This window comes from Capricornis sumatraensis, chromosome 22 (assembly GCF_032405125.1).
Source record: "Capricornis sumatraensis isolate serow.1 chromosome 22, serow.2, whole genome shotgun sequence".
NCBI classification, from domain to species: Eukaryota; Metazoa; Chordata; class Mammalia; order Artiodactyla; family Bovidae; genus Capricornis; species Capricornis sumatraensis.
The window spans coordinates 32,736,195-32,880,373 of NC_091090.1; the positions used below are offsets into that span (position 1 = coordinate 32,736,195).

A 144,179-nucleotide genomic window follows, 5' to 3' on the forward strand; every position below is an offset into this window, starting at 1 on the left:
CATCTTTCTAAATTCCATATATGTTAGTATACTGTATTGGTGTTTTTCTTTCCGGGTTACTTCACTCTGTATAATCGGCTCCAGTTTCATCCATCTCAGAACTGATTTAAATGTATTCTTTTTAATGGCTGAGTAATACTCCATTGTGTATATGTACCACCGCTTTCTTATCCATTCATCTGCTGATGGACATCTAGGTTGCTTCTATGTCCTGGCTATTATAAACAGTGCTAGAATGAACATCAGGGTACATGTGTCTCTTTCAATTCTGGTTTCCTCGGTGTGTATGCTCAGCAGTGGAATTGCTGGGTCATAAGGCAGTTCTATTTGCAATTTTTAAAGGAATCTCCACACTGTTCTCCATAGTGGTTGTACTAGTTTTCATTCCCACCAACAGTGAAAGATGGTTCCCTTTTCTCCACACCCTCTCCAGCATTTATTGCTTGTAGACTTTTGGATCACAGCCATTCTGATTGGTGTGTAATGGTACCTCATTGTGGTCTTGATTTGCATTTCTCTGATCATGAGTGACGTTGAGCATCTTTTCATGTGTTTGTTAGCCATCCGTATGTCTTCTTTGGAGAAATGTCTATTTAGTTCTTTGACCCCATTTTTTGATTGGGTCGTTTATTTTTCTGGAGTTGAGCTGCATAAGTTGCTGGTATATTTTTGAGACTAGTTGTTTGTCAGTTGCTTCATTTGCTATTGTTTTCTCCCATTACGAAGGCTGTCTTTTCACCTTGCTTATAGTTTCCTTTGTTGTGCAGAAGCTTTTAATTTTAATTAGATCCCATTTGTTTATTTTTTCTTTTATTTCCAGTATTCTGGGAGGTGGATCATAGAGGATTCTGCTGTGATTTATGTCGGAGAGTGTTTTGCCTATGTTCTCCTCTAGGAGTGTTATTGTTTCTGGTCTTACGTTTAATCTCTAATCCATTTTGAGTTTATTTTTGTGTGCGGTGTTAGAAAGTGATCTAGTTTCGTTCTTTTACAAGTGGTTGACCAGTTTTCCCAGCACCACTTGTTAAAGAGATTGTCTTTACTCCATTGTATATTCTTGCCTCCTTTGTCGAAGATAAGGTGTCCATATGTGTGTGGATTTATCTCTGGGATTTCTGTATTGTTCCATTGATCTATATTTCTGTCTTTGTGCCAGCACTATACTGTCTTGATGACTGTGGCTTTGTAGTAGAGCCTGAAGTCAGGCAAGTTGATTCCTCCAGTTCCATTCTTCTTTCTCAAGATTGCTTAGGCTATTCGAGTTTTTTGTATTTCCATACAAATCTTGAAATTATTTGTTCTAGTTCTGTGAAAAATACCGCTGGTAGCTTGATAGGGATTGCATTGAATTTGTAAATTGCTTTGGGTAGTATACTCATTTTCAGTATATTGATTCTTCTGATCCATGAACATGGTATATTTCTCCATCTATTAGTGTCCTCTATGATTACTTTCATCAGTGTTTTATAGTTTTCTATATATAGGTCTTTAGTTTCTTTAGGTAGATATATTCCTAAGTATTTTATTCTTTTCATTGCAATGGTGAATGGAATTGTTTCCTTAATTTCTTTTTCTCCTTTCTCATTATTAGTGTATAGGAATGCAAGGGATTTCTGTGTGTTGATTTTATATCCTGCAACTTTACTATATTCATTGATTAGCTCTAGTAATTTTCTGGTGGAGTCTTTAGGGTTTTCTATGTAGAGGATCATGTCATCTGCAAAGAGTTTGAGTTTTACACCACTAGATTATTAAATATTAAAGTTACATGGTGTTTGTGGACTGTTACTCAAACACTTTTTAAAAACTAGATTTATCAATATTTTTCTTTATTCCACGGATTCAGGGCCTGTTGCCAGCCTACCATCTTCTCTAATAACACTTGTGTTTTATCATCCTAAGATCTAACAGAGGGTAAATTTTTAAATACTCTGCTTCGCTGCTTTTTCTTAACAAAGTAAGAACTCATTTGATTTACTTAAGAGCAATCAACAAGGAGAGAACAGTAAGAGCTCTAAGGAAATTGAAATAGAGATGCAAACCGTGGAATGCTTTCTATAAAAAGGAAACATTTTAAGTTTGGGAAATCCTTGAAAGGAGAAGAAAAAGATTTCATGTGACTAGAATTCAAAAGTGAATTGAGTAGGGAACATTTCTAGCAATCCCCTTGGCTTCTCACCATTATAGTTAGAAAAAATTTTGAGTAAATATCTAACCATTATTTCACCTTTATTGAAGGCTAGCTTCCAGGTGTTCAGAGTAGCTTTCCTGGATAACCATGTATGTTTTGTATATTATTAAACTTTATCACTCCTGCTTAAGAGAGGCATGATATGCCAAACATCATTTTTGGTTCTCTACCCTCAAAACAAAACTGTTTAAAAAATCCTGGGGGAAGAGAACTGTTTCCTAACATATAAAGATAATAGTAATCAAGCTTTATAGTACCAAATGATTTATTTCACTGCATCCTGAATACTTAAAAATCACATATTTACTCTGGAGAACATTAGAGAAAGGCAATAAAAATGTACACAGTAAAGAGCCTTCATAATCTACAAACTCAAAGGGGAGTCCATCATAAAATAGGAAACTAGCCCTGAATCCTGGGCAATCAACTTTAATACAAGAAGATAGACAATAAGTGCAACACCCCAGATTTTCTCCTGGCTCATTCTCCTACCTGTTTGAGTGTTCAAATTCACTGCTAAGAAAGCTTACCAGGTTGACACTCCTGTAAAGTAAATAATAGAAAAACATTAAGAAAAATAAAGAGTAAAAAAATATTTGAAGTGACAACTTATATTGGGACCAAGTATATACGCTCTTCATCTTCCAAAACTTCTTCTTTCTGAAATTCTGCCTGTCTTTTATGTTCCACAGATCTTCAGACAAACCCTGAGAGAGAATGTCCCTGGGGTTTGGGAGGATCTTTCTATACCTGCAGTATGACAGAATTCTCCTTGGGGAAGTTGTATCTTGAGTTCTATTTTTGTTTTTCCCATCTTTCCTATTTTCTTTCCATACTGTATTTCTTTCTTAGTTTAAGAATCACAGACAGTATAGGTCTCAATGGCCTACATTTTCTTATTTTCCCCCAAACTTTAAACTTTCTAATTTTAATTGGAGTATAGCCAATTAACAATGTTGTGGTAGCTTCACAAGAAGAGTGAAGAGACTCAGGTCATACATGGAAATGTATCCATTCTTCCCTTCCAAATTCCCCTTGCATCCTGGCCAGCACATAACACTGAGAGAGTTCCATGTGCTATACAATGGGTTCTTGTTGGTTATACATTTTAAATATAGCAGTGTGTACACGACCATACCAAAGTCCCTAACTATCCCTTCCCCTGGCACCCATAAGTTCATTTTCTAAGTCTGTGAGTCTTTTTCTGTCCCACAATTAAGTTCATGTGTATCATTTCCTTTGAGAGTCCACATACAAAGGATGTCATGTGATATTTCTCCTTCTCTGACTTACTTCCCTTAGTATTGCACTCTCTAAAATTATCTTTCACTTCCTGTGACAGAGGTATGGATACACTATCTCACCTTGGAGACTGCTCTGGGAGAATTCTATATAAAATGGAAGGAAATTGAGCAACGACAGTTAAGGAATGAGCACCAGTCACATCCTATTGATCTGCACAGAAAGATGACTGTTGTTTAGGTATTCTACTCATTTAGTGCTGTGGTTCTATTGAATGCAAAAAAAGAGGAATGAGGAGAAGCGGTATTGCTTTTGTTCCTTCTAAGTCTGACTCTTCACTGTTGGTTTCTTTTTTTTTTTAATTTTATTTGTTTATGTTTGTCCGCAGTGAGTCTTCACTGCTATGCACGGCCTTTCTCCAGCTGTGGTGAGCCCAGGCTACTCCCTAATTTTGGTGCACGGGCTCCTCACTGTGGTGGCATTTCGGGTTGCAGAGCATAGACTCTAGAGGATGGGGGCTTCAGTAGTTGTGGTTCGCAGGCTCTAGAGCTTGGGATCAAGAGTCGCGGTGCACGGGATTAGCTGCTCAGCAGCATATAAGATCTTCCCAGACCAGTAATCAAACCTGTGTCCCCTGCATTGGCAGGCAGATTCTTAACCACTGGACCACCAGGACTCTCCTACTGTTGGTATTAACACTCAAATATTTTCTTTTATTTTGGTATCCCAGACCTCACACTTCTCCCTAGGAGAATGAGGCTGATATCTCCAATATCTCCAGTGTGTGTCTTCTTCACTTCTTGCTCTCTGCTTTAGTAGTAGTATTGTATCTGCTTCATCCAAGGAATATCTATATGCAATCCAACATCTATCCAAGCTTTCTAATTACCATTACAAATGCAATCTACTTTGTCCACCTTTCAATTGTGTTTCATTTTTACCAAAGGTCTTAATATATCCATCACATTAATAATTTCTTAATTATTAATTTCATCAGCAGCTTAACAGGCTCACTGTGTATACCCTCTATTACTAATGTCCATGCCATCAGCATCTGAAACAAATTTTGAAAAGATAAAAGTATACGTATAGCTGATTCATGTTGCTGTACAGCAGAAACTAACACAACATTGTAAAGCAATTATACTCAAAAAAAAAAAATCTGCATTCAGGAGAGCCACCATGTTGACTCCTTTCCTGTCTCCTTGGCTGGTTAGTGCTCTTCCTCCTTATTATCCACTTTTGTGCATCTCCTCTTCTCTGTCTTCTAGTTCTGTGCTTTATATATCTATAAACAGAAAACTCTCAAATTATACTTTTAATTTCAACTTATTTTCCTAACTCTGGCTTATGTCTTTAACTTCCAACTAGACAGTTCTACAGTAGCTGTCTTAACCATTTAGATATTTTCTTTCAGCTGGCTTGATTTACATACTACACTGGAAAGAGATACACAAATGAAATAGACTGTCAACCTTATGCAGTCCACCAAGTGCAGAACTTGAACTTTCTATCATCCACTTTGAAAGCTGATCTCATTACTCCATTTGCCAAATGACATCTTCAACACTTGCTTCTGGCTACCCTAATCTCTATAAACAATGACCTTGGAATTATCCATTCTATCCAGTGATATTGGTGAGTAGATGGGAAAGAGCAAAGAAGCCAGGGCCTTGGAATACACTGATGAGACCAGGTAAAAATAATGTAGCATTATCAGTCTTTATCTGTCTTGTGACCAGAAAGATTTTGAGGAAGAAATCAGTTTGGCCTTAGAGATTAGTTTCCAGAGTTACTCATTAGCCGAAAACCTGGAGGAATTTTTTCTTGAGAAAATTTCCTATAGATAGGGCTGAGGAATAAAAATCAATAAACAGAAGTCTATCACTGATTTGGACATAAAATCAGGAAGATTACTTAAAACTCACAATTTCTGTTTCATCACTGCCCTGTCTCCTTATATGAGAATAGCTCGAAGAGACTGCCATACAGTCATAATACATTATATGTGTCTTTTTATTTTTATTATTCTGAGAACATTTGTTATATAAATACATTGAATTTTAACAGATTATTTCATTCATCTGTTGATAATGTCATCTCAGTTGAGACCTGAAACATTAAAAAGAGTCAGTGCTTTTCTGTTGTACTTTCCCCAATTTCTGAATTATCGAATAATGCAGTTTAATTAAATAGGTGTTTAACCATCTGTCTTTAGGATGACAGCATGTCATAAAGCAATAGGTAACCATGTGCTCCTCTACAGTTTACAGCCTCTATGAAGCTTGGATTATGTCAAAAATTCTGTTCAATAGAAATTCTGTCTGAGATAGTGCAGGATGTAAGATGCCTTCTCCCACACACATTCTTTTATAAACAAAACTGGAATCAAGAGACCAAAGAAGGTAGAGTTGGAAGATGGAAAAACCATGTGAGTAAGGTTAGAACCAAATTTCTTGGGTTTACAAAAGTGAATGTAAAAAATTTGAGCAGTCCGTGCATGACCTCAAAATATCCTTTTATAGTCTTGTCTTATCTGTCTGTATCTCTACTTTATTTATTTATTATTCCTACTTTTCATTTATTGACTGTGTTACCTGTTTTGTGGGATCTTAGTTCCCCAACCAGGAATTGAACCTGTGCCTTTGAGAGGGAAAATATGGAGTCCTAAACACTGGACCCTGGGGAATTCTGTATCTCTAAACAGTTGTAAGTATTGGCAGCCACCATGGTTTCATATTCAGCGGCACATCTAGGAACTTAGAAAGTGAGGAACATAGTAATTCTTGTCTTTAGCCTCCAAACAACTTCAGCAATTATTATTTAATACCTTTTACTTAGCATAGCTTGGTGACAGGTAAGGAAAGCAAGACAAATTTTTGAGGAATTCTTTATATTTCTTTGGAATTACATCATATTATTCACATTACAATCTGTGAAAATAAGTATAGAAATCAAAGAACAAAATAAATGATAGGGAAAGTTTAGAAACTCAATATTCATGACCAAAAATTGAGGGCAAAATAACATGCTAACAGCTAGAAATGTATTCCTGAGATTTATTTCAAACTGACTATACTTTTGACAATATTTTACAGGAATCATTGACAGGTTGTCAGTTGACTTATATACATCATTGCAGTCAGAGTTCACAAAACTCTTTAGATTAAACCATTGGTTACTGTACCTCTGTTAACTAGAACTAACAGCAATATTTGTTTTAATTACTTGCCTCCCTGTTTAGAGAAAAAGAAATCACGACATACTGATTAAAAATGTCCTTTCACTCATGTGTGAGTTAATATTTACTTTTCCATTTGTGCCCATGATCCTAAATTCAAATCCTTAAAATATAATGGCAAAATAATTTTATTGTTCACATTATAATATGTTAACTTGCAGGAAACGCACAAATAAACTGGCCTAAGCACTTTCCAGCTATACAATGTATGAGTAACTGAGGCAAATTTCTGTACCTGATTTTATTTAAGAGCACAAACATGACAGATCAGTTGTATCAACCAATATGTCCCAAACAAATTCAACTTTAAGATTCCATGAATAGTGTACATTTATTCAAATTTCTGTTATATTCCCTAGAAATGCGCTGTTGAACACAACTTACTGAGCTTTTTCATTTATTTTTTCTTTATACTATTCCTTCTGTTTTATAGGCTTCTCAGGTGGGACTAGTGGTAAAGAACCCACCTGCTAATGCAGGAGACATAAGAGACGTGGGTTCAATCCCTGAGCCGGGAGACCCCCTAGAGGAAGAAATGGCTACCCACTCCAGTATTCTTGCCTGGAGAATCCCATGGACAAAGGAGCCCAATAAGTTACAGTCTAAGCATTGCAAAGAGTCAGACACAACTGAAGCAACTTAGCACACGTGCACTCTATTTCACAAAGAGTAAAGAATTTGAGAAGTATAAACTCGCTATCTCCAGTTTCTCATTACCTGTTTATTCATGCCTCCAAAGAGTTCTTCAGATATCTTCAAGGAAGAGCCTCCTTCACATCACCCTCCTCAAGGCCCCCTTTACTTCCTTGTTCCTCAAAGTATAGATCAGTGGATTTAGCACAGGAGTGACCACACTGTACATAATGGCACTGATCTGATCCTGGTCCATGGAGCTGCTTGAGGCAGGATGAATGTAAACAAAGACACCAGGGACGAAGAAAGTAACAACTACCAAGAAGTGGGAGGCACACGTAGACAGTGCTTTATGAAGCGTGCTGCAAGAATGGGTGTTGAAGAAAAGATAGATAATAATATAGAAATAGGACAGGAATGTTAGAAAGCATGAACCCGTGGCAATGGTGCCTGTGACAGTGTTGAGCAGCCACTGGTTGAGCTCAGTGTTCCCACAGGCCAACTCCAGCAATGGCTTAACATCACAGAGGATGTGATGAATATGGTTGGAACCACAGAAGTTTAAGCGAGAGGTCATTACTGAGTGCAGCAGGGCATGGAAAAAACCAATGATCCAGACAGTGACAGCCATCTGGATACAGACTTGAGGATTCATGATCAGAGTATAATGAAGTGGTTTGCAGATAGCCACAAAGCGGTCAAAGCCCATCAAGGCCAGCAACATGGACTCAGTGCTGCCCATGAAGTGGAAGAAATGAAGTTGGCTTATGCATCCCGAGAAAGAAATTGCTTTGTGTGTAGAGAGGATGTTCTCCATCATCTTTGGCAGACTCGCTGTGGAGAAGCATATATCCAGACATGACAGATTTCCCAGGAAAAAATACATAGGAGAATGGAGTCTTGGATCAGAGATGACAACCCTCAGGATGGCTCCATTCGCAGCCAGATTGACAATGTAAATTGCAAGGAAAACCACAAAGAGAACAGGCTGCAGTACTTGGATGTCTGTCACTGGCAGGAGGAGAAATTCAGTGACTGAGGTTTGATTCAGCATCACTTGAAAGAAAAGAGCAAGTAAGGTATGGAATGCTATCTCTGATGGGAACCGGAGTCCTCCTGCTGAGAATTTTCTCACCCAGACAATAATATTTTGAGAGAGCGCATTGCTATTTAAATAGTCCCAGCATCACAGGTTGTACAATATTTGGACTACTAGATTATTAAATATTAAAGTTACATGGTGTTTGTGGACCGTTACTCAAACACTTTTTAAAAGTTAGATTTATCAATATTTTTCTTTCTTCCAGGGATTCAGAGCATGTTGTCAGCCTTTCATCTTCTCTAATAACACTTGTGTTTATCATCCTAAAATCTAACAGAGAGTAAATTTTTAAAAACTTCACTTTGCTGCTTTTTCTTAACAAAGTAAGAACTCATTTGATTTACTTAAGAGCAATCAACAAGGAGAGAACAGTAAGAGCTCTAAGGAAATTGAAATAGAGATGCAAACCGTGGAATGCTTTCTATAAAAAGGAAACATTTTAAGTTTGGGAAATCCTTGAAAGGAGAAGAAAAAGATTTCATGTGACTAGAATTCAAAAGTGAATTGAGTAGGGAACATTTCTAGCAATCCCCTTGGCTTCTCACCATTATAGTTAGAAAAAATTTTGAGTAAATATCTAACCATTATTTCACCTTTATTGAAGGCTAGCTTCCAGGTGTTCAGAGTAGCTTTCCTGGATAACCATGTATGTTTTGTATATTATTAAACTTTATCACTCCTGCTTAAGAGAGGCATGATATGCCAAACATCATTTTTGGTTCTCTACCCTCAAAACAAAACTGTTTAAAAAATCCTGGGGGAAGAGAACTGTTTCCTAACATATAAAGATAATAGTAATCAAGCTTTATAGTACCAAATGATTTATTTCACTGCATCCTGAATACTTAAAAATCACATATTTACTCTGGAGAACACTTAGAGAAAGGCAATAAAAATGTACACAGTAAAGAGCCTTCATATTCCACAAACACAAAGGGGGAGCCATCATAAGATAGGAAACTAGCCTTGAATCCTGGGCATTCAACTTGAATACTCGCAAGAAGATAGACAATAAGTGGAACTCTTGAGCTTGTCTCCTGGCTCATTCTCCTACCTGTTTGAGTGTTCAAATTCACCGCTAAGAAAGCTTACCAGGTGGACACTCCTATAGAGTAAATAATCGAAAAACATTAAGAAAAATAAAGAGTAAAAATATACTTGAAGTGACAACTTATATTGGGACTGAGTATATATGCTCTTCATCTTCCAAAACCTCTTCTTTCTGAAATTCTGCCTGTCTTTTATGTTCCACAGATCTTCAGACAAACCCTGAGAGAGAATGTCCCTGGGGTTTGGGAGGATCTTTCTATACCTGCAGTATGACAGAATTCTCAGGGAAGTCCTATCTTGAGTTCTATTTTTGTTTTTCCCATCTTTCCTATTTTCTTTCCTTACTGTACTTCTTTCTTAGTTTAAGAATCACAGACAGTATAGGTCTCAATGGCCTACATTTTCTTTTTTTTCCCCCAAACTTTAAGCCTTCTATTTTTAATTGGCATATAGCTAGTTAACAATGTTGTGGTAGCTTCACAAGAAGAGTGAAGAGACTCAGGTCATACATGGAAATGTATCCATTCTTCCCTTCCAAATTCCCCTTGCATCCTGGCCAGCACATAACACTGAGAGAGTTCCATGTGCTATACAATGGGTTCTTGTTGGTTATACATTTTAAATATAGCAGTGTGTACATGACCATACCAAAGTCCTTAACTATCCCTTCCCCTGGTACCTGTAAGTTCACTTTAGGTTTGTGGGTCTTTTTCTGTCCCACAATTAAGTTCATATGTATCATTTCCTTTGAGAGTCCACATACAAAGGATGTCATGTGATATTTCTCCTTCTCTGACTTACTTCCCTTAGTATTGCACTCTAAAATTATCTTTCACTTCCTGTGACAGAGCTATGGATACACTTTCTCATCCTGGGGACTGTTCTGGGAGTATTCTATATAAAATGGAAGGAAATTCGGCAATGACAGTTAAGGAATGAGCGCCGGTCACATGCTATTGATCTGCACAGCAAGATGATTATCGTTTCGGTATTCTACTCGTTTATTACTGTGGTTCTATGGAATACAAAAGAGAGGAATGACGAGAAGCGGTATTGCTTTTGTTCCTTCTGAGTCTGACTCTTCACTGTTGTTTTTTTTTTTTTTTAATTTTATTTGTTTATTTTTGGCTGAAGTGAGTCTTCACTGCTATGCACGGCCTTTCTCCAGCTGTGGTGAGCCCAGGCTACTCCCTAATTTTGGTGCACGGACTCCTCACTGTCATGGCGTCTCGGGTTGCAGAGCATAGACTCTAGAGGATGGGGGCTTCAGTAGTTGTGGTTCGCAGGCTCTAGAGCTTGGGATCAAGAGTCGCGGTGCACGGGATTAGCTGCTCAGCAGCATATAAGATCTTCCCAGACCAGTAATCAAACCTGTGTCCCCTGCATTGGCAGGCAGATTCTTAACCACTGGACCACCAGGACTCTCCTACTGTTGGTATTAACACTCAAATATTTTCTTTTATTTTGGTATCCCAGACCTCACACTTCTCCCTAGGAGAATGAGGCTGATATCTCCAATATCTCCAGTGTGTGTCTTCTTCACTTCTTGCTCTCTGCTTTAGTAGTAGTATTGTATCTGCTTCATCCAAGGAATATCTATATGCAATCCAACATCTATCCAAGCTTTCTAATTACCATTACAATGCAATCTACTTTGTCCACCTTTCAACTGTGTTTCATTTTGCCGAAGTTCATTATATATTCATCACATTAATAATTTCTTAATTATTAATTTCATCAGCAGCTTAACAGGCTCACTGTGTATACCCTCTATTACTAATGTCCATGCCATCAGCATCCTTGCCATCGGCATCTGAAACAAATTTTGAAAAGATAAGTGTATACATGTAGCTGATTCATGTTGCTGTACAGCAGAAACTAACACAACATTGTAAAGCAATTATACTCCAATAAAAAAAAAAACTGCATTCAGGAGAGCCACCATGTTGACTCCTTTCCTGTCTCCTTGGCTGGTTAGTGCTCTTCCTCCTTATTATCCACTTTTGTGCATCTCCTCTTCTCTGTCTTCTAGTTCTGTGCTTTATATATCTATAAACAGAAAACTCTCGTTATACTTTTAATTTCAACTTATTTTCCTAACTCTGGCTTATATATTTAACTTCCAACTAGATAGTTCTACATACAGTAGCTGTCTTAACCATTTAGATATTTTCTTTCAGCTGGCTTAGTTTACATACTGCATTGGAAAGAGATACACAAATCAAACAGACCGTCAACCTTATGCAGTCCACCAAGTGCAGAACTTGAACTTTCTGTCTTCCACTTTGAAAGCTGATCTCATTACTCCATTTGCCAAATGACATCTTCAACACTTGCTTCTGGCTACCCCAATCTCTATAAACAATGACCTTGGAATTATCCATTCTATCCAGTGATATTGGTAAGTAGATGGGAAAGAGCAAAGAAGCCAGAGCCTTGGAATACACTGATGAGACCAGGTAAAAATAATGAACTTTAGAAGCCGAGCATTATCAATCTTTATCTGTCTTGTAACCAGAAGGATTTTGAGGAGGAAATCATTTTGGCCTTAGAGATCAGTTTCCAGAGTTACTCATTAGCCGAAAACCTGGAGGAATTTTTTCTTGAGAAAATTTCCTATAAATAAGGCTGAGGAATAATATCAATAAACAGAAGTCTATCACTGATTTGGACATAAAATCAGGAAGATTACTTAAAACTCACAATTCCTGTTTGTCACTGCCCTGCCTCCTAATATAAGAATAGCTCAAAGAGACTGCCATACAGTCATAACACATTATATGTGTCTTTTTATTTTTATTGTTCTGAGAATATTTGCCATACAAATACATTGAATTTTAACAAATTATTTCATTCATCTGTTGATAAAATCATCTCAGTTGAGACCTGAAACGTTAAATAGAGTCATTGCTTCTGTTGTACTTTCCCCAATTTCTGAATCACCGAAAAATGCAGTTCAGTTAAATAGGTGTTTAACCATCTGTGTTTAGGGTGACAGCGTGTCATAAAGCAATAGGTAACCATGTGCTCCTCTACAGTTTACAGCCTCTATGAAGCTTGGATTATGTCAAAAATTCTGTTCAATAGAAATTCTGTCTGAGATAGTGCAGGATGTAAGATGCCTTCTCCCACACACATTCTTTTATAAACAAAGTTGGAATCAAGAGACCAAGGAAGGTAGAGTTGGAAGATGGAAAAACCATGTGAGTAAGGTTAGAACCAAATTTCTTGGGTTTACAAAAGTGAATGTAAAAAATTTGAGCAGTCTGTGCATGACCTCAAAATATCCTTTTATAGTCTTGTCTTATCTGTCTGTATCTCTATTTTATTTATTATTTCTGTTTTTAATTTATTGACTGTGTTACCTGTTTTGTGGGATCTTAGTTCCCCAACCCGCAACTGAACTTGTGCTTTCGGCAGGGAATATATGGAGTCCTAAACACTGGATGGTGGGAATTCTGTATTTCTAAATAGTTGTAAGTATTGGCAGCCACCATGGTTTCATATTCAGGGGCACATCTAGGAACTTAGAAAGTGAGGAACATAGTAATTCTTGTCTATTAGCCTCCAAACATACTTCAGCAATTATTTAATATCTTTCACTTAGTATAGCTTGGTGACAGGTAAGGAAAGCAAGACAAAGCTTTGATGAACTCTTTATATTTCACTGGAATTACATCATATTATATCACATTACAAACTTTGAAAATAAGTATAGAAATCAAAGAACAAAATAAATGATAGGGAAAGTTTAGAAGCTCAATATTAATGACCTGAAATTGAGGGCAAAATAACATGCTAACAGCTGAAAATGTATTCCTGAGATTTTTTTCAAACTGACTATACTTTTGACAATATTTTACAGGAATCTTTGACAGGTTGTCAGTTGACTTATAATACATCTTTGCAGTAGAGTTCACAAAACTCTTTAGATAAACCAGTGGTTACTGTACCTCTGTTAACTAGAACTAACAGCAATATTTGTTTTAATTACTTGCCTCCCTGCTTAGAGAAAAAGAAATCACGACATACTGATTAAAAATGTCCTTTCACTCACGTGTGAGTTAATATTTACTTTTCCATTTGTGCTCATGATCCTAAATTCAAATCCTTAAAATATAATGGCATAATAATTTTATTGTTCACATTATAATATGTTAACTTGCAGGAAACACACAAATAAACTGGCCTAAGCACTTTCCAGCTATACAATGTATGAGTAACTGAGGCAAATTTCTGTACCTGATTTTATTTAAGAGCACAAACATGACAGATCAGTTGTATCACCAATATGTCCCAAACAAATTCAAATTTAAGGTTCCATGAATACTGTACATTTATTCAAATTTCCCTTATATTCCCTAGGAATGCACTGTTGAACACAACTTACTGGGCTTTTTCGTGTACCTTTTCTTTATACTATTCCTTCTGTTTTATAGGCTTCTCAGGTGGGACTAGTGGTAAAGAACCCACCTGCAAGTGCAGTAGACATAAGAGATGTGGGTTCAATCCCTGAGTTGAGAAGGCTCCCAAAGGAGCCTGATAAGCTACAGTCCAAGGGTCGCAAAGAGTCAGACACAACTGAAGCAACTTAGCACACGTGCACTCTGTTTCACAAAGAGTAAACAATTTGAGAAGTATAAACTCACTATCTCCAGTTTCTCTTTACCTATTTGTTTATGCCTCTGAAGAGTTCTTCAGATATCTTCAAATCAGAGCCTCCTTCACATCACCCTCCTCAAGGCCCCCTTTACTTCCTTGTTCCTCAAAGTATAGATCAGTGGATTTAGCATAGGAGTGACCACATTGTACATAATGGCACTGATCTGATCCTGGTCCATGGAGCTCCTTGAGGCAGGATGAATGTAAACAAAAACACCAGGGATGTGGAAAAGAACAACTACCAAGAAGTGGGAGGCACACGTAGACAGTGCTTTATGAAGCGTGCTGCAAGAGTGGGTCTTGAAGAAAAGATAGATAATAATATAGAAATAGGACAGGAATGTTAGAAAGCATGAACCCATGGCAATGGTGCCTGTGACAGTATTGAGCAGCCACTGGTTGAGCTCAATGTTCCCACAGGCCAACTCCAGCAATGGCTTAACATCACAGAGGAAGTGATGGATACGGTTGGAACCACAGAAGTTTAACCGAGAGGTTATTACTGAGTGCAGCAGAGCATGGTAAAAACCAATGATCCAGACAGTGACAGCCATCTGGATACAGACTTGAGGATTCATGATAAGAGTATAATGAAGTGGTTTGCAGATAGCCACAAAGCGGTCAAATCCCATCATGGCCAGTAACATGGCCTCTGTGCTGCCCATGAAGTGGAAGAAATGAAGCTGGCTTATGCATCCCAAGAAAGAAATTGCTTTGTGGGTAGAGAGGAAGTCTCCAGCATCTTTGGCAGAGTCACTGTGGAGTAGCAGATATCTAGACATGACAGGTTTCCCAGGAAAAAATACATAGGAGAATGGAGTCTTGAATCAGAGATGACAACCATGAGGATGGCTCCATTTCCAGCCAAGCTGACAATGTAAGTTGCAAGGAAAACCACAAAGAGAACAGGCTGCAGTTCTTGGATGTCTGTCACTCCCAGGAGGAGAAATTCAGTGACTGAAATTTGATTCAGCATCACTTGAAAGAGAAAAAATAATATATGGAATGCTATCTCTGATGGGAACCAGTGTCCTGCAGCTGAAGATTTCCCATCTAGACAATTTAGAGGTAGAGCATTCATGTTTTAAATAGTCTCAGAAGCTCAGTTTATACAATATTTGGACCACTAGATTATTAAATATTAACATTGTATGCTATTTATGGACTGTTACTCAAACACTTTTGTTTTTTATTTGACATATCTTTTCAAATGTATATATATGTATATATATACATATATATATATATACATCTTTTCAAGAGAAAATCTTTTCTTTTTTCCAGGGATTCAGAACAAATTGCCAGCCTACCATCTTCTCTGATAAAGACTTGTCTTTTATCATCCTAAGATCTAACAGAGGGTAAATTATTAAGTTCTCCACCACACTACTGTTTCTTGAGTTAGTACAAAATCATTTGAAGGGTTTTTAACCTAAGAAAAATGGACAGTGAGGGAATAATAAGAGCTATAAAGAACTCTGAATGGAGATGTTAACATTAGAGTGCTTGCTATTAAAAGGAATCATTCAATATTTGGGAAACTCATGAAAGGAGAAGACAAAGATATGCTGTGACTAGAATTAAAAAGTGAATTTAGTAGGGGACATTTCTAGAAATCCCAATTATTTAATGTTAATGCATGTTTATTGAAGGCTGGCTTTAAGGAATTAAGAGTAACTTTCCTTGATAGCCATGTATATATTGTATATAGTTAAACTTAATCATTCTTGCTTATGATACACATATGACAAGCACTGCTTTTGGTTCTCTACTTACAAAACAAAATTGTAGCAAAAATTCACTTGGGGTAAAAAACTTTTTCCTAACATTTAAAGAAAAGAGCAATGAGACTTTCTGTACTAAATACTTATCCCACTGCATTCTGAATATTTATCAAGTATATATTTACTTTGAAAAATATCTAGAGATATGGCAATAAAAATGTAGCTAGAAAAAAGTCTTCATAATCCACAAACACAATGTCCATCATAAGATAGGAATTCAGCTCTAAATCCTTGGCATGTAAATTTAATATAGGCAGGAAAACGGAAAATATGGGCAACTCTCCAGCCTGTCTCCTGGTTTATTCTCCTGCCTGATTGTTCAAATCCACAGTTAAGAAGGCTTCTCAGGTTGACATTCCTGAAAAGTAAATAGTAGAAAAAACTTTGAATGAATAGAGTAGAAAAGTATTTGACATGATAGTTTATATTGGAATTACAGTATAAGGCCTTCATCTGCTGAAACCTCTTCTTTCTAAAATTTTGCCTGTCTTTCATGATCCACAGGTCTTTAGATACTCAAACCCTGTGAGAGAGTGTCCCTGGGGTTTGGGAGGATTATTGAAAGAATAAACAAGTTACCTTTCTATACTTGCAATATAAGATAATGCTCCTTGGAGAATTCCTATCTTGAGTTCTATTTTTTTCATTGGTCCTATTTCTTTCCTTATTTTGTTTCTTTCTCAGTTTCAGAACCATAGACAGTACAGTTTCAAGGGCCTCAGGAATTCTTAAATTACCTTTCATTTCCTGGGACAGAGATATGGATATACTTTCTCATCTTGGGGAATTTCCAGGAAAAACTTTGTATAAAATGCTAGGAAATTGGGCAATGACAGTTAAGGAATGAGGGCCAGTCATATCCCATGGATCCATACAGAAAGATGATCATCTTTTAAATATTCTACTAATTTATTACTGTGGTTCTATGGAAAACAAAAACAAAAGGAAGAGGGAGAAGTAGTATTGCTTTTGTTCTTTCTAAATCTGACTCTTCACAGTTGGTAATAACGTTAAAATATTTTCTTTAATTTTGGGGTCCCAAAAATTCATACTTCTCTCGAAGAGAATGAGACTTGTCTCTCCAAAGTATCTTCGCTTCTTGCTGTATCATTTGTGTTCAGTTGCTCAAGTCACGTCTGGCCCTTTAGGCCCCAATGGACCCAGCAGTCTCCTCTGTCCATGGGATTTTCCCAGCAAGAACACTGGAGTGCGTTGTCATACCCTCCTCCAGGGGTCTTCCCGACCTAGGGATCAAACCTGCATTTCCTGCTTTGCAGGCAGTTTTCTTACCTGCTGGGCCATTGGGGAAACTCTGCTGTATCTTTGGTGCCAAAATAATTGTGGTTTTTGCATTGTTGTTTGATATTGTAGTGTATTATTAAATTAGTGTCCTCAGCTGGTAAAGAATCCACCTGCAATGTGGGAGACCTGGGTTTGATCCTTGGGTTGGGAAGATACCCTGGAGAAGGGAAAACTTACCCACTCCAATAGTCTGGTCTGGAGAATTACAAATAAATAAACATTTATCATTGGGAATTTTTAGTTGTATTTAATTTTTTTCTATAAAAGCATTATTTATATTCAGAATTTACCTTGATACATTCTTTATGGATTGATTGCTGTGCCTAAAGACATTGATATTTTAAAAGATATTTAAAGCTGAACACACTTTACTTTTTTATTTTAATGTTTAATGTAGAAAATTTTTAAACATTCAGAAAAATGCAGACAGTGGTGTAAAAACCCTCTTGTAGCTATCATCCTGCTTTGACATCAACATTTTGCCAATATTGTGCCAAATATCTATAATTCCTTTTTTTCTGGAATAATTTAAAGAAAGTTTTAGACATTGTGTATGTATTGTGTTATATAAACTATGCAATCATTTATTTCAAATGTAAATATTTATTATGCTCTCAAATTTATGAAGACATTTTTATAAAACATATCCACCATGCTATTATGATACTTCCCACAATTATCAACATAGCACAAAAACACAAATAAATAGAAGATTCTGAAAAATGAGGCATTAAAAATGAAAAAATGCATAGAACCAGTTTCCACTCTCTTATTCATGGTGATGATACTGGCAGTATTGATGGGGAAAGAGCTGAAGATAGAAATTTGTAACATAATTCTAATGACAAAAAGATGATACTGACTATAGTAAGGCTGATGGTGAGAATCTTCATTATTAAACCAGTGATAGCCATGGAAATGATGGTCAAAATGGTGGTAGTGATGAGAACAGATGACTAAGTTTCAATACTATTAGTGTTATAAGTCAACTTTAAAGAACAGCTCATCCAATCCACTCTTAAGTATACTATTTTTAGCTAATATACCTAGTTATATATAATATTTATGGTATTCATATATATATGTATATATTTGTATATATGAGAAGGAAATGGCAAACCACTCCAGTATTCTTGCCTGAAGAATACCACAGACAGAGGAGCCTGGAGGGCTACAGTCCATGGGGTTGCAACAGTCCTGCATGACTTAGTGACTAAACCACCACAACCTGAAGTGGGCTTCCCTAGTGGATCAGACTGCCTGCAAATGCAGGAGACCCAGATTCGATTCTTGAGTCAGAAAGATCCTCTGGAGAAGGGAATGGCAACTCATTCTAGTATTCTTGCCTGGAGAATTCCATGAACAAGAGAAGCTTGATGGGCTACAGTCCATGGGTCACAAAGAGTTGGCCATGACTGAGTGACTAACAATTTCACTTTGAGATATTACTGATATATTTTGATATAATAATATAGATAATACATAATATATAAACGTAGAGCTAGCGGTTAAAGTGGGTTCTAAAAAGTAGTTCTCTTATTTCTATTTAGTATTCTTTATGCTATAGCATATCTGTACTGTGCAATAGCCTTGGTGTTAATTGACTCACTTTATCAGTGTGGTGGTGAAGAGTGTGATTTTTTTCCCCCAAAACACTTGTTTCTTGGAATTATTCCTAATGCTATGAACTCTATGCCCAGAACGTTTTTCAGGGAACTCTCCACATCCTTATTTCTTAGACTATAAATGAAAGGATTGAGAGTGGGGGTTACCAGGGCATACATGATAGCAGCACCAGCTTCTCAGAGGCATGAGAAGCTGACGGGGACTTCAGGTAGGTGGCAAAGACTGAGCTGTACAAGAGGATGACTGTGGAGAGGTGGGAGCTGCATGTGGCCAGGGATTTCTTTTTGCCCTGTGCTGCTGGATCCTGAGCTACAGCAAGGAAAATATGGGCATAGGAGCTTATGATGCAGAGGTGAGGAACAGTTCCTAAGAGTCCTGTCAGAACCATCATCAGGTCCTCACTGAGGTGGGTATCAGAGCAGGAAAGTCTAAAGAGTGGTCCAAAAGCACAGAAAAAATGGGGAATTTCTTGATTATTATAGAATGAGAACTGGGATAGCAACAGGGCATGGACAAGAGAGACAGAGTGGGCCACTCCCCATGACCCACCCACCAGCAGTGCACATCTGCAAGGAATCATTAGGAGTGGGTAGTGCAGGGGATGGCAGATGGCAGCATAGCGGCTGATAGTTGTGGCCGTCAAAAGCAGATTGTCCATATCAGCAAAAACTGCAAAGAAATTTAATTGGGCCAGACACTCAGAGAAGGAGGTCGATCTGTTGCTGGTCCACAAAGTCTCCAGCATTTGGGGGGCTGTGGTGGTAGTGGAGCAGAGGTCGACCAGGGAGAGCTGGCTGAGGAAGAAGTACATGGGGGTGTGGAGGTGGATGTCAGCACCAATAGTCAGCAGCAGTAGCAAGTTTCCTAAGAGACTCAGCAAGTAGAGGGTCAGGAAGAAACCAAAGAGGAGCTGTGGCTTGTCTGGGTCAGTGGACAGTCCTGAGAGGACAAAGTCAGGGTTCTTGCTGCAGTTCATTTCAGGTCTTGATGGGCTACAGGAAAAGAACTAGCATGAAGAGGATTCACTACAGTTAGCTAGAACTTTGGATCCTTTCTCTTGGCAATGGGCTTTACTTATACTACCAATGTGAGGGATGGATAAACAACTAAAATAGCAATGGGGAGGACAAGGGTTGTACCTCACAAAGATGGTCCAGTTAAGGAGACATCTCGGTAAGAGAACGAAAGAAACAACAGAGACGTCCTGTAGTTATGAGGCATAAAAGTTTCCTTAATAAAATTTTGTGTGATTGGTACTTAACTACTTGCTTGTGAATCTGTTTTCTTCTCAAGACCATGAGTCTTTCAAGGCAGAAACAACATTTCAGTACTTAGCTCAGTGCCTGGCACAAAAAAAAGGCTCAATAAATACTCCCACCCACCCTCACAGTGACTATTCTAGTTCAAGGTTTGTGATTGGCTGGAGAAATGTTATCCCCCTAACTATTTTAACATGGATCTTGCCCCATCCAATACGTTCTCCATACTGTGGTCAGAGTGATCTTTTTTTTTTATAATAAATAAAATCTCATCATGTCACTTCTTTATTTAAAAAATGGTTTCTACCCATGGAACTCTGTTCAATATGTGGCAGCCTGGATGTGATGAGAGTTTGGGGGAGAATGGACACAAGGGTATTTATGGCTGAGTCTGTTTACTGTCCATTTTTACTATTACAACATTGTTAATAGGCTATAAAGTGAAGTTGCTCAGTGGTGTCCGACTCTTTGCGACCTGTGAACTGTAGCCCACCAAGCTCCTCCGTCCATGGGATTCTCCAGGCAAGAATACTGGAGTGGGTTGCCATTTCTTAGTGCAACATAAAATAAAAAGTTTAAAAAAGAAAATGAAGAAAATAAAATAGATAAGCAACAAGGATATATTGTGTAGCACAAAGAATTACATTATCCTGAAATAACTTTTAATGAAGCATAATCTGTAAAAATACTGAATTACTATGCTGTACACCTGAAACCACTATAATTATTAGAGGAATGTAGATTAAAACTACAATGAGGTATCACCTCACACTGGTCAGAATGGCAATTGTTAAAAAATCTACAAATAACAAATTCTGAGGAGGGTATGGGGAAAAGAGAATTGTCCTACATTGTAGATGGGAACGTAAGCTGGTATAACCACTATGAAAAACCATATGAAGATTTCTCAAAAAACTAAAAATAGAGCTGCTATAGCATGTATGATTCAGCATTTCCACTACTGGGCATATACTCAGACAAAACTCTGATTCAAAAAGATACATGCACCCCTATGTTCATAGCAGCAGCACTATTTACAACAGTCAAAATATAGACACAACCTAAAAGTCCACGGACAGATGAATGGATAAAGAAGATGTTATATAAACTTATATATATTATCATACTAGGTGAAGTAAGGATGAGATGGTTGGATGGCATCACCGACACAATGGACATAAGTATGAGTGAACTCTGGGAGATAGTGAAGGACAGGGAAGCCTGGCATGCTGCAGTTCATGGGGTTGCAAAGAGTCAGACACGACTGAGTGACTAAACAGCAAAAAAGGTGAAGTAAATCAGAAAGAGATAAATACCATATCATATCACTTATATATGAAAAACCCTACCATATCTGACAAAGCTCATTTGGTTTTGAGCTTCATGTCACCAGCTTCATCTCACACCACAGTCCGTTATCATCTGCTCCCAGCAACACTGTCTGCAGTGCATTGCCTCTTATGGACCATGTTCCTTCTCATCGCTGAGTCAGGTCTTGCTCATCCTTCTAACCTTGGCTCTATTGGTGACTTTCTTAGGAAAGTCTTCCATGGCCTCTTTGACAAAGACAACCCTTCCTTTCTAGGCTCTCATGGCACGTTGGTCAATTGCTGAAGTTGTAATATGGAGGATGTAATCACATTTATTTTGTTTAAATATTTAAGTTATTTAGTTAATGTTGGTCTCCCTAACAATGTTTTCCTCTCTTATGTATCTCTAGTACTTGGAATGCTAAATACGGTATTTGTCAGAAAATGAATAAATTGGTTACTGAAAAGTGAAGGCAGGAGAGGACGATACATTGTCTTCCCCTAAAAGTCCTCTCCATTTTAAGAATAAAAGTTTTTACCAACAAAATATTGTCCTAGCAACATGGGTTGGAAACATTGGTCCATCTAATTCCTTCATCCATCAACTTTAGACCCACGGCTAGAAATTTTATTTCCTATAAAATGTCCTTCATTTCAGACCCTTTCTCACCTTTTAAATTGTTATCCTTTTTGAGATTTCTCTAATCAACTCACTTCCGGTTAGTTTCACGTTTCATCAGCAGCTTAACATGCTTCACTGTTCCTATTCTCTAGTAACTAAAATCCATGCCATTGTCATCCATGCCATCAGCATCTGAAACAAATTTTGAGGGGATATGTGCATACATATAGCTTATTCACATTTGTGTACAGCAGAAACTAACACAACATTGTGAAAGAAAGTGAAAGTGAAGTTGCTCAGTCATGTCTGACTCTTTGCGACCCCGTGGACTGTAGCCTACCAGGCTCCTCCATTCATCGGAGTTCCAGGCAAGAATACTGGAGTGGGTTGCCATTTCCTTCTCCAGGGGATCTTCCCAACCCAGGGATTGAACCCGGGTCTGCTACATTGCAGGCAGACGCTTTACTCTCTGAGCCACCAGGGAAGTCCATTGTAAAGCAATTATATTCTAATTAAAACACATTTAAAGCAATTATATTTTAATTTTAAAAAATCTGCATTCAGGAGACCCACCATGTTGACCCCTTTCCAATCTCCTTGGCTGGTTACTGCTCTTCCTCCTTATTATCCACTTTTGTGCATCTCCTCTTCTCTGTCTTCTAGTTCTTCTTTTGTTTATAGATATATAAAGATATAATTCTCCAATTATACCTTTAATTTCAACTTATTTTCCTAACTCTAGACTTACATATTTAACTTCCAACTACACAGCTCTACAGTAGCAATTTAACGCTTTAATATATTTTACAGATGGCTTGATTTATGTACCACATTGGAAACAGATACACAAAACTTTATGCAGTCCATCAAGTGCAGAACTTGAACTCTCTTTGGTCCACTTGGAAGGCTGATCCCATTACTCCATTTGCCAAATGATGTCTTCAGCTCCTGCCTCTGGCTTCCCTAATCTCTATAAACGGTGACCTTAGAAATATTCATTCTATCCAGTGATATTGCTGAGTAGATGGGAAAGAACAAAGAATCCAGGGCCTTGGCATACATTGATGAGACCAGGGAAAGAAAATGTAGTTTAGAAGCTGAGTGTTATCAATATATATCTCTTTTGGGATCAGAAAGATTTTAGCAGCAGAAGAAATCATTTTGGCCTTAGAGACAGTTTCCAAAATTACTCATTAGAAAAAAACCTGGAGGAATTTTCTGTTGAGAAAATTTCCTATAGATAGGGTTGAGGAATGAAATCAACAATTAAACAGAAGTCTAACATTGATTTGGACATGGAATTAGAAAGATGACTTAAAACTCACAATTTTGTCTAGTCACTGCCCTCTTTCCTTATATGAGAATAGTTTGCAAAGACTAACATACCGCCATCCATAATATGTTATGTGTGTCCTTTTGTTTTTATTTTTCTGAGAACTTTTGTCATACAAATATACTGAAATTTAACGAATTGTTTCATACATCTGTTGATAAAGTCATCTCAGTTGAGACTTGAAACATTAAACAGCGTCAGTGTTTCTCTGCTGTACTCTTGCCAATTTCTGAATCACTGAATAATGCAATTTAATTAAATAAATGTTTAACCATCTGTGTTATAGTGTGTCATGCAGCAATAGGTAACCGTGTGCTCTTCTATAATTTACAGCCTCCAAGTATGTTCAGTCAGTCAGTTCAGTTGCTCCATCATGTCTGACTGTTTGCAACCCCATGCACTGCAGGACGCCAGGCTTCCCTGTCCATCACCAGCTCCCAGAGCTTACTCAAACTCATGTCCATCCAGTCTGTGATGCCATCCAACCATTTCATCCTCTGTCATCCCCTTCTCCTCCTGCCTTCAATCTTTCTCACCATCAGGGTCTTTCCCAATCAATCAATTCTTTGCATCAGGTGGCCAAAGTATCAGAATTTCAGTTTCAGCATCAGTCCTTCCAATGAATATTCAGGACTGATTTCCTCTAGTATTGACAGGCTTGATCTCCCTGCAGTCACAGGGACTCTCAAGGGTCTTCTTCAATGCCACAGTTTAAAAGCATCAATTCTTTGACACTCAGCTTTCTTTATAGTCCAACTCTCACATCCATACATGACTACTGGAAAAACCATAGCTTTGACTAGACAGACCTTTGTTGGCAAAGTAATGTCTCTGATTTTTAATATGCTGCCTAGATTGGTAATAGATTTTCTTCCAAGAAGCAAGTGTCTTTTAACTTCATGGCTGCAGTCACCATGTGCAGTGATTTTGGAGGCCCTCAAAATAAAATCTTTTACTGTTTCCATTGTTTCCCCATCTATTTGCCATGAAGCGATGGGACCAGATGCCATGATCTTACTTTTTTGAATGTTGAGTTTTAAGCCAAGTTTCCCACTCTCCGCTTTCACTTTCATCAAGAGGCTCTTTAGTTCTTCTTCACTTTCTGCTATAAGGGTGGTGTCATATATGCATCTGAGGTTATTGATATTTCTCCCAGAAATCTTGATTCCAGCTTGTGCTTCATCCATCCCAGCATTTTGCATGATGTACTCTGCATATAAGTTGAATAAGCACGGTGACAATATCCATGTATGTTGGATTACAGGAAAAATTCTGATCAATAGAAATTCTAGTCTGAGATAATTCAGGGTATAAAATGCCATCTCCCCATACATTCTTTTATAAACAAAACTGGAATTAAGAGACCAAAGAAGATAGAGTAGGAAGATGGAAGAACTATGTAAGCTAGTTTAAAACCAAATTCTTTGCTTTACAAAAGTGGATGTAAACAGTTTGAATAGTTTGTTCATGAACTCAAAATATCCTTTTATAACTTTTCAGTCTGTATCTGTATTATTTATTTAGTAGTCTTATTTATTTATTTATGTATTGGTTGCACTGCCTGGCTTGTGGGATCTTAGCTCTCCAACCAGGGGTTGAACCTAGGCCCTTGGCAGCAAAAGTGCAGAATGCTAACCACTGGACACCAGGGAATCCTATATCTCTAAATAGTTGGAAATGCTGTTTCAGGTCAGTGACACTTCATAGAACATAGAAAGTGAGGAACATAGTAATTCTTGTCTATTAGCTCCAAAAATACTTCTGCAAAGAAAGCTGAGTGCTGAAGAATTGATGCTTTTGAACTGTGATGTTGGAGAAGAATCTTGAGAGTCCCTTGGAATGCAAGGAAATCCAACCAGTCAATCCTAAAGGAAATCAGTCCTGCATATTCATTGGAAGGAATGATGTTAAAGTGGAAAGTCCGATACTTTGGCCACCTGATGCAAAGAACTGACTCACTGGAAAACCTACTAATGCTGGGAAAGATTGAAGCCAGTAGGATGGGACGACAGTGGATGAGATGACGGATGGCATCACTGAATCCACGTACATGAGTTTGAGCAGGCTTCGGGAATTGGTGATGGACAGGGAAGCCTGGTGTGCTGAAGTTCATGAGGTTGCAAAGAATCAGATAAGAGTGAATGACTGAACTGAACTGAATTACTATTTGATAGCTTTCACTTAGTATAAATTTGGTGATAGGTAAGGAAAACAAACTTGATGAATTCTTCATATTTCACTGGTATTATATCATATTATATCACAGTACAATCTGTGAAAATAAGTATAGAAATAAAAAACAAAATAAATAATAAGGACGAATTTTGAAGCTCAATTTTCTATGACCAGAAATTGAAGGGAAAATAACATATCGAGCAAGAGAGATGTTCCTGAGATTTTTTTTTTTCACTCTGCCTCCATTTTTAGCAATATTTTAAGGTAATGTTTGATAGGTTGTCCATTTGAATTATGAAGTATCTTTGGAATCAGGGTTCACAATTTATCTCTGTTAATTAGTACTCAAAACATTATTTGCTTTAATTACTTACTTGCTTCCTTGCTTGGAGAAAAAGAAATCATGATATACTGCTTAAAAACTTCCCTTAACTCATATATGAGTTAACATTTGCTTTTCTAGTGGAGTAACCATAGCCCTACACTCAAATTGTTAAAATAAAACAACATAATAACTTCATTGTTCACATTATAATATATTAATTTACAGGAAACATGCAGATTAACAAGCCTTAGTATTATCCAACTATACAATATATGCATATTTGAGGCAAATTTTTGTATCTGATTTTATTCAAGAACACACAAGAATATGTAAACAAATAGTTTTATCAACTTATATCCCCACAGAAATTCAACATTAAAATTCCAAGGGGGCTTCCCTAGTGGCTCAGTGGTAAAGAATCTGCCTGCCAATGCAGGAGACACCAGTTTGATCCCTGATCCGGGAAGATCCCACATTCCATGGAGCAGTTAAGCCCACTTGTCACAACAGGAGAAGCCACTGCACGGAGACACCTGAGCACCATGAATGAAAGCTCCCAGTCGCCAAAACCAGAGAAAAGGCTGCCACAGCAATGAAGACTCAGCACAGCCAAAAAAGAAAAAAAAAAGGTTTTGTGGATAATGTCCTATTTGTTCAAGTTTCCCTTACATTACCTAGTCGCACACTGTTAACACAACCAGACTGGACTTTCCCATTTATTTTTCTTTATATAATGTGTTCTGTTTCACAAACAGTAAACAATTAGAAAAGCAGTATAATTTCACATCTCAACTTTCTCATAGCCTTTTTACTGATGCCTTGGAAGAATTCTCCAGATTTCTTAGGGTCAGAGTCTCCTTCTGATCGCCCTCCTCAAAGCCCCATCTACTTCCTTGTTCCTCAAAGTATAGATCAGTGGGTTTAGTACAGGAGTGATCACACTGTACATAATGGCAATGATCCGTTCCTGGTCCATGGAGCTACCTGTGGCAGGAGGAATGTAAGTGAAGATAACAGGAGCATAGAAAAGAACAACTACCATGAAGTGGGAGGAACATGTGGACAGTGCTTTATGGAGCATGCTGCAAGAATGGGTCTTGAAGAAAAGATAGATAATGATATAGAAATAGGAGAGAAGGGTTAGAGAGAATGGGCCCATGGCAATGGTCCCTGTCACAGAATGAAGTAGCCATTCATTGAGGTCAGTGTTTCCACAGGCCAACTCCAGCAATGGCTTAACATCACAGAAGAAGTGATGGATATGGTTGGAACCACAGAAGTTTAAGCGAGAGGTCATTACTGAGTGCAGCAGGGCATGGAAAAACCCAGTGATCCAGATAGTGACAGCCGTCTGGGTACAGACCTGATGATTCATGATGAGAGTGTAACGAAGTGGTTTGCAGATAGCCACAAAGCGGTCAAAGCCCATCACGGCCAACAACATGGCCTCTGTGCTGCCTAGGAAGTGGAAGAAATGAAGCTGGCTTATGCATCCCAAGAAAGAAATTGTTTTGTGGGTAGACAGGAAGTTCTCCAGCATCTTTGGCAGAGTCACTGTGGAGTAGCAGATATCTAGACATGACAGGTTTCCCAGGAAAAAATACATAGGAGAATGGAGTCTTGAATCAGAGATGACAACCATCAGGATGACTCCATTCCCAGCCACATTGATAATATAAATTGCAAGGAAAACCACAAAGAGAACAGGCTGCAGTACTTGGATGTCTGTCACTCCTAAGAGGAGAAATTCAGTGACTGAGGTTTGATTCAGCATCACTTGAAAGAAAAGACAAAATAAGATATGAAATGATATCTCTCATGGGAACCAGAATCCTGCAGCTGAGGATTTCCCATCTAGACAATAATATTTTGAGGGAGAACATTGTTGTTTTGGGGCTTACCTGGTGGCTCAGTGGTAAAGAAGCAACCTATAAATGCAAGGGACATGGATTCAACTCCTGGGTCAGGAAGATCCCCTGGAGGAGGAAATGGCAACTCTCTCCAATATTCTTGCTTGGAAAATTCTGTGAACAGGGGAGTCTAGAGGGCTACTGTCTATGGGGTTGCAAAGAGTTGGACATAACTGAGCACATACACAAAGTTTGGGAAACCCATGAGTGGAGAAGGAAAAGATTTGATGTGACCTCAATAAAAAAGTGACTTAACTAGGAAACATTTCTAGGGATCCCATGGGACATTCATCTTTATAGCTAGAGACTATTTTGAGTAATTATCTCACCTTTATTACACCTTGACTGAAGGCTGGCACCAAAGAATTCAGAGTAGCTTTCCTTAATATCCATGTGTAGCCAGGAAACTCTTGCCTTCTGTGAAGGGACAGTGCTGTGCAGATTTGATATTTCAAGTTAACAATGTTTTAAAAAAATTGCACAAAAAATGCTTGTTGGCTTTTCAGTCTATATTTGAGATAATAGGTTAACAGGCTGTTGTTTACTTGTGGTTTGCTGCACTATTGCGATTTCCAAGGGGCTTTGGAGCAGTTTTTATAGGATTCTTCTAAGGGTGGGTCTCAAGGGAGCCATAGGAGGACACACCATCCGTGTGTTGAACCCATAGTCTGTCCAGTTTAGACTGCTTTCCAGGTCTGTCAGTTAGAAATTCTACTTTATATAAAAAGGCCTTTTAAAACTGCAGGATCTTCAATTTTTTTAAATAAACTAGTAAAGAGGATCTACTTTCCATTTTCCAGAACATAGAAAGCTGCACCAGTCTTGCACTGCAGCGAACTGCCATGCTACCTCTTAGCACATGGACGTCCTGTTGAAAGTGCTGTCCTCTGGGACAGGACGATCAGACGCTGGATGGACTGTGAGTGAGTCACCTCCCTCCCCGTAGCTGGTAGCTGTCTTCTCTCTGCTATATACTTGTATCTCCAGAGAGAAGGGGCTTTCTGATTCATGGACCCCAGATAGTTTCTTAACTGTTACTCCTCCAGAGCTTGCGTCTCAGACTTAGGAAACCCTGCTCAGCTCGGACAGTTACGGAATATGTAAGTGACTTCCGGTCTAAGGCACCACCTTGTCCCCCAGCAGCTGGTGTGAGCTCCTTGGTTAATTCCCCCTTGCGGTGTGAGAAGGCGCAAGTGAAGGCACCGGTGAAGGCTGATGCAGTCTAAGCTATAGGAACTGAGGTCTGGAGTCCTGAGTGCTGTGAACTCTGGGGCACGATCTTCACTGGCTCTAGGCTTAAAGTCTTCTCCACCCCAACTGAAGGAGGGGACCACATGCCACCGTGGCCACGGCAGAGACTGGTGTGGCTCAGAAACAAAGGGGCAGAGTCACTTCTAGGAGAAATAACGCAGGAGTATTTAGAGAGATGGAGCATCCTCCTCACTTGGTCATGCTGGAGAGCCACCCGAGTTTGAACAACGAGGGTGCGGCCCAGTCTTTCTCGTCATCGACCAGCTGCCTGAACGGGGAGCCGGCCTGCCTGGGGTCGTCTGCTCGGGAGAGCTCGGGGGCGGGGGTGGGCGGGGGTGGGGTGGTGGTTCCTGCCGCTGTGTGGAGAGGAAAGTGCCTTAGTGTCCACCCGGACCCCGGCCGCCCGCCCCCGACTCCACTCGGGGGTCCACGCGGCATGCACATGGCGGGTCTGAGAAGCACGGCCAGCTCCTGAAGGGCTTAGTCCACATGGAAAAGGACACGTGGCAGACTGAGGGGCTGTGGCGGGACAGCTGACACCGGAAGCGAGGACTGGAGGAAGAGGAGCGTGTGCCTCCTCCCCGTGGCGTGTTCCCCTCGGGGGCAGAGCTGAACGGTCAGCTACCAGAAGGAAAGTGGACAGCTGTGGGGAAATCTCAGAGCACAGGTCTGGGCTCAGGAGCGGGAGGCTTGTGCACAAACCTTTTTGTCCCCCCCTTATTCCCATCTCCCAAGTTTTAAAACCCGGTGTTGATTGAGGATTTGGGACCTGACTGGGTTTGATGGCAGGGAATATGGAAAGGAGACATTGCGAGTACTTTTATTCAACCAGAGAGCAAATGAGGACTACACGCTGGAAGGAAAGGAGTTGTGTGAGCTCTCAGACACACTTGTACACAACGCACTTCAGAGACTCCCTGAGGACTCCCGCAGCTATCCCAGCAGATGGCAGCCTACTGAGACAAAAGGTCTATCAACAAGAACAGGTGAAACTCGAGGAAGCAGACTCCCTACCCGCCTAAGAGAAATGAGAGACGAAACCATCGCTGAAACACAGCCGTTTTTTTTTTTTCCCCCCAAATAAGTACAGTCGTAGTGCTGGGTTAGCAGTTAACTCTTCTACCCCCTTAATCTTAAACACAAGCTGTAGTCTCGCTCCGTCCTGCACATTTTCTGCAACCGTGGCAGTCTGAGAGTCATTTCTGCCGTCAGGCTACGTGATAGTGTCAGTGGGCATCTTTTAAAATCTCTTTTAGCTCAAGCTAGTAACATCTTGTACTTCCTTATTGCGCCGCCATTAAAAGAAGCATTAGTGTACCTTGAAAAAAAAAAAGAAAGTTGACCAGACTTACTTCTTACCTTTTTCAGAAGAAAAATAAACAGTAGAAAACTATGAAAAATAAACAGTAGAAAAATGTTTGAAGTGATAGTTTATATTGGGATTATAGTATAAGCTCTTCATATTCCAAAACCTCTTCTTTCTGAGATTCTTCCTTTTGTTTATGATCAATGGTTCTCTAGATATATAAACTCTGAGAGAGAGTGTCCCCCTGGGTTTGAGAGGAGTATTGCAAGAATAAACAAGTTACCTTTCTATACCTGCAATAGAAGAGAATTCTCCTTGGGGAATTCCTATCTTGAGTTCCATTTTTCTCGTTTTTCCTCTTTTCTTTCCTGTTTCTTTCTTAGTTTCAGAACCACAGGCAGTACAGTTCTCAGTGGCCTCAAATTTTCTTAAATTATCTTTCATTTCCTGGGACAGAGGTATGGATATACTTTCTCATCTTGGGACCTTCCTTGGAAAAACTATAAAATGGAAGGAAATTGGGCTATGACAGTTAAGGCATGAGGGTCAGTCATATTTCTTTAATCCATACGGAAACATGATTATCTTTCAATATTCCCCTCATTTATTACTGTGGCTTTGTGGAAAATAGAGGGAGGACTAGGGAAAAATATTCGTGCTTTGTTTCTTTTCAGTCTGATTTTCAATGTTGGTGTTAACACTAAATTATTTCCTTTAATTTTGGAATTCCCAAGCTCACATTTCCCTCTAGGAGAATGAAGCTGGTCTCTCATTGTGTATCTTTACTTCTTGCTATACCCTTTAGGTACAAATATACTATCTGCCTCATCCAAAGGATATTTATATGTGTTCTGACATCTATCCAAGCTTTAATTCCAATGTAAATGCCGTGTCCTTTGTCCATCTTTCTATTGCAAATCACTTTTTTTTTGCTATGCAGAAGTTCATTGTATATTCATCACATTAATAATTTCTTGTTCTAGTATATGGTATGAATATAATACAAGTGAATAGCAATTATTTTGTGCTCAGTGTGTAAGTGATGTTTATGAGTCTATGTATTTGTAATTCCATCCTTTCTTCTGTATGTGTAAAGTGATGCCAAAAGTGCTGGAGGACTTCCTGCAGAAGGCATTCATCTCTATGATTGGTTGCTTGACCCAGTTCTTTATCTTTGGCTCTCTAGGGACAACTGGATGCTCCTGACTGGTGGTCAAGGAATATAATCACTACTGAATAATTGTTACTCTCGCTGCCACGCACTCCCAGACAGTACTTGGGGCAGGTGGGCATAGCCTGGCTCTTTGGCTTCATGGTATATATGGCTAGGTTGTGGCCCTGATGGCCCAGCAGAGGTCCAGCGGCACAACCACATTAACCAATTTTACTGTGACTTTAGAGCCTTTGTTATGACTGGCCTGCTCAGATCCTGGACTGAGTGGTCCAGATGACAACACTCATTCATTCATTGTGTGGTTATCTCACTATTCCTTATGGACTGATTCTGATATCTTATGCCTGGATTGTAGTGATTGTATTGGCAGTTCTTGCTGTGGTCAGCAAGAGAAAGGCTCACCCACATGGTGAGAAGTCTTCCAAGAATGTTTGAAAAAGCATTTCTTTGTCTATTCTCTTGTTCCCCTCTAATCTTTCTATGGTTCCTCTAAAAGTGAGGCAAGTATGGTAATTTTAAGTGTTAGATTAAATTTTTTTATCTTAAATTCTATTATTTCTCTATGAAATAGGTCATGAATATTTTATATAAAAAACAAACACAAATAGCATCACTAAAAGAAACCTAGAAATACTGTTTATTTATAGCAATGTTTTATGACATCAGAATTGCATTTTATGCATATGTATAAATAACAGAAATTGGATCATTAAGTTTATAATCCGATTTTCCAGTGAAATCTTTTAGGACAATTCTTTTTGAAGATCAACAAATACATACTGGCTTGGCAGAAAAAAAACTGAGTGAACTTTATGGACAATTCGATGTTTTATTCTTTGGGGCTTTATAATATGGCTAAACATGACATTCTTAAATATTCTTTCATCACTGGGAATTTTTAATTGTATTCCATTCTTTCACTGTTGTATTCCATTCTTTCACAAGTATTGTCTATTTCTAGAATTTACTTTAATGTGTTCTTTGTGGTTTGATTGCAATGTCTAAGTATACGGATATTTTGAAAATATTTAAAGGTGAACGCACTTCACTTATTCATTTTAACTTTTTGCTTTATTTTTTATCTTTTTACTGTAGGTCTTTGTTGGTTATCTATTTTAAATATAGCAGAATGTACATGTCAATCCCATCTGTCCATTGACTGATGAATGGATAAAGGTGAAGTGGAACATACATTCAGTGGAATATTACCCAGTCATTCAAAAGAATGAAATAACGCCATTTGCAGCAAAATGGATGGATCTGGGGATTATCATACTGAGTGAAGTAAGTCAGCAAAGACAAATATCATATAATATCTCATACAGCCTAAAAAGGATGCGAATGAACTTATTTACAAAACAGAAAGAAACTCACAGACTTAGAGAATGAATTTATGGTTATCAGAGGGGGCAAGTAAGGGGGAGGAATAGATGAGGATCTTGGGATTGTCATTTTAGCTTTCTATTGTAGAAAATGTCAAACATTCAGAGAAGTAGAGTTGGTAGTGTCATAGACCCTTATGCACCTATCATTCAGCTTTGATGTCAATGTTTTGCCAATATTGTGCCTACTATCTACCATTCCTTTTTTTTTTCCTGGAAAATTTTAAAGAAAATTTTAGACATTGTGTATATATTGTGCAGGCAGATTCTTTACTACTGCACCACCTAGGGAGCCCAGATATATTGTGCTGTGTAAGTTATGTAATCTTGTATTCCCAGGGAAAATATTTATCATGCTTTCAAATTTATGAAGACATTTTTTATCCACCATGCCATGATGATATTTCCCACAATTATCAAGATAGCACAAAAACACAAATTAATAGAACATTCTGAAAAATAAGGCATTAAAAGGGGAAAAAGTGCATAGGACCAGTTTCTATTCTCTTACTTATGATGATGATACTAGTGTTACTGATGGGGAGAGAACTGAAGAAGGTAATTTGTAAGGTGACTCTGCTGACAAAAAGATGATATCGACTAAAGCTGATGGTGATGATCTTCATTTTTAAACTGGTGATAGAAATAGCAATAGTGATCAAAATGTTGGTAATGATGGGAATAGATGATGATGTCTCAAGAGTATTATATTTACAAAGCAATTTAAAGTGCATCTTTATTATAATGTACTTCAACTTAATATTGATAGTTTGATATAATTATAGAATGTTTGCTACAATATAGCTCCATTTTCTCCCTCTCCTGTTTTCTATTACTGTTGTGTATTTTTTATCAATATATATTGTAAATCCAATAATACATGTAATAATTACTAGTTCAAATAATCTGATATATTTTTCAATTAAGAGAAAAAATATAAAGAGATAAAATATTAAAATATAAATATCTTATATTTAGTTTATGTATTTTTTATTCCAGAGATCTCCACCCTCTTCCACAGACTGCATTTGACACCTCAGCCTTGTAGCAAATGAGAGAGACCCAGAATCAGAAAATGCAGAGAAGCTTCATAAAGAATGGACACAGAATGGAACCTCCCCAAACTCCTGCCATCATCTAGGGCTTGACCACGGGGCACCACTTTCCGTGTGTCCTGCCTTCTTCCTCTAATGTCTATGAAAGTGCCACCACTGTATGGCAAGCAGAAGTGGGAAATGTGGAAGCACTGACAGACTTTATTTTCTTGGGCTCCAAAATCATGGTGGACAGTGACTGTAGCCATGAAATTAAAAGACGCTTGCTCCTTAAAAGGAAAGCTATAACAAACCTAGACAGCGTATTAAAAAGCAGAGATATCACTTTGCTGACAAAGATCCATGTAGTCAAAGCTGTGGTTTTTCCAGCAGTCGTGTACAGATGTGAGAGTTAGACCATAAAGAAGGCTGCAAAAAAAAAAAAAAAAAAAGAGCAGCTCGTCCAATCAACTCTAAAGAATATTATATATATATATATTATATACTTAATTATATAATATAATGTAATGTATATTATACTTCCTTTGACTTCCCTGGTGGCTCAGATGGTAAAGCATCTGCCTACAATTTGGGAGACCCGGCTTCAATCCCTGGGTCAGGAAGATCTCCTGGTGAAGGAAATTGCAACCCACTACATTATTCTTGCCTGGAAAATCCCATGGATGAAGAAGCCTGGTAGGCTATAGTCCATGGGGTCGCAAAGAGTCAGACATGACTTCACTTTCACTTTGACATATTACTGATATAACGTTTTGAGATAATAATATAGATAACAAATAATATAGATACTTATAGCTGGAATACATATACAAGCTTGCACCTAGAGTGGGACCTGGAAGCTAGTTCTCCAAATTTCTATGTAATGATATATCCAATATACCTTATCATACAGTGTGACATGTGAAAGCCTTGGTGTTAACTGACTCATTTTATCAGTGTGGTGGTGAAGAGTGTGATTTTTCTTTTCCCTAAAATACTTGTTTCTTGGAATTATTCCTAATATCATGAACTCTCTTGAGGAAGGCAATGGCACCCCACTCCAGCACTCTTGCCTGGAAAATCCCATGGACGGAGGAGCAGGGTAGGCTGCAGTCCATGGGATCGCTGAGAGTTGGACACGACTCAGTGACTTCACTTTCACTTTTTACTTTCATGCATTGGAGAGGGAGATGGCAACCCACTCCGGTGTTCTTGCCTGGAGAATCCCAGGGAGAGCAGAGCCTGGTGGGCTGCCGTCTATGCGGGCACACAGAGTCGGACACGACTGAAGCAACTTAGCAGTAGCAGCAGCCATGAACTCTCTATGCCCAGAATCCTGTTCAGGGAACTCTCCACATCCTTATTTCTTAGGCTATACCTGAAAGGATTGAGAGTGGGGGTTACCAGGGCATACATGACAGCAGCACCCAACCCCAGAGGCATCAGGAGCTGACAGGGACTTCAGGTAGGTGGAAAAGACCGAGCTGTAGAAGAGGATGAGTGTGGAGAGGTGGGAGCTGCATGTAGCCAGGGCTTTGTTTTTTCCCCTGTGCTGTTGGATCCTGAGCTACAGCAAGGAAAATATGGGCATAGGAGCTTATGATGCAGAGGAGAGGGCTGATTCCTAACAGTCCTGTCAGAACCATCATCAGGTCCTCATTGAGGTGGGTATCAGAGCAGAAAGGCCAAAGAGTGGTCCGTAATCACAGAAAAAGTGGGGAATTTTTTGATTAGTATAGAATGAGAGCTGGCATAGCAACAGGGCAAGGACAAGAGAGATAGAATGGGCCACTCCCCATGACCCACCCACCAGCAGTGCACATCTGCAAGGAGTCATTAGGAGTGCAGAGTGCAGGGGATGGCAGATGGTAGCGTAGCAGTCGATAGCCATGGCCGTCAAAAGCAGGTTGTCCATGTTAGCAAAAACTGCAAAGAAATATAATTGGGCTAGACACTCAGAGAAGGAGATCAATACGTTGCTGGTCCACAAAGTCTCCAGCATTTTGGGGGCTGTGGTGGTAGTGGAGCAGAGGTCGACCAGGGAGAGCTGGCTGAGGAAGAAATACATGGGGCTGTGGAGGTGGATGTCAGCACCAATCGCCAGCAGCAGTAGCGAGTTTCCTAAGAGACTCAGCAAGTAGAGGGCCAGGAAGAGACCAAAGAGGACCTGTGGCTTGTCTGGGTCACTGGACAGTCCTGAGAGGACAAAGTCAGGGTTCTTGCTGCAGTTCATTTCAGGTCTTGATGGGCTACAGGAAAAGAATCAGCATGAATAGGATTCACTTAGTTAGCTACAGATGGATAAAACCTTGGATCCTTTCTCTTGGCAATGGGTTTTACTTATACCACCAATGGGAAGAATGGATTAACAAAATACCAGTGGGGAAGACAAGAGGTGTACCTCACAAAAGATGGTCAAATTAAGGAAACATCAAGGGAAGAGAATAAGAGAAATAACAGAGATTTCCTGGAGGTATTAAAGTGTAAAGAGTTTTCTTAATGATACTTTGTATAATTGGTGATTTAACTACTTGCCTGTTAATCTGTTTTCTTCACAAGACCATGAGTCTTTCAAGGCACAGGCTGTGTTTCAGTACTTAGCTTAATGCCTGGCACATAGAAGGGGCTCAATAAATACATACCCACCTACACAGTCAGTGTCCTCCTAACTGTTTTCACAAGGATCATGCCCCCATCCAATACATTCTCCATACTATGGTCTTTTCAAAAAAGAAGATCTCATCATGTCACTTCATTGTGTAAAAAATGGGTTCCTACATACAAATGGCCAGTAGGTGCATGTAAAAATGCTCAGCATTGCTAATTATTAGAGAAATGCAAGTCAAAACTACAATGAGGTACCACATGAGTAAGAATGCCCACCATTAAAAGGTATACAAAGTGATAAATGCTGGGTAGAACATGGAGCAAAAGCAACCCTCTTACACTGTTGGTGGGAATATAAATTGTTGCATCCACTGTGGAAAACAGTATGGAGGTTCCTCCAAAAACTAAAAGTAGAGTTGCCATATGACCCAGCAGTTTCACTTCTGGGCATATACCCAGACAAAACTATGATGAAAAAAGTCACATGTACCCCTACGTTCACAGAAACACTATCTACAATAACAAAGCCATGGAAAAACCTAAATACCTAGTGACAGATGAATGGAGAAAGAAGATGTTGTAAACATGGAACATAATGGAATATTTAGTTCAATTCAGTTCAGTTGCTCAGTCGTGCGTGACTCTTTGTGACCCCATGAATCGTAACACGCCAGGCCTCCCTTCCAATGAGTCAACTCTCCGCATGAGGTGGCCAGAGTATTGGAGTTTCAGCTTTAGCATCGGTCCTTCCAGAACACCCAGGACTGATCTCCTTTAGAATAGAGTGGTTGGATCTCCTTGCAGTCCAAGGGACTCTCAAGAGTCTTCTCCAACACCACAGTTCAGAAGCATCAATTCTTCAGTGCTCAGGTTTCTTTACAGTCCAACTCTCACATCCATACATGACCACTGGGAAAACCATAGCCTTGACTAGACGGACCTTAGTCGGCAAAGTAATGTCTCTGCTTTTGAATATGCTATCTAGGTTGGTCATCCCTTTCCTTCCAGGAGCAAGCATCTTTTAATTTCATGGCTGCAATCACCATCTGCAGTAATTTTGGAGCCCAGAAAAATACAGTCTGCCACTGTTTCCACTGTTTCCCCATCTATTTCCCATGAAGTGATGGGACCAGATGCCATGATCTTTGTTTTCTGAATGTTGAGCTTTAAGCCAACTTTTTCACTCTCCTCTTTCACTTTCATCAAGAGGCTCTTTAGTTCCTGTTCACTTTCTGCCATAAGGGTGGTGTCATGGTAGTTTACTGCAATTGTAATATGGAGGATGTAATCACATTTATTTAAATATTTAGGTTATTTAGTTAATGTTGGTCTCTCTATCAAAATGATAGGATCATTATGTCTGAGATTGAATCAGATTTTCCTCTCCAAAGCTTGGAGATCAAAGTATGGTGTATGTCAGAAAATGAAATAAATGGTAAGTGAAGGTAGGAGAGGACGATGGGTTGTCTTCCCCCAAAAGTATTTCTCCATTTCGAGAATAAAATTTCTTTCCTACAAAAACTGTCCTGGTAACATGGGGTGGAAACATAGATTCATCTAATTCCTTCATCAAGTTGAGACCAAGTACAATAAATTTTATTTCCTATGAAACGTCCGTCATTTCAGACTCTTCTCACTTTTTAAATTGTCATTCTTTTTGAGCTTTCTCTAGTCAACTCATTCCCAGTGAGTTTCACCAGCAGCTAACAGGCTTCACTGTCTCTACCTCTAGTTGCTAAGATCCAAGCTGTCAGCATCTGCCATAAATTTTAGGGCTTTCTTCTTTGGGCTTGATTCTCCCTGGTTTAAATCTTTCTAATATCTTTTTTTGTGTTGTATCACATATCCACTGGTGCCTCTCTTTATCAAGAACTTCTGCATCTTCAACCTTCTATCAGTAAGATAGGATTTTCTATTACTCAGCAGCATTCATTCTCCTTTTCTCAATTATAGTATAAATTCCTGGGAGTAGAGACCATGCATGAGTGCATGCATGCTAAGTCGCTCAGTCGTGTCTGACTCTTTGCAATCATATGGATTGTAGCCTGCCAGATGCCTCTGTCCATGGGATTCTCCAGGAGGGAATACCAGAGTGGGTTGTCATGCCCTCCAGGAGGTCTTCCTGACCTAGGGATTGAAGATACATTATATCTTCTGCACTTGCAGGCAGGTTCTTTACTACTAGTGTCCCCTGGGAAGCCCAGTAGGGATGAGGGTTCTTTAAACTATTTTAAGCACCACCTAGGTCATGAGTATATGGTTGTTTCCAAGGATTATTGTTCAGTAGTTGCTCTCAAAACATGAGGACATCTATGTATTTCTCATGTATGAGTAGAGGAGAAAATGCCCTTTGTGTCAACTACTGTGAAGAGATGAACTATATTCTGCTTCTTGGAAATAATCAATTACACCTGAATAAAAGTTTTATTTGTGTCTGTTAATAATGAGTTGTGTAAGGCAGATGCTCTTCAACATTTTTGCAGTCTGTGGCATCTATAATCAAAGCCTTATAAGGAATCTTGTGATAGGCACAGTTACATTTTCTTTTCCACTGATATATCATTTCTCCCTTGTTTCTTTAAATGTAAACTTTAAATGTTCCAATGTTAACTGACTCAGGATAAAGAAACTTAACACTTTTCTTCTTCAAGCCAAGCATTTTTAAATGGGGGCTTCCCTCGTGGCTCAGACGGTAAAGCGTTGCTTGCAGTGCAGGAGACCCGGGTTCAATCCCTGGGTTGGGATGATCCCCTGGAGAAGGAAATGGCAACCCACTCTAGTACTCTTGTCTGGAAAATTCCATGGGCTGAGGAGCCTGGTAGACTACAGTCCATGGGATCACAAAGAGTCAGACACGACTGAGCGACTTTTCCACTGATATATCATTTCTCCCTTGTTACTTTAAATGTAAACTTTAAATGTTCCAATGTTAACTGACTCAGGATAAAGAGACTTAACACTTTCCTTCTTCAAGCCAAGCATTTTTAAATATGTAACACCAGAGATTCTGAAACCTTAGCATGCTTAAGGATCAGAGGTTCTGATTTAAGAGTTCTGAAGCGGGACATGAGAATTTGCTTTTCTATCATTCTCCAACATCAGATGATGTGGATGTCATTAACGTGCTGTGTAGAATTCAGATATAGCAAAATATATTCTTTTGTCATCTGTATTGCTCTTTTTTGCTTTCATTTTCTCTATCATTGTTATTGAGAACTGAAAGATTTCCCACTTTTTACAAGATTAAGTCTTTCTGTACTCCTTTATCTCTTTCAGTTCAGTCACTCAGTTGTGTCCCACTCTTTGGGACCGCATGCACCCTAGCCCACCAGGTTCCTCTGTCCATGGGATTTTCCAGGCAAGAATACAGGAGTGGGTTGCCATTTCTTTCTCCACTTACTGCTTTAGAATATTACTTCTTCAGCTCAGACAGGGCTGTAATTCTCACATTCCAAATCTCTCAGGTTATGCCTTCTTGACTATTACTGAATAGTCTCACTGTTATTATACCCACCTGTAGGTTTATATTGTATCCATCTCTCAATTATAGTATAAATAAGAGAATTATACTATTATATGTATGTATATATATTTAAAACTCTAGAGAATATATGGTTTACCTTAGGTCTCAAGACAAATTACCTGAATACTGTTTTAACATCTCAAAGTAATGAGGGTTTTCTAACCATCTTTAAAATTTTGGCCTCAGATAGAGCATACCCTCCACCTGGTGAGTTCCTGTAGCCTTCTCCAGATGATGGCCCACTTCCCTGATTTTAAAGCAAAGTCTTCAAAAAGCTCAGTGTCTCCACTACTTGTTGCCAATTACTTTTCAAACCGTTTGCCTTTAATCTTCTCTTGAACTGAGTTCAATGAAATTTTTGGTCTCACCATTCCACTGAATTCATTCTTGTCAATGTCAAAGTTCAATTCTCTGTCTTTAAATTACTTGACCTCTCAGTAACACTTAACAGACTTGATCTTTTTTTTCTTACCTTAAATGCTTAAAAACAAAAACAAAAACACCTTGCTTTCAGAATACCCACCCAGCTCTCACTTTCCAGCGCAGACTTGTTTTCAGCCTCATTGGCTGCTTGCTGCTCCTCCTTCTTCTTATTCACTTTTGTACCTCTCCCCTTTCGGTCTTTTATGCTTCACATATCTATTAACACATAGCTCTCAAATGATACCTTTAATTTCAAGTTATATTTCTAACTCTAGACATATATATTTAATTTCCAACTAAACATTTCTACCATAGCAGTTTTACCATTTAAGATATGCTCTTTCAGCTGGTTTGATTTATATACTGTCCTGGAAACAGATACACAAATCAAAAGAGACTTTCTATGTTATATAGCCCACCAAGTACAGAACTTGAACTCTCTAGGTCCACTTTGAAAGCTGATCCCATTATTCCATTTGGCACATGACATCTTCAACCCCTGCCTCTGGTTTCTCTAATCTTTACTCTGTAAATGATGAACTTAGAAATATTCATTCTATCTAATGTTATTGGTAGGTGGATGGGAAAGAACAAAGAATTTGAGGGCCTTGGAATATTCTGATGTACCAGCTAAAGACAATGCATTTAGGAGCTGAGCATTATCAACCTTCATTTCTCTTGGGACCAGAAAGAGTTTGCCTCAAAATAAATCTTTCTGGCCTTGGAGACTCAGTTCCCAAAGGTACTCATTAGTGAAAAACCTCGAGGAATTTTCTGTTGAGAAAGTTTCCTATAGATAGGGTTGAGGATGAAAATTAACAATTAAACAGAAGCCTAACATTGATTTGGAAGTAACTTAGAAAAATTACTTAAAACGCAAAACTTCTACTATTCACTGGTCTGTCTCCTTATGTAAGAGTAACTTGAAGAGACTGATATACAGCTACAATATATCATATGTGTCCTTTTATTTTCAGTGCTCTGAACTTTTGTCATAAAACATATTGAAGTTTATAAAATTATTTTCATACATCTATTGATAAAGTCATCTCAGTTGAGATCTGAAATATATTAAATGGAGTTAATGCCTCCCTACTGTACTCTTCCCAATTTCTGAACCACAGAATAATGCAGCTTAATTAAATATGTTTAAACGTCTGTGTTTTGGGTAACAGTGTGTTATGCAGCAGTAGGTAACTATGTGCTCCTCTATAGTTTAGTCTCTATGAAGGTTAGATTATGTAAAAAATTCTGATCCATAGAAATTCTGGTCTGAGATAGTTCAGGGTTAAGATGCCTTCTCCCCATACACTTTCTTTTATAAACAAAACTGGAATTGTCACTGTTTTGTCACTAGAACAAAACTGGACCAAAGAAGGTAGAGTTGGAGAACCATGTGAGTAAGATTAAGACCAAATTCTTTGGATCTACAAAAGTGAATGTAAATAGTGTGAATGATCAGTCCATAACCTCAAAATATCCTCCTATATTCTTACCTGTATATATCTCTATTTTACTTATTTATTATTATTATTATTTATCTGTGGTTGTGCTGCCCAGCTTGTGGAATCTTAGTTCCCTAACCAGGGATTGAACCCCAGCCCTTGGCAGTGGAAGTGAATAGTCCTAACCACTGCAGGGACACCAGGGAATCCTGTATCTCTAATAGTTGTACATGCTGGGACTCCCCATGGTTTCAGGTCCAGTGACACTTCTAAGAAGTTATAAAGTGAGGAACATAGTAATTCTTGCCTATTACCTCCAAAAATACTTCAGCAGTTACTGTTTAATAGTTTTTACTTAGTATAAGCTTGATGACAGGTAAGGAAAACAAGAGAAATTTTGGATGAGTTCTTCATATTTCGCCGATATTACATGATATTATATCACACTGTAATCTGTGAAAGTAAATATAGAAATAAAAAAGAAAATATATTAGAAGGAAAAGTCATGAAACTCAATTTTCAAGATCCCAATAATTGAGGGGAAAATATACCAATGGGCAGGAAAGGTATTCCTGAGATTTTTTTTGTTAAGGATTGGCACCCCAATCTAGGACTCTTGCCTGGAAAATCCCATGGATGGAGGAGCCTGGTAGGCTGCAGTCCATGCTAAGGGTTGGACATGACTGAGCGACTTCACTTTCACTTTTCACTTTCATGCATTGAAGAAGGAAATGGCAACCCACTCCAGTGTTCTTGCCACTGGAGAATCCCAGGGACGGGGGAGCCTGGTGGGCTGCCATCTATGGGGTCACACAGAGTCGGACATGACTGAAGTGACTTAGCAGCAGCCACTTATAACAATATTTTACAACTATCTTTGACAGGTGGTCCAATTGACTTATAAAACATATTCGGAGTCAGAGTTCACAAAATTCTTTAGATAAACCATTGGTTATTTTATCTCTTAATTAATACTCAATTTTTTTTTTGCTTTAATTACTTACTTGCTTCCAGATTGGAGAAAAACAAATCATGACATTGATTTATCACTTAAAACTATCCTTTGGCTCATATGTGAGTTACCACTTATTTTTCCAATTAAGTAATCAGGGCCATTAATTCAATACCTTAAAATATTACAGCATAAGACTTTATTGTTCACATTTTGATATATAAACTTACAGGGAACACACAGGTAAACAGCCCTAAATACTATTCAATTACAGAGTTCATGGGTAACTAAGACAAATTTCTGTATCTAATTTTGTTCAAGAACACGAAAGAATACATGACAAATCAGTTTCATCAATTGATATCCCTGAAACAGATTCAGCATTAAGATTCCATGTAGTTTGTTCAAGTTTCCATTATATTATCTAGAAATGCATTATTTAACAAAATATACTGGACTTACCCACTTACATTTCCTTTATACACTTCCTTCTGTTTTTACAAATGGTAAACAATCAGAAAAGCAGTATGACTTCACATGTCAGTTTTCTCTTTGCCCCTTTATGCCTCAGAAGAATTCTCTAGACTTCAGGTCAGAGTCTTCTACTGGCCCTCTCCTCAAGGCCCCCTTCACTTCCTTGTTCCTCAAAGTATAGATCAGTGGATTTAGTACAGGAGTGACCACGCTGTACATAATGGCAATGATCCGTTCCTGCTCCACAGAGCTACCTGTGGCAGGACGAATATAAGTGAAAAGTACGGGAGCATAGAAAAGAACAACTACCATGAAGTGGGCGACACAAGTAGACAGTGCTTTATGGAGCATGCTGCAAGAGTGGGTCTTGAAAAAAAGATAGATAATAACGTAGGCATAGGATAGAAGTGTTAGAAAAAATGGGCCAATGGCAAAGGTCCCCATGACAGTATGAGCAGCCACTCATTGAGGTCAGTGCTCCCGCAGGCCAACTCCAACAATGGCTTAATATCACAGAAGAAGTGATGGATATAGTTGGAACCACAGTGCTGGGGGCCAGCGTGAGGAACTCCGCCCATGGCAAAGGTCATGAGGAAGGGGGCTTGGCATACGCAAAGGTGTGATCAAGCCTCAGGAAACCCCCTGTTTCCGAGCATCTAACCCCCAAACCAGAGTCTGTTTTATGTTCTCACCTACACCTCTGACTTTACGGGGGGCTCTCCCCCATAACCGTTTCTCTCGGAGAAGGAGTAAACGTGCAGCTCCAAAGCAATAAAAATTCTTGGGCGTGACAAGAGTGTTTCAGCTTACGGACTCCTCTGGAGGTTATCTAGCCCACCTGTATAGGTTCGTCCTGCCACATGTGATTGTTTACAGCCTCCCAACCTGAGAGGCATGAGATGTTTTAGACTTACTAAAGGCAAATTCTCTTGTGGAGTTAGAAATTATTAGTATAATGGGTTGGTTAGGAATTATATTGGTGAAGGGTTTTTTCATTTGTTGTGTCAATAATTGCTGCTAATTCCCTGCTCTGGGTGGGACAAGGATGCCTCAGGTCAAACCTCTCTGCTGACAGACTAGCTTGTGTGACAGGATTATCCATACTCCTGCCACATGATTGTTTACTACCTCTCAACCATAAACAGCACAGAGGGTTTTGGAGTATTTTGAGTCTTAATTAGCATAGGGCTTTTTCTTCTTGTTGAGTCAATGATTGCCGCCAGGCCTCCATATCCTTAGGCACTTGGGAATATATTAATCAATGTATTTGGAATATAGCAAAGGAAATATGGTAGTTTTTGATGTTAGCAATACTAAACTTTTTGAGTTAATGGATTTTCTCTTTTGTAATAGATCACTGTACTTTGTTATAAATCACTGTGTCCTTGCTATGTAAAAATGTAACTTTATCATATCTTAAGACTAAATAGATCTTAAGGGGAACATTGGTGAAAGGATTTTCAGTTGTTGGGCTGATGTTTGCTGCTAAATCTCCATGTTCCCTACACTTCTAATGAATATAACTAACATATAGGAGAAATAAGTATTAACCTTTAAGCATATAGGAGAAATAAGTATTAACCTTTAAGATTAATCATGTTAACCTTGGGTTAAATAAATTCCTTTCTTGATTGTAACTCACTACACCCTCACCCTATAGGAATGTAACTTTATTTGGAGGGTGGTGCCTGGTTTAAGAAAAAACACCCTTGGAAGAAATAAGTTTTTGGGTTATCAGAAAGAAAGGATCATAAAATGTCAGCAGGTCTCATTCATGGCCAGAAGATGATGTACCCTTTTCTTATACATTTATGTGAAGCACCTGATTTTGATAAAGGTCAGGACTGCTGACCCCCGAGTGACTCTGTATTCATCCCTATGTGTAACAAAAGGTATATAAGCAAACCCCAAAATAAAGAAATTGGATCAGTTTCCAGAAAGACTGATTCCCCCATGTTGCTTCTTTCTTGCTCCCATTTTTCTGGCTGAATTCCCATCTGGAGCATGGATGCTATTCCACGTAATCCAAGTTATTCAGCCTCTTTTTCTCCACTAATCTTCCTACTACACTATCCATTTCTAATCTCTCTTTATCTGTGATTAAATATGTATTTTTTCAAAGACGCTGACTCCGTCCCCACCTTCAAATCACCCTGGATCCACCGGGGCTGGACCCCGGCACACAGAAGTTTAAGCGAGAGGTCATTACTGAGTACAACAGGGCATGGAAAAACCCAATAATCCAGACAAAGATAGCCATCTGGACACAGACCTGATGACTCATGATAAGAGGGTAACCAACTGGTTTGCAGATAGCCACAAAGCGGTCAAAACCCATCACGGCCAGCAACATAGACTCTGTGCTGCCAAGGAAGTGGAAGAAATGAAGCTGGCTTATGCATCCCAAGAAATTGCTTTGTGTGTAGAGAGGAAGTTCTCCAGCATCTTTGGCAGAGTCACCGTGGAGCAGCAGATATCTAGACATGACAGGTTTCCCAGGAAAAAATACATAGGAGAATGGACTCTTGAATCAGAGATGACAACCATCAGGGTGGCTGCATTCCCAGCCACATTGACAATGTAAGTTGCAAGGAAAACCACAAAGAGAACAGGCTACAGTACTTGGATGTCTGTCACTCCCAGGAGGAGAAATTCAGTGACTGAGGTTTGATTCAGCATCACTTGAAAGAAAAGACAAAATAACATATGGAATGCAATCTCTGATGGGAACAGAGTCCCACAGCTGAGGATTTTCCCATCTAGACAATAATATTTTGAGGAACATTGCTATTTAAATAAGGTCACGTGTTGGTTATGGACTGTTACTGAAACATTTTAAGAATTAGATTTATCATTAATATTTGTCTTTTTTCCAGGATTTAGCCAGATTGTCATCTTCTCCTATACAAATTGCCCTTTATCATCCTAAATCAACTCCAAAAGCAGGGAAATCTTTAAGCACTCCACCACAGTGCTATCTCTTGACCTAGGAAGAAACCATCTGAAGTTTTTACTTAGGAAAAATAGACAATGAGAGAATAATAAGAGCTATAAGGAAATCTGAATCGAGATGCAGACATTGGAGCACTTGCTATAAAAAGGAATCATTCAAAGTTTGGGAAATCTATGAAAGGAGAAAGATTTGACTAGAATAAAAAAGTGTATCAAGTAGGGAACATTTCCAGAGATCCCATGGGATTATCACTTTTGTAGCTAGAGAAAATTTTGAGAAATTATCTAACCTTTATTACATCTTTGTTGCAGCCTGGCAGGGCAGAGATCAGAACCTGCCCCATGACAGGAGTGTGCGGCACACTGCGCCCCCCGAGATTGTCCTAGTAAGCATGCTCAATGGGCAATGTGGAGCTGGACGTGCTCTCTGCTCCACTTCACTGACTGCCCCTGTGTCCGTTCTCATGGAAACAAATCCAGATTTCCCGATTAACAGCAGAGCCTTAATTTTACCCCCTCTTGATGGTGCGCTGATCAAACCCCCCAGTATAGCTATTTCTTAATGATCTCATGTGACTTATGCCAATGAAAGTGCGGGCTGAAAGGACCCATTTTGTCTTCCTTCCATGGAGAGTAGGAAGGCCCGCTGACTCCCCGCTTACCCAATCATATGTATCTGTCTTTTCATTACACGGCCCCCCACCCCCTGGTTTCAGGTCTTTCTCGCCCGCTGTGCTGGATGCTGCACATCTTTTTTGTAAAGATGGCTTCAGGAATTCTGAGTAGCCTTCCTTGATAGCCATGTATATTTTGTATACTGTCAAACTTTATCACTCCTGATCAAGATAACATATGTCAAACATCGTTTTTGGTTCTCTACTTGCAAAACAAAATTATATTAAACAATTCATTTGGGGGCAAAATCTTTCCCTAACATCTAAAGAAAATAACATGAGATTTTCTGTACCAAATATTTATTTCATTGCGTCTTGAATATTTATTGATAACTTATTTACTTTGGAGACTACCTAGAGATATGGCAATAAAAATGTAGGCAACAGAGTCTTCATAATCCACAAAGACAAGGTTCATGGTAAGATAGGAAACAGGTCTCAATCCTTGACTTGTGAATTTAATACAGGCAAGAAGACAGAGGATATGGGCAACTCCCCAGCCTGTGTCCTGGTTCATTCTCCTACCTGATTGAGTGTTCAAATTCACAGCTAAGAAGGCTTATCAGATTGACACTTCAGAAAAGTAAATAGTAGAAAAAAATTTTTTTTATTTTATTTTTATTTTATTTTACTTTACAGTACTGTATTGGTTTTGCCATACATTGACATGAATCCGCCACAGGTGTATATGAGCTCCCAATCCTGAACCCCCCTCCCACCTCCCACCCCATCCCTCTCTCTGGATCATCCCCGTGCACCAGCCCCAAGCATCCTGTATCCTGTATCAAACATAGACTGGCGTTTCGTTTCTTACATGATAGTACACATATTTCAATGCCATTCTCCCAAATCATCCCTCCCTCTCCCTCTCCTTCAGAGTCCAAAAGTAGGTTCTATACATCTGTGTCTCTTTTGCTGTCTCGCAAACAGGGTCATCATTATCATCTTTCTAAATTCCATATATATGTGTCAGTATACTGTACTGGTGTTTTTCTTTCTGGCTTACTTCACTCTGTATAATCTTCTCCAGTTTCATCCATCTCATTAGAACTGATTCAAATGTATTCTTTTTAATGGCTAAGTAATACTCCATTGTGTATATGTGCCACAGCTTTCTTATCCATTCACCTGCTGATGGACATCTAGGTGGTTTCCATGTCCTGGCTATTATAAACAGTGCTGTGATGAACATTTGGGTACATGTGTCTCTTTCAATTCTGGTTTCCTCAGTGTGTATGCCCAGCAGTGGGATTGCTGGGTCATAAGGCAATTCTATTTGCAATTTTTTAAGGAATCGCCACACTGTTCTCCATAGTGGCTGTACTAGTTTGCATTCCCACCAACAGTGTAAGCAGATCACTGGCTTCAAAAACAGGTAGGAAAAAATACAAAAGACAAAAAAAGAGACAAAGGAGGTAGGGAGGGAGCTCCGTCCCGGGAAGGGAGTCCCGTCCCGGGAAGAGACTCATAAGAAGAGAGGTTTCCAAACACCGGGAAACATTCTCGCTGCCAAGTCTGTGCCACGCCTTGGAAGCACAGACATAACAGGAAGGAAAAATAAATAAATAATTAAAACCAAAAGAAAAATTTTTGAAAAATAAGGAATAGAAGAATATTTGATGTGATAGTTTATACTGGACTTACAGCATAAGCTCTTCATCTTCTGAAACCTCTTCTTTCTGAAATTCTGCCTGTCTTTTATGATCCACAGATCTTTAGATATTCAAAGCCTGAGAGAGAGTGTCCTTGGGGTTTGGGAGGATTACTGAAAGAATAAAGAAGTTACTTTTCTATACCTGCAATATAAGAGAATTCTCCTTGGGGAATTTTTATCTTGAGTTCCAGGTTTTCCTTTTTTTTCCTTCCTTACTCTGTTTCTTACTTAGTTTCATAACCACAGACAGTACAGTTCTCAAGGGCCTCAGGATTTCTTTAATTACCTTTCATTTCCTGGGACAGAGATTTGGATGCACTTCCTCATGTTGAGGACTTGCATGGAAAAATGGAAGGAAATTGGGCAATGACAGTTAAGGAATGAGGGCCAGTCATATCCCATTGATCCATACAGAAAATTGATCATCATTAAAATATTATACTCATTTATTACTGTGATTCTATGGAAAACAAAAAAGAGGACTAGGAAGAAGTAGTATTGCTTTGGTGCCTTCTAAATCTGACTATTCACCGCTGGTAGTAACATTTAAATATTTTCTTTAATTTTGGGATCCCCAATGCTCACGTTTATCTCTAGGAGACTGAGGCTGGTCTCTCCAATGTGTGTCTTCACTTATTGCTGTACCCTTTAGGTAACAATATTCTTTCTGCTTCATCTGAGGAATACCTATATGCAATCTGACATGGATCCAAGCATTCTAATTATTGTTGTAAATGCCATGTACTTTGTCCATCTATCACAGTTCATTCTTGTTGCATTGCAGTTCATTATATATTCATCACAATAATTGCTTGTTATAGTATGTCAGGAATATAATATAAATAAATAATTATTGTGTACTCATTGTTTAAGTTATTGTCCTGATTTCACATGTTCGTATTTCTGTCCTTCCTTGACAAACTCTGCTTTTTTAAAGGGATGCCAAAATTGCTGGAAGACTCCCTCTCTACTCACAAAGTTTCCTCAGATGCATAAGCCAGCTTCATTTCTTCCACTCCCCAGTGGCATGGGGACTTCAGGTAGGTGGCAAAGACCGAGCTATAGAAGAGGATGACCATGGAGAGGTGGGAGGTGCATGTGGCCAGGGCTTTCTTTTTCCCCTGTGCTGATGGGACCCAAGCTACAGCAAGGGAAGTATGGGCATAAGAGCTTATGATGCAGAAGAGAGGGCTGATTCCTCAGAGTCCTGTCAGAACCATCATCAGGTCCTCACTGAGGTGGGCATCAGAGCAGGAAAGCCTTAAGAGAGGTTTAAAATCACACAAAAAGTGAGGCATCTCTAGATTATTATAGAATGATAAGTTAGCATCAAGGTATGGGTCAAAGAGTCAGAGTGGGCCTCTCCCCATGACCCACCCACCAGCAGTCCACATCTGCAAGGAGTCATTAGGAGTGCATAGTGCAGGGGATGGCAGATGGCAGCATAGCAGTCGATAGCCATGGCAGTCAAAAGCAGGTTGTCCATGTCAGCAAACTGCAAAGAAATATAACCGGGCCAGACAGAGAGAGAGACTGATCTCTACCACATGGATCGCTGCTCAGTGTTACGTGGTAGCCTGAATGGGAGGAGAGTTTGGGGAAGAATGAATACAGATATATGTATGGCTGAGTCCCTTTGCTGTCTACCTGAAACCTACATAACATTGTTAGTCAGCTATACTCCAACAAAAATAAAACTTAAAAAAACAAAAAAGTGAAAGTTGCTCAGTTGTGTCCGACTCTTTGCGACCCCATGGACTATATAGTCCATGGAATTCTCCAGGCCAGAATACTGGAATGGGTAGCCTTTCCCTTCTCCAGGGGATCTTCCCCAACCCAGAGATTGAACCCTGATTTCCTGCATTGTGGGCAGATTGTTTACCAGCTGAGCTACAAACGAAGCCTGAGAATATTGGAGTGGGTGGCCTATCCCTTCTCCAGCAGATCTTCCCAACCCAGGGGTAAAACCAGGGTCTCCTGCACTGCAGGCGCATTCTTTACCAACTGAGCTATGAAGGAAGCCTTAAGAAAATAATAAATAAATAGAAATAAATAAAAAGAAAAAGGAAAGGTATACAATAATATAATTCTCTGTGCTATACAATGTATCCTTGTTGCTTATCCATTAAAAAAGAAAAGAGATAAGCAACAAGGATACACTGTATAGCAGATAGAATTATAGCCATTATCCTGTAATAACTTTTAATGGAGCATGGTCTGTAAAAATAATGAATGACTATGCTGTACACTTGATAGTAGGATAATATTGTAAATAAACCATAATTCAATTTAAAAAAGAAAAAAGTTATTAAACTTGCTAAGAAACTAGACCTCAATTGTTCCCACAGTTACTCATTAGAGAAAAACCTGAGCAAATTTTTCTTGAGAAAATTTCATATAGATAGGGTTGAGGAATAAAATCAACAATTAAGCAGAAGCTGAATATTGATTTGGAAATAAAATTAGAAAGATTCCTTAAAACTTCACAATTTCTGCCTCATTACTGCCCTATCTCCTTAAGTAAGAGTAGTTGAAAGAGACTGACATACAGGCATAAACTGTTATATATGTCCTTTTATTTTTATTGTTCTGAGAATGTCTGTCATGAAAATATATTGCAGTTGATTAAATTATTTTCATACATCTATACACAAAGTCATCCTGTAACATCATTAAACAGAGTCAGTGCTTCCCTGCTGTACTCTTCCTGATTTCTGGATCACAAAATAATGCAGTTTAATTAAATAAGTGTTTAACCTTCTGTGTGTAGGGTGACAGTGTATCATGGAGCTATAGGTAATCATGTGTTCCTCTACAGTTTACAGCATCTTTGTAGGTTGGATTATGTCAAAAAGTTTGTTTAACAGAAATTCTGAGACAGTCCAGAGTGTAAGATATCTTCCCCCCCATACATTCTTTTATTAACAAAACTGAAATTAAGAGGCCAAAGAAGGTAGAGTTGGAAGACAAAAGAAACGTGAGTAAGATCAGAACCAAATCCTTTGGATTTACAAAAGTGAATGTGAACAATTTGAATAGTCTGTCTATCAGCTCAAAATATTCTTTTCCAGTCTTATTTGTCTGTACTCTATTTACGGTATTTACTTATTGGCTGTGCTGCCTGGCTTGTGGGATCTTAGTTTCCCAACCAGTGACTGAGCCTGGACCCTCGAGAGGGAAAGTGCAGGCTCCTCACCGCTGAGCTGCTGCATCATTCTGCATCTCTCAGTAGTTTTAGGTGCTGCCCCACCATGGTTTCAGGTCCAGTGGCATTGCTAGGAATTTAGAAAGGGAAGAACATAGTAATTCTTGTCAGTTAGCTCCAAAAATACTTCTGCAATTACTATTTAATAGTTTTCACTTGGTATAAGGTTGGTGACAGATAAGAAAAACAAGACCAAAAATGTTTATGAATTCTTCATATTTCATCAGAGGAGGCAATGACACCCCACTCCGGTACTCCTGCCTGGAAAATCCCGTGGATGGAGGAGCCTGGTGGGCTGCAGTCCTTGGGGTCGCTAAGAGTTGGACACGACTTAGTGGCTTCATTTTCCCTTTTCACTTTCATGTATTGGAGAAGGAAATGGCAACCCACTCCAGCGTTCTTGCCTGGAGAATCCCAGGGATGGGGGATCCTGGTGGGTCACCATCTATGGGGTCACACAGAGTCGGACATGACTCAAGCGACTTAGCAGCAGCAGCAGCAGCATATTTCATTGGTATTACATCATAATATATCATGTTACAGTCTGTGAAAATAAGTGTAGATATAAAAAAACTAAATAAAAAGGAAGAATTTTGAAACTCAATTTTCCATGATCAGAAATTAAAGAGAAAATCACATAATAATGAACTAGAAAGGTATTCCTGAGATTTTTTTCAAGCTGACTCTACTTTGAACAATATTTTACAGTAATCCTGGACAGGTTATTCAATTGAATTATTAAATATCTTTGGGGTCAGAGTTCATAAACTCTTTAGCTAAACCATTAGTTACACTATCTGTATTAATTAGAACTCAGACTACTATTTATTTTAATTACTTGCCTCTATGCTTAGAGAAAAAGAAATCATGACATATTGCTTAAAAATGTCCTTTAACTCATATGTGACTTTACATTGACTTTCTTGTGGAGTTCATGCCCTAAATTAAAATCCTTAAAGGGTAGCAGTTTAAGAAAACAGTTTAATTTAAAGTGTAATAATTTTAAAAAATTATTTATTTTTTGGCTGTGCCATGCAACATGTGGGATCTTAGTTTCCTGACTAGAGACTGAACCTGTATCTTCTGCACTAGAAGCTTGGAGTCTTAACCACTGGGCCACCAGAGAAGTCCCTAAAACAGTATAATTATATTACTCACATTATGATATGTTAACTTGCAGGGAACACATAGGTAAACATACTTAAGTACTATCCAACTATACAGTATATGAGTACTTGAGGCAAATTTCTATATCTGATTTTATTTAAGAACACAAAAAATAGATAACAAGTCATTTCTATCAACTGATATGTCCAAAACAAATTGAACAATAAAACTCAATGGACAGTGTTCCATTTATTCAAGTTTTCCTTATATTATGTAAGAATGCATTGTTTACCATGACTTACTGGGCTTATCCATTTATTATTCTTTTATACAGTTCCTTTAGTTTCACAGATAGTAAACACTCTGACAAGCAGTATAAAACCACATCTCCCATTTCTCATTGCCTGTTGATTTATGCCTGAGAAGAGTTCTCTAGACTTTTTCAAGTCACTGACTCCTTGAAATCACCCTCCTCAAGGCCCCCTTTACTTCCTTGTTCCTCAAAGTATAGATCAGTGGATTTAGCATAGGAGTGACCACATTGTACATTATGGCACTGACCTGATCCTGGTCCATGGAGCTACTTGAGGCAGGATGAATGTAAACAAAGACACCAGGGACGTGGAAAAGAACAACTACCAAGAAATGGGAGGCACACGTAGACAGTGCTTTATGTAGCGTGCTACAAGAATGGGTCTTGAAGAAAAGATAGATAATAATATAGAAATAGGACAGGAATGTTAGAAAGCATGAACCCGTGGCAATGGTGCCTGTGACAGTATTGAGCAGCCGCTGGTTGAGCTCAGTGTTCCCACAGGCCAACTCCAGCAACGGCTTCATATCACAGATGAAGTGATGGATATGGTTGGAACCACAGAAGTTTAAGCGAGAGGTCATTACTGAGTGCAGCAGGGCATGGAAAAAACCAATGATCCAGACAGTGACAGCCATCTGGATACAGACTTGAGGATTCATGATCAGAGTATAATGAAGTGGTTTGCAGATAGCCACAAAGCGGTCAAAGCCCATCACGGCCAGCAACATGGCCTCTGTGCTGCCCATGAAGTGGAAGAAATGAAGCTGGCTTATGCATCCCGAGAAAGAAATTGCTCTGTGTGTAGAGAGGACGTTCTCCATCATCTTCGGCAGACTCGTTGTGGAGAAGCAGATATCCACACAGGACAGGTTTCCCAGGAAAAAATACATAGGAGAATGGAGTCTTGGATCAGAGATGACAACCCTCAGGATGGCTCCATTCGCAGCCAGATTGACAATGTAAATTGCAAGGAAAACCACAAAGAGAACAGGCTGCAGTACTTGGATGTCTGTCACTGGCAGGAGGAGAAATTCAGTGACTGAGGTTTGATTCAGCATCACTTGAAAGAAAAGACAAAATAACATGGAATGTGATCTCTGATGGGAACCGGAGTCCTCCTGCTGAGAATTTTCTCACCCAGACAATAATATTTTGAGAGAGAGCATTGCTATTTAAATAGTCCCAGCATCACAGGTTGTACAATATTTGGACCACTTGATGATTAAATAGTAAGGTTACATGGTGTTTGTGGACCGTTACTCAAACACTTTTTAAAAATTAATCAATGTTTTTCTTTCTTCCAGGGATTCAGAGCATGTTGCCAGCCTACCAATTTCTCTAATAACACTTGTGTTTTATCATACTAAGATCTAACAGAGGGTAAATTTTTAAATACTCCACTTCGCTGCTTTAACTTAGCAAAGTAAGAGCTTATTTGATTTACTTAAGAGCAATCAGCAAGGAGAGAACATTAAGAGCTCTAAGGAAATTGAAACAGATGCAAACCTTGGAATGCTTTCTAGAAAAAGGAAACATTTTAAGTTTGGGAAATCCTTGAAAGGAGAAGAAAAAGATTTCATGTGACTAGAATTCAAAAGTGAATTGAGTAGGGAACATTTCTAGCAATCCCCTGGGATTCTCACCCTTATAGCTAGAAAAAATTTTGAGTAAATATCTAACCATTAATTCACCTTTATTGAAGGCTGGCTTCCAGGTATTCCAAGTAGCTTTCCTGGATAACCATGTATGTTTTGTATATTATTAAACTTTATCACTCCTGCTTAAGAGAGGCATGATATGCCAAACATCATTTTTGGTTCTCTACCCTCAAAACAAAACTGTTTAAAAAATCCTTGGGGAAGAGAACCATTTCCTAACATCTAAAGATAATAGTAATCAGACTTTATGTACCAAATGATTTATTTCACTGCATCCTGAATATTTAAAAATCACATATTTACTCTGGAGAACACTTAGAGAAAGGCAATAAAAATGTACATAGAAAAGAGCCTTCATAATCCACAAACACAATGGGGAGTGTTTCCTATCATAAGATAGGAAACTAGCCCTGAATACTGGGCATTCAACTTTAATACTAGCAAGAAGATAGACAATAAGTGCAACTCTTGAGCTTGTCTCCTGGCTCATTCTCCTACCTGTTTGAGTGTTCAAATTCACCGCTAAGAAAGCTTACCAGGTTGACACTCCTGTAAAGTAAATAATAGAAAAACATTAAGAGAAATAAAGAGTAAAAATGTATTTGAAGTGACAACTTATATTGGGACTGAGTATATAAGCTCTTCATTTTCCAAAACCTCTTCTTTCTGAAATTCTGCCTGTCTTTTATGTTCCACAGATCTTCAGACAAACCCTGAGAGAGAATGTCCCTGGGGTTTGGGAGGATCTTTCTATGCCTGCAGTATGACAGAATTCTCCTTGGGGAAGTCCTATCTTGAGTTCTATTTTTGTTTTTCCCATCTTTCCTATTTTCTTTCCTTACTGTACTTCTTTCCTAGTTTAAGAATCACAGACAGTATAGGTCTCAATGGCCTACATTTTCGTTTTTCCCCCAAACTTTAAACTTCCTATTTTTAATTGGAGTATAGCCAATTAACAATGTTGTGGTAGTTTCACAAGAAGAGTGAAGGGACTCAGGTCATACATGGAAATGTATCCATTCTTCCCATCCAAATTCCCCTCGCATCCTTGCCAGCACATAACACTGAGAGAGTTCCATGTGCTATACAATGGGTTCTTGTTGGTTATACATTTTAAATATAGCAGTGTGTACACGGCAATACCAAAGTCCCTAACTACCCCTTCCCCTGGCACCTGTAAGTTCATTTTCTAAGTCTGTGAGCTTTTATCTGTGCCACAAGTAAGTTCATTTGTACCATTTCCTTTGAGGGGCCACATACAAAGGATGTCATGTGATATTTCTCCTTCTCTGACTGACTTCACTTAGTATTGCACTCTCTAAAATTATCTTTCACGTCCTGGGACAGAGGTATGGATACCAAAGTTCTCACCTTGGGGACTGCACTCTGAAAATTCTATATAAAATGGAAGGAAATCGGGCAATGACAGTTAAGGAATGAGCGCAAGTCACATGCTATTGATCTGCACAGAAAGATGATTGTCATTTAGGTATTCTACTCGTTTATTACTGTGGTTCTATGGAATACAAAAGAGAGGAATGACAAGAAGCGGTATTGCTTTTGTTCCTTCTGAGTCTGACTCTTCACTGTTGGTGTTTTTTAAAAAAATTTTATTTGTTTATGTTTCGCCGCAGTGAGTCTTCACTGCTATGCATGGCCTTTCTCCAGCTGTGGTGAGCCCAGGCTACTCCCTAATTTTGGTGCACGGGCTTCTCATTGTGGTGGCGTCTCGGGTTGCAGAGAATGGACTCTAGAGGATGAGGTCTTCAGTAGTTGTGGTTCGCAGGCTCTAGAGCTTGGGATCAAGAGTTGTGACGCACAGGATTAGCTGCTAAGCAGCGTATAAGATCTTCCTGGACCAGTAATCAAACCTGTGTTCCCCTGCATTGGCAGGCAGATTCTTAACCACTGGACCACCAGGACTCTCCTACTGTTGGTATTAAGACTCAAATATTGTCTTTTATTTTGGTATCTCAGACCTCACACTTCTCCCCCCAGGCTGATATCTCCAATGTGTGTCTTCTTCACTTCTTGCTCTCTGCTTTAGTAGTAGTATTGTATCTGCTTCATCCAAGGAATATCTATATGCAATCCAACAGCTATCCAAGCTTTCTAATTACCATTACAAATGCAATCTACTTTGTCCACCTTTCAATTGTGTCTCATTTTTGCTGAAGTTCATAATATATTCATCACATTAATAATTTCTTAATTATTAATTTCATCAGCAGCTTAACAGGCTCACTGTGTATACCCTCTATTACTAATGCCAATGCCATCAGCATCCATGCAGTTTAATTAAATAGGAATTTAACCATCCGTGTTTAGGGTGACAGCATGTCATAAAGCAATACGTAACCATGTGCTCCTCTACAGTTTACAGCCTCTACGAAGCTTGGATTATGTCAAAAATTCTGTTCAATAGAAATTCTGTCTGAGATAGTGCAGGATGTAAGATGCCTTCTCCCACACACATTCTTTTATAAACAAAATTGGAATCAAGAGACCGAAGAAGGTAGAGTTGGAAGATGGAAGAACCATGTGAGTAAGGTTAGAAACAAATTTCTTGGGTTTACAAAAGTGAATGTAAAAAATTTCAGGAGTCCATCTGTGACCTCAAAATATCCTTTTATAGTCTTGTCTTATCTGTGTATCTCTCTTTTATTTATTTATTATTCATACTTTTTATTTATTGACTGTTACCTGTTTTGTGGGATATTAGTTCCCCAACCAGGGATTGAACCTGTGCCTTCAGCAGGGAAAATATGGAGTCCTAAATACTGGACCCTGGGGAATTCTGTATCTCTAAATAGTTGTAAGTATTGGCACCCACCATGGTTTCAGATTCAGTGGCACTTAGAAAGTGAGGAACATAGTAATTCTTCTCTGTTAGCCTCCAAATATACTCCAGCAATTACTATTTAATAACTTTCACTTAGTATAGCTTGGTGACAGGTAAGGAAAGCAAGACAAATTTTTGAGGAATTCTGTATATTTCACTGGAATTACATCATATTATATCACATTATAAATTGTGAAAATAAGTATAGAAATCAAAGAACAAAATAAATGATAGGGAAAGTTTAGAAACTCAATATTCATGACCAAAAATTGAGGGCAAAATAACATGCTAAAGCTAAAAATGTATTCCTGAGATTTTTTTCAAACTGACTATCCTTTTGACAATATTTTACAGGAATCTTTGACAGGTTGTCAGTTGACTTATAATACATCTTTGCAGTGAGAATTCACAAAACTCTTTAGATAAACCATTGGTTACAGTACCTCTGTTAACTAGAACTAATGGCAATATTTGTTTTAATTTCTTGCCTCCCTGCTGAGAGAAAAAGAAATCATGACATACTGATTAAAAATGTCCTTTCACTCATGTGTGAGTTAATATTTACTTTTCCATTTGTGCCCATGATCATAAATTCAAATCTTTAAAATATAATGGCATAGTAATTTTATTGTTCACATTATAATATGTTAACTTGCAGGAAACACACAAATAAACTGGCCTAAGCACTTTCCAGCTATACAATATATGAGTAACTGAGCCAAATTTCTGTACCTGATTTTATTCAAGAGCACAAACATGACAGATCAGTTGTATGAACCAATATCTCCCAAACAAATTCAGCTTTAAGATTCCATGAATAGTATACATTTGTTCAAATTTCCCTTATATTCCCTAGAAATGCACTGTTTAACACAACTTTCTGGGCTTTTTCATTTATTTTTTCTTTATACCATTCTCTCTGTTTTATAAGCTTCTCAGGTGGGACTAGTGGTAAAGAACCCACCTGCTAATGCAGGAGACATAAGAGATGTGGGTTCAATCCCTGAGTCGGGAAGAACCCCGGAGGAGGAAATGGCTACCCACTCCAGTATTCTTGCCTGGAGAATCCCATGGACAAAGGAGCCCAATAAGCTAGAGTCCAAGGGTCGCAAAGAGTCAGACATGATTGAAGCAACTTAGCACACATGGACTCTGTTTTACAAAGAGTAAACAATTTGAGAAGCAGTATTAACTTGCTATCTCCAGTTTTCATTACCTATTTATTTATGCCTCTGAAGAGTTCTTCAGATATCTTCAAGTCAGAGCCTCCTTCACATCACCCTCCTCAAGGCCCCTTTTATTTCCTTGTTCCTCAAAGTATAGATCAGTGGATTTAGCATAGGAGTGAGCACATTGATATAATGGCGATGATCTGATCCTGGTCCATGGAGCTACTTGAGGCAGGATGAATGTAAACAAAAACAACAGAAAAGAACAACTACCAAGAAATGGGAGGCACAAGCAGACAGTGCTTTATGAAGCATGCTGCAAGAATGGGTCTTGACCAGAAACTATAAAACTCCTAGAGGAGAACATAGGCAAAACACTCTCCGACGTAAATCACAGCAGGATCCTCTATGATCCACCTCCCAGAATTCTGGAAATAAAAGCAAAAATAAACAAATGGGATCTAATTAAAATTAAAAGCTTCTGCACAATAAAGGAAAATATAAGCAAGGTGAAAAGACAGCCTTCTGAGTGGGAGAAAATAATAGCAAATGAAGCAACTGACAAACAACTAATCTCAAAAATATGCAAGCAACTTATGCAGCTCAATTCCAGAAAAATAAACGACCCAATCAAAAAAATGGGCCAAAGAACTAAATAGACATTTCTCCAAAGAAGACATACGGATGGCTAACAAACATATGAAAAGATGCTCAGCAGCACTCATTATTAGAGAAATGCAAATCAAAACCACAATGAGGTACCACTTCACACCAGTCAGAATGTCTGCGATCCAAAAATCTGCAAGCAGTAAATGCTGGAGAGGGTCTGGAGAAAAGGGAACCCTCCTACACTGTTGGTGGGAATGCAAACTAGTACAGCCAGTATGGAGAACAGTGTGGAGATTCCTTAAAAAATTGCAAATAGAACTGCCTTATGACCCAGCAGTCCCACTGCTGGGCATACACACCGAGGAAACCAGAATTGAAAGAGACACTTGTACCCCAATGTTCATCGCAGCACTGTTTATAATAGCCAGGACATGGAAACAACCTAGATGTCCATCAGCAGATGAATGGATAAGAAAGCTGTGGTACATATACACAATGGAGTATTACTCAGCCATTAAAAAGAATTCATTTGAATCAGTTCTGATGAGATGGATGAAACTGGAGCCAATTATACAGAGTGAAGTAAGCCAGAAAGAAAAACACCAATACAGTATACTAACACATATATACAGAATTTAGAAAGATGGCAATGACGACCCTGTATGCAAGACAGCAAACAAGACACAGATGTGTATAACGGACTTTTGGACTCAGAGGGAGAGGGAGAGGGTGGGATGATTTGGGAGAATGGCATTGTAACATATATACTATCATGTAAGGATCGAATCGCCAGTCTATGTCCAACGCAGGATACAGCATGCTTGGGGCTGGTGCACGGTGATGAACCAGAGAGATGTTATGGGGAGGGAGGTGGGAGGGGGGTTCATGTTTGGGATCGCATGTACACCCGTGGTGGATTCATGTCAATGTATGGCAAAACCAATACAGTACTGTAAAGTAAAATAAAGTAAAAATAAAAATTAAAAAAAAATAAAATGAAATTAAAAAAAGTAAAAACAATCTATTCTTAGAAATGAAAAAAAAAAAAGACACATGTACCCCAATGGTCATTGCAGTACTATTTACAATAGCTAGGACACAGAAGCCAACTAGATGTTCATTGACAGATGAATGGAGAAAGAAGTTGTGGTACACATACACAATGGAGTATTACTCAGCCATAAAAAGGAACATATTTGAGTCAGTTCTAACGAGGTGGATGAACCTAGAGCCTATTATACAGAGTGAAGTACGTCATAAAGAGCAAGACAAATATCACTAACATATATATCATATACATACATAACATATCATAACACATACATAACATATCATTAACATATATATGGAATCTAGAAAGATGGTAGTGATGAACAACAACAAAAAAAAAGAATGGGTCTTGAACTAAGATAGATAATAATATAGAAATAGCACAGGAATGTTAGAAAGAATGAGCCCGTGGCAATGGTGCCTGTGACAGTATTGAGCAGCCACTCATTGAGCTCAACGTTCCCACAGGCCAACTCCAGCAATGGCTTAACATCACAGAAGACGTGGTGAATACGGTTGGAACCACAGAAGTTTAAGCGAGAGGTCATTGCTGAGTGCAGCTGGGCATGGAAAAAACCAGTGATCCAGACAGTGACAGCCATCTGGATACAGACTTGATGATTTATGATAAGAATATAATGAAATGGTTTGCAGATAGCCACAAAATGGTCAAAGCCCATCATGGCTAGCACCATGGACTCTGTGCTGCCCAGGAAATGGGAGAAATGAAGCTGGCTAATGCATACCAAGAAAGATATTGCTTTGTGTGTAGAGAGAAAGTTCTCCAGCTGGAATACAGACATCCAGACTTGACAGGTTTCCCAGGCAAAAATACATAGGAGAATGGAGTCTTGGACCAGAGATGACAACCATCAGGATGGCTCCTTTTCCAGCCAAGCTGATGATGTAAGTTGCAAGGAAAATCACAAAAAGAACAGGCTTCAGTTCTTGCATGTCTGTCACTCCCAGGAGGAGAAATTCAGTGACTGAGGTTTGTTTCAGCATCACTTGAAAGAAAAGACAAAATAACATATGGAATACTATCTCTGATGGGAACCAGTGTCCCACAGCTGAGGATTTTCCCATCTAGATAATAATATTTTGAGGTAGAGCAGTGGTGTTTTAAATAGTCTCAGCAGCACAGATTATACAATATTTGGACCACTAGATTATTAAATATTAACATTATATGCCATTTATGAACTGTTACTCAAACACTTTTGTTTTTATTTGACATATCTTTTCAAATATATATATATACATCCTTTCAAGAGAAAATTTTTTCTTTTTTCCAGGGATTCAGAGCAAATTGCCAGCTTACCAATCTTATCTGGTAAAGACTTGTCTTTTATCATCCTAAGATATAACAGAGGGCAAATTATTAAGCTCTGCACCACACTACTGTCCCTTGACTTAGTAAAAAAGCATTTGAAGGGTTTTTAACCTAAGAAAAATTGACTGTGAGGGGATAATAAGAGCTATAAAGAACTCTGAAAGGAGATGTAAACATTAGAGTGCTTTCTATTAAAAGGAATCATTCAATATTTGGGAAGGCCATGAAAGGAGAAGACAAAGATATGATGTGACTAGAATAAAAAAGTGAATTTAGTAGGGAACATTTCTAGAAATCCCATGAGATTATCACCTTTAAATGTAGTGAGGATTCTGAGAAATTATTTAATGTTAATATGGTGTTGGAGAAGACTCTTGAGAGTCCCTTGGACTGCAAGGAGATCCAACAAGTTCATTCTGAAGGAGATCGGCCCTGGGATTTTTTTGGAAGGAATGATGCTAAAGCTGAAACTCCAGTACTTTGGCCACCTCATGCAAAGAGTTGACTCATTGGAAAAGACTCTGATGCTGGGAGGGATTGGGGGCAGGAGGAGAAGAGGACAACAGAGGATGAGATGGCTGGATGGCATCACTGACTCGATGGAGGTGAGTCTGAGTGAACTCCGGGAGTTGGTGATGGACAGGGAGGGCTGGTGTGCTGCAATTCATGGGTTGCAAAGAGTCGGACATGACTGAGCGACTGAACTGAACTGAATGAACGTTTATTGAAGGCTGGCTTAAAGGAATTAAAAGTAACTTTCCTTGATAGCCATGTATATATTGGATATAGTTAAAGTCTAAAGAGTGGTCCAAAATCACAGAAAAAGTGGGGAATTTCTTGATTAGTATAGAATGAGAGCTGGGATAGCTTTACCCTCTGAGCTACCAAGGAAGTCCATTGTAAAGCAATGATATTCTAATTAAAACACATTGTAAAGCAATTACATGAGTCAGTGATGCCATCCAGCCATCTCATCCTCTGTTGTCCCCTTCTCCTCCTGCCTTCAATCTTTCCCAGCATCAGGGTCTTTTCCAATGACTCAGTTCTTTGCATCAGGTGGCCAAAGTATTGGAGTTTCAGCTTCAGCATCAGTCCTTCCAATGAATATTCAGGACTGATTTCCTTTAGGATTGACAAGCTGGATCTCCCTGCAGTCACAGGGACTCTCAAGGGTCTTCTTCAATGCCACAGTTTAAAAGCATCAATTCTTTGGTGCTCAGCTTTCTTTATAGTCCAACTCTCACATCCATACATGATTACTGGAAAAATCATAGCTTTGACTAGACAGACCTTTGTTGGCAAAGTAATGTCTCTGATTTTTAATATGCTGCCTAAGTTGATCATAGCTTTTCTTGCAAGAAGCAACTGTCTTTTAATTTCATGGTTGCAGTCACCATGTGCAGTGATTTTGGAGGCCCTCAAAATAAAATCTTTTACTGTTTCCATTGTTTCCCCATCTATTTGCCATGAAGCAATGGGACCGGATGCCATGATCTTAGTTTTTTGAATGTTGAGTTTTAAACCAAGTTTCTCGCTCTCCTCTTTCACTTTCATCAAGAGGCTCTTTAGTTCTTCTTCACTTTCTGCTCTAAGGATGGTGTCATATACACATCTGAGGTTATTGATATTTCTCCTGGAAATCTTGATTCCAGCTTGTGCTTCATCCAGCCCACCATTTCATATGATGTATTCTGCATATAAGTTGAATAGGCAGGGTGACAATATCCATGTATGTTGGATTACATAAAAAATTCTGATCAATAGTAATTCTAGTCTGAGATAGTTCAGGGTATAAAATGCTTTCTCCCCACACATTTTTTTATAAACAAAACTGGAACTGTGGCAAAACGAATACAATATTGTAAAGTAATTAACCTCCAATTAAATAAATTTATATAAAAAAAAAAGAGAGACCAAAGAAAGTAGAGTAGGGAGATGGAAGAACTATGTGAGCCAAGTTAGAATCAAATTCTTTGCTTTACAAAAGTGAATGTAAACAATTTGAATAGTCTGTTTATGAACTCAAAATATTCTTTTATAACTTTTCAGTCTGTACCTCTATTATTTATTTAGTAGTCTTATTTATTTATTTGTTGGTTGCACTGCATGGCTTGTGGGATCTTAGTTCCTCAACAAGGGGTTGAACCTAGGCCCTTGGCAGCGAAAGTGCAGAATGCTAACCACTGGACACCTGGGAATCCTATATCTTTAAATAGTTGGAAATGCCGGTATCCACTATGGTTTCAGGTCCAGTGACACTTCATGGAACATAGAAAGTGAGGAACATAGTAATTCTTGTCTATTAGCTCCAAAAATACTTCAGCAAAGAAAGCTGGGCACTGAAGAATTGATGCTTTTGAACTGTTGTGTTGGAGAAGACTCTTGAGAGTCCCTTGGACTGCAAGGAGATCCAACTAGTCCATCCTAAAGGAAATCAGCCCTGAATATTCATTGGAAGGACTGATGCTGAAGCTGAAAGTCCAATACTTTGGCTACCCGATGTGAAGAACCGACTCATTGGAAAAGACCCTGAAGCTGGGAAAGAATGAGGGCAGGAAGAGAAGGGGACAACAGAGGATGAGATGGTTGGATGGCATCACTGACTCAATGGACATGAGTTTGAGCAAGCTTTGGGAGTTGGTGATGGACAGGGAAGCCTAGCTTGCTGCAGTCCATGGGGTCGCAAAGAATTGGATACGACTAAGCGATTGAATTGAACTAAATTACTATTTGATAGCTTTCACCTAGTATAAATTTGGTGATAGGTAAGGAAAACAAACTTGATGAATTCTTCATATTTCACTGGTATCATATCATATTCTATGACATTACAATCTGAGAAAATAAGTATAGATATCAAAAACAAAATAAATAATAAGAATTTTGAAGCTCAATTTTCTATGACCAGAAATTGAGGGGAAAATAACATATCAGTGAGCAAGAAAGATATTCCTGAGATTTTTTTTCACACTGCCTCCATTTTTAGCAATATTTTACGGTAATCTTTGACAGGTTGTCCATTTGAATTATAAAGTATCTTTAGAGTCAGACTTCACAATTTATCTCTGTTAATTTGTACTCAAAGTATTATTGTTTTAATTACTTACTTGCTTCCTTGTTTGGAGAAAAAGAAATCATGATATACTGCTTAAGAATTTCCCTTAACTCATATATGAGTTAACTTTTGTTTTTCTAGTTGAGTAACCATAGCCCTACCCTCAAATTCTTAAAATAAAACAACATAATAACTTTATTTTCACCTTATAATATGTTAATTTACAGGAAACATGCAGATTAACAAGCCTCAGTATTATCCAACTATGCATATTTGAGGCAAATTTCTGTATCTGATTTTATTCAAGAACATACAAGAATATGTAAACAAATAGTTTTATCAACTTATATCCCCCACACAAATTCAACGTTAAAATTTCAAGGGGGATTCCCTAGTGGCCAGTGGTAAAGAATCTGCCTGCCAATGCAGGAGACACCAGTTTGATCCCTGATCCAGGTAGATCCCACATTCCATGGAGCGGTTAAGCCCACTTGCCACAACAGGAGAAGCCACTGCATGGAGACAGCTGAGCACTGTGAATAGAGAGAAGCCCCCACTCGCCAAAACCAGAGAAAAGGCTGCCACAGCAATGAAGACTCAGCACAGCCAAAAAAGAAAAAAATGTTTTGTGGATAATGTCCTATTTGTTCAAGTTTCCCTTACATTACCTAGTCGCACACTGTTAACACAACCAGACTGAACTTACCCGTTTATTTTTCTTTATATAATGCCTTCTACTTCACAAACAGTAAATAATTAGAAAAGCAGTATAATTTCACATCCCAACTTTCTCATAGCTTTTTTACTGATGCCTTGGAAGAATTCTTAGATTTCTTAGGGTCAGAGTCTCCTTCTGATCGCCCTCATCAAAGCCCCCTCTACTTCCTTGTTCCTCAAAGTATAGATCAGTGGATTTAGTACAGGAGTGATCACACTGTACATAATGGCAATGATCCGTTCTTGGTCCATGGAGCTATCTGAGGCAGGACGAATGTAAGTGAAAACAACAGGAGCATAGAAAAGAACAACTACCATGAAGTGGGAGGCACATGTGGACAGTGCTTTATGGAGCACACTGCAAGAATGGGTCTTGAAGAAAAGATAGATAATGATATAGAAATAGGAGAGAAGGGTTAGAGAGAATGAGCCCATGGCAATGGTCCCTGTCACAGAATGAAGTAGCCATTCATTGAGCTCAGTGTTTCCACGGGCCAACTCCAGCAATGGCTTAACATCACAGAAGAAGTGATGGATGTGGTTGGAACCACAGAAGTTTAAGCGAGATGTCATTACTGAGTGCAGCAGGGCATGGAAAAAACCAATGATCCAGACAGTGACAGCCATCTGGGTACAGACCTGATGATTCATGATAAGAGTGTAACGAAGTGGTTTGCAGATAGCCACAAAGTGGTCAAAGCCCATCACGGCCAACAACATGGACTCTGTGCTGCCTAGGAAGTGGAAGAAATGAAGCTGGCTTATGCATCCCAAGAAAGAAATTTCTTTGTGTGTAGAGAGGAAGTTCTCCAGCATCTTTGGCAGAGTCACCGTGGAGTAGCAGATATCTAGACATGACAGGTTTCCCAGGAAAAAATACATAGGAGAATGGAGTCTTGAATCAGAGATGACAACCATCAGGATGACTCCATTCCCAGCCGCATTGACAATGTAAATTGCAAGGAAAACCACAAAGAGAACAGGCTGCAGTACTTGGATGTCTGTCACTCCCAGGAGGAGAAATTCAGTGACTGAGGTTTGATTCAGCATCACTTGAAAGAAAAGACAAAATAAGACATGGAATGATATCTCTCAAGGGAACCAGAATCCTGCAGCTGAGGATTTCCCATCTAGACAACAATATTTTGAGGGAGAGCATTATTGTTTTGGGGCTTACCTGGTGGCTCAGTGGTAAAGAAGCAACCTATAAATGCAAGGGACATGGATTCAACTCCTGGGTCAGGAAGAATCCCTGGAGAAGGAAATGGCAACTCTCTCCAGTATTCTTGCCTGGAAAATCCTGTGAACAGGGGAGTCTAGTGGGCTACAGTCTATGGGGTTGCAAAGAGTTGGACATAACTGAGCACATACACAAAGTCTGGGAAATCCATGAGTGGAGAAGAAAAAGATTTGATGTGACCTCAGTAAAAAAGTGAATTAACTAGGAAACATTTCTAAGGATCTCATGGGACATTCATCTTTATAGCTAGAGACTATTTTGAGTAATTATCTCACCTTTATTACACCTTTACTGAAGGCTGGCACCAAAGAATTCAGAGTAGCTTTCCTTAATAACCATGTGTATTTTGTATATTGTTAAACGTTATCACTCCTGCTTAAGATACACATGATATGCCAAAGGTTATTTTTGGTTCTCTACCCACAAAACAAAATTGTATCAAAAATTCATTTGGGGGAAAAAAATCTTTTCCTAACGTTTAAACAAAACAGTAATCAGACTTTCTGTACTAAGTAATTTATTTCACTGCATCTTTTAGAGATTACTCATTTACTTTGATGACTATTTAGAGGTATGCCACTAAAATGTAGGCAGTAGATTGCCTTCAAATCCACCAATACAATGTTCATCATTAAATAAGAAACCAACTCTAAGTCCTTGGTATGTAAATTTAACCCTAACAAGAAATCGGAGACTATGGGCAACTTTGAACCTGTTTCATTCTCCTACCTGATTCAGTGTTCAAAACTATAGTTAAGAAAGTTGACCAGGTTTACTTCTTACCTTTTTACTTCTTACCTTTTTCAGAAGGTTGACTTCTGAAAAATAAACATTAGAAAGCTATGAAAAATAAAGAATATAAAAATGTTGAAGTGATGGTTTATATTGGGATTATAGTATAAGCTCTTCATATTCCAAAACCTCTTCTCTCTGAAATTTTTCCTTTTGTTTTTGATCCATGGTTCTTTAGATACATAAACTCTGAGAGAGGGTGTCCCCTGGGTTTGAGAGGAGTGTTGTAAGAATAAACAAGTTACCTTTCTATACCTGCAATAGAAGAGAATTCTCCTTGGGGAATTCCTATCTTGAGTTCCATTTTTCTCATTTTTCCTCTTTTCTTTCCTGTTTCTTTCTTAGTTTCAGAACCACAGGCAGTACAATTCTCAGTGGCCTCAAATTTTCTTTAATTATCTTTCATTTCCTGGGACAGAGGTATGGATATACTTTCTCATCTTGAAACCTTCCTTGGAAAAACTATAAAATGGAAGGAAATTGGGCTATGACATTTAAGGCATGAGGGTCAGTCATATTTCTTTAATCCATACGGAAAGATGATTATCTTTCAATATTCCCCTCATTTATTACTGTGGCTCTATGGAAAATAGAGGAATAAGGAAAAGTAGTAGTGCTTTGCTTCTTTTCAATCTGACTTTTCACTGTTGGTATTAACACTAAATTATTTCCTTTAATTTTGGAATTCCCAAGCTCACATTTCCCTCTAGGAGAATGAAGCTGATCTCTCATTGTGTATCTTTACTTCTTGCTATACCCTTTAGGTAAAAATATTCTATCTGCCTTATCCAAAGGATATCTATATGTGTTCTGACATCTATCCAAGCTTTAATTCCAATTGTAAATGCCGTGTCCTTTGTCCATCTTTCTATTGCAAATCACATTTTTTTTTGCTATGCAGAAGTTCATTGTATATTCATCACATTAATAATTTCTTGTTCTAGTATATGCTATGTATATAATACAAGTGAATAGCAATGATTGTGTGCTCATTGTGTAAGTGATGTTTCTGAGTCTATGTATTTGTAATTCCTTCCTTTCTTCTGTATGTTTAAAGTGATGCCAAAAGTGCTGGAGGACTTCCTGCAGAAGGCATTCGTCTCTCTGACTGGTTCCTTGACCCAGTTCTTTATCTTTGGCTTTCTAGGGACAACTGGATGCTCCTGACTGATGGTCAAGGAATATAATCACTGCTGAATAATTGTTACCCTCGCTTCCACTCACTCCCAGACAGTACTTGGGGCTGGTGGGCATAGCCTGGCTCTTTGGCTTCATGGTATATGGCTAGGCTGTGGGCCTGATGGCCTAGCAGAGGTCCAGTGGCCCAATCACATTAGCCAATTTTACTGTGACTTTACATCCTTTGTTAAGACTGGCCTGCTCAGATCCTAGAGTGAGTGATCCAGGTGACAACATTCATTCATTCATTGTGTGGTTATCTCATTATTCCTTTTGGACTGATTCTGATATCTTATGCCTGGATTGTAGTGATTGTATTGGCAGTTCTTGCTGTGGTCAGCAAGAGAAAGGCTCACCCTCATGGTCCTCCTACCTGGCTATAATGTTCACATGCTGTGAAATTCTCATGGTTGTTTACACTACAGTCTCTGCTGCTCAGTCCCCGTTCAAGTTTTTCAGTTCAGTTCAGTTCAGTGGCTCAGTCGTGTCTGACTCTGTGACCACATGAATCGCAGCATGCCAGGCCTCCCTGTCTGGCACCAACTCCCAGAGTTCACTCAGACTCACGTCCATCGAGTCAGTGATGCCATCCAGCCATCTCATCCTCTGTCATCCCCTTTTCCTCCTGCCCCCAATCCCTCCCAGCATCAGAGTCTTTTCCAATGAGTCAACTCTTTGCATGAGGTGGCCAAACTACTGGAGTTTCAGCTTTAGCATCATTCCTTCCAAAGAAATCCCAGGGATGATCTTCAGAATGGACTGGTTGGATCTCCTTGCAGTCCAAGGGACTCTCAAGAGTCTTCTCCAACATCACAGTTCAAAAGCATCAATTCTTCAGCGCTCAGCTTTCTTCACAGTCCAACTCACATGACCACTGGAAAAACCGTATTACCCTGCTCTATTTGATGGTTACCACCATCTTGAATCCTCTGATCTACCCTATTTGGAGCAAGTTGGCTCATTAAGCACTGAGGAGGCAGCTCTCATAAGGAAACACACTCACTTGACTTACAAAGGAGGGTGTTGATATTTTTTGGGGGGAGTGAAGATTTTTCCACTGAGAAGACTTCCAAGAATGTTTGAAAAAACATGTCTTTGTTTATTTTCTTGTTCCCCTCTAGTCTTTCTATAGTTCCTCTAAGAGTGAGGCAAGTATGGTAATTTTTGTGTTAGATTAAATTTTTTTAGTTTAAATTCTATTATTTCTTTATTAAATAGGTCATGAATATTTCATATAGAAAAACAATGACAAATAGTATCACGAAAAGAAACCTAGAAATACTGTTTATTTATAGCATTGTTTTATGACATCAGAATTGCATTCTATGCATGTGTATAAATAACAGCAGTTGGATCATTAAGTTTATAATCCGATGTTCCAGTGAAAACTTTTAGGACAATTCTTTCTCAAGATCAACAAATACATACTGGTTTGGCAGGAAAAAACTGAATGAACTTTGTGGCCAATTCAATGTTTTATGCTTTGTGGCTTTATAATATGGCTAAACATGACATTCTTAAATATTCTTTTGCCATTGGGTTTTTTAGTTGTATTTCATTCTTTCACTGTTGTATTCCACTAGCTGCATTCCATTCTTTCACTAGCATTGTTTATTTCCAGAATTTACTTTAATGTACTCTTCATGGTTTGATTGCAATGTCTAAGTATACAGATATTTTAAGAATATTTAAAGCTGAATGCACTTCACTTATTCATTTTAACTTTTTGCTTTAGTTTTATCTTTTTACTGTAGGTCTTTGTTGGTTGTCTATTTTAAATATAGCGGTGTGTAAATGTCAATCCCATCTGTCCATTGACTGATGAATGGATAAAGGTGAAGTGGAATATACATTCAATGGACTATTAGCCAGCCATTCAAAAGAATGAAATAATGCCATTTGCAGCAAAATGGATGGATCTGGGGATTATCATCCTGAGTGAAGTAAGTCAGCAAAGACGAATATCATATAATATCTCATACAGTCTAAAAAAAAGATGTGAATGAACTTATTTACAAAACAGAAAGAAATTCACAGACTTAGAGAATGAATTTATGGTTACCAGAGGGGGCAAGTAAGGGAATAGATGGGCAGCTTGGGATTGTCATTTTAACTTTTTATTGTAGAAAATGTCAAACGTTCAGAGAAGTAGAGTTGGTAGTGTAATAGACCCTTATGTACCTATCATCCAGCTTTGACATCAACGTTTTGCCAATATTGTGCCTACTATCTACCATTCCTTTTTTTTTCCTGGAAAATTTTAAAGAAAATTTTAGACATTGTGTATATGTTGTGCAGGCAGATTCTTTACTACTGCACCACCTAGGGAGCCCATATATATTGTGCTGTGTAAGTTATGTAATCTTGTATTCCCAGGGAAAATATTTATCATGCTTTCAAATTTATGAAGACATTTTTATCCACCATGCCATGATGACATTTCCTACAATTATCAAGATAGCACAAAAACACAAATTAATAGAACATTCTGAAAAATAAGGCATTAAAAGGGGAAAAAGTGCATAGGACCAGTTTCTGTTCTCTTACTTATGATGATGATACTGGTGTTACTGATGGGGAGAGAACTGAAGAAGGTAATTTGTAAGGTGACTCTGCTGACAAAAAGATGATATTGACTAAAGCTGATGGTGATGATCTTCATTATTAAACTGGTGATAGAAATGGCAATAGTGATCAAAATGTTGGTAATGATGGGAATAGATGATCACGTCTCAATAGTATTATCTTTACAAGGAAACTTAAAGAGCAGCTTGTCCAATCAACTCTAAAGAATATTATATATATATAATATACTTAATTATATAATATAATGTAATGTGTATTATACTTCCTTTGACTTCCCTGGTGGCTCAGATGTTAAAGTGTCTGCCTACAATTCGGGAGATCCGGTTTCAATCCCTGGGTCAGGAAGATCTCCTGGAGAAGGAAATGGCAACCCACTCCAGTATTTTTGCCTGGAAAATCCCATGGACGGAGAAGCCTGGTATGCTACAGTCCATGGGGTTGCAAAGAGTTGGACATGACTTCACTTTCACTTTCACTTTGATGTATTACTGATATAATGTTTTGAGATAATAATATAGATAATAAATAATATATATACCTATAGCTGGAATACATATACAAGCTTGCCCCTAGACTGGGACCTGGAAGCTAGTTCTCCAAATTTCTATGTAGTGTTATATCCAATATACCTTATCATACAGTGTGACATGTGAAAGCCTTGGTGTTAACTGACTCACTTTATCAGTGTGGTGGTGAAGAGTGTGGTTTTTTTTTTCCCCAAACACTTGTTTCTTGGAATTATTCCTAATGCCATGAACTCTCTATGCCTAGAATCCTTTTCAGGGATCTCTTCACTTCCTTATTTCTTAGACTATAAATGAAAGGATTGAGACTGGGGGTTACCAGGGCATACATGACAGCAGCACCCAGCTCCCCAGAGGCATGAGGAGCTGACGGGGACTTCAGGTAGGTGGCAAAGACCAAGCTGTAGAAGAGGACGACCGTGGAGAGGTGGGAGCTGCATGTGGCCAGGGCTTTCTTTTTCCCCTGTGCTGATGGGACCTGAGATACAGCAAGGAAAATATGGGCATAGGAGGTTATGATGCAGAGGAGAGGGCTGATTCCTAAGAGTCCTGTCAGAACCATCATCAGGTCCTCATTGAGGTGGATATCAGAGCAGGAAAGTCTAACGAGTGGTCCAAAATCACAGAAAAAGTGGGGAATTTCTTGATTAGTATAGAATGAGAGCTGGGGTAGCAACAGGGTATGGACAAGAGAGATAGAGTGGGCCACTCCCCGTGACCCACCCACCAGCAGTGCACATCTGCAAGGAGTCATTAGGAGTGCAGAGTGCAGGGGATGGCAGATGGCAGCGTAGTGGTCGATAGCCATGGCAGTCAAAAGCAGGTTGTCCATATCAGCAAAATTGTGAAGAAATATAACTGGGCCAGGCACTCAGAGGAGATCAGTCCATTGCTGGCCCACAAAGTCTCCAGCATTTTGGGGGCTGTGGTGGTAGTGGAGCAGAGGTTGACCAGGGAGAGCTGGCTGAGGAAGAAGTACATGGGGCTGTGGAGGTGGATGTCAGCTCCAATAGCCAGCAGCAGTAGCGAGTTTCCTAAGAGACTCAGCAAGTAGAGGGCCAGGAAGAGACCAAAGAGGAGCTGTGGCTTGTCTGGGTCACGGGACAGTCCTGAGAGGACAAAGTCAGGGTTTTTGCTGCAGTTCATTTCAGATCTTGATGGGTTACAGGAAAAGAATCAGCATGAAGAGGATTCACTACAGTTAGCTACTGAAATGTATTGTAGCTAACCTCAATGGTTCTCTTATCAGTTGGTTTCCTTATACCACAAATATGAGGAAGGAAGAAAAGAAACTCAATCAGCAATGAGAGGGTCAGAATTTGCACTTTCTGAAGGATGATCTAAGTGAGGAGGCACAAAGATGAGGGAATGAAGGGAACACTCGGAGCTTCCTGGAGTCTTTTAAGGGTGAAAGACTTCATATTATTGGATGGCATAGGTACTTGTTTATGAATCAGTTTTTATTACAAGAACATGAGCCTACTAAGGCAAAGACTGCATCTCAGTACTTAGCTTAGTGCTTGGCACATCATAGGAGCTTGGTGAACACTCCTACCCATCTACACAGTCTGCTCTAGTTTAAGTTATTGTTACTGACTAGAGTCCTGCTAACTTCTGAGCTGCTTGAATAGTCCCACTCTTGCCTCATTCAATATATTCTCCACACTGCCACCAGAGTGATCTTTTCAAAAAAGAAATTCTGATCATGTCTGTTATTTGCTTAAAATCAGATGTCCGGAGAACCTTTGGGCCTGTGAAGGAACAAAAATCCCCACCCTATCTAACAAAGCTCAATCTGTCTTGACCTCGTGATGTCTCAGCAGCTTCACCTTACACTACAGTCCCCTCATTCTCTGCTCACTAGCCACTCTGGCTGCCTTGCATTTCTTCCTGTGCGCTATGTCCCTTTGCTTCATTCTGAGTCAACTCCTGTTCATCCTTTCACAGTCTCAGATCAATTAATGACTTTCTTAGGAAAAATTTCCCTTACCTCTTTGATTGAGTCAAACCTACTTTTCATATGCTACCACAGGTAGCACCTTCATAGAATTGCTATAGGTGTCATATGGACAATGTTGTTCATATTTATTTTGTTAAAATATTTATTTAAGATATTTAGTTAGTGTTGGACTCTTTCACAGGGCCATATAGTGCATTAAGACAAAAACTGTATCTGGTTTTCTTCTCCCTTGTGTCCCCAGTGTCAGCATCCATGAAACAGTGTTTGTCACAAGATGAATAATAAATTAATTAATTGATAGTGACGAACAGAGAGGGTCATATGTGTTCTTCCCCAATTGCTGAAATGTTCTTCCTTTCATTTCAATATTTTATGAATAAAAGTTTTTTCCTCCAAATATTCTAATAAGACTGGAATCACTGATTCATCTTTTTATTTCATCCCTAATTAGTAGTATAACACTTTTTAAAAAAACTACAAAATGATCCTCATTTTTGTCTTTTTCTCAACTTTTTCACAGTTACTGTCTTTGTACTTTCAACAACTCGCTCCCAGTTACTTCATCAGCAGCTTTACCGGCTTTATTGATTCCAGAAAACGTATAGCTTTCTGGTTTTGGCCTGACGCTCCCTTGCTCAAATATCTCTAGTATCTTATTTTCTAATGCATCACTTCCCAGGTGGTACTAATGGTAAAGAACCCATCTGCCAATTCAGGAGACATAAGAGATGCTGGTTCCATCACTGGGTTGGAAAGATCCCCTGGAGAAGGAAATGGCAACTCGCTCTGGTATTCTTACCTGGAAAATTCCGTGGATGGAAGAGCCTGGAAGGCTATACAGTCCAAGGGGTCACAAAGAGTAGGACAAGACTGAGCAAATGAGCATGCACACAAAATGCATCACTTATACCTGCCTGTGTCTGGTTATTGAGAATTTCTATCTTTGTACCCACTTACCAATAAACATGACTTTCTACTTTTTATCACTGTTTAGTCTCCTTTCTCCTTGAGCTGATCATGTCGTAACTTCATGAATATTCTCACTTATGCTTTCACACACTGATATACACACAGGATAATCTAGTCCTTAATTGAATATTAGCTTAAGACGTTTTTTAATGTTTACAACATACAGATTTTCTTGTATCAATTATATTATAAATACACTGAAAGTAGAATCATATATATATATTTAATTTCTTTAAACCAACAGTCAAGAAGTTGAGCGCATGTTCTCTCTGACCATACCGCTCACATTTTTACATCCTTTCCCAGGTTGAATCTTCCTGATACTTTTGCTTGAATAACCTTTCTGCTTTTATATCCACCTCCTGATAATTCATCTGAAAATAATCATTCGTGTTGGATCTCAGATAGACCAGGAGTGGTTTAAAACTGAGGTTATCAGAATCATATTTCAGCATCGAAAATATACAAGGTCTTAACTATCTAAAATTGTGACGTCCTAACTGTCTAAAATCTCAGCCTCAGATGGACAATACCCTACTATCCTACTGTTTCCCCTCAGCCTTCTTCAGCTACTCCTCCACTTCTCCACTCTTTATGACAGATCCTTCAAAAAGCTACTCGTCTCCATCACGCATTGTCCATTACTCTCCAAATTTGTTATTTTACCTTCCATGCTTTTTATAAACCATCTTCAGGCAAGCTGTTCACCTGAAACTATCACAAACATTGTTAATTGGCTATACCCTAAAACAAAATTAAAAGTTAAAAAGTCATCTGTTTATAGACATTTGAAGTCTGAAACTATAAATAAAAGAATAGGTGTAAAAATGAATAATAAGAAAGAGGAGGAGCCAGACAAAGAGACCAAGGAGCCATGAGTGAGATCATGGCATACCTAGGAGACTGTAAGGATGTCCTGAAAGCCAGCAATAAAGAGTATTTGAAGTAAGAGAAGTCAGATGGGAAAAGTCTTATTGAGAGATCAAGTAACTTAAGGACTGAAAATTGAACTTTGACATCGATGAGAGTGATTTCAATGGAATGTTAAGAGCAATAGGCTGACTGAAGTGGGTCAGACATATACATGTATCCATTCTCCCCCAAACTCCTCTCCCATCTAGGCTGCCACATAACATTGAGCAGAGTTCTATGTGCTATACAGTAGGCCCTTGTTAATTATCCATTTTAAAAACAGCAGTGTATACATGTCCATCCCAAACACTCTAACTATCCCTCCCCTCCAGCAACCATAAGTTTGTTCTCTAAGTGTGTGAGTCTATTTCTGTCATAACTAGATAACTAGTTAAAAGAGAACTTTTAACTAGATATCTTCGAATCCATCTTCTTTTCTAAACTCTAGACTCGTATATTTAACTTCCTATTAGATATGTCCGTATGAATGTCTGTTAGAAGTTTTACTGTCTCAGACATTTCTTACAGCTCAACTGATTTACATATGGATTTAGAAACAGATACAGATGTAGGCTTCAAGCACAGAACTTTCATCCACTATGTTCCACTCTGAAGTCTGAGCCTGTTACTCTATTTGTCAAATGCTACCTTCCACACTTATCTACTGGCGTTCATAATCTTCAACCCATGAGTTGATCTATGTGTTCTATCATTTGATATATGTCTTCTATCCAATGCTCTTATTAAGCAAGTGGGATAGTCCAGAGATTCCAGAATTCTTTGCCTACATTGGTGAGGTGATGTTCATAGCTAGCAAAGATGTAGCTCAGGAGCTGAGTATTAACAATATTCATGTCTCTTGGGATTGGAAAGCGTTGGTTAGCATTAGGAATCTTTCTTGTCCTTGGAGACTGTTCCTAGAGTTACTCATTAATGGAAAAATTTGAGGAATTTTCCATAGAAAAAGTTGGCTATAAATGGTGCTGAGGAATAAAGTCAATAATTAACAAAGGTCTGTTATTAAGAATAACTTGGAAGTAAAATCAGAAAGATTATCTAAAACTCACAATTTCTCTCTGGTTACTGCTCTGCTTACTTAAGTTAGATTATTTTGAAGAGGTGAACATATGACCATAACATTTCATAACCCTTAATATTTATATATATATATATATATATTTTGAGCAATCCTTTTTCTGTCTTTTGTATAAATAGATTGAGAGACTGAAATATTAAGACTGTGCATATGTCATCTACCCTTGGACATCTGACAAGCATCTCAATTTTAATTCTATCTAAATGAGAATGTCCCAACCTCTTAACTTATGGCATCTGGTCCCATCACTTCATGGCAAATAGATGGAGAAACAGTGGAAACAGTGTCAGACTTTATTTTTGGGGGCTCCCAAATCACTGCAGATGGTGATTGCAGCCATGAAATTAAAAGACACTTACTCCTTGGAAGAAAAGTTATGACCAACCTAGATAGCGTATTGAAAAGCAGCGACATTACTTTGCCAACAAAGGTCGGTCTAGTCAAGGCTATGGTTTTTCCTGTGGTCATGTATGGATGTGAGAGTTGGACTGTGAAGAAAGCTGAGCGCCGAAGAATTGATGCTTTTGAACTGTTGTGTTGGAGAAGACTCTTGAGAGTCCCTTGGACTGCAAGGAGATCCAACCAGTCCATTCTGAAGGAGATCAGCCCTGGGATTTCTTTGATAGGAACGATGCTGAAGCTGAAACTCCAGTACTTTGGCCACCTCATGTGAAGAGTTGACTCATTGGAAAAGACTCTGATGCTGGAAGGGATTGGGGGCAGGAGGAGAAGGGGACAACAGAGGATGAGATGGCTGGGTGGCATCACTGACTCGATGGATGTGAGCCTGAGTGAACTCCGGGAGTTGGTGATGGACAGGGAGGCCTGGAGTGCTGCAATTCATGGGTCGCAAAGAGTCAGACACGACTGAGTGACTCAACTGAACTGAGTCTGATATTTACCATTTTAATAACAAGGTTTGTGGTATATCATTTCTTGAGTTCATAAAAGAATCACATTCAGCCATTAAAGACTATCAATATGGAGTTATAAACCAGTAGAAGTTCATTTTTCTCTAATGTAAATTAAGTTAAGGTAGGTAGTCTGGTGAGGATGTGGTGGGTCATTATACAGTAAAACTCTCTCTGTCCTTAGCATATGATCTTTATCCTCAAGGTCAATGGTTGGAGCTGTATTAGTTTTGGTAATCATGCTATTTTCCTGGAGAAAATTTTCCACATCTAATTGTCTAGAACTTAATCCCTTATTTCTGGATACTCTCTTCGGTTTCATTGATCTATGCATCCATTTCTATGCCACTATTATATTGCTTTGACTACTATAGGTTTATAATATTTGAAATCAGGGAGAGTAATATGTCCAACTTTGTTGTTCTTTCTCAAGATTGCTCAAACCTAGGCTCTCAGTGTGATTCTCCACTGACCTGGGGGAGAGTCAATGCAGTCAGCAGGTAGCCATTCCTCTTACCCTTCTAATGCAGTTTGTATTGGTCTCTGTGGTGCTTTGGCCTCAGTTCTGTGGTCCATAATTTTCTCAGTGATGTCTTATCCATGAATACTTGTTAGCTGTTCTTTTTGCCAGAGGGAGTAGAGTTGGGAACAATCTATGTTGCCATCTTGGTGAAATCACTCTTCTATAGTAATTTGAAATACTTCTATCTTTTCATATTAAAGTGACTTAATCACCATTACAATATTAGAATATTCAGCATTTGACTATATTTTTCCACTAGAATCTACTATTTATGGGACAAAATAGTAGATCTTTGCAAAGATATGTGCAACACATCACAAACATCATTTCAGTTGTTTCTCAAGGTAAGTATCACATCCATGTGTCACAGAGAAAACAAAAGTTTCAGAAAAAATAAGTCATTTGCTCATGATTACATTGTTAGGAATAACTGAACCATAATTAGATCCTAATCTGACCCTAGCCAGCCCAATAGCAAGGGCAAAAAGTGAAAGTTTTAAATTTTGGACATTAAGAAATAAAGCTCTTTATTCACAGATAACAATGTATAATAGAAATTTAAAAGAATCTATAAAGATCTATTAGGAAGTATATATATATATAGGGAAGATCAATGAATATAAGGTTAATGTACAAAAATCTATTGGATTTCTACATACTGCTCACAAAAATTAGACAATTAAAATTTTAAAATTACAACTTAAAATATCATCAAATACATAGAGATAAATCAAATAAAAGATGTCTGAAACTGCTCTGTTCAAAATTATACGTAATTTCTGACAGAATTTTTAAAAAACCTAAAGAAGTGCAGAAAAATACCCTGTTCATAAATTATCCTGTTTATATAAATTAGAAGATGCAAACTTTTAAAGAAGATAATGTTCAGTTTGATCTATGGATTCAACGTACTTCAGTCAACATTTTTTTTTTTTTAATTAAAAGATTGTTTCTAAAACATATGGATAAACAAAAGACTTGGAGTAGACCATAAGATCTGAAGGAGCAGAGTAAGAAAACTTACAGACTTAATATAAAAAACTGTATGCTGCTGCTGCTGTTAAGCCGCTACAGTCGTGTCCGACTCTGTGCGACCCCATAGACGGCAGCCCACCAGGCTCTCCCATCCCTGAGATTCTCCAGGCAAAAACACTGGAGTGGGTTGCCATTTCCTTCTCCAATGCATGCAAGTGAAAAGTGAAAGGGAAGTTGCTCAGTCGTGTCTTACTCAGAGACCCCATGGACTGCAGCCTACCAGGCTCCTCCATCCCTGGGATTTTCCAGGCAAAAGTACTGGAGTGGGGTGCCATTGCCTTCTCGGAAAAAAAATGTATAGCTGCAATAATTAATAGAGCTTAATAGAATAAGCATAAATACATAAATCCATTGAACAGACGAGACTCCCATACATATACAATTACTAAACTTTTTACAAAGGCACCAACTGAAATTCTTTGGGGGGAAAAGTTTGTTTCCAATTAATTATTATAGTTAACTGGATATCAATGAGTAAAGTGAACAATGACATCCACCTTATGCCATCACAAAAATTGTTTTTCAATGGATTATGGAACTAAATAGAAAAGGTAAAATAATAAAGCTTCTAGGATATAACATTGGTATTTTTAAAACAGTTTTTCTGGGTTTAAGATTTTTAAAATTTCTGTTTTCACTATTTTATAGGTTCAGAAAGATATAACTACATTTATATTCATTTTACTTGTACTTGCCAATTTTTGTTGTGCTTCTCAAACCTGATGATCTACATTTCTATGAATTCTGGGAAAAAAGCCTTTAAAGTTATTTCTCTGAATATTGCCTGTCACACATTCCCTCAACTGCATGGAAAATAGATCTTTCTGGAACCATTATTAGACAAATATAAAATATTTTTTTGTATCTCTTATGAAAACTAAGCTCTTTTTCATGCTTAAAAAATTTTTTTTCTCATTCTGTGAGAAATTCTTGAATCTGTCAGCTGGCTTCTGCCTTTTCTTGCATTTTATCTGCTGCTTATACTTATACCATCCATTCTTTTACATTTTGGACACTGTATATTATATTGACATGATGTTTTTTGCTTATTTTTCAAATGTGCCTTTTAAAAACATATTAGTTTAATTGTGTTTGTATTTATTCCTATAAGCATTTTATGAGTCATGTATTGTTTATATTTTTTCACCTTCTCACTCACATGAAAGACAAGGATGAAACACAAGTGATGTAACCAGACTTTTCCCTGGTGACCATGTGTGTTACCAGCTGAAGCCCTGGAAGATTAATAGAACATTAGGTGGACCCTTAAACAGATGAAAACATTGAGGGCCAGATGGTTCTCTTATATGTTTACATACTATATAATATTCCAAACTTGATTGTAACTCAGAAAAAGAATAAGTTGTTCTTTTCTTTGACAGAAATGAGCCAGAAAGCAATGTACAGATGCCTTTACAATCACTGTCCTCGAAGAAAAACAACATATGACAAAGATAAAATATGACAAAGGTGAATGACATATGACAAGGACAATAATAAGAAAATAAGAGATTAGAAGCACAGTAAACAATGGAATAAAAATTAGACAACATGTGGTACAGAAATTTGGAAGGAATTACCTTATTACTGAAGAGGGACCCTCTTCAGAGACATAGCTGAAACAGAACCAAAGTCTGTCTATACATTATTTAATAAGAGTCTTGACTAAAGCAAAGGACCCAGAAAAATTAAAAATGAAGGAAAAGACAGATGTGTACCAAGCAAAGAAAGCACAGGAGATAATAATAACCTGAGAAAAAGTATGAGTCAAAGTGAAAATAAAAAAAATTAAACAGGAAAACCAAAAGAGAAAAAAGAAAAAAAGAAATGAGTCAGAAAGGATAATTAAGTTGGAGTCTTCACAGTTAAAAATCTTTATATTTTCACCATACTTGGCATTGTACAGTGAGATTTAAATCTACTGTATTTACAAGAATAGTTTTTAGATAACTCTATGTATATGTTATTATTGCTCAGAGACAGTCCATTGGTATGACACTCCTTATAATGAATTATACTTAAGCTTTAAGGTCTTGACTGACTCTGCCATATTTTTCCAATATATTTTGATTTGTTTCTCAGTAAGGAATGAGTAGATGTGACTCAGCAAAAGAGGCAGGCTTTTCTTTTCTTGAAAACTTAATTAGAGCTGCCTTCATGGCTTTGTTTCTCAGGCTTTAGATCATCAGATTAAGTGTTGGAAGCAAAATATTATAAAAAACAATATAAAAATAGTAGGCTTCTCTCAGTTGGTAAAGAATTTGCCTGCAATGAAGGAGAATGGTTCGATTCCTGAGTCAGGAAGATCCACTGGAGAAGGGATAGGCTACTTGCTCCAATATTCTTGGGCTTCCCTTGTGGTTCAGCTGGTAAAGAATCTGCCTGCAATGTGGGAGATCAGGGTTTGATCCTTGGATTGGGAAGATCCCCTGGAGAAGGGAAAGGCTATCCATTCCAGTTTTCGGGCCTAGAGAACTCCAATGACTGCATTAGTCCATGGGGTCACAAAAAGTCAGACATGACTGAACGACTTTCACTTTCAAGTAAAGTCTAATGCAGTTGGAGAGTCAGTATGTGGCTTTAGAAACTCAAAAGACACCAGTAGAGAAAACAATATGATGATAGCTGGTGGAGGGGGCAGGTGGAAGAGGCCTTTGCTCTGCCCTCAGCAGATAGGATCCTCAACACAGCAGAGAATATGTGTGTGTGTGTGTGTGTGTGTGTGTGTGTGAGTGTGTGAATCAAATGGAAATGAAGCAAAGAAATGCCATCAAGGCCAGGAAGCCAGTAACCCCAAGCTCACTGACATACTCATTGGAACAAGTGAGTTTTAGGAGCTGGGAGATATCACAGAAGAGTTTGTAAATGATATTGGCACCATAGAAGTGATGGGGAAAGTAGCAGATGTATGCATAACTTCAAAGATGACCCCACTGATCCAAATGACTAAGATTTCATGAGTACAGATGTTGACATTCATGATGATTTCAGAGCGCAGAGGAAGGCAGACAGACGGCCACGTAGTGATCATAAGGCATCACTGTGAGCATGGCCATCTCAGCAGAACCACAGAGAGGGAAAGCACAGCACTGTGATACGCATTCCCAGAGGGGAATAGTGCTACTGTGCATAGTCAAGTCGCAAATGAACCTTGGTACAGTCACAGAAATATAACAGGTCCAAGAAGGAGAGATGTTTCAGGAAGAAATATATGGGTAAATAGAGACTGCCATCCATGGAAGCTGCAGTGATAATGAAAATGTTACCAGTTAAAGCCACTAAGTATAAGACCAAGAATAGAAAAGTGAAAGAATATAATAATTTATTTATTCTTAATATTTTTTTTATATTACATCAAGTCACACTGCTTTACAGTTTGTTGAAATAAGGGTAGAATATAAAAGCAAAACAAAAGATTAGAAAAAATTCTGTAAATCAACATTTTCTATGACCAGAAGTTGAGAAAAAAAAATAAACCACAAATAAGATAGAAGATGTTCTTGAGATGTCTTTTCGACCTGCCTCCATTTATAATAACACTTCATAGTAATTGAGAGTTTGACCATTGAGTTCTAAAAATATTGAAATTATTTGAAGTTAAATTACTGGTTATTTTCTGTTCATTCATGATTGCAATATAATTTTATTTATTATTTTGTCTCCCTGCTTGGATAACAAGAAATGATGTACCTCTTAAAAATTCCCCTTAAATAGTATGTTAAATGGTGAGTTAACATTTAATTTTCTGAGTAATTATGTCCTAAATTAAAATTCTCAGAATCTGAAAGCATAATAATTTTACCTCTCACATTAAAACGTGCTAACTTGGAGGGGTCATTTAGACAGGCTTAAAAAACTGTACACATTACATGGGCAATAGAGGCAAATTTCTATAACTAAATCCAGAGAAGAGTTTGTTGAGATATATAGCAAACCTATTGTTTCACTGGTATCTCAAAAACAAACTCAGCATTAGACTTCCATGGTTGATGTTTCATTTGCTCACATTTCCTTTCTATTACCTAAGAATGCATTGTTGAACACTAGACAAGTCTTTTCCAGGTACACATGCATAGATGGGCTTCCCAGGTGGCGCTAGTGGTAAAGAACCCTCCTGGCAATGCAAGAGATGTAAGAGACGTGGATTCAGTTTGTGAGTCTGGAAGATCCCCTGGAGGAGGAAATGGCAATCCACTCCAGGATTCTTGCCTGGAAAATCCCATGGACAGAGGAGACTGGAGGGCTATAGTCCAAAGGGTCACAGAGTCAGACATGACAGAAGTGACTTAGCATGTATGCATATATATATATATATATATGTATTCATATCTATCTATCTATATGTATTTATATATTTGATAAACAATTTGAGAAGCAATATAATTTCACATCTCAACTGTCTCATTGCCTGTTTATGCTTCAGAAGATATCATAGACTTCTTCAAGTTAGAGGTTCCTTCTGATCACCCTCCTCAATGCCTCCTTCACTTCCTTGTTCCTCAAAGTATAGATCAGTGGATTTAGTACGGGAGTGACCACGCTGTACATAATGGCAATGAACCGTTCCTGGTCCATGGAGCTACCTGAGGCAGGACGAATGTAAATGAAAAAAACAGGACCAAATAAAAGAACAACTACCATGAAGGGAGAGGCACAAGTGGACAGTGCTTTATGAAGCAGGCTACAAGAATGGGTCTTGAAGAAGAGATAAATAATAATGTAGAAATAGGAGAGAAGGGTTAGAAAGAATGAGCCCATGGCAATGGTCTCTGTGACAGTATGAAGTAGCCATTCATTGAGCTCAGTGTTCCCACAGGCCAACTCTAGCAACGGCTTAACGTCACAGAAGAAGTGATGGATGTGGTTGGAACCACAGAAGTTTAAGCGAGATGTCATTACTGAGTGCAGCAGGGCATGGAAAAACCCAACGATCCAGATAGTGACAGCCATCTGGGTACAGACCTGATGACTCATGATAAGAGTGTAATGAAGTGGTTTGCAGATAGCCACAAAGCGGTCAAAGGCCATCACTGGCACCAGCATGGCCTCTGTACTACCCAGGAAGTGGAAGAAATGAAGCTGGCTTATGCATCCCAAGAAAGAAATTGCTTTGTGTGTAGAGAGGAAGTTCTCCAGCATCTTTGGCAGAGTCACCGTGGAGTAGCAGATATCTAGACATGACAGGTTTCCCAGGAAAAAATACATAGGAGAATGGAGTCTTGAATCAGAGATGACAACCATCAGGATGGCTCCATTTCCAGCCAAATTGAGAAAGTAAATTGTAAGGAAAACCACGAAGAGAACCAGCTGCAGTACTTGAATGTCTGTCACTCCCAGGAGGAAAAATTCAGTAACTGAGGTTTGATTCAGCATCACTTAAAAGACAGAACAAAAATGAAATGCTATCTCCTATGGGCTTCCCTGGTGGCTCAGCTGGTAAAGAATCCACCTGCAATGCGGGAGACCTAGGTTTGATCCCTGGGTTGGGAAGAGTCCCTGGAGAAGAGAACAGCTGCCCACTCCAGTATTCTGGCCAGGAGAATTCAAAGAGGTGGACATGGCTGAGCCACTTTCACTTTCATCAGAACCAAAGGCTTCCTGCTGAGGATTTTCCTACCTAGACACTGTATTTTGAGGGAGAGCATTTTTATTTTAAACATTTACAGCACCAGAAGTTGTATAATATTTGGGCCATTCACTTAATAAATATTAAGGTTCCATGTTGGTAATGGACTGTTCCCTAACCACTTTTTTCTTTATTAGGTTTATCATTATTATTTTTCCTTCACCCAGAGGTTCAGAGCGTGTTGCCAGCCTACCATCTTATCTGGCTGTGAACTTCGACATTCTGATACAACTTCCCTTTTGTCATCCCAAGTCAGCTCTAACAGAGGGTAAACTTTTAAGCACTCCTCACTGCTGTCTCTTGATTTAGTAGGAAACCACCTGAAGGGTTTCACTTCAGAAAAATAGACAATGAGAGAATAATAAGAGCTATAAGAATCTGGATAGAGATGCAAACATTAAAGTGCTCCCTATAAAAAGGAAATCATTTGAAGTTTGGAAAATCCCTGAGAGGAGAGACAAAAGATTTTAAGTGACTAAAATAAGAAGGTGAATTAGGGGACATTTCTAGGGATCCTGTGGGTTTCTAGGCTTTAGAACTAGATTTGAGAAATTATCTAACTTTTATTACACCTTTCTGAAAGACTGGCTTCAAGGGATTCAGAGTAATTTTCCTTAATCAGTCCAGTTCAGTCACTCAGTCATGTCCAACTCTTTGCAACCCCCTGGACTGTAGCATGCCAGGCCTCCCTGTCCGTCACCAACTCCCAAAGTTTACTCAAACTCATGTCCATTGAGTCGGTGATGCCATCCAACGATCTCATCCTCTGTCATCCCCTTCTCTTCCCACCTTTAATCTTTCCCAGCATCAGGGAAATTAATAATTATTATTAATTTTCCTTAACAACCAAGTATATTTTGTAAATTGTTAAACTCTGTCACTCCTGCTTAAGATATAATTGTCATGCCAGATATTATTTTTGGTTCTCTACACAAAACATAATAGTATCAAAAATTCATTTGTAGAAAAACCCTTTTCCTAACATTAAAAAAATAGCAATGAAACTTTCTGTACTAAATGATTTATTTCACTGCATCATAAATGTTTAGAGATTACATATCTTTTTTGAGACTATCTAGAGATATGGAAATAAAATTGTAGGCAGTAAAGAACCTTCATAATCTACCAACACAAGGTTCATTATAAGATAAGAAACAAGTCTAAATCCTTGGCTTGTAAATTTAGTACAGGCAAGAAGACACATAATATGAACAACTCTCCAGCTTGTCTCCTAGTTCATTTTCCTACCTGGTTGAGTGTTCAAATTCACAGTTAAGAAGGATTATCAGGTTGACACTCCTGAAAAGTAAATGGTATAAAAATACTTGAAAAATAAAGAGTACAAAAATATTTGACGTGATGGTTTATATTGGGATTACAGCATAAGCTCTTCATCTTCTAAAACCTCTTCTTGCTGAAATTCTGCCTATATTTTCATGATCCACGGATCTTTAAACATATCATCCCTAAGAGAGAATGTCCCCTGGGCTTGTGAAGATTATTATAAAAATTAACATGTAACCTTTCTTTCTTTGCAATATGAAAGAATTCTCCTCGGGGAATTTGTTATCTTGAGTTCCATTTTTGTTGTTGTTCCTATTTTCTTTGTTTACTGTGTTTCTTTCTTAGTTTTAGAACCACAAAGAATTTGAGACCATTCACAATGACCTTGTGTTTTCTTAAATTACCTTTCATTTCTTGGGACCAGAGGTTTGGATGCACTTTCTTATCTTGGGCACTTTCCTTCAAAAACTCTGTATGAAATGGAAGGAAACTGAGCAATGACAGTTAAAGAATGAGGGCCAGTGATATCCCATTGATCCATACAGAAAGATTTCTGTATTTAAATACCTTTTAAATATTTTGCTCATTTATTACTGTGGTTCTATGGAAAACAAGAAAAAAAGAGGAATATGGAGAAGTATTATTGTTTTTGTTTCTTCTAAATCTGATTCTTCACTGTTGGTATTAACACGAAAATATTTTCTTTAAATTTGGGCTCAAACGAAGATCATGGCATCTGGTCCCATCACTTCATGGCAAATAGATGGGGAAACAATGGAAACAGTGTCAGACTTCATTTTGGGGGGCTCTAAAATCACTGCAGATGGTGATTGCAGCCATGAAATTAAAAGACACCTACTCCTTGGAAGAAAAGTTATGACCAACCTAGATAATATATTGAAAAGCAGAGACATTACTTTGCCAACAAAGGTCCGTCTAGTCAAGGCTATGGTTTGTCCTGTGGTCATGTATGGATGTGAGAGTTGGACTGTGAAGAAAGTTGAGTGCCGAAGAATTGATCCTTTTGAACTGTGGTATTGGAGAAGACTCTTGACAGTCCCTTGGACTACAAGGATATCCAACCGGTCCATCCTGAAGGAGATCAGCCCTGGGATTTCTTTGGAGGGAATGATGCTGAAGCTGAAACTCCAGTACTTTGAACACCTCATGCGAAGAGTTGACTCATTGGAAAAGACTCTGATGCTGGGAGGGATTGGGGGCAGGAGGAGAAGGGGACGACCGAGGATGAGATGGCTGGATGGCATCACGGACTCGATGGACGTGAGTCTGAATGAACTCCGGGAGATGGTGATGGACAGGGAGGCCTGGCGTGCTGCAATTCATGGGGTCGCAAAGAGTTGGACACGACTGAGCGACTGAACTGAACTGAACTGAACTGAACTGAGCTCACATTTCTCTCTGGGAGAATGAGGCTGGTCTTTCTAATGTGTATCCTCACTTCTTCCTATATCCTTTTGGTAAAAATAATTTATCTGATTCATTGAAGGAGTACCTGTATGTGATCTAACATCTATCAAAGTTTTCTAATTACAGTTATGAATGCCATGTACTTTATGTATCTTTCTACTGCAATTTATTTTTCTTGCTTTGCCAAAACTCATTACATATTCATCACATTAATAATTTCTTGTTTTAGGATATACTATGAATAGGATACAAATCAATAAGAATTATTATATACTCATTGTGTAAATGATTGTTCTGATTCCGTATATTTGTATTTCTGTCCTTCATTGACAATCTCCACATCTTTTCTTTTTTTCCTCCCCTACATCTTTAAAGTGATGCCAAAAATGCTAGAGGGCTTCCTGCAGGAGGTATTTATTTCTATGACCGGTTGCTTGATCCAGTTCTTTATCTTTGACTCTCCCAGGATAACTGGATGCTTCTGGGTGGTTGTCAAAGGATATAATCTCTACTAGTAATTATCACCCTCTCTGCCACTCCCAGATGGTCCTTGGAGCTGGTGGACATAGCCTGTCTATCTGGCTTAATGGTGGATGGATTGGTTGTGGCCTTGATGGGGCCAGTTGAAGTTCTGTGGCCCAACCAAAATAGCCTCTTTTGCTGTGACTCCATCCTTTGAAAAGCCTGATCTGCTTATCATTCAATATTTCCATTTGATAGAATGTGAAGGACCAGAGAGCTCTTCAAGAAAATTAGAGGTACCAAGGGAACATTTCATGCAAAGATGGGCACAATAAAGGACAGAAATGGTATGGACCTAATAGAAGCAGAAGATACTAGAAGAGGTGGCAAGAATACACAGAACTATACCAAAAATCTTCACAACCCAGATAATCACGATGGTGTTATCACTCACCTAGAATCAGACATCCTGGAATGTGAAGTCAAGTGGGCCTTAGGAAGCATCACTACGAACAAAGCTAGGGGAGGTGATGGAATTCCAGTTGAGTTATTTCAAATCCTAAAAGATGATGCTGTGGAAATGCTGCACTCAATATGCTAGCAAATTTGAAAACTCAGCAGTGACCACAAGACTGGAAAGGGTCAGTTTTCATTCCAATCCCAAAGAAAAGCAATGCCAAAGAATGCTCAAACTACTGCACAATTGCACTCATCTCACACACTAGTAAAGTAATACTCAAAATTCTTCAAGCCAGGATTCAACAGTACCTGAACCATGAACTTCCAGATGGTCAAGCTGGTTTTAGAAAAGGCAGAAGAACCAGAGATCAAATTGCCAACATCTGCTGGATCATGGAAAAAGCGAGAGAGTTCCAGAACAACATCTATTTCTGCTTTATTAACTATGCCAAAGCCTTTGACTGTGTGAACCACAATAAACTGTGGAAAATTCTGAAAGAGATGGGAATACCAGACTACCTGACCTGCCTCTTGAGAAATCTGTATGCAGGTCAGGAAGCAACAGTTAGAACTGGACATGGAGCAACAGACTGGTTCCAAATAGGGAAAGGAGTATGTTAAGGCTGTATATTGTCACCCTGCTTATTTAACTTATATGCAGAGTACATCATGAGAAATGCTGGACTGGATGAAACAGAAGCTGGAATCAAGATTGCCTGGAGACATATCAATCACCTCAAATATGCAGATGACACCACCCTTATGGCAGAAAGTGAGGAAGAGCTGAAGAGCCTCTTGATGAAAGTGAAAGAGGAGAGTGAAAAAGTTGGCTTAAAGCTCAACATTCAGAAGACTAAGATCATGGCATCTGGTCCCATCACTTCATGGCAAACAGATGGGGAAACAATGGAAACAGTGAGAGATTTAATTTTGGGGGGCTCCAAAACCACTGCAGATGGTGACTGCAGCCATGAAATTAAAAGACGCTTGCTTCATGGAAGAAACGTTATGGCCAACCTAGATAGCATATTAAAAAGCAGAGAGATTACTCTGCCAACAAAGGTCCATCTAGTCAAAGCTATGGTTTTTCCAGTAGCCACGTATGGATGTGAGAGTTGGACTATAAAGAAAGCTGAGTGCTGAAGAATTGATGCTTATGAACTGTGATGTTGGAGAAAACTCTAGAGAGTCCCTTGTACTGCAAGGAGATACAATCAGTCCATCCTAAAGCAAATCAGTCCTGAATATTCATTGGAAGGACTGATGCTGAAGCTGAAGTTCCAATACTTTGGCCACCTGATGCGAAGAACTGACTCATTGGAAAAGACCCTGATGCTGGGAAAGATTGAAGGCAGGAGGAGAAGGGGTCGGCAGAGGATGAGATGGTTGGATGGCATCACTGACTCATGGACATGAGTTTGAGTAAACTTCGGGAGTTGGTGATGCACAGGGAGGCCTGGCATGTTGCAGTCCATGGGGTTGCAAAGAGTCTGACATGACTGAGCAACTAAACTGAACTGAAGTGAACTGACCTGCTCAGACTCTAGAGTGAGTGGTCTAGGTGGCAACATTATTCATTAACTGTGTGGTCTCCTTCATTATTCCCTTTGAACTGATTCTAGAATTTTCTTCAAAGTATATTGGATTCATTTTGTTTTTGTTTTTTTTTGTACAAATGATCTGTTATAGTATTTAATTATCTCATATTTAAATGTGATATACTGCTACTTTTATTCAGTTTTAATTTAAATCTTTGGATAGAAATATTTGCTTTAAGTTTTGTTCATTTTTAAAAAGTGAATTTATTTCTACTTTTAGTTGTATTTCATATCCTACCAACTTTTCTATATAATCATTATTGCTATAGCTGAATATTTGATTTTATATGTTGGTTTTGTATTAGGCAGCATTACTGAAGCTTTGAATTAATTATAAATTTGCTTCTTATTTACATAGATTTTACTGTTGCTGTTTTAAATTAACAGACTTTCAGAGCACTTTTAGTTTCACAGAAGAATTCAGCAGAAAATTCATAGTTCTTACATAACCCCTCCTCGTTTCCCACACAGCCTCCTCACTACCAACATCTCTACCAGAGTAATACCTTTGTTACAAGCAATGAATTAACACTGGCACATCATTTCTGATTAAGCCCACGTGGTGGTGGTGGTTTATACGTGAAGTCGTGTCTGACTCTTGTGACCCCATGGACTGTAGCCTGCCAGGCTCCTTTGTTCATACAATTTCCCAGACAAGTACACTGTAGTGGGTTGCCATTTTCTTCTCTAGCCCACAGTTAACATCGTGTTTCATTTTTTGTGTTGTCCATTCTATGAGTTTGGACAAATGTATAATGTCAGGTATCTACAGTTACAGTGTCACACAGAATAATTTTTCTGCCCTAAAAATCTCGAGTTAGATCTCTTTATCTCTCCCTCCCCAGACTCCTGGCAACCACTGATTGTCTTCAGTTTCGCCTTTTCCAGAGTGACATGTACTTGGAATCTTCTTTCACTTATTAATATGCCTTTAAGATGCCTTCATGTGTTTTTGTGGCTTGATAGCTGTCCTTGTTTTTGTTTTTTTCTTTTTACCTGTCCATTGTATGGATATGGCTTCCCAGGTGGCACAGTTAGTAAAGTATCTGCATGCCAGTGCAAGAGAGGCAAGAGATGTGGATTCAGTCTCTGGGTTGGGACGATCCCCTGGAAGAGGAAATGGCAACCTGTTCCAGTATCCTTGCCTGGAAAACTCCAAGGACAGAGGAGCCTGGTGGGCTACAGTCCATGGAGTCACAAAGAGTTGGACACAGTTGAGACTGAGCATGCATGCATGTGTACGGATGCACCAGTATCTATTCACCTGTTGAAGGATATCTTGTTTACTTCTAAATTTCAGCAGTTATAAATAAAGCTGCTATGAACATCCATGCGCAGGTTTTTGTGTGAACAGAAGTTTTCAACTCATTTTGCATAAATTTACAGTTTTTATAATGTCAGAAATAATATACTCTGCATTATTTAAGATTTTTGTCTCTTCCCTTCCTCTTTTTTATTTCCTATTTATTTTATTATTTAATTACATTGGCTGAGATCTATTACAGTAGCAGAGATGCAATAGTAGAAAACCTTTATTTTTCTTTCAAATATTAAAAGGATATTTCTAAAGTTCTTCACTGCATGTGACTTTGGCTGCAGGTTTGTTTTTTTTTTTTTATGGCAGCTATTTTAAATTCTTTATCTGTTGCTGCTGCTAAGTCACTTCAGTCGTGTCCGACTCTGTGCGACCCCATAGACGGCAGCCCATCAGGCTCCCCCGTCCCTGGGATTCTCCAGGCAAGAACACTGGAGTGGGTTGCCATTTCCTTCTCCAATGCATGAAAGTAAAAAGTGAAAGTGAAGTTGCTCAGTCGTGTCCAACTCTTTGCGACCTCATGGACTGCAGCCTACCAAGCTCCTCCGTCCATAGGATTTTCCAGGCAAGAGTACTGGACTGGGGTGCCACTGCCTTCTCCCTTTATCTGTTAGAGGACATTATATTTTAAGTCTGATTTCTGGAGAACTGTCATTTTCTTTTGTGATAATATGTTACAGTGGTCCATGATGGTGTTTGATGAGCTGTCCCTTTTAGTGCATTTGTAGTTGCAAACACCTTTCTTCTATAGGTGGGCTTCCCTGATAGCTCAGTTTGTAAAGAATCTGCCTGCAATGCAGGAGACCCCGGGTTGATTCCTGGGTCAGGAAGATCCTCTGGAGAAGGGATAGGCTACCCTCTCCAGTGTCCTTGGACTTCTTTTGTGGCTCAGCTGGTAAAGAATCCTCCTGCAAAGTGTGAGACCTGGGTTTGATCCCTGGGTTGGGAAGATCCCCTGGAGAAGGAAAAGGCTACCCATTTCAGTATTCTAACCTAGAGAATTCCATCGACTGTATAGTCCATGGGGGTCGCTAAGACTTGGACATGACTGTGCAGCTTTAAAGATTCTGACACAACTGTGCAACTTTCACTTTCTTCTGTAGGTAAAACTTTTATTTTTTAATTTGATTCTGAGGACTCAAAAGTTAGAAAGGAGAGGTCTTATCTTCAGTTCCTACTGGTGCATAAGTTTTTGCACTGCTGCATAAGTTTTTGGTTTCTCTTACCTGGGCTACCTCTGGTTACATTTGAGAATTGGCACTTTGCGCCCTCTAGCACCTCTGTCAAGGTGTCATCCAGTACCCCTCTTGTCACTGCTTGTGCCTCCAGGGTTGTTAGTGCCTTGCCCAGCTGGTGTCACTGGCATTGCCACCTAGGGCACTGGGATGGCCGGCACCTCCACTGCACCCAGGGCCTCCTGTGTGGCAGGCTCCAGCCACCACAGGAAAAGGGTGGAGGTGGCTGGAGAGCCAGGTTTGGGAGGGTCCCCATATTGCCTGGGGTTGTTGGGTTCATGGGCATTGCTGCTATGGGTGGAAGCTGCCTGGAGTTGGAGTGTCTTCACAGCTAGCGGGATGGGGTCCCAGGCCTCACTGTCTCTGCCACTTGGATGCCTGTGGCCATGGGGACTGCTGAGGCTCGGAGGCTGGAGTCATGTGCTGCCTCCCCTGAAGATACACTGTTTTCTGGGACCGTAGGTTTAGCTGCTGTCCCTGGAGGTTGGGAATTATAATCCCCACCCCTCCTCTGCTCCTGGTTGTGCCTTTTTTATATGTTCTAGTCCAAACACTTATATGTACAGATACGTGGAATTCTCTGGCATCGTGGGGTGTTGGGCAGAGGCAATTTTGTTGAGTTATGGACGTTTTACTGGTTTTACATGGAAGGGGAGCGGCAAAGGGAGCCATACAGCCGTGATGCTGACATGACCCTGAGCCCATATATCTTGCTGAGGAGACTACCAGGAAGAACTGTGAAAGTTCCAAGCAATTTCTTTTAGTTGACTGTTATAAAATACATAAGGAATGAGATGAGCTAAAAACCAAACCATTCAGCTTTCAAGGAGAATTTAGAGGAAAATTAAAGAAGCCAGGGCAGGTCAGACTCAAAAGTTTAACTGTATGTAAGTCATAGATACTCTACATGGTAGAAGGTTATCAAAGTAAAAATGATGTCGAGGCAAAGATCAAATTCTAAGGTGCTGGGAGTAAAATGTGGCCTTTGGTTAGAGATCTCAAGCATGTGGCTGTAAGATCCTCTGTTGGGACCTCAGTAAAATAAAGAGGAAACCTAGATTAGATTCTAAAAGACTTAAGGTCAGGTCTCCTAGACTCTCTATGCCACATACGGAAACCTCTAAGAATCTTAAGGACATGACTTATAGACTCTTTCAACCAGGCAAAAATGTTCCCAGAAATCTTAACAATATTGTTCCAAAGTACCCTGACCCTCAGCCCAACTCAGCGAAAAGCTTGTATCAAAGAGCTTTGTGAATACGGCATTTGTCTAATTTGAGTATATCTTAATAATAACTGTAAGGCCCTAAAATATTTTTAAAAAGAATTTCATTGGCGTCATCATTTTCAATTTCATCATATTGGGCTTTAGGGGCAAATTTAGAAAAATGCCCCCTCTTGGAGTTTACTACTGCTATGTTGCTGTTAAAGTGAAGTCACTCAGTCATGCCCGACTCTTTGCAACCCTATGGACAGTAGCTTGCTCCAAGCTCCTCCATCCATGGGATTTTCTAGGCAAGAGTACTGGAGTGGGTTGCCATTTCCTTCTCCAGGAATCTTCCCGACCCAGGGATCGAACCCAGGTCTTCTGCATTGTAGACAGATGCTTTACCATCTGAGCCACCAGGGAAATCCTGTTGCTGTTATGTGCCTCCCATTTTTCCCTTTTACAGCAAAAGTTTTCTGTTTTGGTCATTCTATGTCTATTGCATCATTATCTGTTGAGTTTGTGATGGGCAGATAATTTGACTCTTTTTTAAATTTTATTTTATAAACAACTGGAATTTATTTCCCAAAGTTCTGAAGACTGGGAAGTCCAAGATCAAGGTGCTGGCAGATTTGGTGTCTTTATTCTAAGTTCTTCAGACTACAAGAAATCATACTTGAAGGATCTACACAAGAAGCCCCATTTGTACCTTGATTTGATGAAAAGACCTGGACTTTGAACTGATGTTGTAATGTTATACATTTTAGAACTAGGAGAGGGAGTAAGTGTACTTTGTACCTGAGGACTATGAAAGCTATTTGTAGTTATGAAGAGGAACAGTTAAAATTTACATAACTTTCTTCTCCTTCTGCCTCTGTAACCCAGCTTGCTCCTTGCAAAGTCTAGATCATATAGGTCTCAAGAAGTGGGGACTCACAATACTAGGAACAGGAGTTTATCTCACTCACCCTTGTCCTGCTCTTTGCAATCGCCATAGCCCCTGCAAACCTGCAAACCCGCAAACCCGCTTAATCATGCTTGTCTGTGTATAAAAAACTCTGTAACCCCTTTGTTCAGGGCTCAGAGCTTGGAGTGTGTACTCCTCTGGGCCTGCCGGCATAATAAACCTGAGTTATCCAGCTCTCCGAGTGTGGTGCTTGATTTCTGGCTCCTATATTTCTGGAGGCCCCAGCGAGATTCCAACCACGCTGGCCCCTGGCGCTGCCGGACTGGTGGCTCAGCTGGGCTGGAGCGAAGGAACCGCGAGAGGAATGAGAAGGAGCGCCACCTGATGGTATTTCGGGTTCTCTTTTGGACCGGTGTTCCGACTCTCCTGACGGCCGAGCCGAGCAGACTTGTTGGAGGGACGGACCAACTCACCAGGAACTGCCACAGGTTGAAGTAAGGCTCTGGGGTCGGTCCTGAGGACCGACCCCAACGGGTAGAAGAGGAGACTGATCACTTCCTTGGGCTCCCAGGAAGGGAGCATCAGATAGGGAGAACTGGGGACTCGGGAGAAGGGAGGCATTGTGATAGCCTCTGAATGATTGTGAGTGCATGATTACTGATTGAATGGAATGAGAATTTTTTTTTTTTTTTGCTCACTGCAAAGCCAATTCTTTTTGTGTATGCAATTAAAAACAGCTAGCTAGCTGAAAGGCCTGCCTAGGGAAAAGCTTAAAGTTAACCCTTTGCACGTCCTCACATCCACTTTGCCTGAGACCTCAGCCTTGGGCAAATTAGAACTTCAAGCAAAGAAAAAAAGGGGTCAAAGAGATATTTTAAATCTCAAACAGAAAACTGTAAGATCTCTGCCTGTCTGGATTTATGTATGTCTCAGTGTATCTCTTTTTTTTTTTCCTTCTGATAATATTGTTGAAGTTGCAAATGATTCTAATTTAATTGGTCTAAAGAAAAGTAAGCACTTACAAATCAAACAATTCTAAATGCAAGAAAAATTAAATAAATTTCAGATTCATGTAAACTGGGAAATATTCAATATTAAGTATCCAGTATTAATGTTTGTTTGCTAATCTAATAAGAAAGTAAGATGTATGTTTTTAATAAAGAAGATATTAAAAATACAATTATATTTTATAAAGGGAAAAGAAAGTAGGTCTGACTTACAGATGGCTGTTATACAACATGATTAAATGGTTTGTAGAAAGTGGACCCTAAAAATGTTTGTTCATGGATAGGACTAAGTTTAAAATAAATTTAATTGTTTACCTAAATGAGTTTAAAGTAAGCTGGTGCAAAACTTGAATTTGGCCTTTCTCTCTGTTAAAAGGACATACTTTTTCCAGATGTTGAACTGTTTTTAATAGTAGATTTAAGTTTCTTTACCTCTTGATTGATTTGTTCTATATTTACCTTTAAAATCTTTTGTTAACTTTGGCTAAGTGAAGAACTATTATTTCACAGTGACTTATATGATCCTACCTGACTGAGTGTTATAAAGCCTTTTGATATTTATTGACAAAACTTCCTAAATAACTTGACTTCTAGCTAACTTTGGGATGCTTCAGAGGGCCCCTGAGACATCCCAAAGAGCTATTAAGCTCCCTGGGTTCACTGGACATGTTAAATTACATGGGAAGCACTGTTGAAGGGTTGATAAGTCTTTTCAGATTATGCTGTATGGTTGATGTTACTAATATAGATATCCTAAAATTGTGTAAAATTCAAATAGATCTGATATGCCCTGATAAAATATGGTCAGTTATAATTCTAATTAAAGTGTTGTGACCAGGTTTCTTTGTCAATTGCAATAGAATCAGATTTTAAACATGCCTTCCATGGTTTTACTCTCATGCCTTTAGAAAAATACTGCTAGTTCTTCAAGATTTGTAGAAAATACTTTCTAAGATTAAGCAGACAAACAAATTTTGTTGTTAACAGTAAACTGGTACCAGACTGGTCTTCTCTCTACTTAGAGAACAAAGTATTCTTAGAATGCAGTTTTTGATAACAGATTATGAATTTCTTTGCTTTTAAATGATTTATATTAAAAATATTTTTGTTATTTTGATAAAGTAAATAAACATTATTTAAGATTATGGTACATGTAGACAAAGCTCATTCTGCTTCAACAACAACAAAAAATAACCCCTCACAGCTAGACTTTTGCTATCATGGTGTCCTTAAAACATGGCAATAGTCTTTTCCTAAATAAGGAAATTAAAAATGGATAAACAACAGCTGAAAATCAAAGAGCCAGGGCTATGGGAAATCCAAAATGGCCACTTGACTTTTCCCAGCTCCCTGACAGACCTCATTTTTCTTTGATGGGTTAAAGACTTACCTGGCTACGATGTTAATGCCCTCACAATGAGTTCTCCAAAGAAGGAAAAAATTATGTTTTACTGAATATTAAGTTCTAATTTTATTAATTAAAGTCTGTGCTTACTAAGACTCACTTCTGAGACAGTTCCTTGTTATATCGCTAAAAGTTTTAACTGAGTTATTAAAAAGGACACTCTGAGATTGTTTCTAAAGCTTATCTCAGTACCTGGTCTTTGGGTAAAGGTCAGATGCTCCATGATGTACAACCAGGAGATGAACACTTGGATATAATCATTTAATTGAGTCAGATGACCTGGGGTATACCGGGTTATACCCAATGAAAGTTCTTGACTTAAATTTTTGCTTGTGACCTTACTAATAACTGCTAGCCATATTATTTTCTGTGTAGCTTGCTTCAGAAGATTATTTCTTATGTTACCAAATGTGTTACTGAGCCTGTGATAAAATGCTGATATGCAGTTCCATATGAGATCAATAATTATAATAATGTAACTCTAGATATGGGAAGAAGCAACAAGAGGAAATATTTTCCTGAACCAAGAAGCTAGTAAGACAGGTATGGTCCAGAGAATTTGCTACTTACAAGGCCTGGTCTAGTGACAACACACTGAGTGGCCTGTCAATGGAATCTTTGTTAGACCTGAGAATGAGCCTTTCCAGCACCAAGGGACACAATGGTCATGAAATAGCCCCCAAACATGGTCAAATATGTGGCTATGAAGGGGCCCTGCTGACTGGAAGTTGGCCCTTGGCAGCTGCCTCTGCAAAGATTAAAATTATGACCACTACAAGATGCTGACCTTCAACATCCCCTTGAAAGGAGTTCAAGGTGGAGATAAAAAATAAGGCACTCTGTGCTCTGGGAAAAACCCTGAAAACAGGCTTTCAGATAGTCAGATGTTTTCAGGTAAAGATTTTCATGAGTCCAAATTCTTGCATCTTCTGATACTTAGAGAAGTAGTAATGTCACAAACCAACGTCTGGACCTGGTTTTCCTGGCTAGCCCCACAACAGCTTTCCTACTTCTATTAATCTTTGGGCCATATATCTTTAACTTTCTTGTTAAGTTTTTTCTCCAAGTAGTAGTACAACAAGAATATCCCCCGGCCAACACCCAGACAGTGCTGGAACAAGCTGCCTTATCCTTCTGTGGACTCTCCTCTCTCTCTGTAAATACACCCCGAGGGCCTCAGACTATTCTCCCTTTGAGATTTTATACAGGAGACCACCCCCAGTAATAGAAAAGCTCAAGGGAGGCCACCAACAACTAGCTGACCTGGAGATGTCCTGACACCTCCAGGCCCTGGAAAAGTCTTCCACCATATCGCCCGAGAAACCTTAGAAAGGACACCCATTCCCTTGGACAATTGGGTTCATCCCTATCAGCCAGGAGATGAGATATGGGTTAAAGATTGAAAAAGAAACCAGTTCAGCCAGTTTGGACAGGCCTTCACATGGTCGTTCTGGCAACCCCTACTGCTGTTCAAGTTATAGGTGTCATCCCTTGGATCCAGCACACCAGAGAAGCTTCCTGTGATGAGGACACCTGGAAAGCTGTTCGGGACCCCAAAAACCTTCTTAAGGTCCAGTTCCAAAGACAACAGCCCTCACCCATGAAGGACACTGAGCCCTGCTCTAGTCACTCTGAAAGCTGACTAGTCAGTGCATGGCAGAAGCTTGAGGATTCTTCAGCCTTACTCCAGCCACACTCCAGCAGCTGGCTGGTCAATGCATGGTGGAAGCTTGAGGATCTGCCTATCAAGATATCAATGGATTTTCATTGTCAACACTGGCCTCTATCCTTAATCGGTATTATTGATGTGCTCATTACAAGACCAACTAGACTCTCTGGCTGAGGTGGTTTTACAGAATAGGAGAGGGCTAGACCTACTGACAGCTGAAAAGAGAGGACTCTGTCTCTTCTTAAATGAGATGAAGACTGCTGCTTTTATGTAAACCAATCAGAAATAGTCAAGGACATGGCACAACAGCTAAGGGAACAAATCATATAAGGAGAGAGAAACTAGCTAATTCCTGGGGTAATTAGAACAATATCTGGAGCTGGGCATTGCGGCTTCTCCCTTTAACAGGTCCTCTCTTCATGCTCTTTGCAGCGCTCTTGTTTGGCCCTTGTATTCTCAATGTAATTGTCAGTAATTGCCTCTTGGATTGAATCCATAAAGTTACAAATGGTAATAGCTCAATATAGCCCCCTAAATGATGGGGAGCTCTGAATGTCCTACCGAAACATGAGATGATGCTTTCCACGAGTGACAGAAGCATCACGAGGGGGGAATGAAGAGGAAAAGTTAAAATTTTACATAGCCTCCTGCTCCTTCTGCCTCCGTAATCCAGCTTGCTTCTTGCAAAGTTTCATCACATAGGTCTCAGAAAGTGGGGACTCACAATACTAGAACAGAGTTTATCTCACTCACTCTTGTCCTGCTCTTTGCAATCGCTTTAGCCCCTGCAAACCCACAAACCCACTTAATCATGCCTGTCATGTCTAAAAAACTCTGTAACTGCTTTGTTTGGGGCTCAGAGCTTGGGGAGTTAACTCCTCTGGTCCCACTGGTGAAATAAACCTGAGTTCTCCAACTCTCCAATTGTGGTACTTGTTTTCTCAAGTACTGGTTTCTACAACAGTTAGAGATGGAACTGATAGCCACATTCTTTGACACTCTTTCCCTTGAGAGGTAGGATTTATTTCCTCTCTCTATGAAGAAATATGAGGTTGGTCTGTGACTTCTCAAACTAATAGAATATGATGGAAGTGGTGTTAATTCTGGTTATGGGTTTTTTCTTTCAATGACTAACAGCTTTTGCCTTAGTCTGTTGGCCCCCTGTGTCCCTGAATTATGCCTGCTGAGGAAGCACAGGGTAATTACAAGGAGAAAGGGGAAGAAGAGAGAAAAAAAGGGAAAGATTTTATCAGTTTGCAGCTATTCCATATCCAGCTGTTACAAGGAGAAACTGGAGAGAGAAACACAGCAAAACATTTTATTGGGTCCTAGTTATTCCATGTCCAATTGTTCAAGTTAACTTAACTGAGAGGCCCCAGACTTGCTTTAGCAGAGTCAACTCTTGCTATTTTCTGGCCCATGGAATAATGCAATTTAATGAAACAAGTGGTTTTAAACCAGTAAATTTTGGAGTACTATTGTGTTATCAGTCAGTTCAGTTGCTAGGTCATGTCTGAAACTTTGCGATCCCATGGACTGCAACATGCCAGGCTTCCCAGTCCATCACCAAATCCCAGAGCCTACTCAAGCTCATGTCCATTGAGTCAGTGATGTCATCCAACCATCTCATCCTCTGTTGGCCCCTTCTGCTCCTGCCTTCAGTCTTTCCCAGCATCAGGGTCTTTTCCAATGAGTTAGTTCTTCGCATCAGTTGGCCAAAGTATTGGAGCTTCAGCTTTAGCATCAGTCCTTCCAAAGAACACCCAGGACTGATCTCCTTTAGGATGGACTGGTTGGATCTCCTTGCAGTCCAAGGGACTCTCAAGAGTCTTCTCCAACACCACAGTTCAAAAGCATCAATTCTTCGGCGCTCAGCTTTCTTTACAATCCAACTCTCACATCCATACATGACTACTGGAAAAACCATAGTGTTGACTAGACAGACTTTTGTTGGCAGAGTAATGTCTCTGCTTTTTAATATGCTATCTAGGTTGGTCATAGCTGATCTTCCAAGGATCAAAGGTCTTTTAATTTCATGGGTGCAGTCACCATCTGCAGTGATTTTGGAGCCTTCCCCCCTCCTCAAATAAAGTGTCTCACTGTTTCCATTGTTTCCCCATCTATTTGCTATGCAGTGGGGGGACTAGATGCCATGATCCTAGTTTTTTGAATGTTGAGTTTTGAGACAACTTTTTCACTGTCTTCTTTCACTTTCTTCAAGAGGCTCTTTAGTTCCTCTTGTTTTATGCAGTAATATAAAATCAGAGCTCTATTGTTCTTCTGTAGTTCATAACGTCCATTCAGACTGGATTATAGAACAAATTACAACTGACCAAAAGCTAGTCTGAGATAGTTCAAGTTGGAATATACCTTATCCACAAATGCCTTCTCTCATCTATAGACCTGAATTGGTGGGTTAAAGAAGACTGAGCAGGAAGATAGAAGTAGTACAAGCAAAAAATCAAAACCAAGTTATTTGGGTATGCAAAAGTAAAAGCAGGAGCTTTGAATGGTCAATCCAACAGTTCAAAATAACTTTCATAGTCTTGCCTATGTGTATATCTATGCTCAGTCACTTCAGTCGTGTATGACTCTTTGCAACTCCATGGACTGGAGGCCATCAGGCTCCTCTGTCCATGGGATTTTCCAGGCGACAATACTGGAGTGGGTTGCCGTGCCCTTCTCCGGGGGCATCTTCCTGACCCAGGAATTGAACCTACGTCTCTAGCATCTCCTGCATTGATGGCAGGGTGTTTACCCACTGAACCACCTGGGAAGCCCCATGTGTGTATCTGAATAGTTATACATGCTGATACTCTATCAGTGGGCTAACAGCCACTTCTAGATACTGAGACACCAAGGAACATACTGCATCTTTACTATTAGCTGCAGAAACATCTCAGAAATTATGGCCTCATTGCTTTTACTTAGTATAAAGTTGTTGCCAAGTACGGGGAAGAAGGAGGAGGAAATGGAAACCTACTCTAGTATTCTTGCTTGGAGAATTCCAAGGAGAGAGGAGCCTGGCAGGCTACAGTCCATGAGGTAGCAGAGTTGTGACTGAACATGAGTACAAGGGAAAGAAAACTAATTTTGTTTATTCTTACTATTTATTCTGTATTACATCATATTACAGTGCATTACAGTTTGTTGAAATAGAGTAGGAAAAAAAAACAAAAAAGGGGGGAAATTCTATAAATCAACATTTTCCATGACCAGAAGTTGAGTGAAAAAATAATCCACAAATAAGGAAAAGATATTCTTGAGATGCTTTTTCAACCTGCCTCCATTTTAAATAACATTTCACAGTAATCATTGACAGTTTGGCCAATGACTTCCAAAAATCTCTGAAAATAGCATTTCCCAAACTCCTTAGATGAACCGTTGTTTGTTTTCTGTCAATTCATGATTCAGTTCAGTTCAGTCGCTCTGTTGTGTCCAACTCTTTGCAAATCCATGGACTGCAGCATGCCAGGCCTCCCTGTCCATCACCAACTCCCAGAGTTTACCCAAACTCATGTCCATTGAGTCAGTGATGCCATCCTCTGTCATCCCCTTCTCCTCCCACCTTCAATCTTTCCCAGCATCAGGGTCTTTTCAAATGAGTCAGCTCTTGGCATCAGGTGGCCAAAGTACTGGAGTTTCAGCTTCATTGTAATTCATGATTACAATGTCATTTTCTTTAATTACTATTTTGCTTCTTTGCTTAGATAACAAGAAATCATGACTACCTCTTAAAAATTCTCCTTCAATCATGTGAATTAACATTTACTTTTCTGAGTAATTATGCCCCTAAATTAAAATCTTCAAAATCTGAAAGTGCCATAATTTTACTTCTCACATTAAAATGTGCTAATATGGAGGGATCATACAGATAGGCTTAAAAACAACCTATTTACACACTACATGGGCAATAGAAGCATATTTCTATAACTAAATTCAGAGAAGAGCTTATTACAATACATAACAAATCAATTTTATCAACTAATATCTCAAAAACAAATTCAGTATTAGACTTCCATGGCTAGGATTCCATTTGCTCAAATCTCCTTTCTATTACCTGAGAATGTATTGTTGAGCCCTAGACTAGACTTTCCCAGTTATTTTTCCTTTAAACTATTCCCTCCATTATATACATATTTCAGTTCAGTTCAATTGCTCAGCAGTATCCAACTCTTTGTGACCCCATGGACTGCAACACGCCAGGCTTCCCTGTCCATCACCAACTCCCAAAGCTTGCTCAAACTCATGTCCATCGAGTCAGTGATGCCATCCAACCATCTCATTCTCTGTCGTCCCCTTCTTCTCCTGCCTTCAATCTTTCCCAGCATCAAGGTCTTTTCCAACAAGTCAGTTCTTTGCATCAAGTGGCCATAATATTGGAGTTTCAGCTTCAGCATCGGTCCTTACAATAAATATTCAATGAACATTCCTTTAAGATTGATTAGTTTGATCTCCTTGCAGTCCAAGGGACCTTCAAGAGTCTTCTCCAACACCACAGTTCAAAAGCATCAATTCTTCAGGACTCAGCTTTCTTAATGGTCCAGCTCTCACATCCATTCATGACTACTGGAAAAACCATAGCTTTGACTAGACAGACCTTTGTTGGCAAAGTAATATACATGGCAAGCAATTTTGAGTAGCAGTATTATTTCACATCTCAACTGTCTCATTGCTTGTTTATTTATACCTCTAAGAGTTCTGTAGACTTCCTCAAGTCAGGGCCTCCTTCTGATCACCCTCTTCAAGGCCCCCTTTACTTCCTTGTTCCTCAAAGTATAAATCAGTGGATTTAGTACAGGAGAGACCACACTGTACATAATGGCAACAGTCCGGTCCTGGTCCATGGAGCTACCTGAGGCAGGACGAATGTAAATGAAAAAAACAGGACCAAATAAAAGAACAACTACCATGAAGTGGGAGGCACAAGTGGACAGTGCTTTACGAAGCATGCTACAAGAATGAGTCTTGAGGAAAAGATAGATAATAATGTAGAAATAGGAGAGAAGGGTTAGAAAGAATGAGCCCATGGCAATGGTCTCTGTGACAGTATGAAGTAGCCACTCATTGAGCTCAGTGTTCCCACAGGCCAGCTTGAGCAATGGCTTAACATCACAGAAGAAGTGATGGATGTGGTTGGAACCACAGAAGTTTAAGCGAGAGGTCATTACTGAGTGCAGCAGGGCATGGAAAAACCCAGTGATCCAGATAGTGACAGCCATCTGGGTACAGACCTGATGACTCATGATAAGAGTGTAACGAAGTGGCTTGCAGATAGCTACATAGCGATCAAAGGCCATCACAGCCAACAACATGACCTCTGTGCTGCCTAGGAAGTGGAAGAAGTGAAGCTGGCTTATGCATCCCAAGAAAGAAATTGCTTTGTGTGTTGAGAGAAAGTTCTCCAGCATCTTTGGCAGAGTCACTGTGGAGTAGCAGATATCTAGACATGACAGGTTTCCCAGGAAAAAATACATAGGAGAATGGAGTCTTGAATCAGAGATGACAACTATCAGGATGGCTCCATTTCCAGCCAAACTGAGAAAGTAAATTATAAGAATAATAACAAAGAGAAAAGACTGCAGTTCCTGGATGTCTGTTATTCTCAAGAGAAGAAATTCAGTGATTGAAGTTTGGTTCAGCATCACTTTAAAAAAAGACAAGATAATAGAGGAAGACAATCTTTAATGAGAACCAGTTCTTCCAGCCCAGGATTTCTTGCTGAGACAAATGCTTTAATGAATAGTGTTACTGTTCTATACAATCCAAAATCAGAGGTGGTGCCATATTTGGACTATTAGATTATTAAATATTAAAGCCACTTATCACTTATGGTCTATAAGGCAAACATTTATTTTCTTTACAAGCTTTGTCATTAGTGTTTTTTTTCTCCCAGTAATTCAGAGTACACTGCAGCCTGCTATGTTCTCTGGTTGTGAACTCTACATTCTTGTACAACTTTTCTTTTATCTCCCTAAGTTAACTCTAATAGGAAGCAACTCTTTAAGTATTCCACCACACTGCTGTCTCTATACCTAATAAGCTGTCATAAGTACTTTAAATTTAAAACAATTGACAGGGATGAAAACATTACAACTGCAAATTCTTTTTCAAAAAAACTAAAATGCTTTTTCAAATAATAGTAATAACTTTTCCTCTTCTTAGAATGTTAGTGGAGCTAGTGGTGTCCTTATACTGATCTCTTTCTGACTCTCACATTTGGAAAAGTCATAAAACCTTACTGGGGTAAGAAATGCACTGTACTGTACTTAGTCCCTCAGTCGTGTCAGACTCTTTGTGACCCCCATGGACTGTAGCCTGCCACGCTCCTGTGTCCATGTGGATTCTCCAGGCAAGAATACTGGAGGGGGTTGCCATGCCTCCCTCCAGGGGATCTTCCCAACCCAGGAATTGAACCGGGGACTCCTGCGTTGCAGGCAGATTCTTCACCAGCTGAGTACCAGGGAAATCCCAACTAAGAAATAAGACCACATTAATCAGACATTAGCCAGAGGTATATCTGAAATTTTACTACTGCTTTATGTGATGGTGAGCTTAGTTTTTTCCTACAATCTGAGAAAATTCAAATTTATATGAAAATATAAATTTATATGTAAATATAAATTTTCTCAAAACAGGATCTCCAAATTATTACTTTGATGACAAATGTTATTATGCTTCTTCTCTCTAGTTGCCCTGGGACTCTCTTTCATTTCCCAAATTGCCAAATCCCTGGATAAGAAAAATTCTTCCTCAAATGAGCTCACTACTTCCTTATTATACCTTACAGTGGCCTCTCTTTGAAGTATGTATGAGTTCAACCCTCTTAAAATCTTATGTTTTCTGAATGATCTGCTTTCTCAAGTTCCATTTTCATTTTGTCTTCAATAAATATGCTCTTCAAATATTAAGGAATATTCCACCCCAAGTGCGATTTACCTTCTTCACTTCTAGTTCTGTTGCAGGAATGGGGACCCCTTCCAGGGCCCAAACCTGGGCTCTTGTCTAACACTCAGAAATGAATTGTCTGAGGAGACACATGTGCTGACAAAGCAAGAGATTTGTTGGGAAAGGCACCCAGCTGGAGAGCAGCAGGGTAAGGGAACCCAGGAGACCAGCTCTGCCATGTGGCTCTGTAGTCCCGGATTTTATGGTGATGGGATTAGTTTCTGGGTTGTCGTTAGCCAATCATTCTGACTCAGAGTCCTTCCTGGTGGTGTACACCTTGTTCAGCCAAAATGGATGCCAGTGAGAAGGATTCTGGGAGGTGGTCGGATATGTGGTGTCTCCTTTTGACCTTTCCCGAACTCTTCCAGTTGGTGGAGGCTTATTTGTTCCATGTTCCTTATCAGGACCTCCTGGCGTGAAACAGCTCAAGCAAATGGTTACTATGGTGCCTGGCCAGGGTGAGCGGTTTCAGTCAGCATGCTTCCCCTAACAGTTCTGTCTGTGTGTCACTGGCCAAGTCTATGTTCTTATAGCAACTCTCTCCCAAATTGTCACAAATTTTTCTCACTTGAAAATTCTGTTTTCTCTTTTGACTTTTCTATTAAATAAAATTCTTGTTTTCTACTACAGGAAAGCATTAATTTTAATTTCATTGGTGGGACTGAAGTCTTTTCTTTAGTGAAGGGTAAAACTCTTAAGGAATTGTAAGGAAATTAGCTGTAGTGAAGTTTGATATTTGACTATATTTGCCCTATTTACTGAGAGGCAGGAAACGTTTTGAATGTTTTTTTCCTCTATTATTTACAAAGTATATTGTTTTCCTTCAGGTACTGACAAAAGTAGATATAATTACATAAAATTGCTCCCTCCTTGTTTCTTTTATTTGCTGATGTAATGAATTAACCCTTGCATATTGTGAGGGAAGAAGCAAAGGTGGGTAGAAAACTTATAGATACGAAAGCACCGAGGAAAAAGTAAGAACTGTAAGGAAATTTGAAGAGAGATGCAGATATTGGAGAGGTGGATAGTTCAATTTTGAGAAATAACTGAGGGCAAAAGAAAATGATTTGACTAGAGTAAAAAAGTGAATGGACTGGGAAACACTTTGAGGGGAATCATAGAGATTTAGGTTTATCTCTGAAAGAAAAATTGAGAAAATTATCTGATCTCTATACATCTTCAAAAAGGGCTATTTCAAATAACTCAGTAGATTTTTTGATAGCCATGTATATTTTGCATATTTAAATAATTTTATCATCACTGTTTAAAATAAAAATGATATGCCAAATATCATCTTGGTTTTCTGACCAACCTGAAAAATATTATCAAAAATTATTCTGGGAATAAACAAAACACAACACACACACACATACACACACACACACAACTTTCCTAATTTCTAAAGAAAATTAACAATTAGGTTCCTCTGTTCTAAATTATTTCTTTCACTATTTAGTTATTAAAGATTCAATCTGAAGAATGTCTAGAGAAGCAGGAGCATTGAATGAGGTATGTGCCATGGCAATACAACTGTGGGGAATAAAGTGCTTTCATAATCCACAAACACAATGAGGAGTCCATCATAAGACAGGAAATCAGCTCTTAATACTGGATATTTAATTTTCATACTAGCAAGCAGACAGCCTTACAAAGAGATAGAAAATATGGGCAACTTCCCGGTCTATCTTTTATTTTATCCTTTTACCTGATTGAGTATTCAGGTTCATAGGTAAGAAAGCTTTTTGGGTTGACACTCTTAATGATAATAAACAGTAGAAAAATATTTGAAAGGATGGTTCTTGCTGAGATTGTAATATAAGCTCTTTATGTTGAGATGTTGTTTCTTCCCTTTTTGAAAATTTGCCTGCCTTTTTATGGGTTACATATTTCTACACAAGAAAATCCTAGGGGAGAATGTCTCCTGGGTATGGAGAAGAATTGCTGTAAGAAGAAAGAGAATGTTTTTCACACATACAACATGATGAGGTAAGCTTGGGGAATTCTTTTCTTTAGTTCCATTTGTTGTTGTTGTTGTTGTTTTTTTTTAATTCTTCCTATTTTCTTTACTGCTTTGTCCCTTCATTTCAGAATTATAGACAGCAATAGGATTTCAGTGGCTATTCAGTGTCCCTTCATTTCCTAGGACAGAGGTATAAATTCACTTTTTCAGTTTGGAAATTATCTTGGAAATACTCTTTGGTGTATATGAAGAAAAGAAAACTGGTATATATGATGAAAAGAAAATTAGTAATATGAGTTAAGGAATGAGAATCACATTAGCATCATGGCAGAGTGAGATGCTCCTTGTATCTCTCCCCTTCAACTTATAACCAGTAAAACACCCACAGCTCAACAAGGTGCCTCTGCCAAACACACCAGCAGGATGTCAGAGAATTCCATACATCTTTTCATCTAAAAGAGGGTGTACTGGATCCCATAAAGGAGGCAAAATTTGAGAAACAGCAGAAATGGTCCCTGCAATCCCAGCATACCTCTTGCCCACTGGCCACAGCAGCTAATCACAAAGCCCCAGAGAACCCAATAGTAGCAGGTGGTGCCCATGACTCTGACTTTCCAACCACAGGGGCACTCAGAGCCAAAGTTAATGGGCATCAACAGTGAGGTCTGTGACCCCATCCCTCCAGCTGTGGAGGCATCCATGACTTGGGCCCCCAACCCCCCAACGATAGTGGCAGCTCCCACATATGCCACAGCACTGGACATGACAGAAGCACCAGTGACCCCAATGCCACCTTGATAACGCATGGGAGATAATGAATGGGAAAGGGAAATGAAGCTAATTTTACCCATTGTGAGTCAGGGACAATATCCTTTATCCATCTTTCTATCAATTTTTCATTTTTGTTGCTTTTCAGGAGTTCCTTGCTATGTAATATGTTGCAAATATTATATAAAGATAATTTTATTGTGTATTCATTTTATGTGTAAGTTATTGTTCTGAGTTCTTTACCTGTGTCAGATTATTTAATTTGAGGATATTAAAATCATGGAGCACAAAAACCCAAGGCTCAAAGGATTTTAACAAATTTCCAAACTTATACTAATACATTGTGAAACTAGGATTCAAAGTGAATCACAAAAAATTGAATACTTTAAAATATCACCCATTCTTGGTTCCAGATCAAGATGGTGGAGTAGGAAGTTCCTGAATTCACCTCCTCCCATGAACACACCAAAACTACAACTGTTTATAAGACAATTATCTCTGAAAACAGACCAAAGACTAGCAGAACAGATTTTATACAACTAAAGATATAAATAAAAGGCCATATCAAGATGTATATGAGGGGCAGAGATGTGGTCTAGTCAGAAACCATAACCCTGGTGTGGCAACCAAGAGCCAGCCGGTGAGCTACCACAACCTCAGAGGTCCCCCCTTGGTAGGCTAGCCGTGAACACCTTGCATGCATGATCAGTTGCTTTAGCCATGTCTGACTTTTTGAAAACCTATGAATTGTAGCCTCCTAGGCTTCTCTGTCCATGGGATTCTCCACTCTAGAATACTGAAGCATGCCCTCCTCCAGGGGATCTTCCCAACCCTGGGATCAATCCCTGGTCTCCCACATTACAGGCAGATTCTTTACCATCTGAGGCATAAGGGAAGCCTGAGAATACTGGAGTGGGTAGCCTATCCCTTTTCCAGGAGATCTTCCCGGCCCAGGAACTGAACCGGGGTCTCTTGCATTGCAGGCAGATTCTTTACCAGCTGAGCTATCAGGAAGTGAAGTCACTCAGCTGTGTCCGACTCTTTGTGACCCCATGGACTGTAGCCTACTGGGCTCCTCTGTCCATGGGATTTTCCAGGCAAGAGTACTGGAGTGGGTTACATTTCCTTCTCCAGAGGATCTTCCCGATCCAGGGATCGAACCCAGGTCTCCCTCAGTGTAGGCAGGCGCTTTATGGTTGGAGTCACAAGTCTGCAAATATTAAGCCAGCCTTCCTTGTTTTGCAAATAAGGTCATCTATACTATTTTTCTAGATGACCTGAATGGGAAAGAAGTCCAAAAAGGAGGGGATATATGTTTATGTGTATGTATGACTGATTCATTTTGCTGTAAAGCAACTGTACTCCAATAAAAATTAATTTAAAAAGAAAAAAAGACCAAGTTGAACTAAGGATAAGATACAAACACTGTATGTTGAAAATTAACATTTTTTTCTTAGATAAATTAAAAAATTTTAGTCTCTCCTTTAAATTAATTTTGTTATTTATTGGTTAATTTTTATTTGACCATTAAAAATACTGAGTATGAAAGAGTAAAATCATTTCTGAGATAAGTGTGTTACCTGGAAGTCAATTTTGTTGTCTACATGGCTTTTGTCCTTACCTATAAGTTTTGTCTTTATTTTTCTTTCTCATGCCCTAAATTTTGGTGTCAACAAAAATTTGATATTTGGATCTTTGTTTTTTTATTTCATGCTATGTAATCTTCATTAGTTTCATGAGTCAAATGTTATCTTCTTCCACATAACATGAATTGTTATTATCTAACTCTTGAGTATCAGTTTAATATATTAAAACATTCTTTAGAGATTTCTGCTTGAAAAATAATATTAATAATAAGAGCTAACATTTGTTCAGCACTCTGTGATAATCACTGTGCTCATGTCTTATACACATTTTTCATTTAATCTCAGTGCCCTGATAGACCAGAAAACATGAGTCGTTTAAAATTCATTTCTTTGCCAAAATAAGCTTTTTCTCTGAATGCCTTTTTATGACAATAACTTTATCATTCTCCAAATTTCCTCACCCAAGCTTTAACCTTTAGCTCTTTTTAATTTTTCTTTCCCCTTTGGCTGAAAAATAAACATGACCACAAAATGTACATTTTTTTTTCTTCACAGTGATTTTGATTTTTATCCTTTTCTTTCCTTTTTAGTATCATCACTTACACCTCACAATCAAGCTTTCTTAACTTCACAACTATATCATTGCATTAACTTCCAAATGATTTTTTTTTTTGGCCTCTAGAATTTATATTTAGGAAAAATCTGCATAGAATCCTTGGATTAATTTTCTATTGTTGTGTTCCCCCCTACCCCCATCACTCTTTTCATTTAAACTCTTAACTGATTCCCAGCTACTTAGAAGACAAGCCATAATTTCTTAACCTGAAATTTCATCCTTCATGATCTGTATTCATGCAAAGATGGATGAGTATTTACCAGCTAAAGTGAAGATATTTTTAATTTGAAGGTGAGATTAGGCCAGATACCCGAGTGAGAGAAAAAGAGTCTTGGACCTTCATTCTGTGTGATCCTAGAAATGTTCAAAACTTATGGGGACCTCAGTTTGTTTTCATTGCCAGTTGGATAGTGGTAGCAAATAAACATGATTGGAACAGGAATGTCTAAAGGCTTAAAAGTCTCCTAAGTCAGTCTCTTCTGAGGAGCGCTCTTATGAAATCACCATGAAGGATTACCATTTATCTGAGACTTTTCTATTTCAACTCCCTAAAGCAGCACATCCTGCTTCTGTAACACCCAGAGCACCGGCATTTAATTAGGGATGCTGGGCTCTTGTTAAATGTTTCTAACAGCATAAAAACTCCAGGGACAAGAAGTCTGTCACTCCAAGAGTCCATAAAAGAAGCCTCATATCAGGTTTTGGGAATTCGAATTTGAACATCTATTCTCATGTTCTCTTTTCTATTACAAGTAAGTGTTTTTCTTTTTGTTCTTATTCTCCTCTTCTTCTGCCTCCTTTCCCCCCATCTCCCTACTTCTTATTTCAGCCTGATACTTAGATTTATTGTTTTTCTTCAATCACCCTTTTTGGAAAACAGTAGGGAATAGTTAAGAAAAAGGAAATCAAAGATCTCATGGAGCTTTACCTATAGGAGACAATAAGATGTCCATCCTGTCTCTGGGTGTATGGGGCAGCTCAAGTGTCTGTAAACTGTGTAGCTTCCTTCAGCAATGTCATTTTTTTAGCTACAGGAAAGGTCCTTGGCTCTCCAAAGTGTTTGATTCATCTGTTCCACCAATATTGTGAGTTCTTTTAATAAGAGACACGTCATTCAGTCCATGACAGTGAAAAGGTAAAAGTCCTACTGGATGATAAAAGAGTTCGGCATGGTTTGGCATAAATGATTATTATCAAATCCATATTATGTGAGAAACAAAGACGAAATATATTTTAGTCCAGAGTCAAAATTTCATATACCAAAGTCCTTCATGAAGAAGAGAGACCAAACTTTACCTGTGGTTTCAGAATTCAGACCTAAAACCAAATATGTGAAATAACAATAATAATATATATCATTCATTGTTATTTTTATATACTACACACTAGGTTAAGTGCTAAATGCATTGCTTCATTTAATGTCACAGTTTTCTGATGAGGAAGATATCATTATTTTCATTTAGGGAGGAAGAGCTTTATAATTCATTCATGGTCACAGAGCTACTAAGTGGGTGGAATAGCTGCATTTTTTGTGTTCACACAGCTGGTAGGTGTAACCATTCTTCCAGTAATAAAACACAGTGACCAGGGACTTCCCTGAAGATCCAGTGGCTAAAAGTCCTTGTTCCCAATGCAGGGGGCCAGGGTTTGATCCCTGGTCAGGGAACTAGATACTACATGCTGCAACTAAAGATCCCACATGCCACAACTAAAACGTGGCTCAGCCAAAAAAACCCACAATGATTGTCTAATACTTGGATTTGTCTAAAGATGGAATAGCCTCCCTTTACAGAGTTTACATCTCCCATCAATACAGTATACAATTTTAGATTGGATTATCACCTTGCAAAATATAAGGCTTCCCCAGTGGCTCAGACGGTAAACAATGATCCTGCAATGCCAGAGACTGGGTTCAATCCCTGGGTTGAGAAGATTCCCCTGGAGGAGGGCATGGCAACCCACTCCAGTATTCTTGCCTGGAGAATCCCCATGGACAGAGAAGCCTGGTGGGTGACAGTCCATGGAGTTGGAAAGAGTCAGACATGACTGAGCAACTAAGAACAGCACGGCAAAACATCTGTATAGGGTATTTCAGTGGCCAGACTAGATGACTTTTAAAGGCTCCTTCCCAATTGGAGGTGGAATTCCCATTCTGTATATTCCATAAGAGATGGTCCAAAATACTGCATTGAATTTTCAGCACCAAGTACCATGCCTTAGACTCAGTATTGCTCACTGATTATATAAATAGCCATGCTTAGTCCCGACTTTGATTTCAATGTAAGAGAGGAGATGGATAGCGGTGGTATAGCAGATAAAAGCCTAAAAAATAGGTTTTCTCCAGATTTCTACCTTTTTCATGATTTTTCAGCTAATATGTACAGTGTTAGCATCTCTAGAGGATTCGTTAATTAAAGGGACATACTCTATTGTAGAGTTTTTCCTTCGCTTATCTGAACACCCTATAAAAACAGCAACATAGGGTCAAGTAATACCAAACAAACCATTCTCCAAAATGGAGCTTTTCCAAAACAAAAGTTTCTTATTTGTATACTGGATACAATGGTCAGATGATCCACAGAAAGGTTTGTTGTATAAATGAATTCGTATTAAATCCTTCACTTTAATATTGATAGGAATTCTGAAAGCCAGTTTATATTTTATCTAAGTTCTAGTACTGAACTCTTGGGATTACTATTTCTCTGTCTTCCATTCAGTTCTCCACTGAGACAGAATTCAGCCAAGTACTGCCACCTCTAGACTAGCTCATGAGGGATTTTCTTCATGGAAAGCTTATTTTTCATGATACTGGAATGATGCATGGGTACCAGGAAATTAAATAGAAATAAAATAATTTACATTTACTAAGTGTATTTAATCTCATGATTTTTTGAAATAAGACTCTCAGTCTTAATCTCATTTTTGTTAATATTTCCTTGATGTTTGTTCTTTGGGCCTTAAACCAAAACATATTTCTAGGATGTGTTTTGGAAACAGTTTGGCCAACCTAGGAGGAGAAAGCTATATAATAGAAATAAAGCTAAATAATTAGAAATTAAAAATTACTGATTATTACCATGGATACTATGTTGCTTTCTTACCCATTTTTTTTTTTTACTATTTTTTTATTTTGACAATTTTAAGCATATAATATATACAAAATTTTATCCCATGTCCAACAGATCCAAGTTTTAAATTATCCTTTATTTTGTGTGGAAATGTTTATAAATTTGATCTTTGTCATAAGTATCTGAGTTGAAGTAATTCAAACTTTTCATGAATCTGGAAAAAGACAGAAATGGGAAAGGACAATGGGCTAATGTCCCATCAAAGCCAGTGCTGTCTCAGCAATATTTTGCTCAGTGTTTTATTTCAAATTTACTCTTTGAGTTGTAATATGCTATGATCATGCTGCTGCTGCTGCTGCTAAGTCACTTCAGTCGTGTCCGACTCTGTGTGACCCCATAGACGGAAGCCCACCAGGCTCCCCCGTCCCTGGGATTCTCCAGGCAAGAACACTGGAGTGGGTTGCCATTTCCTTCTCCAATGCATGAAAGTGAAAAGTGAAAGGGAAGTCACTGAGTTGTGTCCGACTCTTCGTGACCCCATGGACTGCAGCCCACCAGGCTCCTCCATCCATGGGATTTTCCAGGCAAGAGTACTGGAGTGGGGTGCCATCTCCTTCTCCGTGCTGATTGCTTAGAATGATGAAGAAACAAAAAAAATGTTTAAAAATCAATTTCTCATCAATGGTTTTGGCAATGTGATATCACAATTAATGATCTCAGTAAATTAAGTATGCTATAGGATAGGATAATTTACTGAGATCGTTAATTGTGATATCACATTGCCAAAACCATTGATGAGAAATTGATTTTTAAATATTTTTGTTTCTTCATCATTCTAAGCAATCAGAATGGATCACTGGTCAAACTAAAACTGTTACTTTTACATCATAATACATAAATATTTTTCTGGAATTTTGGAGACAGAGAGTATATAATAATTTTACATATGACTCAGGGCTTCCCCTGTGGTTCAGCTGGTAAAGAATCTGCCTGCAATGCAAGAGACCTGGGTTCAATCCCTGCGTTGGGAAGGATGGGATCCCCTGGAGAAGGGAACAGCTACCCACTCCAGTATTCTGGCCTAGAGAATTCTGTGGATTGTATAGGCCGCAGAGTTGCAAAAAGTTGGATATGACTGAGCGACTTTCACATCACATATGACTCAACAGGGAATCAGAAAATTAAAATGATCTTCCTGTGTTCAAACATCTAGTGGATTGTAGAACTGAGGAGGGAACCCAGGTATTCTCACTTGTTGTGAGACGTGTTCTCTTGTTTGTTTCAAGTTTTCTCTTATCGGCTAAGGTTGTTGTTGGTGACCATACCAGTTAAAGAGAGAGAAGTTTGACTTTTAAATTTCCTGCTCTGAATGCAGATACAGGACTTAGTGACTAAACTACCACCATCACAATATTTGAGGCTAAAATGAGACAAAATTATTATTTAAAATTTTATTTATTTGCTTGGTCTTACTTTTACAGCAGTGAAAACTCCAAGTCCTAATCACTGGACCACCAGGGAAATTGTATGACAAAATTTAGAGCACTGGAGAGTGGTTTCAATAACTAATTCCACTGATAACAGTGTCATCTTCAAGTCTTAGTGTCATCTTCAAGTCTTAGTGTCATGGTTTGTAAGAGTCTGTTCCAGGATATGCTTACTAGTGTCAACTATTGTTTTTTAAGATAAAGTTTTATCAAAGTACATGGTATCACATTCTGGAACTATCTTGTTTTTGGAATTTTCAATTCCACTTTCGTTTTCTTAAACTATAACTTAAATAAAAACCATAAAAACCAATCTCTAAGTGTGCAAGGAAGACAAGGAGGCATCACAAAGAGAAACTCAAATAACCCCACAACTCTTGAAACAAATTATGTGATGGATATTCACCAGTCATCTCTAAGACACAACGAGGTGTTAGGAAACGGGCTTGCCAAGACCTGTTTACATAAATAGACTTTTAAAATATTTACTTTTTCCTGTAAAAGTGTTGCTGATATTCTGTAAGAGATGGGTCCTATAGGAAAAGTTTAAATGTGTATGTCGAAGGCTTATGTGATGATTGCAGTACAGCACTGTAACTTGTCATGGATTCTAAATTTGAGTATTTTTTCCTGATATTTTCTGATGATTATTTTATCTATAAAGTTATATGTTCTTGTTTTGTAGATTACTGCTGTTGCAGCACATGAATACTGCAATCTATACTGCTTCTTTCTCAATTTCCGAGAGAAAACATCATGGAAGGAGAAAATTACACTCTGTCTGAATTTATCATCTTAGGATTCTCTGACTTAAACGATGTGCAGCTTTTATTCTTTACCACATTTCTTATGATCTATCTCTGTACCCTGGGAGGAAATATTTTCATTATTTGGGTAACATTGGTTGATATACGACTCTATACCCCCATGTATTTTTTTTTAAGGAATCTGGCCTTTCTTGATATCTGTTATACCACCACTAATGTCCCCCAGATGATGGTGCATCTCCTATCAAAGAAGAAGAGTATTTCCTACGGGGGCTGTGTGGCTCAACTTTTTGCATTCCTTTTCTTTGTGGGGGTAGAATGTCTCCTCCTGGCAGCCATGGCATATGATCGTTACATTGCAATCTGTAAACCTTTAAGGTATTCGGTTATTATGAACAAGGTCCTATACAGCCAGTTAGCAGCCTCCTGCTGGACTGGTGGTTTCCTCAACTCAGTGGTGCACACAGTACTGACGTTCCGCCTGCCTTTCTGTGGCAACAACGAGATTAATTATTTCTTCTGTGACATCCCCCCTTTGCTGATCTTGTCTTGTGGGGACACTTCTGTCAATGAGTTGGTGTTACTCATCGTTGGGGTCTTCATTGGATGGGCTCCTTTCCTAGCTATCATCCTTTCCTACCTCTACATCATCTCTACCATCTTGAGGATCCGCTCCTCAGAGGGGAGGCAAAAGGCCTTTTCTACCTGTGCCTCCCACCTGGTCATTGTCCTTCTTTACTATGGAAGCTCCATCTTCACATACGTGCGGCCCATCTCATCTTACTCATTGGCAAAGGACCGGCTGATCTCAGTACTGTATAGTGTGGTGACCCCTATGCTAAACCCCATCATTTATACTTTGAGGAATAAGGATATCAGAAAGGCCCTGAGAGGTGTGGGAGAAAAAGTAGCAACTTTCAAACTTCATTTCCCATGAAGTGTAGTGTTTCTTTTTCTCTCATGATAAATATAGAAAATTATCTGTCTTGCCCATGCAATCTGTTTTTTCTTGCTAACAGTATTGATTTCAATGATAAATGGGGCAAAATGTTAACAATAGATTAACCTGGGTAAAGGATTAACGGATTTGGGGGGTTCTCTTCTTATTCCTGAAATGCTTCTGTATATTCTATACATTTGAAACTGTATCTAAATAAAAAGTTAATTTGAATCTTTTGAGCATAAGTAAAACTACCATGTGCTTATCTCTACTTGTGCACACTTTTTTTGGTATTTTAACCTCCATATCAAATATAGTGAACTGAAGTTGCTCAGTCATGTCCAACTCTACGACCCTAAGGACTTAGCCTGCCAGGCTCCTCTGTCCATGGGATTTTCCAGGCAAGAATACTGGAGTGAATTGCCGTTTCCTTCTCCAGGGGATCTTCCCGACCCAGGGATCAAACTCAGTTCTTCCACACTGCAGGCGGACTTTACCGTCTGAGCCACCAGGGAATCCCAAATATATTCAAACATATCAAATATATTTTTCAGTTAATTTATTGTTCTTAAATTTTGTTTTGTCTTATGGTGAACTAACTATCCATTGACTTGTGGTTCTCTAACTTTCAGCATTTGTCTAAAAGTTGTCTTCCTTTGTTACTGTCCTTCTTACATTTATTGTACTTTCTTGGTGGCTCAGCTGGTAAAGAATCCACTTGCAATGTGGGAGACCTGGGTTTGATCCCTGGGTAGAGAAGATCCTCTGGAGTAGGGAAAGGCTATCCACTCCAGTATTCTGGCCTGGAGAATTCCATGGACAGAAGAGCTTGACCAGCTACAGTCCATGGGGTTGCAAAGAGTCAGACACGACTTAGCAACTAAGCATAGCACCAGTGGTTAGAACTCAGCGCTTTCACTGCTGTGGCCTGGGTTCAATCCCTGGTGTCAGGGAACTAAGATTCTGTAAGCCACATAATGTGACCAAAAAAAGAGAAAGAAAGAAAACAGAAAATATATAATTTCTCTTATCTTCAGAAAGGATATTTATCATAATAGTACAAACAATAACCTTAGATTTTTTGCAATACTTCAAAGATCCCATACATAAAAATGTAAATTAAACAAACTTATTCCCATTGTTTATTCTTCCCTGTTTGTTTATCATTTCCCCAAATCCTTCCCTTTTCTGTATCTGTGGAATTCAGTTTCTAATTCATATTTTTAGTTTTCATTATATTGCTTTAACTGATATCACTTTTTTTGCATTTATAAGGTGTTAGACTTTTGAAGGATAGAGCTAGCTCTTCTCTTTTATATTCTCATCACTCCCTTTTGCTCATGATCAACCAAAGGCTCTGCCCCAAATTTATTATTAAAGAATTAATCTAGTGACTTCACAAGCACACCAAAGAAGGGTATAAATTGATACTTATAGAAGAGAAATATGGAGAAAATAAGTCTCTAGAGAGAAAATCCCAAGACATTAATGTCCAGATACCCCCAGGGAGGTTTATACAGGATTTAGTCTGTTTGTTCTCTTAAATAAAAGATGGATTTGCTGAGATTCAGTCTCACATCTAGATAGAGGTTGCTTGCAATAAAATGGGTGTAAGAGTTTTGAACAGCTGGAACTATCTCTGATGATCTTATTCAGGTAGACAGTAAACACAGCTGATCTCTGATTTTTGGATATCCTTTTTGAGCCAAAATTTTATTTTATTATAAAGTATGTAAAGACAGATGTGCAGGACAATTTGGCTGAGAGTAAACAGAAGAAAAGTGAGCTTAGATTAGAGGAATAATTTTCTGAAGAAAGGGCGTTAATATAATTGGAAAAAGCAAGTGAAAGTAAATGGGGAAAATTCTTTGAATCTAAGCTGTGAAAATTTCAGAGTGGAAGAGCAGGTGGGTTCACGGCACAAATCATTAGCAAGTAAAGCTTTGAATTTCTCAGTCTATGTGTGTGTACATTTTTGTTTTTTGTTTTGGTTGTTTGTTATTTGTTTTAGGGTAGACTCTCATTGTAATCAAGTTAAATCTACGTTTTAACTAAATGTCTGAGTGCCTATATCTGTTTAGTGGTGTGTGGGTATGGGTGTGGGTGTGTGTAGGTGGGTGTGTGTGTTACCGAGAATTAGAGAAAATATAAAGAGAAGAAGAAAGTGAAGTAGAGAAAAAAATTACATGAGTAATACCTTAATATATGTCAAAATTAATTATACAAAAATGACAGGTTCTAGTTCTAGTCAAACAATATGTTAGATTTTGCCTACTGTTTATATAATTACATAAATTTGCAATAGTATGACTTTTAGTGGAAGATGGATGGTGCTATTATCCAGGAAAAATATAATAATTTTCAAAACTCTTGTATGAAGTACTTACTTAAGTATTAATATTTTCACTTGAGTACATCCCCAGTTTCTGATATATGCATAGGTAATAATGTCCTTCAATTATATTTATGACACCTGAGATTAATCATCTTCTCTACCAACTCCATTTAGAATATTTCTTCTATATCCATATTCATGGAGTGCAGCTCCTAGATTTTTGTTTTCTTTCACCAATAATGTAATTTCTTAAATTTTAAATACTGTTTATAGACAGCAATTAATCATTAAGAATCACAAGTGTCTTTGAGAACAGTCCATGACAAAAACGAATTGCTAAAACTGGGCCTATATGGCTAAAAGTTATTTACTTAATCACAAATATTCATTGCCCACTTTCTATGTTGCCATGTCCTCTGATAAACTGAAAGAGTCTTTTGTGAGTGTAGCATCACATTCAGGAGAATAGTATGGATAGATTGTAGGTGAGAATGTTCAAAAGAAGACAAATCTGACCTTTTGAGGATAGTTTTTTGTAGCTGATAATGATTGAACAGGTAATCACAATCCAGTAGCTAATTCAGTAAGTATAGAGAGAGCACCAAAAAAATGTTCCAGACACTGTTTTAGGTGCTGGGTTGCAGTAGTGAATAAAATAGACAATAGTTTTGTGTGTGTGTTTGACACTGCAAAACATATTTAATAAAATCCAGTACAGCAGATTAAGATAAGTGCCATTGATAACAACATAGTAAGAAAGGATATGCTCTTTTTTTTTTTGTAATTTAATCTGGAGAAGACTCTTGAGAGTCCCTTGGACAGAAAGGAGATCAAATCAGTCAATCCTAAAGGAAATTAACCCTGACTCTTCACTAGAAGGACTGTTGCTGAAGCTAAAGCTACAATAATTTGGCCACCTGATGTGAAGAGCTGACTCACTGGGAAAGACCCTGATGCTGGGAAAGATGGAGGGCAAGAGAAGAGGGTGACAGAGGATGAGATGGTTAGACAGAATCACTAACTCAATGGACCTGAATTTGAGCAAATTCCAGGAGATAGTGGAGGACAGAGGAGCCTGGCATGTTGCAGCCCATCAGGTCACAAAGAGTTGTACAGGACTTAGTGACTGCACAAAACAATCAGAGAAATTCACGATGAGTGTGTAGCATTAGGGCAAAGGTCTGAAAGAGATGTGGGAATTAAATATGTGCATTTATTAAGTATAAGAATGCTTCATACAAGTGGAGAGCTGGTGCACAGACCTTGAGATGAAAATGTAGTTAGTGTTTTAGGAACAACATAGAGATCAATGTGGCTGAGTAATCCAGGGATAGAGTGGAAATGGAAGCTTAAATCATTAGACATATTTAACAGAATAATCCTGGATGCCGCCTTGAGAATAGGAGACTGGACAGGAGTGGAAATAAGATCATTCCAATAGTTCAAATGAGTGGTGATGGTGATTTGCACAGAGTCACATAAGAGACAGTGAGAAAGGAATTTTGCATCTGTAGTCATGAAACAGGGTAATCTGCACATCTCCTTTCTGTTAAGTCCTTTTTCAAGTATTGGTATCAAGGTCATGCTAGCCTTATAGAAGAAGTTGAGAGTATTCTTTTTGGGGGGCTTTGGGCTTCCCTTGTGGAAAGTAAGAAAGAATCTGCCTGCAATGAGGGAGACCTGGGTTGGGAAGATACCTGGAGAAGGGAACCGCTACCCACTCCAGTATTCTGGCCTGGAGAATTCCATGGAATGTATATAGTCCATAGGGTCACAAAGAGTCAGATATGATTGAGTGACTTTCACTACTTTCATCAAGGTTATGTTAGCCTTATAAAAGAAGTTGAGAAGTATTCTTTTTTTCTTTCTTTAGGAGACTATGTGTAAATTATTATTTCTTCATTAACTATTTGGTAGAAATCTGGATTTGGCATTTTCTTTTGGGGAAGGTCTTAAATAGCAGCTACAGTTTCCTATATAGATATCAAACTATTCAAATTTTCTTTCTTTTACTGTTAGTTTTAATAATTTACTTTTGTTTCGAAGTAATTTGTAAATGTCATCTAGATTGTTAAATTTATTGGCATAAATTTGCTCATAAAGATCTTCTATAATTTTTGACATTGATAATATCCATTGCCATATTACCTTTTAAATTGATATTTTGAGCGCTCTCTCTTTAAGTCTTACAGGAGTTTATCACTTTCACAATCTTTTCAAATAACTAAGTTTTCACTTTATTGACTTTACTGCACTTTTCTTTTCTATTTTAATGATTTATGTTATTATTTTCATTATTTCCTTTCTTTTGCTTTCTTTAGATTTGAGGTGCTGGTTTTATTCATTCATTCATTTAGTTTTTTGAAATACAACTTTAGAGTACTGATTTTTAATATTTCTTCTTTTTAAGATATGAATTCAAGACATAAAATCTCTCTTTATTTCTTTAACTACATACTAAAAGTATTGTTATGTCTCATCTTCATTATGATTTGGTTAAAATATTAAAGAAAATCTATTTGGATTTTCCCTTTATGAATTATTTAGCTGTGTGTTGCTTTATTTCAAGCATTTAGTGCATTTTTGGATATCTTTTTCTTACTTTTTAAAAAATTTACCATAGTCAAAGCATATTCTTTGAATGACTCAATCTATTAAAATTTTTGATGCTGGGAAAAAAAAAAACCTCAACCTATCTTGATTTTGTAAATGTTTAATGTGCCATTAAAAATAATGTGAATTCTTTTCTTTTTCCATTTGTGTATTCTATTCTACATAGTATTAACATCCACAAGTCATAGTCATTATTGCCTTGTATAGTCATTTTTCACTTTTAGTGGGTCAATTTTTCCTTACATGTATACAGACACATACCCATTCTGATATTCTTCACTTCTTTTTGCATTTCCATTCTTCTGCTTAGGATCTTTTCTTACTGACTAGAGAATTTCCTTTAGTGTATATTTTTAGTGTAGTGATAAATTCTCTCCATTTGTATTTTGCTCTTTTTTTGTGGGTGTAAATTCTTTTCTTACTGAGCTGTTTATATATATCAATCAAATTTGTAAATTATGTTTTTCGAATTTTATATTCTTACTTTTTTTTTTTTTTTGCTTTTTCTATAAGGCATAGAGAGAGAGAGATGTTAAAAACTTCTATTAGTGAGTGAAGTGAAAGTAGAAGTGAAAGTCACTCAGTCGTGTCTGACTCTTGCAACCCCATGGACTGTAGCCCACAAGATTCCTCTGTCCATGGGATTCTCCAGGCAAGAATTCTGGAGTGGGTTGCCATTTCCTTCTCCAGGGGATCTTCCAGATCCAGGAATCAAACCCATGTCTTCTGCATGGCAGGCAGATTCTTTACCGACTGAGCTAGGAGGGAAGTCCATAGAAAAACTTCTATTAGGATTGTGAACTGTACTCTTCATTATTTCTGTCAACTTTTGAAACTATTTTATTGGGAGCTTACATTGGGTTGTGATATTCTGGACCAATTGTTAGCAGGGGAATGTTAGTGTGAGTGAGGGTGGGTAGGCTGCTGCTTAATCGCTCAGTCATGTCTGACTTTTTGCGACCCCATGGACTGTAGCCCACCAGGCTCCTCTGTCCATGGTACCCTCCAGGCAAGAATACTGGAGTGGGTTGCCATTCCCTTCTCTAGGGGATCTTTCCCACACTGCAGGCAGATTCTTTACCATCTGAGCCACCAGGGAGGGGGTATACCAGGTGGTTTTTCCATTCCTCAATTCAAGGGCTCCCTCTTCTGTTAATAAGGTGGTGATTATTTTTTACAAATGGCAAAGCATTTAATATATATTTTTCCTTTCTCTTTCAATGCTTATACTTTATCTTGTTCTAATTCTCCTCCTCTCGTAGAAATTCCCAATAAAGGTAGGGCATTTTTTCCTAGGCCTGAAAAATCGGGAATGTTTTCAAAATTCTCTTCCTGTTAACACTTTTTACTCTTTCAAGTTTTTCTCAACTACACACACAAACCCACCACTGTGCTGCAGTCTTGTGACTACTGATGCTAAATGCTGTTTTTATTCCCTCTGCTTAAACACAATATTTGAAGATTCTGGATTTTATGTTTCTTAGTTTTGCTGAAAGTTTAGGCTTCTAGGAAGGATGCGTTAATTTCCTGAGGCTTTAAAATATCTTAGGAGAAAAGAAGAAATCCTCACTAGGCTATATCACTTTTACTGCCAGAACCGAGAATCATAAGCTGAACAATTATTTCCTTTGTATGTTTTAAATTTTTCTAGCCTCTACTTTTTTTTCTAACCTCTAATTCTAATGTTGTAAATAAGATATAATCATGTTTTACATTTTATGCTTTAAAAAAGTGTCTTTTATCTATATCTGACTTACTCATTATAAGCTGTTTTTATTAGTACATGATAAATTCTGAAGCGGTAAAAAGATGTTTGACTCATATTTAGGAGTGGTAAAGCTGTTTACTTACCACTTATAAATATTCTCCACACTGGAGCTCACCCTTTGGCTTTTCCAAATAATAAACTCACTTCACTTAATTCCCACAGTGTAAAATTCAAAAAAAACGAACTCACTGTCATCATTACATTTGCTCCCCAAAGCAATGGAGAATGTCACTACAGTAAATGAGTTTCTGTTACTTGGCCTGACCAGTGTTCAGCAGCTGCAGCCTTTCTTCTTTGTGATTTTCTTAATCATTTACTTGATAAACTTGGCTGGAAACGGAGCTATATTAGTGATTGCGATTTTGGAACCCAAACTGCATTCCCCCATGTATTTTTTCCTGGGAAACCTTTCTTGCCTGGATATCTGCTACTCTTCAGTGACATTGCCCAAAGTCCTTATAAACCTCCTCTCCGCTCGCAGGGCTATATCTTTCCTGGGCTGTATCACTCAGCTATACTTCTTCCACTTTCTGGGAAGCACAGAGGCCATCTTACTGGCTGTTATGGCTTTTGATCGCTTCGCTGCCATCTGCAACCCACTTCGTTACCCTGTCATCATGAACCCCAAGGTATGTATTCTCTTGGCAGCCGTGGCCTGGATCACCAGCATCTTTAACGCTCTGGTACATTCTGTCATGACTGCACGCCTGAACTTTTGCCGCTCTCAAGAGCTCAATCACTTCTTCTGTGATGTCAAGCCCCTCTTGGAACTGGCCTGCAGTAACACACTGCTCAACCAATGGCTTCTCTCTGTGGTCACAGGCAGCGTATCTATGGGAGCTTTCTTCCTGACGCTTCTCTCCTACTTGTATATTATTTGCTCCCTTCTGCTCAAGCATAAGTCCTGCAGAATACTCCACAAAGCTTTGTCCACTTGTGCCTCCCATTTCACGGTGGTGTGTCTTTTCTATGGACCTGTAGGCTTCACGTACATTCGTCCTGCCTCAGCCACTTCCATGACTCAGGACCAGATGGTGGCCATCGTCTATAGTGCCGTCACTCCAGTGCTGAATCCACTGATATACACTCTTAGGAATTAAGAAGTGAGGCTGGCGCTGAAGAAAACCTTCGGGAGCAAGTTATTTAAAGACTGCTGGCAGCACCACTGAGATTAATGAGGCTTCTATCTGACTCTGATTAAGATTTTTATCCCTTCACTCTAATAAATGGTCTGCATGGTTTTCCCTCAGGAATTTATAGCCCCATAACCATGTTCTGCACTCAACTATGTGTCATTATTTGCTCAGTTTTTATTTACCTACTCACTTATTTAAGAGATAGTCATTGAATATATATTGTGTCAGGCAGCATATTAGGTGTAGGAAGCAAGACTAAGCAAAAGAAATTCTACAATCTCACACAATGCACAAATTCATAAGTATACATGACAGGGTAATTAGATGCTACAGAGAATTAAAAAGAGATAAGAAGCCTAGGGAGGGAAGAGAGCAGGCACTTACTACATGATAAATGATTTATCTATTTCTTTTCTATCCTGGCCATTCTATTATCATATATGTCAGATGTTCTCATATCAATTTATTAATTGGAAAAAGATCAGCTGATCTAAATGCTAGAAAATGTACTCAGTTTATTGGTAAGTTCCTTGTTGTATACCTTGAAAAGGGAAGACATATTAAAACTGAGATTTATAATAAATGCCTCCAGCAGCATCTGGATGCAGGATAATTGGAAGCCAGACTCCCAGGCAGTAGTTTTCAATGGATGTCTATAGATTTCCTTCAGTGGATGTCTGTAAGAAGTGAGTTTGTCTGCTTCTCTTTCACTGAGCCCTGGGGTGGTAGCCAGTTAAGAACAGTTTCTTTGTTTGTGACTGTCCTGGTAAGCCCAAAGACACAAGCCCCTCTGACCAGAGCAGGCTATCTGGGTTATGTGGTCTCTGGGTGTCAGCAACAAAAACCGGAACACTGGAAAGATGTTTCTTTCTCTGAAACACCAGAGTTCTGAGCTAGGGCAGAGCTATAGCCTGAAGATTGCATCCGTTGGACTCCCTGAGCTCTGCAAAGGATTGTACTTGCCCCCTAGCTGTGTGATAAATGAGAAGCCTACCTCTTAGGCTGTAGCTTTTAAGGGAAGCAAATAGTCCTATTTCACAGAAAGAATGGGTGTTTCTGTCTGTCTCTGTGCTGTGCCAAAGGAGATAGCCAGTTAAGAATTGTTTCTCTGTTTGGTACAGACCTGTGGGAGCCAAAAGACGTGAGCCCTGCTGGCCACTAGAGTCAAATGGTCAAGGGATGTCACCTGGATGTTGGCATATATTGGCAATCTGAATGAGGCAGAGGGATAGAAAAGAGATGGTGTCTGCTAAGGCCTCTGTCTATGGAGAGTTTTGTAGTTGGCTTCTAGAAGTGTGTTAGATAAGAAGCCTACCACTTAGGTCAAGCCTTTAAAATAAGCAAATAGATCTTTTTCACGTGAAGACTGGACACATTTCATTCTATGGGAGTTCCTTTTTTTTTTTTTTTTTTGTATTTTGACTGTGCCATATGGCACGTGGGATCTTAGTTCCTTGACCAGGGATTGAACTTGCACCCTCTGCATTGGAAACTCCAAGACCTAGCCACTGGATGACCATGGAATTCCACAACTTGATTTTTTAAAAAAGCATTTTGATGCAAGAAAGTCTCCTGCGGCTTCCTGTGCTGTTTTCACCTCTTATGTCTAGTCCTTCCATGAGAACGTAAGAGGGTCACTCTGGGAAGGACTTTGGTCTTAACCACTGGACCACCAGGGAATTCCCCAAGACTGGACAAATTGCAATCTGCTGTCTCTTTTCTGAGCTTTGGGGAGTAGTGGAGTGTCAGTTAGCCAGAGTGAGGTCCTGTGAACCTTTTAAGAACCCTCTTTTAGTTCTCTATAACTTTGTAGGTCTCACACATGCAAGCCTTGTTTTTCAAAGTTAGATGTCTGAGTGTTTGCTCCTCAAGTGAAATTCTTTAGAGTTGAGGTGCCAGATGTGGAGTCTAAACTCTTCACTCCTCAATGAGAAGCTGGGAGTTGTGAGTTGCCATGCTGGGAATAGAGTGTTTGGCCAGATTGCATCTTGGTCTCTCTGCCTGGTTCAGTGTGGATATTTCTCATTGATTTGATGTGTAACAGCTCTTCAACTAGTTTCTGGTTTTCTTTTCTGTGTAGCTATAGACTGTGTATGTCCATGGGAAGAGGTGAGTTCAGGGTCTCCTACTCTGCCATCTTGAACCAGAACCTCTGTTATTCTTTTTTGTTAATTTAGAATCCGCTTGTCAATATCCATGAAAGAAAATATATTTTAAATTGGATGAAAAGTAATCCTTTGGCAAATGTCATCCTACAGTAGTAGAACTGGATAAAATTCTAGATATGTGATCGAGGTTTCCAGACTGATTCCTAACATCACAAATTCTCTGTTTCTTGCAAAATGTCTTTATAACACTTATTCAGAATTCTCTGTAGCCATGATTGTGTGTATGTGTGTGTATAATCACTTATACAGAGTTTGTTCACTTACAGATATTATTTTATTTAACCTTAGTCATCACATCAATCAAATCATATTGGTTTCATTATTATCATGTTTACAGAAGAGGAAAACCAGAGACCAGAAAGGAAAAGTAACTTAACTGTAGTCACACTATGAGCAGAGCCAGGATTCTAACTCCAGGTGATCTTGTTCCAGAGTCTGAGAGTTTTGTTGTATGCATCTATAATTGATCATTATTAAGAAATTTTTGGCTAAAGCAGATTTTAAGAAAAATCTGTCAATTTTTCTTCCATTTATAGACAGGATCTATTTTCAGTCTAACAGGGTACTTTATTTTTCATTTTGGTGATTATAAAGCCCTTATTTTGTTGTTGTTTTCTTTTGCTCTGACATCTCTCAAATTAAATCAATCACCTTGTCTTGTCAAAATGGTTCAACTTAAACTTTATCATCTTTTAATTTCTTAATATATTTCTCTAAACAATGACACACTTTGGATCCACAAGCTGTTAAGAGTTTCCAATGATAGGAGCTGTACTGTTTAAAAATTGTCATACTTACTCTTTCTTTAATCTTTCAGTGGAAATCACTGGCTCAGCATAATATTCTTTTCTAGTTAAATGTAGCAAAATTTTCTACCAAATAGATTTAAAAAAACCAAAATAACTATTTATTGAAAGATTAAAGTAGAGAGTATAACCCTTTGAGAAGAGATCCCTAGACATCTATGCTTGGAACATCTCTAGGGAGAGTTCAGAGGGGATTCAATGTGCTTATTTTGTGCTTAGAATGGGAATGAAGGCCAAGTCCTCTGTGATTTATATTTACTCTTAGGGATACGATATTTGTCATATAAGACTCTGAGCAGCTAAAATCTTTCTGATAATTTTGTACAACGAGATAATCAACATATTATAGCCCCGATTCTTGGGTTTCCTTATGCACTAAAACCGTATATTTTTGCAAGGTATGTACACAGAGGAGTAAAGAATAGGGTGAATTGCCACCGTCAGTAGGTAGAACATAAGAGAATAGGTAAGAAGGAAGGTTTTTGTTTTTGAATGTGTACAAATGTGTGGCTTTTTTTTTTTTTTGGTGTTTCGTGTATGTGTGTGTGTTTTATAGAAGGAAATTGAGACCATTAGAAAGGGTGAGTGACAGTAGCTGGGGAAGCTCTTTGAATATAATTTGTCAAAATTATAGGATGGAACAAGTGGGTTTATGGCACAATTTTTTAGTTGGAAAAGCTTTGATTTTCTTAATCTGTTTAATCATGCATCTTTTGTATGAAGCAGATATAGCAGCACATACGCATTTCTACCTGTGAATTTGTGAGTGTTTTTTTATGCAAGAGATGAAAAACAGTATATAAAGAGCTGCCTCGTTTTACTATTTCCTATGTACTGAAAATTATTTAACTAGTCCTGAATGGTCATTTAGTTTGCTTGTAATCTTTCATATGGCGATGCTTAAATAAATATCATCGCAAATACATAATTTTTGACATTTGCAAACACATCTGAAGAACAATCTAGAAAGTGGAATTGCTTTGAGTGTGAGATTTTTAATAGTTATTGCTATTAACTGTGTGTATTTTACCACCCTCAGGCAAATATAATGTCTCAAACACTTTAATCGTCATCAAAAGAGCATGTCATTGTGTTTAAATTTGAAATTCTGTTTTGAATATTTGTACATTTTTTCATTAAAAATTATGTTATAGTTTTAGTAGCTTCACTTAGGAATGTTGTGCTGAAGTTTTCTGTTTCACTTCAAATATTTTTTTTTCTGAACAAATATATTTGATTAAGAAATGATTTTCTATTTATCTGTTTTTTTCTTATTGTACTTTCATGTAGATGCAGAAATTTTCATATTTATTGTGTATCTATGAACAAGTTGAATTTGTGGGGCAAGTTATAGCAGGAGGTTTATGGGAAAGGGGATAGGATATTTTCCCCAGATTCTTGGCAGGTCCCCTCTTGCATTGCAACATTCTTAGTGCCTCTGTAGTAATGTCCTTTTCTCTGCATTCCATCATTACAAGCACATTGACTTGCTCTTTTCTATATTCTGGAGAAATTCACTCTCAGTGTGAGGTACTCTTTTCTGAGACGGAACTTTTTTTTGCTATTTTCGATATTCTCTTGCTGTTAAACAGCTTGGTATTTTGGGATTTTCCTGCATAAATAGCCCTGTTACTGTGATGCCCCCTTCTGACACTGACACCAATTCTGCTGATTTGTATTCCCTCTGCCTACACATGATTTGAAGTTTGTGGCTTTTAAAAAATGTCTTCTAGTTTTACAAAGGTTTAGGTTGTGGAGAACCTACTCTTTTTTTAAAAGCAGATATTTAGGACTATTGCTAAGCTTCTATCTGTGCCCAGAAATAAATTTTTATAAATATATCTGACAAGACTCTTTTTAGATACATTAATTTTAATGCTACAATGAGGCTAAAACTGAGTCCTGTTCTCTTACTGTATTCACTAAATATCTGCCTTTATTCTGTATGAGCTGCTTTATAGGTTTAACTCAGCATCCTAAATATGCTTCTTAGTTCTATGTATCACACATATCACACTGACTCAGAATTTATCATATATTTCTGTCCTTAATTATGTTGCAAGTGAATTTAAATCTAGCATTTCTAACCATTTTACTCACCATAGATCATCCTTATATACTTTCAGATGATGAACTTGCTTCATTTAACCCATACAGTCTACTAGAGCAGCTTTACTAATGCCACTGTTATCACTCCTTCTCAGAGTGATGGAGAACGTTACCATAGTGAATGAGTTTCTCCTGCTGGAACTGACCTCCACTCAGGAGCTGCAGCCTGTTCTCTTTATGACCCTCCTGATTATATATATGATCGATCTGTTTGGAAATGGGTCCATATTAGTGGTTGTCATCTCAGAGCCAAGACTCTACTCCCCTATGTATTTTTTCCTGGGAAATCTTTCTTGTCTGGATATCTGCTATTCTTCAGTGACACTGCCCATACTAATGGCAAACCTCCTCTCTGCTCACAAGGCCGTATCTTTCCTGGGCTGCATCACTCAGCTACACTTCTTCCACTTTCTGGGCTGCACTGAGTCCATCTTGCTGGCCATGATGGGTTTTGACCGCTTTGTGGCCATCTGTTATCCACTTCGCTACCCTGTTATCATGAACCTCAAGGCGTGTATTCTCCTGGCAACTGTGGCCTGGATCACCAGCTTCTTTTATGCTCTGATGCATTCTGTCATGACTGCACGTCTGAACTTTTGCCACTCTCCGAAACTCAATCACTTCTTCTGCGATGTGAAGCCCCTCTTAGAGTTGGCTTGTGGTGACATTCGGCTCAATCAGTGGCTCATTTTTATTGTCACTGGCAGCTTAGCTATGGCAGCGTGCTTTCTCACTTTCCTCTCCTACTTGTATATTATCAGCTTCCTTCTGTTCAAGAACCGGACCTGCCGTGGGCTCCACAAGGCTCTGTCCACATGTGCCTCCCATTTCATGGTGGTGTCTCTGTTTTATGGAACTGTGGGGCTCACCTACATCCCCCCTGCCTCTGCCACCTCTGTAATACAGGAGCGCTATGTGGCTGTCATACACACCACTGTCACTTCACTGCTGAATCCATTGATATACACCCTTAGGAATAAGGAAGTGAAGTTGGCTCTGAGAAGGGTGTTTGGGAGGAAACTGAAGCTGCCTAAAGAAAATCATTGGCAGCACTAGAAAAAAAATCAAAACTCCATTTTATGTTTATGACATTTATTTCTCATTTTAATACTTTTGATACATTTCTTGAATTTTCTTTTCCTATCAGACATTTGTTCCACTAGTAACTGTGTTCTTCACATATATGATTCCAATTACTCTTCATTAGTCATTCATTCACTTGAAATATATTTTTCAGCAAGCAGTGTTCAATTTGCAGAGGATACTACCTTGGAAAAGATCCATGAGTACCTGACATAAGGACATGGATCTTTTTCATTTGAAAAGATTTGTAAAGATAAGATGAACAAGTTAATGCATATGTCTTTCAGAAGATAAAACACAGAATGAGCAAGAATAAGCATGTGCCAGTGGGTACTCTTTTGTAAGATTGGGTCTATGAAATCTTCTTTAAGAAATGACATTTGAGCAGAATGCCAAAGGAAGTAGGGAAGTGAGTCATGCAAGTATGTGACAATAAAGCTTTTTGTGTAGAAATGACAGAGAATGAAAAAGTATTGGTACAGAGTGTTGTTCCAGTAAGATGTCCCATGTGCCTGGAGCTCAGTGAGTAATGAAGCAGGCAGCAGGCAATAAAGGCAGAAAGTTGGTGATAGTCATGTCATGGGCATTCTGTTGTTTGGCTGAAGGCTTTCAGCACTTACTCTGTGGTTAGTATGATAGGGGGCATTTGAGGGAAGAACTGACTTGACTTCTGTGGTGAAAGAATCACAGTGTTACTGTATTGAGAACAGAGAGTAGGGGAGCAAGGATGAAATTAGGATTTCCTTATAATCTTTTGGATGAGAATTGATGGGAGCCTAGACAAGGGTAATAATGGTGGGGATAGGAGCAGTTAGATTCTGGATTTATTATGAACACTCAACTTTCATTATTTACTGATAGCTGTGTGGTAGGAAAGTGAGAGGCATCAAGGATGATCATTAATTTTTATGTACTTATGTTAACACCAAGATATGTTGATAGTGTAGAAAAATCAGGCTATGAACAGAGAAGAGTGTGATTAAGGTTTTGATTTGTTTTTCCCACCATAATAATGTTTTGAATTGAGTTCTCCTTCCTATTAATCCGACTTCCCTGATAGCTCAGACAGTAAGCAATCTGCCTGCAATGCGCGAGACCCGGATCTGATCCCTGGGTCAGGAAGATCCGCTGGAGAAGGGAATGGCTACCTACTCCAGTATTCTTGCCTGGAGAGTTCCATGGGCAGAGGAGCCTGGTGAGCTACAGTCCATAGGTTTGCAAAGAGTGGGACACAACTGAAATGACTTAGCAGGGCACACACACACAAAATTGCCACAAAGGTATAACAGTTTAAGTGTGGTGGTCCACAAGATCTTAGTGATATAAAAATAATCATTAATGTTAAGATAAAGGAAAAGTTCTCAAGTATTTTCTTTTGATTTCTTTTCAGAACATGCCAATAGAGGCAGACCTCAGAGACATTGTGGGTTTCCAGACCACCACCATAAAGATGATATGACAATAAAGCAAGTCACATGAATACTTGGTTCCCAGTGTGTGTAAAAGTTATATGTACACTCTACTGTAATCTATTAAGTGTACAATAGTGCAGCAACAAAGATCACTGATCACAGGTCACCATAACAAATATAAAGTACTGGAAAATTTTGAAATACTGTGAGAATTACCAATATGTGACAGGTGATTCAAATGCTGTTGGGAAAATGGAGCTGACAGGCTTGCTTAGTTAGACCTTGTGCCAGGTTGTCACAGACCTTCAAGGTTGTAACAACATTACAATTTTGTAACAACAACAAAAAAACACAGTATCCATGGATTGCAATAAAATAAAACAATAAATCAAACTAATGTAGGTATCTCAAGTAGAAAAATGGTGAAAAATGCTGGACTCTCTTTCCTATACTGCTCTTTTCTTCTGGATCTTGGTCCTGAAAATCCTCAATGCCTTGTTAGCTCTCTGGCTCCTTCAGAAGGATTTTTAATACATTGACCAATCTTTCGTTTCCAACCTGAGGGTTATATAAAATAGCGCAACCTACTGTTGCCAAAAGCATAAGTTTAGCTGTAGCATTTTTAAAAATTAATTAATTTATTTTAATTGGATGCTAATTACTTTACAATATTGTAGTAGCTTTTGCCATGCATTGACAAGAATCAGCCATGGGTGTTCATGTGTCCCCCATCCTGAAGCCCTCTCCTACCTCCCTCCCCATCCCATCCCTCAGGGTCATCTCAGTGCACTGGCCCTGAGTGCCCTGTCTCATGCATCGAGACTGGGCTCTAGCACTTTTGATCCCACTTTGGAAGTGAGGTGATTTATCCCTTTGTAAAACAGCTGAGATGTGCAGCTCTAGATCTGTTCTCACAGCTTTAATAACAGACTATTTCCTTCAAATATGCAGAATTATTCTCTACATCACTGCCCCCAACTGGAAATAACTTCTCTCTAATTCAGCTTACTTCTTTTAGTCCACACTGACTGCTCTGCTCTAGGAACCAAATAAGGTCAAGAAAATTTCCTGCTGCTGTCTGGTTCTTATCTTAACCTGTGCTACTTACTTTAAAAAGAGAAATTTGGCAGCTTTTTCTTAACTTTGCAGAAACGGACTTCCTTTCTTAACATCTTCCTACTCCCTTCTCTTGCCTCCATTGTTTTCTGAATATTTATTTCTATTTTATTGTTTTGGGATTCAGACTTTTTCTAATATTAGTTTTGAAATAAAGTTTGGATTTATGCTTCTTTCTCTCCTTATTTCTTTCAGGAAAGTTTTTAGAAGATAAGAGAGAAACAGTGATTAATCCAACCATATTATTAACACTGTTATTAACACTGACTTAATAGCCATATTAGCACTGGATGTTTTATTTGTAGATTTAAATGATTTATATAATAATTTTCATGGCTGAATTTCTGTGAATCTCTTCACCAAGAAAGCTGGCTGAAATTTGTGTGGTAGCAAAATAAATGCAGAATGATTAGAAAAAAATGAATCACTTGATATTATTGTTAATTGATGACATTATGATGACATTTTACAGAAAGCGATAAAAAGCAAAACTTTTAAGGTCTTCCCTGGTGGCTCAGAGTAAAAGAATCTGCTTGCCATTGCAGGAGACACAGATTCAATCCCCAATCCAGGAAAATCCAAATGCTCAGAGCAAGTAATCCCAGGCACACCACTACTGAGCCTCTGTTCTAGAGCCCAAGAACCACAACTACTGAGTGCAAGTGCTGAAACTAGTGAAGCTCAAGTGTGTTAGAGCTAATGCTTCACAACAAGAGAAGCTACTGCAATGAGAAGCCCATGCACCATAACTAGAGAGTGGGCCCCACTCACTGCAACTAGAGAAAATCTCATGCAGCAGTGAAGACCCAGAGCAGACTAAATAAATAAATAAATAAATAAATAAATAAAATTTTAAAAGTAAAACTTTTAGATATTATGCTCTTTTAAGATTTCAAGCTTTTTTGAACAATTGCTTCTCTTATTTCTCTAATTGTATGCTATTTAAATTTATGTAGTTATGTAATGAAGTTCACATTAACATCATTTAAGTACAACAATAAAAACAATAGCAATAATAAAAAATTTCAACATTATCCAGTTATAAGGATTTAATATTATGGAAAATTATAATGGTAGTACTATTTTTGTGGAAAATGATGATAATGGTATTTTTCTTATTTTGCCCCTATAGACAATTTTACAATATACCTTAATTACTAGTAAGATACCTAAAGTCCCCAAAGTCTTCATCATTGCTATTTGGGGAAAAGTAATTAGATTCTCAGTATGCTATGTGTGCTTTTTTTTTTTTTTTTAAGAAATCATATAAACAGGAGGGTTTATAAAGAAGAGGGTTCCTGGTGTTGGGTATGTGAGTTGAAAGAGAATAGCAGATTCCAGCCACACTTCCAGTGGTTCCAAACTTAACTGGGCACAGATGGTAACACTACAGGAGAAAATTTCACTCCTGTTCACATAATAATATGAGGGAGAGGCTATTATTTCTTTATAAGGTTAACATTTTTCTTCATGACAACTCCTGGTTGAACCTATACCACAGCAAATCAAATTAAACCAAACTGGGTAAGTGGGGCAAAAATAAGTTGTCTTGAAAGAACAAAGAGACTTCCTATGAGTTTTCTGCAAAGGGAAATCAGCTAAGTTAATTCCTCATGAAAGAAGACTAGAAAGATTGATTTAACAATGAACAAATATGTGTTGTGTGCCAGGTACTGTTATAGATGTTCAGAAGGCATCATTAAGAGATGATACACTGACTTTGTAAAGATTATATCTAACTAGGGGAGCAGGTAATACACAATAAAGAGAATAAATAAATAAATGATATGGGATTTCAGAAGGTGTTATGTGTCATGGGGAAATGAAAGGAGAGTGAAGTGGGTATGGAGTGTATGAGGGCCCCAATAGGATGATCAGAGTAGGTCTCATTGAATAAATACCATTTGAGGTAAGGTTAAAATGAAGTTAGGGCTTTTGTCAGACAGCTAATCATAGGGAAGAGCAAAGCGGAAGAGCAAAGAGGCCAGTGTGACTTGACTGATTGAACTCAGGGGAGAAAGGGAGGAAATTAGGCTGGAAGAGTAAAAAGAAAAAGACATTACAGAGCTTGTAGTCTTTCTTAGAATTTGAGTTTATGGAGAATTTCCTGGTGGTCCGGTGGTTAGAACTCCACACTTTCATGCCAAGTGTCCAGGTTCCATCTCTGGTTGGGGGACTAAGATCACACAAGCTGTGTGGTGTGGCAATGAGTAAATAAGTTTGAATTTACAATCTGAGCTGAAGTGTGGCAGGAGGTTTATAAGAAAAAGCATGATGATGGGAGGTGATTTACGGGTAAGGTTAGAAGAAAGAAGCTATTAAAATAATACTACAACTGTTAATAATAATAACTGAGACATGACATGGACTCACTTGATAGCTAGAGAAGTGAAAATAAGTGGAAGATTCTGTGCATATGTGTTTCATAATTGATCCAACAACTAGAGTTCAGGGGAATATTGAAGTAAAGGTGTAATGAAGTAGGTTGAAGAAAGACAGGAAAGAATAAGAGTGGAGACCAATTTAAACATTGTTTGTGAGAAGCTTTGATGTAAAGATCAGAGAAAATGGATAGTGAAGAAAAACAGAGAGAAAGGAAGACTTTAAAAAAAATTTTATGATAGAAGAAATAATAGCCTGTTTCTTTGCTGAAGAGAATGTTACATTAGAAAAAGGAAAAATAATTATGGAAGAGAGAATGGCATTGTGGGAGTGTGCACCTGATTAAGCAAATGGGTATCACTGAAAGCACAAGCAAGAGATTTGGCTTTAAAAAAGCACAAATTGGACAGGGAGAAAGGCTCATGAGGGAGAGGATATCTGTGTGATTCACATTGTTATATGACAGAAACTAACATACCATTATCGGAGAAGGCAATGGCACCCCACTCCAGTACTCTTGCCTTGGAAAATCCATGGATGGAGGACCCTGGTAGGCTGCTGTCTATGGGGTCGCACAGAGTCAGACACGATTGAAGCGATTTAGCAGCAGGAGCAGCAACACACCATTATAAAGCAATTATCCTCAAGTAAAAATAAATTAAAAAGAATGTACAATCACTTTCTAATAATATAGACACCAATGATAGTGAGTCTGGAAGTTCTTTTCAATTGCTTCAAATTTCTCATAGACAAGGAAGCAAGGTCAGCATTGGACAGTCAATATGGAGAAGAAGGTTGGCTGGAGGTTTGAAATGGTTATCAAGGAGTGTGTGAGGGTGAATGGACTTGACAGTTGTAAATAAGCCCTTGAATGCATTGTAACTTGATCAAATAGAAGTTGAATTTCAGCCATGGTGTGAATTTCAAATATAGTTGAATTTCAGCAAGTATTTAGCAAAAATCAATATTAGCATTCTGTGAATGTCAATTCAACAAAGAAATCTCTTGCATCATTGATGAATTCCATTAGGGTTTGATATGTTTATGTTAATAAGTAAGACAAAAGTGAATCAAGGAAGTTATATGCCTGGATTTCTCTCATTGGTCAGTGATATTAGTTTTCCTGAAGTACAAAACTTTTTGAATACCAGAAGAAATGCTCCTCCATTTTTGTGTTATTCACAATATAATGGCTACAAATATGACACACTTTAAAGTTTAATCTGCATCATTTCCACCACTTTCTTAAGCCTAGACTATAAAAAAACTATAAACCACCCGTAAATTTGTAGAATTCACCAATTCCTTGGCATAAATACTTCCACCATGATCAACTGCAAGTTGTTAATGTGGTTCACTGAACGTGAATTTGGGAATAAATGAACAGGTCATTTTATGGCATCTCCAACATACAGATACAATAAAAGTGATAAACTCTAAAATGCAGATAATAGGAATATCTAAAATAATTAGGGAGTGATGTTTTGTGTAATTTTGTTGTTTAGTTGCTGCTGCTGCTGCTGCTAAGTCGTTTCAGTCGTGTCCAACTCTGTGCGACCCCATAGACGGCAGCCCACCAGGCTCCCCCGTTCCTGGGATTCTCCAGGCAAGAATACTGGAGTGGGTTGCTATTTCCTTCTCCAATGCATGAAAGTGAAAAGTGAAAGTGAAGTTGCTCAGTCGTGTCCGACTCTTAGCGACCCCATGGACCACAGCCTACCAGGCTCCTCCATGTTTAGTCGCTAAGCTGTGTCTAACTCTTTGTGACCCCATGTACTGCAGCACACCAGGATTCTGTCCTTCACTATCTCCTGGAATTTGCTCAAATTCATGTCTAATGAGTTGGCCATGCTGTCTAACAATTTCATCCTGCTTCTCCTTTTGCTTTCAATCTTCCCCAGCATCAGGATCTTTTCCATTGAGTTGGCTCTTCGCATCAGGTGGCTAAAATACTGGAGCTTCAGCTTTAGCATCAGTCCTTTCAATGAAATTCAGGGTTGATTTTCTTTAGGATCTTGTGGACCAAGGGACTTTCAAGAGTCATCTCCAGCACTATAATTCAAAAGCAGCAGTTCTTTGGTGCTCAGCATTCTTTATGGTCCAACTCTCACATCCATCATTACTAAAATGTCTGTTAGAGATTAAATCAATTGACATCCCCATCTGTGTGTATTTCACCACCTTCAAGAAAATAAATGTTGCAAACATTTTAATCTTTGTCAAAATAGTATATCATTGAATTTTAATTTGAATTTCTGTTTTGAATATTTGTATATTTTTTCCTCACTCAAAAGTATGTTATAGTTTTAGCGGCTTCACTTAGGAGTGCTGGGCTGCCATTTTTCTGTTTCACTACAAATATTTCTTTCAGGTGATGTAATTCTGTTGAGAAATCATGATTTCCTATTTTTCTGTTTGTTTCTTATCATACTTTCATGTGGATACAGAAGTTTATCTATTTATTGTTTATATATGAACAAGTTGGATTTGGGGGGCGAGTTATCAGGAGGTTTATATGGCATGGGGGATAGGATATTTTCCCCAGATTCTTGGCTCACTGGCCCCCTCTTCAGCTGCAACATTTTTACTGTCTTTGTGATAACAGACTTCTTTCTTCATCATTATGTGCACACTGACTTGCTTGTTTTCTGGTATTCCGGAGAAATTCACTCTCAATGTGAGGCACTCTCTTTCTGGGACTGATAATTTTCTGCTGTTTTCAATATTCTTTTGCTACTAAAACTTCTTAGTACTTTGGGATTTTCCTGCATAAATAACCCTGCTGCTGTGATGCCCTCTTGTGATGCTGACACCAAATCTGCTGATTTGTATTCCCTCTGCCTACACATGATTTGAAGTTTTGGGGTTTACTTTTTTTTTTCTTCTAGTTTCATGAAGGTTTAGATTGTGGAGAACCTACTCTTATTTTTTTAAGTGGATATTTAGGACTATTGCTAAGTTTCTACTTGTACCAGAAATGAGAAGCATGCCTATTATGCCCATTTAAAAATATTTAAATTTTTACAAATACATCTGACAAGACTCTTTAGATACACTAATTTTAATGCGACAATGAGGCTAAAACTGAGTCCTGTTCTCTTACTGTATTCACTAAATATCTGCTTTTATTCTTTATGAGTTGCTTTATAGGTTTAATTCAGCATCCTAAATATGCTTCTTTGTTCTATGTATCACACATATCACACTGACTCAGAATTTATCACAAATTTCGGCCCTTAATTATGTTGCAAGTGAATTTAAATCTAGCATTTCTAACCATTTTACTCACCATAGATCATCCTTATATGCTTCATTTAACCCATACAGTCTACTAGAGCAGCTTTACTAATGCCACTGTTATCACTCCTTCTCAGAGCGATGGAGAACGTTACCACAGTGAATGAGTTTCTCCTTCTGGAACTGACCTCCACTCAGGAGCTGCAGCCTGTTCTCTTTATGACCCTCCTGATTATATACATGATCGATCTGTTTGGAAACGGATCCATATTAGTGGTTGTCATCTCAGAGCCAAGACTCTACTCCCCTATGTATTTTTTCCTGGGAAATCTTTCTTGTCTGGATATCTGCTATTCTTCAGTGACACTGCCCATACTAATGGCAAACCTCCTCTCTGCTCACAAGGCCGTATCTTTCCTGGGCTGCATCACTCAGCTACACTTCTTCCACTTTCTGGGCTGCACTGAGTCCATCTTGCTGGCCATGATGGGTTTTGACCGCTTTGTGGCCATCTGTTATCCACTTCACTACACTGTTATCATGAACCTCAAGGCGTGTATTCTCCTGGCAACTGTGGCCTGGATCACCAGCTTCTTCTATGCTCTGATGCATTCTGTCATGACTGCACGTCTGAACTTTTGCCACTCTCTGAAACTCAACTACTTCTTCTGCGATGTGAAGCCCCTCTTAGAGTTGGCTTGTGGTGACATTCGGCTCAATCAGTGGCTCATTTTTATTGTCACTGGCAGCTTAGCTATGGCAGCGTGCTTTCTCACTTTCCTCTCCTACTTGTATATTATCAGCTTCTTTCTGTTCAAGAACCGGACCTGCCGTGGGCTCCACAAGGCTCTGTCCACATGTGCCTCCCATTTCATGGTGGTATCTCTGTTTTTTGGAACTGTGGGGCTCACCTACATCCCCCCTGCCTCTGCCACATCTGTATCACAGGGACGGTATGTGGCTGTCATACACACCACTGTCACTTCACTGCTGAATCCATTGATATACACCCTTAGGAATAAGGAAGTGAAGTTGGCTTTGAAGAGAGTCTTTGGGAGGAAACTGAAGCTGTCTGTCTAAAGAAAATCATTGGCCACACAGGAATAAATAAAAATTGTGCTTTTTATGACATTCATTTTCTCATATCTAATAAATCTGATACATTTCTTGAATTCTATTTTCATTTCAGAAATGGTAGGGAGATGAGAAGCATCAAGGATGATCATTAATTTTTATTTATTTATGTTAACACCAAGAAATATCTATAGTGTAGAATTAGGCTATTAATAGAGCAAGGGTATGATAAAAGTTTTTATTTGCTTTTTGCATAATAAAATTGTTTTGAGTTTTCCTTCCTACTAACTAATCCTCTTTATGCATAGAACAATATATTAAAAAAATAATCATGAGTTTAGTATTCAGGCTTTACTTTCAAAGACAACTTCATTTGTGACAATTTATTCACTCTGGGCATGGTTTAATTCAATATTTCTGGTAATAAGAGCAATAATAAAAAAAAAACAGTTTCACCATTATGGAATTTATACATAACTAAAACGAATCAGGTAAGAATATAAACATACAAGTATGGCAGAAAATGGCAGGTGAAAAAGACATTCTAAATGTTAATTCGAGGTAAAATCTAGGATGAATAGAGAGCATTTGTCTAAAAGAGAAACTGTATTATATTTGATCTTTGATAAAATTACCAGAAAGGTATAACAGTCTAAGAGTAGTGGTCCACAAGATACTGCTGCTGCTGCTGCTAAGTCACTTCAGTGGTGTCCGACTCTGTGTGACCCCATAGATGGCAGCCCACCAGGCTCCCCCGTCCCTGGGATTCTCCAGGCAAGAACACTGGATTGGGTTGCCATTTCCTTCTCCAACATGAAAGTGAAAAGTGCAAGTGAAGTCGCTCAGTCATGTCCGATCCTTAGCGTCCCCATGGACTTCAGCCTACCAGGCTCCTCTGACCATGGGATTTTCCAGGCAAGAGTACTGGAGTGGGGTGCCATTGCCTTCTCTGCCACAAGATACTAGTGATGTAGAAATAATCATTAATGTTAGGATAAATGAAATCTTCTCAGATATTTTCTTATGACTTATTTTCAGAATATGCCAGTACAGGCATACCTCAGAGATGCTGCGGGTTTGTTTCCAGCCCTAAAGCAGATGTGGCAATAAAGCAAGTCACATGAATACTTTTTTTCCCAGTGAATATGTTCATACTATATTGTGTAATCTATTAAATGTACAATAAAATTATGTCTAAAAACAAAGTATGTACCTTCATTAAAAACACTTTTCCTCGCCGTCATCTGAACCTTCAGTGAGCTGTAGTAATAGCATCAAAGATCACTGATCGCAAATAACCATAATGAATATAACACTGGAAAATTTGAAATATTGTGAGAATTACCAAAATGTGACAGGAGATTCAAAGTGGGCAAATGCTGTTTGGAAAACTGTGCTGACAGGCTCACTCAATGCTGGGCTGCCACAGATCTTCAATTTGTGAAAAAAAAAAAAAAAAGGCACAGTATCTGTGGACTGCAATAAAGTGAAATACAAAAAATTAAGGTATGCTTGTACCTCGAGGAGAAAAATGGTTAAAAAATTGCTGGACCCTTCTTTCTGTACTGCCCTCCTCTTCTAGATCTTAGTCTTGCAAATCCTCACTGCCTGGTTAGCTCTCTGACTCCTTCAGAAGGATTTTTAATATGTTGACTGACTTTCAGTTCTCCTCTTGAAGGTTTGTGTAAAACTGTTGGCAAAAGTGTAAATTTGGCTGAAGCTTTTTGGATCTGGTTTTTGAGATTTCTTTCTTTGTAAACCAACTGAGATTTGCAGTTGTAGATTTGTTCTCCTCACAGTTTTAATAACAGACTATTTCCTTCAAATACGCAGAGTTTCTCGCTACATCATCGCTTCCTTCCTGAAATAATTCTGTCAAATGTGGCTTACTTCTTTGATTCTTTGAGTCCATGCTGACTACTCCTAGAAACCAAATCAGGTCAAGAAAAATTCCTACTGCTGACTGATTAATAGCTTAGTTTATGCAACTTACTTAACAAAGGGAAATTCAGCAGCTTTTTCTTAGCTTTGCACCAGTGGGCTTCCTTTCTTAACATCTTCTACTCCCTTGTTTTATCTCCATTGCTTTCTAAGCATTTATTTCTATTTTATTGTTCTGGGATTCAGACTTTTCTTAATTTTTAAAAAATAAAGTTTGGATTTATTCTTCTATCATTTCTTTTAGGAAAATTTTTAGAAGATAAAAAGGGAACACTGAAAATCTGGCCATATTAACATTGGATGTTTTACTTGTAGGTTTAGATGATATCTAGAATAATCTTCATGGCTGAATTTCTGTGAATCTCTTCACCAGGAAAACTGACTGAAATTTGTGGGACAGAAAAATATATTCATAATGACTAGAATAAAAATGTGAAATGCCTAATATTGTCAATTGATTACAGTGGCTATGATGATATTTTATAGAAGAAGATAAAAAGCAAAACTTTTAAATATTATGCTATCTTTTAAGATTTTACTCTGTTGAACAATTGCTTTTATTTCTCTATTATTTTTATCACAATGAACTTGCCCAAAATTTCTCAGATAGAAAATAACAGGGAGTTGGAGAGGACATAACCATTGCTTCTATGTGGGAATAAAGATTTATATTGTCAAACAAATGTATTTTGATACTTTAGATATAAGGAAATAGATGTGGAATAGTGAGAAATAGTGTACTGTGAGAAGATGCAATTTTATGTGACCCTTCTGCATTATTTATTATTTGTAAAATTCTCATATAGAAATAATTTCACTGTACTATTTTCTATTGTCATTTCTATTAAAATGACAATCATTTATTAGCTTAGTTGTCAGTTCTGTAGGTTAGAATTCCAGGTGTGGTATGTCTGGGTTTTCTGCTAAGTTTATCAAATGGCTGAAATCAAGCTGTTGGCTGGGCCGCATTCCTTTCTGGAATCCAAGCTCATTCAGGTTGTTGGCCAAATTCCTTACGGTTGTAGAAAGAGATCTTCACTTCCTTGTTGAATGTCAGTTGAAGCTACTGCTGATTTTTATAGGCTGCCGACACTTCTAATCATGTTTAAGCAAGAGTGGAGAACGTCTCACACTTAAATTCCTCTTCTAATTTAACTCTGACCTTTTCAATTCAGATTTAAAGGGCTCACATGATTATGTCAGACCCACCTGGAAAATCTCCCTATTTTAATGCTAATTAACTTGAGGATATCATTACATCTGCAATATATATATATATTGCCATATAATATAATTATGGAAGTAATATCACCTTGTGAAGTGAAGTCTCTCAGTCGTGTCTGACTCTTTGTGACCCCATGGTCTGTAGCCTACCAGGCTCCTCTGTCCATGGGATTTTCCAGGCAAGAGTACTGGAGTGGGGTGCCATTGACTTCTCCAGGAGATCTTCCTGACCCAGGGATCGAACCTAGGCCTCCCGCATTGTAGGCAGACGTTTTACCATCTGAGCCACCAGGGAAGTTCAATATCACCTTATGTTCATATATTCTACCTGTACTCAAAGGGAAGAGATTATACACAGGTTAGGTTTGTTAGGATTTATCTTGGAATTTTGCCTACAACATATACACCCATCTTAAAAGTTGTTATGTGACTCAAATGAGATAAATAGTATAAAAATACAGTTGTTAAAAATTAAGTTTCTGAAATTACATGCTATTTAAATTTACATAATTATATAATGAAGGTCACTTGAACATCATTTTTTTAAACATCATTTTAAATACAATAAAAGCAATAGCAATCATAATAATTTTCAACTATATCCAGCAATAAGGATATAACATTATG

General features: G+C 38.5%; 11 protein-coding genes and 6 pseudogenes across 11 annotated transcripts; 4 read left to right on the forward strand and 13 right to left on the reverse strand.

Annotated features, from left to right (window-relative positions):
- Positions 1 to 7,446: 7,446 nt before the first annotated feature.
- On the reverse strand, positions 7,447 to 8,361 carry LOC138069519 (olfactory receptor 12D1-like). Its single transcript, XM_068960844.1, has one exon. The coding sequence runs from the start codon at positions 8,359 to 8,361 to the stop codon at positions 7,447 to 7,449; it is 915 nt and encodes a 304-aa protein (XP_068816945.1).
- Positions 8,362 to 14,171: 5,810 nt separating this feature from the next.
- LOC138069505 (olfactory receptor 12D1-like) lies at positions 14,172 to 15,097 on the reverse strand (annotated as a pseudogene).
- Positions 15,098 to 18,975: 3,878 nt separating this feature from the next.
- Positions 18,976 to 19,809, reverse strand: LOC138069615 (olfactory receptor 1M1-like). Its single transcript, XM_068960957.1, has one exon. The coding sequence runs from the start codon at positions 19,807 to 19,809 to the stop codon at positions 18,976 to 18,978; it is 834 nt and encodes a 277-aa protein (XP_068817058.1).
- A 6,895-nt stretch (positions 19,810 to 26,704) lies between these two features.
- Positions 26,705 to 27,631, reverse strand: LOC138069510 (olfactory receptor 12D1-like). The gene has a single exon (XM_068960831.1). It carries the CDS (start codon positions 27,629 to 27,631, stop codon positions 26,705 to 26,707), a length of 927 nt encoding a protein of 308 aa, XP_068816932.1.
- Positions 27,632 to 30,275: 2,644 nt separating this feature from the next.
- On the reverse strand, positions 30,276 to 36,147 carry LOC138097961 (olfactory receptor 1f45-like; annotated as a pseudogene).
- A 7,284-nt stretch (positions 36,148 to 43,431) lies between these two features.
- Positions 43,432 to 46,017, reverse strand: LOC138097963 (olfactory receptor 12D1-like; annotated as a pseudogene).
- A 3,572-nt stretch (positions 46,018 to 49,589) lies between these two features.
- Positions 49,590 to 51,833, reverse strand: LOC138097964 (putative olfactory receptor 1F2; annotated as a pseudogene).
- Positions 51,834 to 53,377: 1,544 nt separating this feature from the next.
- Positions 53,378 to 54,331, reverse strand: LOC138069516 (olfactory receptor 12D2-like). Its single transcript, XM_068960839.1, has one exon. The coding sequence runs from the start codon at positions 54,329 to 54,331 to the stop codon at positions 53,378 to 53,380; it is 954 nt and encodes a 317-aa protein (XP_068816940.1).
- A 4,674-nt stretch (positions 54,332 to 59,005) lies between these two features.
- On the reverse strand, positions 59,006 to 61,606 carry LOC138069469 (olfactory receptor 12D1-like; annotated as a pseudogene).
- A 4,196-nt stretch (positions 61,607 to 65,802) lies between these two features.
- Positions 65,803 to 66,729, reverse strand: LOC138069524 (olfactory receptor 12D1-like). Its single transcript, XM_068960848.1, has one exon. It carries the CDS (start codon positions 66,727 to 66,729, stop codon positions 65,803 to 65,805), a length of 927 nt encoding a protein of 308 aa, XP_068816949.1.
- A 5,491-nt stretch (positions 66,730 to 72,220) lies between these two features.
- Positions 72,221 to 73,146, reverse strand: LOC138069612 (olfactory receptor 1f45-like; annotated as a pseudogene).
- A 10,706-nt stretch (positions 73,147 to 83,852) lies between these two features.
- LOC138069523 (olfactory receptor 12D1-like) lies at positions 83,853 to 84,779 on the reverse strand. The gene has a single exon (XM_068960847.1). It carries the CDS (start codon positions 84,777 to 84,779, stop codon positions 83,853 to 83,855), a length of 927 nt encoding a protein of 308 aa, XP_068816948.1.
- Positions 84,780 to 103,726: 18,947 nt separating this feature from the next.
- Positions 103,727 to 104,653, reverse strand: LOC138069515 (olfactory receptor 12D1-like). Its single transcript, XM_068960838.1, has one exon. It carries the CDS (start codon positions 104,651 to 104,653, stop codon positions 103,727 to 103,729), a length of 927 nt encoding a protein of 308 aa, XP_068816939.1.
- Positions 104,654 to 116,197: 11,544 nt separating this feature from the next.
- On the forward strand, positions 116,198 to 117,145 carry LOC138069769 (olfactory receptor 5V1-like). Its single transcript, XM_068961110.1, has one exon. The coding sequence runs from the start codon at positions 116,198 to 116,200 to the stop codon at positions 117,143 to 117,145; it is 948 nt and encodes a 315-aa protein (XP_068817211.1).
- A 6,937-nt stretch (positions 117,146 to 124,082) lies between these two features.
- On the forward strand, positions 124,083 to 124,964 carry OR12D3 (olfactory receptor family 12 subfamily D member 3). The gene has a single exon (XM_068960851.1). It carries the CDS (start codon positions 124,083 to 124,085, stop codon positions 124,962 to 124,964), a length of 882 nt encoding a protein of 293 aa, XP_068816952.1.
- Positions 124,965 to 130,182: 5,218 nt separating this feature from the next.
- Positions 130,183 to 131,139, forward strand: LOC138069520 (olfactory receptor 12D3-like). Its single transcript, XM_068960845.1, has one exon. The coding sequence runs from the start codon at positions 130,183 to 130,185 to the stop codon at positions 131,137 to 131,139; it is 957 nt and encodes a 318-aa protein (XP_068816946.1).
- An 8,315-nt stretch (positions 131,140 to 139,454) lies between these two features.
- Positions 139,455 to 140,393, forward strand: LOC138069525 (olfactory receptor 12D3-like). Its single transcript, XM_068960850.1, has one exon. It carries the CDS (start codon positions 139,455 to 139,457, stop codon positions 140,391 to 140,393), a length of 939 nt encoding a protein of 312 aa, XP_068816951.1.
- The last annotated feature ends 3,786 nt before the right edge of the window (positions 140,394 to 144,179 follow it).

Bases quoted from the DNA above. Each gene is read 5' to 3' on its own strand.
- LOC138069516 (XM_068960839.1), bottom strand. From the start codon at position 54,331: ATGTTATTTTGTCTTTTCTTTCAAGTGATGCTGAATCAAACCTCAGTC.
- LOC138069510 (XM_068960831.1), bottom strand. From the start codon at position 27,631: ATGCTGAATCAAACCTCAGTCACTGAATTTCTCCTCTTAGGAGTGACA.
- LOC138069515 (XM_068960838.1), bottom strand. From the start codon at position 104,653: ATGCTGAACCAAACTTCAATCACTGAATTTCTTCTCTTGAGAATAACA.
- LOC138069769 (XM_068961110.1), top strand. From the start codon at position 116,198: ATGGAAGGAGAAAATTACACTCTGTCTGAATTTATCATCTTAGGATTC.
- OR12D3 (XM_068960851.1), top strand. From the start codon at position 124,083: ATGGAGAATGTCACTACAGTAAATGAGTTTCTGTTACTTGGCCTGACC.
- LOC138069615 (XM_068960957.1), bottom strand. From the start codon at position 19,809: ATGAACTGCAGCAAGAACCCTGACTTTGTCCTCTCAGGACTGTCCACT.
- LOC138069520 (XM_068960845.1), top strand. From the start codon at position 130,183: ATGGAGAACGTTACCATAGTGAATGAGTTTCTCCTGCTGGAACTGACC.
- LOC138069525 (XM_068960850.1), top strand. From the start codon at position 139,455: ATGGAGAACGTTACCACAGTGAATGAGTTTCTCCTTCTGGAACTGACC.
- LOC138069519 (XM_068960844.1), bottom strand. From the start codon at position 8,361: ATGCTGAATCAAACCTCAGTCACTGAATTTCTCCTCCTGCCAGTGACA.
- LOC138069524 (XM_068960848.1), bottom strand. From the start codon at position 66,729: ATGCTGAATCAAACCTCAGTCACTGAATTTCTCCTCCTGGGAGTGACA.
- LOC138069523 (XM_068960847.1), bottom strand. From the start codon at position 84,779: ATGCTGAATCAAACCTCAGTTACTGAATTTTTCCTCCTGGGAGTGACA.